The sequence below is a fragment of the Lagenorhynchus albirostris genome, chromosome 2 (assembly GCF_949774975.1).
Source record: "Lagenorhynchus albirostris chromosome 2, mLagAlb1.1, whole genome shotgun sequence".
Classification (NCBI taxonomy): Eukaryota; Metazoa; Chordata; class Mammalia; order Artiodactyla; family Delphinidae; genus Lagenorhynchus; species Lagenorhynchus albirostris.
In genome coordinates this window covers 22,845,259-22,969,813 of record NC_083096.1, presented here as the reverse complement: position 1 = coordinate 22,969,813, position 124,555 = coordinate 22,845,259, and the positions used below count along the sequence as shown (strand labels likewise).

General features: G+C 45.6%; 1 protein-coding gene, 1 long non-coding RNA gene and 1 pseudogene across 2 annotated transcripts; 2 read left to right on the top strand and 1 right to left on the bottom strand.

The window, feature by feature from the left end:
• Nucleotides 1-24,030: 24,030 nt before the first annotated feature.
• ACBD3 (acyl-CoA binding domain containing 3) lies at nucleotides 24,031-58,508 on the top strand. Its single transcript, XM_060128056.1, has 8 exons — nucleotides 24,031-24,357; nucleotides 40,571-40,712; nucleotides 41,358-41,498; nucleotides 44,339-44,497; nucleotides 46,232-46,406; nucleotides 50,204-50,390; nucleotides 52,302-52,586; nucleotides 56,367-58,508. Exons 1-8 carry the CDS (start codon nucleotides 24,072-24,074, stop codon nucleotides 56,576-56,578), a joined length of 1,587 nt encoding a protein of 528 aa, XP_059984039.1. The 5' UTR covers nucleotides 24,031-24,071; the 3' UTR covers nucleotides 56,579-58,508.
• Nucleotides 56,617-62,337, top strand: LOC132515372 (uncharacterized; annotated as a pseudogene).
• Nucleotides 62,338-81,159: 18,822 nt separating this feature from the next.
• Nucleotides 81,160-86,868, bottom strand: LOC132508146 (uncharacterized). Its single transcript, XR_009536456.1, has 3 exons — nucleotides 83,471-86,868; nucleotides 82,889-83,015; nucleotides 81,160-81,671 (listed from the first exon to the last, which is right to left on the bottom strand). It is a non-coding gene; the product is annotated as an uncharacterized LOC132508146 (long non-coding RNA).
• Nucleotides 86,869-124,555: the final 37,687 nt, after the last annotated feature.

Here is a 124,555-nt window from a genome sequence, read left to right as displayed (position 1 = left end):
CAGACATCACAGAGGCCTGCCTTTCCTCTCCAAGTGCTAAGTACTCTCTTCCCCTCTGGGCTGCCCTAAGGCCTGGCACTGGAGCCCTGGGTGTTTATTAAAGGGAGAGCCAGGAAAAGGCAACCGAGGGGAGTCGACGGCTCTGCTTTCACCTTGAGATCCGAGAGCTGTTTGCCCCTTTGATCCTGGCCTCGCTTTGATTTCATCTCCTCTTCTGCCCAGGCCTCTTCAGTTTCTGAAGTTTATTTCAGAACCAGTGGTTACAAGAGATTGAGAGACAACACCCCCAAAAGGTATTAATGTGCCAGGAAAGTGATAAAATGTTAAGAAGCTTTTTTTGTTGTTTAGTCAGCGTCGTATAAATTCAAATAACAAACACGAAACAGATTTTGAACCCAGCGTGTTGAGTTTTTTAAAAGGATGATTCCTTTTCTTCTTTCAGTGATTTTTACCCAAAAGCCTCTGAGCAGGAAAGACTCTTCTGTATGTCTTTCACGACCCCGATTCACATAGCTATGCAATAAAGTTAAAAGAACATTTCAACCTCAGAGAAAGGAAACCATAAATGTTCCAAGTTTATGTCTACACGCTTGAAAAGAAAAACTGAAACCACTAGCAGAGTATTTGGTCCTCACACCTGGCATTTGTCTGACATTTCTTTCTGCAATGTACCTACTGGGCACTTTAAATGGGGCTGGTGCCCCCAAGGAACTGAATTTTAAATTTTATTTCAGTTTAATTGATTTAAATTTAAGTAGCCACATATGGCTAGTAGCTATCATATTTAACAGCTAAGCTCTATATCATATTTAACAGCTAAGCTCTATATCATCATCCAGCAAATCACTCTTCTTTGATAATTTCTTTTTTCATCTGCAAATGTTTTATTTGGTAAGTGCTAGACTTTGTAGCTTAAGTTTTGAAATTGTTCGTATTTTCATTGTCCACAGTCTGTTTGTCTATACTCCTCTTTGTTTTGATTTTATTTTTAATTGAAGATATAGTTGATTTGATATTTTTTATTGGAGTATAGTTGATTTACATTGTGTTAGTTTCAGGTGTACAGCAAAGTGATTCAGTTTTATATATATAAATATATGTATATATCAATATATATATTCTTTTTCAGATTCTTTTCCCTGATAGGTTATTACAAAATATCGAGTACCGTTACAAGGACCTTGTTGGTTAACTATGTTATATATATTAGTGCATATATGTTCATCTCAAACTCCTAATTTATCCCTCCTCCCTCTTTCCCCTTTGGTAACCATAAGTTTGTTTTCTGTGTCTGTGGGTCTATTTCTGTTTTGTAAATAAGTTCATTTATATCATTTTTTTAGATTCTACATAGAAGCAACATCATATGATATTTGTCTTTCTCTGTCTGACTTGCTTCACTTAGTATGATAATCTCTAGATCCATGATAATTTTTTTTTTTTTTTTTTTTGGCCACACTGCACAGCTTGCGGGATCTCAGTTCCCCGACCAGGGATTGAACCTGGGCCACGGCAGTGAGAGCCTGGACTCCTAACCACTAGGCCACCAAGGAACTCCCCCATGATAACTTTTTATATGTAGATACAAAGAGATATTCAGTTGATACAAAATCATACACTAGATTTGAATTCTAGAATCTCATTTTTATTGTTTAAACAGAACTCTGGATCATCAAAATGATTACCTCATTTTCCTACTGGACAGTCTCCTATAGATTGGCTGAGCAGTGTGTGAGGTACTCCAGCAGCATTCATGAATGGTGTTTCTCCAAAGTGATGATATGAGAACACTGCTTATGATACCATGAGTATCTTCAACATGGTCAGTTGACTAAACTCCATTTCATTTTGATCATTCTGTTCTCTTCTAAGCGGGTAATGAAACTTAGCTTCAGAATTCCCTGACTCTCTGTGGGGTGTGGCATGGTATTGAATTAGCGCGTATCATGTGTCTTGCACAAAGTTAAACTGAACCAGGAAAAAGTAAAGAGAGAGGTATCAGGAGAACGCAGAATCTGCCAATACCTGTCTTTTCTGCCCCCAAATAATTTATTACATGTTAGCAGATACCCAAAGTAACCTAAGATCAATTCCGGACTCTGTGTCCCACCCAGCATGTACTGGGTCTGTATTTCCAATATATTGTCATTTACTGGGTATATTATAAGCCTATAATAGATGAGAAAATCTGTGCAAGTAAAATACCACCTAAAATTAGTCCAATCAAGCACAGATTCTTGGTGGATATAGGAGATAATAAGGCACCTTCAAATGGATTCTCATCCATTTTAGTGTGCACCAGGAAGGGTTGTTTTAAATAAACAGATCCACTGTCTCCAGCAATTGGGCATTTACCTTTTCACAGCCCCGGCCCTTGGACTCCTTTGGATGGAACGGTAAGTAACCTTGACCTCCTCTTCTTTCAGACAGTGCTCATGTGCTCCAGGCACCGAGCTGCAGTAGCATGAGGAGAATCTCCTTACTGCTGGGCCTTCTGCTTTGCAGCCTGGCTTCTTGGGCTAGTGGCCATTCTGCATGAATGAAGCCCGCCCCACGCAGCTGACCCACCACTCCGAGACCCCAGACATTGACGCAGACTCAGCCCACCCCCTTTTATTGCCCCAAATATGCTTTTGCCTTGGGTTTATCACTTGTACATAGTGCCAAAGGGGGCCCTGCTTTTAACTTGGGTTGCTTATTCTGGGATTATTTAAACTCATTAGCACTGAGGCTTTGGTCTCTACATACCATTTCCTATTAAAAGGGAAAAAATGCTTCATTGGGAAATGGCTCATTCTAGGCCTGAGACAGCAAATGTATGAGTCTAAAATATTTAGTCATATCTGAAAATGACAAAACTGTTAAGCACTATGGAGGGAGACCTCCCAAGAAACCATCTGAATAGGCTCCTACTGACCAAACGTTGGGACAGTTTGAGCATCAATAAGAATCCTGAAAGTGGACTTCCCTGGTGGCGCAGTGGTTAAGAATCCGCCTGCCAATGCAGCCATCGTCACGGCTGCTAACTCTACGTCCTTGTAGAAATGCACATCGCCACCTATGAATCATTCTTGCCAAAATTTAGAACCAGAATTTCATTCAGCCGTTAGAGCTCCCTACCAGTTCAAAAGAAGTACAGGAGCAGGTCCCTCATCACCCACAGGGATACACTCTATAAAACCCAGAGTGTGGAAACCTCTGCAGGACAAACCAGCAGCTGCTTCATCAGATAAAGTGCAGAGAGAGAGAAAACCTGAAGACCAAAAGAAACCAAAGAGACATATCAACCCAATGCAACATTGGGGAATGATGCCAACATGCCATCTGTAAACATTCATTTCTAAAACAAGGTGGGACATTTAAACATTAGGATACGATATTAGGGAATTGCTGTTAATATTTCTTCAGTTATGGTGATTTTGTGTTATATTTTTAAAAGACTCATTGTCTTTTAGAGATACATGGAAATATTGGCAGATGAAATAAGACGTTTGGGCTTTGCTCTCAAAATAATCTATTTTGGGGGTCGGGGGGAGAGAGGGGAAATATAGAAGAAACAAGATTGGGTATGAATTGGTAACAGTTGAAGTTACGTCATGATCTTTCACAATGCTATTCTCTCTACTTTTGTGAATGCTTGAGATTTTTCCGGAATAAGAAGTTTTAAAAAGCAATAGGCAGTATTTTTGAAAGAAACAGAAGATAGATACTGAGGCTGAGGACAGAAATACCACGTTGGAGAGGCAGGGTCTGCTGGCCTGAGGTGGCACTCGCTGTATGAACCCAGGGGAGAGAAGACCAGCCGCAGTCACCCCGTTCGGAGCTGGAAGCAGAGGAAGGGGGCGGTGCCGGAGCTGAGTGTGATGTGTAGCGGGGTCTTCCCTCTGGGGAATCTGCCACAAGCCAGGCTGCACAAAGCACAGCCACCGAGTCAGTGTGTTCATCGCACAACCACAGAAGGCTTGGTCATGCTGCTTTATCAGATGAAGGGAGTACTGGGGGGAGAGGGAGAGGACGGGGGGAGAGGCAAGGGTGGGCTTGGCAGGCGCAGGAACACTTCCTGGATGAAGGGTGGTCGGGCTGAGCCTTGCAGGCGGGCAGACAGCCTTTAGGGAGGCTGTGAGAAGGACTTTGGGAGAAGAGGGCATGAGCACAGGTACAAATGCAGGAATAAGCAAGGCCTGTCAGGGAGCCTGGATCCCCAGCACCAGGTATCAGCCTGGGGACAGGGACCCCCCCCCCCATGGCCAGGGACTCCAGGGGAAGAGCTAATACGCCAGAAGAGGGAAAATCAAGCCTCTCATTCCACTGCTCTCGAGGCACTTTTTCTTCTTCTGCAAACAGCTCTTCACCTTTTTTCTCCCCCATGGTCCTGGGCAAGTTTCTGGGGACTCTGGGTTGAGTTCTGAGGCATCGCCGGGAATTTTGACTCATCTGTTGTTAAAGTCTTCCCCAGAGGACGAGTTGCTGGAAGTCGTGCCCACCCTGGTGGCAAAGAGCCAGTCGGAGGTCAGCTCAGGACCGTTCCATTGTAAGTCTGGGAGGAGACTCCCCAGTTGCAACCACAGCCCTAAAAATGCCCCTGAGTGGGGTTTAAGAAAACAGCCCCCTACAGGCCGGCCCCTCTCCGACCTCGGCCACTGGGGCCGAGAGTGCCTTGGGGGTGTGCGCTGCTGGGGGAGCTCCCCCTTCCTGAGCGCTTGGTCCTGGCCCAAGGTGAAGAGCAGAGGCAGGGGCGACAGGGGACCTGTCCCGGAGAGGCCGAGCTCGGGAGCCCACCCTGGGAACTTTCCAGAGTCGGGAAGACCCGCCTCAGCCTGTTGCCGGTTCTCCACGTTGCCCCCTGGGGGCCTAACGGTGGGCTTACCAGGCCCGGCACGGCCTGGAGCTCCCCGTGTGGAGACTGCGCAGATGTGATCTCACGGAGCCTTTCCTGCCCGAGTCTCCCTGGGGTGAAGGGAGGGGACAGGCCCCGGAGGCCTGAGATGGCTGGAATCAGAGCCAGGCTGACCCAAGCCAGGGCCTGTGCCGTCTGCTCCCCCTCAGGCCATACCCTCCTCGTCTCTCAAACCCCTGTCCTTCTCAGGAGTAACTTGGTTCCACCTTCTGACGTTTATTCCAAGTCCCACCCCACCCCCTGCCAGTCCGGGTTCAAGCCGTCCTTCCCCCGGGTCTGCCCCAGCTGCCACTGTTCCTTGCTTATGTATGTGGGGCTCTCCAGTCAATTCATGTGAGTCCTAGTTTCTGCAGAAGTCAAATGTAAACCACAGAAAAAAGAAAAGACCCAGAAATAAATCTTTCTGAGGTCAGCCATTTATCAACCCTTTCGGGTAGAACCTTTTCTGTGTAGGTACACGTGCATGGGTGTGTGTGTCTATGCATATATTTATATAATTTCATGTATAGTTTTTCTGCAGTCGAATCTTGTTTCCCTGGCCAGACTATAATTTCTTTGTTTGATATCACTATGCCCCCGTGTGCCTAGCACACTATAAAATCTGTCAGACGCCGGAGAGAAATCACAATCTAAAATCTGTGTGTGTGCCCATCTGTGTGGGAAGTGGCGTTGCATGGGGGAGAGAGACTTTCACACTTTTCCTTACAGGCTTTAACAGTATCTGTACTCGTTGCACAGCGATCATTCTCAAACTCTCGTAATCTTCTGAGTGTGCTGCATTTGGAAAGACTCAGGGTATGTCGAGGATGCCCCGGGGGAAATCCCTGGATTGCTCCAGCTCTGGGAAGACCCCGCTTTCCTGGAGGCAGCGCTACTTTGGAAGCATCTGACGCTGACTGTGGAAGAAGAAGGTGATTTAGCTCACTCCAGGAAGGGCCTGAGTGAGATCTGGTCTGAGCCGGGGCCTCGGCCACAGCTTTTATCTTGAAGCAAAGATGTCTTTCCAAGCCTTTGGGTTAGGAGGGGTCCAGCAACTTGAGCAGCCTATGCCTCCCCGCGTGTCCAGAGAGGGATGAGGTTGAGTGGAGAGCGTGGCCGAGTGTGCATCTCTTACTTGGGGGTCCACGAGGCACCCTGAGGGCTGAGGGCTGAAGGAGTGGAGTCTGCAGGGGCCTGGATGATGAGGGGCTGGCTGGGCTGTTTGGGGAGCACCCATCTCAGACTCTAAAAGGCCTCTCCCTGTTTTAGCCCCAGCTTTTCCTCGAAGCAAGAGTCTGTTCAGGTATATTACTGCGCTGCGTCTGAGTGTATTTCACAGCCTGAGGCCAGACACAGGCAACAATCCCCAGGCACAGCCCCTTCCGGGTGACCCCACGCCCTTTCTTCCCACGCAGTCACTACAGTTCCTGACCTGCGCTAGATGGCCTGGGGTTCTGGCCCACGTAGAAGTGCGGTACGAACACCCAAAAGGAGCCCTGAGCCCAAGCCCAGGGCACCTGCTCCCAGCCCTCCTGTCTACATGCTGCCTGGGACGCCTGGGTAATTGTCCGCCTTCCCTGGGAGACTGGCGGAAGCTGGATCTGACTTGTTCTCCACTCACCCAACACCAGCCTCGTTTCCGGCCCACAAGAGGGGCTCGGTGAACATTTCATTATGATAAGCGGGCGGGGGTCAGGGGTTCTCTGTGGCTGGCACACTGCACAAGTTCGGGGTTCCCACCCGCTCTGGGTCAAGTCTCCAGCCCCAGAAGGGTGCAGATTCTTGAATTTGTCTTCACTTGAGTCCTCGATTAGTTGTTGGACCTTGGGCGAGGGCTTTAACGTCTCCAGGCTTTGGTTTTCTCCTCTGCAAAGTGTGCCGGTGGAGAGCAGAGGTGCTCACCCCCAAAAGGGCTTTTTAAGCTGGCTAGCCCAGGCCAGGTGCAAGTCTCGACTGAGGAGGCAATGAACACTGCAAAACACTGCCGGTGGAGCTGATCCTTACTACCTTCCTGGCAGGGCTGCGGGTTAAGTGAGGTAGAGGGACACCGTGCGCTCACTTTGGCTCTGCGCATACGCCCTCCCGCCCTCCGTGGCCCCTCACTGCCGGGTCTATCACGTCTCACTAGTGCTTTGCAAAGTCAGTGTTTTTTCAGGTGTGCTCATCTCGGCTCCCATCTGGCCTGCGAGCTCCCGGTGGGTAGGGTCCCCGGTGTCTGCCGAGCTCTGGGGCCAGCTCAGACGTGTCTGGGGTTGTATGAGTGCAGGGCCTTGAGCTCCTGAGGGCACAAAGGTAAGGAGTATAGCACCCACCCCAGGTGCTGAGACACAAGAGGACAGGGGAGGCCGTCCGTGCAGAAGCAACTGTCTGGTCTGCCGTCTCTTTCTGGAAGACTCAGTGGGGTTTCTTTCAGCCCCTGCAGGTTTCTGTCAACTGATTTATCTCAAGAGGAACTGGAGGGCTCAGGGGGGCAACGGACAGCTTCTCCCAGAGCCTCAGTTTTGCCAGCAGTGAAATGGGGAAAGTGGTACCTGCCTCCTACCTTCTTCCCGGGGGTCCTTTGATAGTTGAAACTTTTCACTTTTAAAGGGCTCAGATGAAAGGCACTGATGGGATGAAAGGACCTGGGGGCCATATTAAGTTTCTCCACAGTTTTTGAAGCCTCGGAGGAGGGGCTGGAGGAAGTGGTCAGCTGACAGGGACTTGTGAAGCCACCCAGAGGGTGATGCTGGGTGTGTGGGGTGGGGGGAGAATTAGCATGCCAATCAGCCACACCTAGGGCGTGAGGGCAGCAGGGAGCAGGGCCCTTATCAGGGGCAAAATCTGTCATTTCCCTGAGGAGGGGGGCTTTGGGTTACATGCTGAGGAGACTGGGCCCAAGGGCAAAGCCCAGAAAGGCAAAGCCTTGAGCAAGCTCTCCCCTCTCTGGGCCTCAGTTTCCTGATGTGTAAAAGGAGGAAACTGAGGAGAGATGTGACCCCCCGAACTGGCTGCACACTGTCGTCTCCTGGGGAAATCTTTAAAATCCTGACTCCAGACTGCACCTCAGATGGAATAAGTCTGAGGCTCTGTGGTGGGACACTGGCGTCAGAGTTAAAGCTCCCAGGTGATTCCAATGTGCCGCCAGGTTTGAGCACCAGAATAAAGGATTTCTAGAATTCTACGGTTAGCTAATCATAACCTGCCTTCCCACCAAGTGAGGAGTCTATGAGGGACTGAGAAATTCAACCATATATCTGAGTCTTTTGGAGCCCCCTCTGTGTGCAGAACCCACTTCCAACCACTTCTCAAATATAAGATTTCTCTAGTACTCTTTTTGGTCAGGTTTTATTCTCTTCCTCAAAATTCTTTTCTAAGACACAAACTTAGAAAACAAACTTACGGGGCTTCCCTGGTGGCGCAGTGGTTGAGAGTCTGCCTGCCGATGCAGGGGACGCGGGTTCGTGCCCCGGTCCGGGAAGATCCCACATGCCGCGGAGCGGCTGGGCCCGTGAGCCATGGCCGCTGAGCCTGTGCGTCCGGAGCCTGTGCTCCGCAACGGGAGAGGCCACAACAGTGAGAGGCCCGCTTACCGCAAAAAAAAAAAAAGAGTAGGGAAGGAGGATAGGGTGGAGATGACACTCTTAAATAGGACGGTCAGAGAGGCCTGGAACAAACGCTGAAGGTGACGGCTGTGGAGGGAAAAGCTAATGCAAAGGTCCTAGGGTGGCAGTGTGCCTGGTGGGTTGCAGGAACCCCAAGTCCAGTGTGTGAAGCAGGGGAAGCAGTAGGAAAAGAGGCCAGGGAGGTGATGGGCCCAGGTTAGTTAGTAGACACAGAGTAATGACTTTGGCTTTTCTTGGGGGCCCAAGCCCTGGAAGGCTTTGTTCAGAGGAAGGACTTTGTAACCATAGCTGATAGTGAGTTCTTTTCTGTGCTGAGTTCTGCATTCAATGCTTTCTTTCTTTTTTCTTTTTTTTTTTTTCCGGTCACGCTGCCACAGCATGCAGTCTTTCTTTTTTTTTTTTAAATAAATTTTACTTATTTATTTATTTTGGCTGCGTTGGGTCTTCATTGCTGTGCGTGGCTTTCTCTAGTTGAGACGAGCAGAAGCTACTCTTTATTGCGGTGCGCGGGCTTCTCATTGCAGTGGCTTCTCTTGTTGCGGAGCATGGGCTCTAGGTGCGCGGGCTTCAGTAGTTGTGGCACACAGTCTCTAGAGAGCAGCCTCAGTAGTTGTGGCGCATGGGCTTAGTGACTCTGTGGCATGTGGGATCTTCCCGGACCAGGGCTCGAACCCGCGTCCCCTGAATTGGCAGGCGGATTCTTAACCACTGCACCACCAGGGAAGTCCCCAGCATGCAGAGTCTTAACCACTGGACTGCCAGGGAAGTCTTAATGCTTTCCACAGTTTATCTCACTTCACTCTCATAGCCGCCCCATGTGGTAAGTACAATCACTCTGACCATTTATTTTATTTAAGGAGTGAAATTCACAGAACACAAAATTAACCATTTCCGAGTGTACAATACAGTGGCATTTAGTACGTATACAGGGTTGTGCAACTATCGCTTCTAGTTCCAAAGGATTTCATCACCCTCAGGGAAGACGCCGTGTCCACTAAGGAGTTACTACTCCTTCTCGCCTCTCCCAGCCTCTGGTAACAACCAAGCTACTTCCTTTCTCTCTGCATTTGCTTATTCTGGATATTTTATAAAAACAGAATCATCCCGTGTGTGATCTTTCACGTCTGGCTTCTTTCACTTAAGTGTAATATTTTAAAGTTCATCTAATGCTGTGGCATGTATCAGCACTTCATTCCTTTCTCACGGCTGGAAAATATCCCATCGTATGGTTGTCACCAGTTATTTTATAGATTAAGAAACTGTGGCTTGGACTTTCCTGGTGGCCCTGTGGTTAAGAATCCACCTGCCAATTCAGGGGACACGAGTTCAAGCCCTGGTCCAGGAAGATCCCACATGACGTGGAACAACTAAGCCCGTGCACCACAACTACTGAGCCTGCGCTCTAGAGCCTGTGTGCCACAACTACTGAGCCCGTGCTCTTAGAGACCCTGCTTTGCACAAGAGAAGCCACCGCAAGAGAAGCCAGTGCACCGCAGCAAAGAGTAGCCCCTGCTCGCCACAACTGGAGAAAGCCTGTGCACAGCAACGAAGACCCAACGCAGCCAAGAATAAATAAATTAATTAATTTTAAAAAAGGAAACTGTGGCTTTGGGCACAGGACCAAATAACTTACTCAAGACCTCCTTACACAAGCTGCTTAGTGGCCCATCCTGGACCCTAGCCCAGGTCTGCCAGACACCACAGTCTAACCTCCTCACCATGACAAGCCTCCATCCCTCCCTTCTCTCAACTCTGGCACATTTATAATCTCCCAGCAGAGCGATACACGGTCTCCTGCAGTGGGAGAAGGGATAAGGACACAGCACAGCCACCTTCTGGAATGCGGCCCCTCTGCCCTTCCCCAGGTGAACCTGAGAGCCTGCATGGGTGAGTGCTTCTTGTCTGGTTTCCTGTGCCCTCTACCCTGCTTAAATAAACTGGGGTATGTTGGTTCAAAGGAGATCTAGACCCAAGCAGAAAGAATTTGTAGCTCTAAATGTACTATCTGCAAAGAGGTCCCCAAGATATTGTGAAATGAAAAAAGCAAATTGCCAAACAAGTTGTTACTATAAGCACATGTGTATGGTTTTGTTTGTTTGTTTGTTTGTTTGTTTTGCGGTACACGCGCCTCTCACTGTTGTGGCCTCTCCCGTTGTGGAGCACAGGCTCCGGACGCGCAGGCCCAGTGGCCATGGCGGCATGTGGGATCTTCCCGGACCGGGGCACAAACCCGTGTCCCCTGCATCGGCAGGCGGACTCTCAACCACTGCGCCACCAGGGAAGCCCCATGTGTATGTTTTGAAAGAAGCTCTGTACTGTATTTACATGTATATATTTGCATATGCATAGAAAAAATTTCAGGGAAGGATACTTGAGAAACTCTGACCTCTAGGAGGTGGGACTGCGGAGTTTAGGAGTGGGGCAGGGGAATTTAACTTTTCACTTTATACCCTGCAGTGCTGTGTGAATATTTTTCACCACAAATCTGTGTTATTTTGTGATTAATTTAAAAGTAAATATATTAGAAAGAAGTCAGTAGGAATAAAGAATATTCCTTTATTAAGAATGAATTATTATTGGTATTTATATAATTATATTAATGATTATATTATAACAATATATTTATCTTTTATATTTAAAACATACACCATATATTGAAGTTTATTAATTATAATTAATGTTAGTAAGGATTAGTACATAAAATTCAGAAGGAGTAAAAATAAGAAGAAGAAAATATTGCCTGGTCCCACGACCTTTTGACTATTGAAATGTTCTCTGGGCCTCTCGCCCTGTTACACACCCTGACACAAGAGCTGCCATAGCCCTGCTTTCCAGGCAGCTTTTTAAAAGTTTGCTTTTTTCTTTTCTTTCTTTTTTTTTTTTTTTTTTTAACTTTGGCCATGCCATGTGGCCTGCAGGATCCCGGCATCCCGACCAGGGATTGAACCTGGGCATGGCAGTGAACACACGGAGTCCTAACCACTGGACCTCCAGGGAATCCCCCAAAAGTTTGCTTTTTAAAAAATAAATAGATACAGCCTTGCACACAGCCCTGTGCCATGGGGGAGGGTGTAGCTGGCACACTCTTGGTACTTACTTTAAGGCCCTTTATAATGGGGGTTTTATTTGATTATCACCTTTATATCTGCCTCAGCCGGAATCCTGCTGTCTGGCACCTGGAAAGCCGACACCCTAGTCCCTGCTCTGGGGCTTGCACACCACATTTTTCCTGGGTGTCAGGACTTCCTGTTGTTTGAAGATATGCAGTGTGATTGGGCTGCTTCTGACTCTTCAGTTTCTGCCTCTGAAGCCTCCCGTGGCAGCCTCTGGCCCTGGTATTCTTAGTATCTCCCCTCCAGCATTTCTGCTTTCCTCACCCATGGGGGCGATGACCCTGGCGATCCGTGGGCAGGGCGGGGACACTCGATGTCCTGCCACTCATGGGTCAGGTTACCCAACTCCCACGTCCCGCTGGACGGTCATGGAGACAAAAAGCCGGTCTGTAATTATCCAAGCACAGAACCTGAATTTTACAAAGAAACACGGTGAGTTTTTGCACTAAGATTTCCAGGGAAGTGTCTATGTATGAGCTAATTTTCTTTCTCAAGCGTTGTTCACAATTTCAAAAAGCACATTACCAACAGCAACAGCATTATCCATCTGCATTTACAGCAGATGTTTTCAAGGTGGTTCCACTTCATTATTGCCCTAGAAGTCATGCTCAAACAGCCATAGTTTTGTTATTAATTGCTTTTCCTGCGTTTCTCCTTTATATTATATTTAGGACATAAAAAATGACTGTGTACATATGATGTTTTATCTATGGATTTCTTTTAGATAGGAAGAGGGATACTAAAAGGGATCTGTTTTATGAAGAGGTTCGGGGTCTGATAGGGTTGAGATCCATGGCCCTTGGACCTCTAGGTCCCTTAGAGCAGGGACCACATCTGTTTGCCCCTCCACCTGGAATACATGATAGGTGATCAATAAATATTTGTTGACTTAATAACTAGTTAGCGATGAAAATAATTTGGGGAAGTTAACACCAGCCCTTTGCTCTGCCTTGTGCATATAGTAAGTGAGCAATAAATATTTCCTGATTGAATGTGTGAAAATGTTTGAGCTTTTGGGTAGAAGAGGAAGGCTGCAAATGTTACATTTAAGATAACCTGCTCTTCAGAGATTGTGGGAGGACTTCAGGGGCTGAGCTCTGTGAGTACAGTGAATTGCCTCCAACAGATTCACCAAATTTATTCATCCACTGAATAATTTATTCAGTATCTAGTATGTGCCAGGCATGAGGATGGTTGGCAGTCCTGGTAGCCATAACGGGTGCCACCTCAAAAATTCCTAAATTAGGCTTTGAAAAAAGGTTAATTTTTTAAAAATTTATTTTATTGGAGCATAGTTGACTTCCAATGTTGTGTTAATTTCTGCTGTACAGCAAAGTGATTCAGTGATACATATATATATATATATATATATATATATATATATAAAAGGTTAATTTTAAAAATAGGGAATTCCCTGGCGGTCCAGTGGTTAGGACTCCACTGCTGGGGGCCCAGGTTCGATCCCTGGTTGGGGAAATAAGATCCCACAAGCCGGAAAGCGTGGCCAAAAAAAAAAGAGTATTTGTAATACAGGAGTAGAAGATTCATGTGTTTTTTTTAATATAAGAATACACAATGAAAAGATTTTAAAAATTATCCGTAACCCTTCCTTCCCAGATAATCCTCGGTGACTTTTTTTTTTTTTTTTTTGTGGCTGCGGGGCTTGTGGGATCTTAGTACCCAGACCAGGAATAGAACCCGTGCCCCCTGCAGTGGAAGCGTGGAGTCCTAACCACTGGACTGCCAGGGAATTCACTGTGACATTTTAAAATAATGCCCATATAAGATTAGAACATTCAAACAGTACAGAAAGGTAGAAAATGAAAGGTTAAAACCTCCCTCATATATCCCATATATATTGATTTCTTTAGCTATATAAAAATGTTAACCTAAAAGAACCATACTATAAATGTGGCTCTGTAACATAGTAACATATTTTTGAGATCTTTCCATTTTGGGGCATTTTTTAAAAATAGCTACTGGAACTCCATCCAATGATGCACCATTACGTATGTTGCTTCCCTCTTACTGCTGGGCACTTTGGTTGCTGCTAATTTTTTTTCTATTATAAATGCTGTTGTAAGAAACATTCCTGTGCCTATGTCTTAGTACCCTTTTGAGGGGCTCTGTGTCTCTTATCAAGAGGCCAGGCTCAGCCTACAGCCATACCACCCTGAGCATACCTCATCTCTTCTGATATTGGAAGTTAAGCAGGGCCGGACTTCATTAGTACCTGGATGGGAGGCCACGTTCAAATCTTGTCTCACCTGCCCTGCCCCAGGCAAAACAAGGGGACTGCAAAGGAGGTTTTGTCTCTCAAATAGCAGCCTCTGCTGGGCTGGGTCAGGAGAGCCTGCCATTAGGAGATAATGCTAATACAGTTAATAGAACTTGTGTAATAGTGGTTCTCTGGGTGGCAGAATTCTGCCTGATTATTTCTTTATATTATTATATGTTGACAGAATTTTCTATAACAAACATGTACTTCTAAAGTTAAAAAAAAAAAAAGCAACCTCAACTTTATCTTAAATAGTTTTATGACACGTCCTGGAGGGAGGTAGCAGTATCTTTGCTGCTTCTTTTTCAAAATTTTAAATTTATTTTTATAGAGGTGTAGGTGATTTACAATATTATTTTAGTTTCAAGTGTACAACACAGTGATTCAAAATTTTTGTAGATTATACTCCATTTAAAGTCATTATAAAATACAGCTGTATTCCCTGTGCTGTACAATATATCCTTGCAGCTTATTTCTTTTATACATGGTAGTTTGTATCCCTTAATCCCCTACACTTATCTTGCCCCTTCCCCCTTTCCTCTCCCCACGGGTAGCCACTAGTTTGTTCTCTACATCTGAGAGTCTGTTTCTGATTTGTTATATTCATTCGTTTGTTTTTTTTTTTAGATTCCCTATATAAGTGATAACATATAGCATTTTTCTCTGACTTATTTCACTAAGCATTATATCCTCTAGATCCATCCATTTTGTTGCAAAATGGCAAAATTTTATTCTTTTCTTTGGCTGAGTAGTATTCTAGTGTGTGAGTGTGTGTTTGTGTGTGTGTGTGTGTGTGTGCGTGTGCATCTTCTCTATCCATTCATCTGTTGATGGACATTTAGGTTGCATCCATATCTTGGCTATTGTAAATAATACTGTTATGAACATTGGGGTGCATGTATTTTTCCGAATTAATGTTTTCACTTTCTTCGGATATACACCCAGGAGTGGAATTGCTGGATCATACGATAGTTCTATTTTTAGTTTTTCGAGGAACCTCCATACTGTTTTCTGTAGTGGCTGCACCAATTTACATTTCCATCAATAGTGCAAAAGTGTTCTCTTTTCTCCACATCCTCGCCAACATGTTATTTCTTCTTTTTGGGGGGGGGTGCTGTGCTGCACGGCCTGTGTGATCCCAGTTCCCCCACCAGGGATTGAACCCCGGTCATTGCAGTGAAAGCATCCGCCAGGGAACTCCCAACATTTGTTATTTCTTGCCTTTTTGGTAAAAGCCACTCTGACAGGTGTGAGGCAGTATCTCCTTGTGGTTTTGATTTGCAAAACCCTGATAATTAGCGATGTTGAGCACCTTTTCCTGTACCTGTTGGCAGATCTTACCAGGCAGGGCCTCCTCAGGGGAAAGGCTGTGCATATTCTGCATATGAAATGCAAGGGCTTCACGGGTCAGCAAGATGCTTGAAGCACTGGCAAACCTTCAGGGTATGGTCAGCTGTGGCTTTGGGGTCAGACAGACCTGTCTGCAAGTCAAGGCTCCTCCACTGGCTCTGAAGGAGGGTTTGTGACTCTGTGCACGTAGCTTAACTTCTGTAACTCAGTTTCCTCATTTTTAAATGTGGACGATGATGCTTATTTCAAGCAGCTACTGTAAGGCTTAAATGAGAAATGTACATAAAGAGTTTATCCTAGTCCGTGACACATACAACATGTTCAGTAGCTATTATTGGTGCCCTTCAATCATAAGTTCTAATTTTTAGAAAGTTTTTCCTCTTATTGAGCTAAAATTTGTTCCTGTAACTTCCTTGCATTGCTATGAAATCTGCATGCTCTTTTTTTTTTAATTTCTTTATAATGTTCTTTATTTTTGCATGCTCTTTCATTCATTCAACAAACATGAATTGGTTGTTTCCCTTGTGCCAGGGGCTGGGCCAGGCTTGTGAGCACAACTGAGAATAAAGACCAGTCCCTGTATGTGGAAGAAGTACCCCTCGTCCACATGAGAGTCATTGGGATATGTAAGGAGAACAATCACTGCTTCCTTGACATACTTCTTTCCCAGGCTCGGCCTCCCTCTCCCACATCCGTTTAGCTGTACTTCTTGCTCTTGTTGCTTGTTGATTTTAATCAAGGCTCAAAATTATCCCTTCTCCAGGAAGTCTTCCCAAACCGCACTAAGCAGCTGTGTCCCCCTGCCCCAGTTATCTTGTCAGCCCTTGGGGACCCAGTTTCCATTCTTCCTATTTGTTTGCACTTGCCAGTTTTTTGGTGTGTTCCCACTTTTTTGGAGAGCAACCCAAGGCTTCCAGGCACTGTGCAAGGAAATGGAAGGCAGCAGTCCCGAGCCACGGCCAGTGTCCCTCAGGAAACCTCAGTCAGTCTTTGGCTTGGCCACCAGGGAGCTGAAGTGCACGTGCAGGTAAAGGAAGGTTGCGCGGCACGAGTGTGTGCTGGAGCTGGAAGGAGGCTCAGGCTGGATCCGAGATACAGGACCACAAGTGACCAAGCCAACCCTGAAGTCTGGTCTCCTGGCTTTAGTTCTATGCTCTTTGGAGAGCAGTCCTCCAGTACACCCAAGCAAGGGCACAGCCAGGCCTGAAGCTTGTTCAGTTATGGGGGGAAGGGGAGCTCTTAAAGAAAAAGGATAAAAAAATTAGGTACAGGGCTTCCCTGGTGGCGCAGTGGTTGAGAGTCCGCCTGCTGATGCAGGGGACACGGGTTCGTGCCCCGGTCCAGGAAGATCCCACATGCCACGGGGCAGCTAGGCCCGTGAGCCATGGCTGCTGAGCCTGCGCGTCCGGAGCCTGTGCTCCGCAACGGGAGAGGCCACAACAGTGAGAGGCCCATGTACCACAAAAAAAAAAAAAAAAAAAAATTAGGTACAAAAACGAATGCTTAATTATAATGAGAAATGAAACCACAATGAAGCACAAATGCTAAAAGAGCTGATTAGTGTGACAAAACTGAAATGACACAGTCGTAACAACAGCTATTACTGTTATTTGATTCCCTGATACAACTCTATGCTTATTTTTCTTCCTGCATTTTTTTGGCTGCATACTTCTTGTTCGCCATATGATACCAATTTCATAACTTAGTTTTCTACTGAGAGAATGGAAAGATAATGCAGTCTTTCCTCTAGCATGGCTGATCAAAATTTGGTTTTTATATTAATTTCAAAAACTTTCCTCATCTGGGCAAACCTGCCCAAAGCCCCAGGCTTCATCCTGGCTCTCCAGCTCCCAGGCGGGGCCCCAGCAGCTGCTCGTCTTGCTGCCCGCATCCCTCTCCCCCGACCCAAGAGATGGCTACAGGGCCCCGGGTGCAGCGGCGAGCCTGGCAGTCCCAGGAGCACCCCGCGTGGAGAGTGAGCCCGGCTGGGGCAGCGCTACCGCCTCCAGCCAGCAGGTGGGGCTGAAAAGCCCCTGAAGCAGAAGCCTTAGTCTCGGAGCATCTTTTGAATAGATCCTTGGAATCAGGGGCCTCCATTCCTAAACATTTAACTTCTTCTTACTGTAAGTGGAGGATATTACTTTATAATCATCATCATCATCATTATTATATGAATATTATTATTTGCAATGAAAATTGTCTTTCATTGCTAATGTTGATTAGATCTCAGTAATGGGATTACGGAAGCGTTGTTTTTTTTAGATACAAATGTCTATGTCTTCTTTTTTTTTTGACTATAATAAAGGAAAAATGCTCTTTTATTAATCTGATGTCCATTAATACCTTTGCAGCTGTTACATGAATGTTAGGTGTCTGGCGCATAAATGTATACACACTGCCACAGTTGATAGATTTACACTGTACACTAGTCATCCCTGTCTGACTTCTTCTATTAGACTCACTTTTACTTTTGAACCTGAAGAAATATATATCATTTCATAGTGGAAAGTGGCCCTTAAGAGTGCTTTGGATGTGAAGGCCTGAGAGGAATGATAACAGCAGCTATACTAATCATATCTTATCTGTTCAGGAATTTTACAGTTTCTAAAGCACTTTCACAGATATAAGTTAATTTAGGCCTTTCAACATCTTGTGATGGAACCAAGGCAGAAACAATTTCTACCTTTTATAGATAAAGAGATAGAGGTCCAGAAAATGGTCTTAAGGTCACAACACCTAAATAGTGACAGGTTCGGGATTCCCTGGTGGCGCAGTGGTTGAGAGTCCGCCTGCCGATGCAGGGGACACAGGTTCGTGCCCCGCTCCGGGAGGATCCCACGTGCCTTGGAGCGGCTGGGCCCGTGAGCCATGGCCACTGGGGCTGCGCATCCAGAGCCTGTGCCCCGCAACGGGAGAGGCCACAACAGTGAGAGGCCCGCGTACCGGAAAAAAAAAAAAAAAAGTGACAGGTTCAGTCTCTTGCCTTACCTACTCTGGCTGGCTCTGTTGTACATCTCTTTAGAATCCATCTCTTCCTTGTCATCTCCCTATGCAGCTCCTCTTCAGGATCACATGGTCTTCTCCTGGGCTAACAACAGCTTCTTTCTGAGCTCCCTACTGCCAGCCTCCCCTCCAGATTCTCCTTCCACCGCCGCCCAAGTTATTTGTGAAACTCCCTTGTATAAAATCCTTCAGTGGCTCCCCATCATCTTCAGGACCATCTCTGGCCTACCCTTCTAGGCGCTGCACATCTGACCCCTCCTACCTCTTCAGGCTCATCTCCTGTCATTCCTCCAAGGCTAACCAAACATGCTGGTCTCTCTTAACCCTCAGGAAGTTAGCAAATGGTATTCCCTCTGCCTGGAATTCTACTTTCTTCATGCACAATGATCATACTTATCTCCTCTCTGAAGCCACCTCTAAACCCTCCTGGCAATATGCCATTCTCTTTCTTCTGCATTAGGGAGTTCCAAACACAAAGGCCTACAGTGGCCAGGCAGGTAACAATATAAATAGAGTTGGTGTAAAATGATCACAAGCACCAGCTACAGACCCATGATAAACATCAAGGACAGGGTCTATCACCATGGGCTGGGGGGATTCTCGCAAACTCGAGAGCATGTGTCCCTTCTTAAGAAGGCAGCCTCTACATAATTCCAGCTCATGGATGTCTAGCATCAATGCCAGGCTCAGTGTCACCAAATTTCTTAATTTTTAAAGGTAACTCAGAAATCTGGACTTTTACATTAAAATTCCAGATTTGGGGGGAACTCCCTGGCGGTCCAGCGGTTAGGACTCGGCACTTTCACTGCCATGGGCCTGGGTTCCATCCCTGGTCAGGGAACTAAGATCCCACAAGCCGCGCAGCAAGGCCAAAAAATAAACACATAAAATAATGATTCTGTTTAAAAAATATTCCAGATTTTGAAATGCTAGCAACCCATTCCGATTTTTTTTTTTTTTTTTTTTTTTTTTTTTTTTGCGGTATGCGGGCCTCTCACTGTTGTGGCCTCTCCCATTGCAGAACACAGGCTCCGGATGCGCAGGCTCAGCGGCCATGGCTCATGGGTCCAGCCGCTCCGCGGCATGTGGGATCTTCCCAGACCGGGGCACGAACCCGCGTCCCCTGCATCGGCAGGCGGACCCTCAAACACTGCGCCACCAGGGAAGCCCAACCCATTCAGATTTAAAGCACTACAGGGGCCAACTCTTGCAAACCAAGTAAAAGACATTAGTGGGCAGGGTTCATCCAGTGGGCCTCCAGTGTGCAATCTTTCTTCTACAACTTTTTGGCTGCGTGGCTTGCAGGATCTTACTTCCTCGACCAGGGTTTGAACCTGAGCCCTTGGTAGTGAAAGCGTGGAGCTGTAACCACGGGACCGCCAGGGAATTCCCTCTCGTCTACATTTTAATGGAACATTGTACATAACAGTGGCCAAAATGTACTAAACACTCACTATGTGCCTGGCAGGTCCTTTTCTAAGTGCTTTTACGTGTATTCATGCATCCAGTCTTCCCAACAGCCTGAGAGGTGGTTACTATTATTATCCCCATTTTACAAAGGAGGAAGCAGAAGTTAAGTAACCTGCTCAAGGCCGCTGAGTTGGTGAGCGCGTTCCAGTACTGGCAGCCCGCCTGTAATATAAATGCTTCTCTCGTGATCTCACCTACTGGACCATGATTCCTTTGTGGTCCACAGCCTCTCATCTGTGTACTTCCTACAATGTCTAGTATAGGGGGCACTCCCTAAATGTACGTTGAGCTGAACTGATATTGCATGTAATAGATGTAATTATACCTTTATTCATTTACTCAGTAAGATATTTGGAGTGCCTACCATGTTTCCTGTCCTGTGTTAGGGACTGTGGGAGTCCAGGGACACAGCCTTTGGTCTCCAGGTGCTTCCAGTCAAGGAGCACAAAATAATTATCATTACTAAAGTGCAGTAATTATCATTACTAAATTAGACTAACTGCAAAATTTTACCAAGGACCGATTATGAATTCACGAGATAAAGCAGGGAACGTATAATTCAACCCAGTCTTTGTCTGGTGATCTAACCGTATTTCAGAGAAGATGAAAATATGTGGAGGGAACAAAGGGAAAGGTTGATTTTAGGGAAGAAACTTCAAAAGCATTTCAGCAATGGTAATACTTCATCTGGCAAATGACTGAAAGGGATGGAGCTTAACTGAAATTCACACAACAAAGTTGGTTGATTGAAAAGCGCTCTCTTGTATAGGAACAGACTTGGGGAAGATATTTGAAAGGTTTCAGAAAATATACGTTTTTGCTGGTTCTGTGTCTCCTCACATATAAAAGACAGGAGTGGGGAAATAGAGGTAGCTTCTCTGAACTGTTTATAGAAATCAAATTCTACTGTGACAAACACATTCTAACAAACACCTACTGAAATGGCTTGAGGGAGGGAGGCATTGCTGAAAGGATGAAGGACATGTCATCTTGATTGTGGTGATGGTCTGACAGGTATACGCGTATGTTAAAACTCATCAAATTGTAAACTTCGAGTACTTGCAGTTTATTTGACGTCAGTCATACCTCCATAAAGCTATGGAAAAAGTTTCCTAGACTCTTGCTGTTCAGAATGTGGTCTGTGGACAGCAGTATCAGCCCAGAAAGCTTATTAGAAATGCAGACTCTCAGGCCTCCCTCCTGAGTCAGAATCTGCAGTTTAACGATACCCTTGTGTGGTTCTCATACACATTAAATTTGACCTCTTGTAGTGAATGTCTGGAACTCATTTCCTACCATGAGTTGTTAAAGGAAAATTATATTTCCTAATCTGTTTTAGGTCACTAAGAGCAACTACCTACAGGGCATTCTTTGATGGTTATATTAGGAAGAGGTTTATGTGTTTGATCTAGAGGATGTGCAGATTTTTCAAGAATGTTCAATATGTTAAACTCTAAAACAATAAAATGTCAATAATTACCACTGTATCATATTTTACCTGTCCATCTTCCTAGGTGTGTTCTGTAGGTTTTAATATTTACACTAAATTAAAAAAAAATTTTTTTCTGATTACAAAAGAAATGCTTATTGTAGAAAACTTGGAAAACAGAATCTATAATTCCAGGAAGCAGAGTTATATTTACCCATCTCATTATCACCCTCAAAAGTTATTGAGTACTAAAGATAGAATACAAAAATGTAGTGTACTTATGACTTCTTGGAGGTTAGGCCTTGTGCTATGCATATCTTTAAAGTAATTAGCACTTCCCTGGTGGCGCAGTGGTTAAGAATCCGCCTGCCAATGCAGGGGACACGGGTTCAAGCCCTGGTCTGGGAAGATCCCACATGCCGCAGGGCAGCTAAGCCTGTGCACCACAACTACTGAGCCTGCGCTCTAGAGACCGTGCTCCACAACAAGAGAAGCCACCACAATGAGAAGCCCGTGCACCGCAGCAAAGAGTAGCCCCCGCTCGCTGCAGCTAGAGAAAGCCTGTGCGCAGCAACAAAGACCCAACACAGCCAAAAATACAAAACAAAACATTAAAAAATAATAATTAAAGTTAAATCTAGGGCTTCCCTGGTGGCGCAGCGGTTGAGAGTCCGCCTGCCGATGCAGGGCACACGGGTTTGTGCCCCGGTCCGGGAAGATCCCACATGCCGCGGAGCGGCTGGGCCTGTGAGCCATGGCCGCTGACCCTGCACGTCCGGAGCCTGTGCTCCGCAACGGGAGAGGCCACAACAGTGAGAGGCCTGCGTACCGCAAAAAAAAAAAAAAAAAAAGTTAAATCTAAAGATCCAAGCTAAGTGGAAAAAAAATCACTGGGCTTAGAGTACGAGAGTTTGTTTCAAGATGTGGGTTTACCGTAGATCAATGAAGCTTAAGCTTCAGGGCCCCTCACTTGCACAGGCCACTTCCAAGGCCCTTGGAGAGGCCCTGGCAATATACTTACCAGATCAAATGTTTCTGTAAAAGTTTCTAAAGTAAGATATTTAAGACCACTGTCACATTGTATTCAGACTTCCATCACTTCTCTTCTGCATTAAGTGGTGCAGGAATGGCCGCTGGCTTTTCTGAGACCTGACTAAGGGAACAATGATTGAATTAGGGATACATTTCATTTGGGTTTACTAGCGTGCATTTATGGTTTGCAGTCATTTCTGGCTACTGTTAAATTATTACTCACCGTGGGTGTAGGAATGGCTTTCTGGAATACACCTACTGCCCATTATGCCAGCTCAGCCAGCACCATGTCACAGAGGTGCAGGACTAGAGGGCAAAAGAACTCTGTGATGCCTGGCACAGGAATGTGATGCCATGGGTAGCAGAGGAGAAACAAGATTTGAAAGAAAAGGAGAAACTAGCCCATAGAAAATCCTTCCGACTGTCAGAAGTAAAAAATCCTTCCGACTCTAGTAGGGGATCAAATCTCTCAATGCCTAACCTAAAATAGAGGTTCTCACTCATCAGGAATCTAAGTAATGTCATATACACAATTATAAGTGCACCATACTTATTTTTGTTTGTATGGAATGGAATGGAATATATTAGAATTCTTGTATTTGTGGGACACAAACTTGCAGTTGTACTGTAGTGAGTCTCTATGTGAAGTCACATGTTTTATTCATCTTAATGGAGGAGATTCTGTCTTAACATACCAGATAAATCTTGTCCTGAAAATCGCTGGAGATCCAGTAAAAACCAGGCAGAAAATTGCCATTGAAGCAGCCAGACAGTCCTGAAATATTATAGCTCATATGTGAGAGAAACTTGACACGGTTTCCCAAATTTGACAATAACCCTAAACAAATACACAGTAATTCAGTAATAAGTTGTGAAGCTAAAATTTATAAGCAATTAATAATAAAAAAAGAAAGGATCCCCATGCTAAAAACTGATTTTTCTATTTTCCTTATAGAAAACATTACAAAACAATTATCATAGGAAAAGCTGATCAAAAGTATACAGCCAAAAAGTGTGGGGAAAATTATCGTAACTGTTGCCCATAAAGTCTAGGAACACAGATAAATATACATAACGTTGTCAAGAGCTTTTTCAATCTTTAAAAAATAAATAAAATAATTATGTTCTGGATTTTTGGACGCCCTGTAGAAGTGTGTCAGGCAGTTAATAAAAATTTTATGGTTATCTGTGTGATGTTTGTGAGTTTTGTTAACTTTTCAAAATGTCACTTCTGAGTTCTTTCTCATTCTAAATATATATTCACTTTCCTACGTTTCTGCTCGTAATTTTTGTGTTTTTTACTTAATGACGGCCCCACAAATTGTAGGAGCTTCAGTTCCCGAAAAAACCAGGATGTGCCCTTCCACGACAGTCTCAGAAGCCACGGAATTTCTCTGCAGCCTCAGTTTCTTCTTAAAAAAAAAAAAAAGGCATTTGCTCGGCATTTCCTTAGAATTGCCAGAGTTCCGCCAAACACACAACTCTCTACCAATGCGGAGGGTCTGACCGGAGGGGTAGGGAGCTCACCAGCAGTCACCCTCCCGTCACAGACCTTACTCGGGGTCCTTCTGACCCCGCTCGGCCCCTCCCCTGCCGGACACCGCGAGCCGCCGGAAAGAACGGCGGGGCGGGGGCCGCTGGGCTGTAGTACCCTCCCTCCGGGAGGGAAGAGGGCAGGAGGGGGACCGGGTGAAGGTGGGCACGGTGCGCTCGGGACCCGCGGGGCTAGGGGTCGGAGCGAGTGGTGGCAGAGCGGGGCCGACCGACGGATCGGGGGGGCGGGGCACCATGCCCGGGAGCCCTAGATTCTACTCAGCGGCGGAAGTTCCGGTGTCGGTAGGCGGAGGTCAGAGGTCAGCAGGAAGTCGATACGTGGCCACCGCCTGTCCCCGCCGAGGAGGCGCAGCAGGCGGAGATGGCGGCGGTGCTGAACGCAGAGCGACTCGAGGTGTCCGTCGACGGGCTCACACTAAGCCCGGACCCGGAGGAGCGGCCCGGCGCGGAGGGCGCCCCGCTGCTGCCGCCGCCGCTGCCGCCGCCCTCGCCTCCCGGGTCCCGCCAGGGCCCGGGCGCCGCAGGGGAGCAGCCGGAGCCCGGGGAGGCGGCGGCTGGGGGCGCGGCGGAGGAGGCGCGGCGGCTGGAGCAGCGCTGGGGCTTCGGCCTGGAGGAGCTGTATGGCCTGGCGCTGCGCTTCTTCAAAGGTGAGCCGAGCAGGCCCCACCCCCGCCGCCTCTGCCCCGCCCCGGGGAGACTGGACCCGTCTCGTCCTCACCCACCCGTGCGGGACCGCGGTGACCGGAGCTGGGCTCTGTCCTTGGGGTTACCCGAAGTTTGTCACTACCCGCTTGGCCACTAGGTCCCACCCGTAGGGGCCTGGAACCTTGGTTTATTAGTCCGGGTCCCGCCTCCCCGAGGTTACCGGGGCATCTTACCTGACTTAGCTTCTCGGTTTTCCAGGAGCCTGGGTGGAAGAATGAGCCATCTCTCTCTCTTTCCCAGAGGTTCCCGTTCTGGGATTTTTTTTTTTTTTTAACTGTCGCATTCCTTTTCCTGTTTGTTATGGCTTGGCACGTCAGAACCACCGATTTTTGCCCTTTTTCCACAGTGGAAATCTTTTCATGGGTTTCATATATATACTTTCCATTCATTCTGGAGAGCTTAGGACTTGATCACCTGGCAGTACTGATGTGGCAGAGAGAAAGAAGTAAAGTATTAATCCCCCTTGGCTTGTCAAACTCTGAAGAGAAGGGATGCTCACTATGTAACTAGTAACTTCTAGATCGTTAAAATTTTACCTTATAAGCAATGTCCAAGAGTGAATTCTCAGATTAAGGTCTAAAAGTACCCTCTGTACTTCTCACAGAATTAATTGTAATAAATCTTGTCTTAGAGCTAGATTGTGGTGTGTGGGTTTTTTTTTTTTTTTTTGGTTTTTTTAATTGGGTGACACCACGTAGTCAGATGGTGGTGGTACCAGTCACATGACCTTGTCAGTGGGAAAAACTGATGAGAAGAGATACTTAGATCTTCTGGGGTAGATGAGCAAGGAGAAACATCAGCAAATGAAACTTTAGGCGTGGTTGCTAGGTTCCGTATACATTCCAGAACAGCATATTTATGACACTTTTCCCAGAGGGAGTACCTTTTGGAGTACATATCTTACTAGCTGAAGTTGAGTCGTTGAAAGTAGTGATACATTCGAAAGTTATTTGTTTTCTCTGAAAATGACTCTAATTGTGCAAACTAATGAAAGTCTTTTATAAATTTTCCAGAATATTTGGTCATTCCCCTTCATTGCATTTTTTATTAAAAAGTTTACCCTTGAAATATTCATAGTCATTGCATGATGAGTTCAGCTCTCCGTGCCAGCTTGGGGAATTGATAATGGCTAATGGGTTTTGGATCACTTGACCCTTAGGTCACTGGCTTGAATTTAGAGTTTCCTGAGGTGATGATACCACTTATGTAAAAATCTGGTGGTTTCTGTACAATTCATATAACTACATTTTACTTAAAATTTTTATTCTTGGAACTTACATTTCCGGTGTACAATAAGATTAAAGTATATTGTAGCAGAATAACATGTAAGAATAGAAAAGAATGAACTTCTAATACTAACTTTCACCATATAACTAACAAAAAAAATAAATGGATAATTTTATCTTCTGAGTCTGTCTTATTTGAAAATGGCAGTAATGTCTTCTTTGAAAGATTAAAACACTCTTCCCCCCCATTATTTATTTATTTATTTATTTTGGCTGTGTTGGGTCTTCGTTGCTGCAGGCGGGCTTTCTCTAGTTGCGGCGAGAGGGGGCTACTCTTCCTTGTGGTGTGCGGGCTTTTCATTGAGGTGGCTTCTCTTTGTTGCAGAGCACAGGCTCTAGGTGCATGGGCTTCAGCAGTTGTGGCTCGCGGACCCTAGAGCGCAGGCTCAGTAGTTGTGGCGCACAGGCTTAGTTGCTCCGCGGCATGTGGGATCTTCCCAGACCAGAGCTCGAACCCATGTCCCCTGCGTTGGCAGGCAGATTCTTAACCACTGCGCCACCAGGGAAGTCCCTAAAACACTCTTAATGTGCAGTAAATTTAGCATTGCTTGGGAGTCAGGAAGCTCTGGATTCCTTTTTTTGGGCTGTGCCGCGCAGCCTGCAAGATCCCAGTTCCCCGACCAGGGATTGAACCCGGGTCACGGCAGTGAAAGCGCCAAGTCCTAACCACTGGACCTCCAGGGAATCCCTCTGGATTCTATTTACCATGTACTCCTAGACAATTAACTTTTGTCTTCCAGACTCAGTTTGTTTATATATAGAGATATAATATGGCTGGATTAAATGAAATTTGACATCTCAGATTTAAGGTTTAGTGCTCTAAACCTAACATTATCTTAACATGTTTGTTGAGTGGTAGGATTCCTAGGGGAACCTGTAATTTGGGACCTAGTTATCAGTCACCTTAAAGAAAAAAGCTACATTGATAGTTATGATTTACTAAGTTCCTAAGTTAATCTCTCAAAGCAATATCCAAGTACTTAAAAGGAGAAATAACAGTCTAGCAATCAAAAGCTCCCTTTCTGCATGGATCATTACATGTTAGCAATGAAGAAGCTATTAGTATATGAGGTTCCTGAGTTGGGGTTGGGGGGAAGGATCGAAAAACAGTCAGAAGAATTATGGAAAGTAGGGTGAGTCCAGTGTTGTCTGCCTTTGTTTTAATGTGTGAATTTTTCCAGCATAATACTTGGCATTTTTATCAGTCTTGCAAGGACTTTAATAAATCACTATTTTGTGGTTTTGTATCTCACAAGAATTAGAAATAACATTACACTTTATCTTTTACTGTGGAATAAATATGAATCTTGAAAGCATGGGTATCTTTTTCCATTGAAAATAACTTGGATTGGGAATTAGGAACCCTGTTTCTCATTCTATCCCTGTCACAGTGATCATAGGCCAGTGACTGAACCCATTGTGTCAATTAGCTAACCCTCTTAGTTTTTGAAGATAAAAGTAAAATAATAGATGAAAATACTGGAAAATGTAAGTTATCATTTTACCATCTAAGCTCCAGACATTGTTGAATCCTTATTATGGATCAAGTTTTATATAAGGTTACCACTGTAAATGAATAGTATATTCCCTTTTGCTATTATGGAACTTAGAGTCCAAAAGAGGAGTTAAAGACCCAGTGGCAACTGCAATACAATGTGGAGGATCCAGAGAGCAAATGCCATTCCAGAGAAGGGGGAAGGCCAAGAGCCTTGAAAGGGCAAGACGTGTGTCGGGGAAATGGCAAATAGAAAGTAGGTACTGTAGTTTGATGGAGAGAGCTGGGAAGGTAAGTTGGTGTCAGATCCGTGGAAGGACTGGAATGCTATTGTAAATAGCCTTTTTGACAGCAGACAGTGAGGAACCATTGAAGGTTTTTAAAAGGAGGAGCAAAGTTGCCCAGTTCTACTTTAGGAAGATTAAGCTGGTTTCCTTCTCTCTTTAGGTTAAGGAATGAATCAGCTGGCTTTATTGTAGCCTTTATACTTCTTGGATAGAGTTAACCTGGGGAGTTGTGTTTCAGTTTTTAGAGTTCTTGGGGGTGAGTTTTTCCTTCTCTAATACTTTGTTGCCTCACTCCATTAAGCTGGTAGATGGTTGCATTAATTTAAAATTCCAGAGTGATAATTGCCACCAGTTATTGAGCAGATGTTCACTAAATATCAGGTACTATTTTGAGAGCTGTATATATACTGTTTTGTGTAATCCAATCCTCTACAAGCCCTTCAATGGGGGTGTTATCCTGGTTTCTTAGTTGAGAAACTTGTCCTATAGGCCCGTTAGTTACCAGTAGTAAGAGGCAGAGTGGGTCCTGGGTCTGTCTGATTCCAAAGGCAGTTCTTCCCACTATAGGAGATGAAAAGCAAATAGGAACCTTGCTTTTTGATGGTGTTCCTAGGAAAATATTCAAAACTACCTACCTTGTTGCCTTACCACGTTTTAGAACTTCTTTAATATATTTGCTTGAAAATACTAAGAGCTAATGGAAAGATATTGTTTTTCTGCTCATGGTCACTTTATCGAGAATCTCTTCAGAGATCTGGAAAGGTAAAGTGTGGGAGAATCATCTGCTCTAAATTCCTACATAACATTGTTACCCAGTTTCCAATTTTGGTTGTTATGAAAAAATCCCTTCCAAAGGACTGAAGTAAATGTGCCCATCAAAAATATTGATAAATGCTAAATCTCATTGCTACTAATACATTATTAGACCTTTTGAGAGGCCTGCATTTAGCCAACATAATGATTGTGTTTTACTCTTGGTAAATTGAAAATGGATGTGTGATTCATTAGCAATTGAAAAATGGTAATATTCTAATTGTCTTTCCTTCACTGTAATACTTTTCCTCACATGCTGTTTGGTTTGGGGTACAGCTTAAATAAGAAAGAAAAGATAAATGCTCCTTTCCCATTATTAGGTTTCAAAATAATGAGTTGTCTCCCTTAGCAGCCTCAAAAGGTGACAGTTTTCAAAATGTTATATACTCATGCATGTAAACCTTTTTTTTTTTTTTTTTTTACTTAGGCTCTTATTATTGAGGCTCAAATTGTATGATCTTTAGCAAGTGGTGGCCTCTTAAGATTGGCTCCTAAGTTCCTCTGACATGACTAGTAGTCTTCTATAGCTTCCTTGGTATCTGGTATGATGAGATGTTCCAGATTCATCGTATACATTTCCTGCCTCCATAGGAATCAGCCATTTCTCCAAAGAGACATGGTTCCTTTAGTGGGAAGTGGCATTTGAAGAGCTGTAATCTAGGTGTTAGCAGTGGACGCTCATTGCTACTGGATTGGTCGTTATTTCAGTAGACAGATCTAGGGTGTGTGTGTGTGAGGGGAGTGATAAGTTTTTGAGGGTGTGATATGTGAAAGGAAGCTGTAGTTGAATTTGGAGGAACTTAAGTCTAGGACTCAGTTTCTCTGTGGAATTGTTAATGAATTTCCACTAGCATTGCTGTAGATTACACTGTGTTATGTTGCTGATAGCAGAGAAGCAATCATGTACATACTGAATAGTTCCATTTCCTTTTGTCCTCTTGAAACATATGCATCTCCAAGAACTTTTATAAATGGCTCCATTAATGTTTTAAAATACTGTACAACTGTAATTTATTCTTTGGTAACATAATAATTAGTGTGCGCCTCCTGGACTTAAGTGGACTAGCTTCAGATAAATTCAAGCTTAATTGTTACTATTGAATATCTATTAAATTTTGAGTTTATTTTTCCCTTCTTTATTGTCTTTATCTTTAGTTATACATGTATAGCGTAGGAGGATGTAATAGACCTAAGAGACACTTATAAGAAAGAAAATTATAGCCTCCAAGAATAGTAATGCCTTTTAAACATCTGCTTTTTTAATTTGCTATTTCATATTAGATTTGAGCTGAACTAAAATTTTCCTTTGAATACTGGATTCAAGGATATGTTTATATATGTGTATTTTTTGTATATATTTTTGTATATGTGTATATTTTAGTGTAACTGATTTAACATTTGCCTGAGGCCTCCCCTTTATTTACTGCACGTGCAGAAAAATATATAAATCATAAATGGTGCTTGATGAATTTTTACAAAGTGAGTACACTTTGGTAACCAACAACCAGAAGGAGGTAATGTTTACTTTTATCAGTTAGCTAAAACGAGAGCTACTCTGGCTCAGTATTTAGGAAGTTGAGTTCTGGAGTGAACACTACCTGGGGTACTTTTTCCTAGTTTTGCCACTCAGTTGTTTAAAATCTGCCTTCCTTTACTCAAATTGTTGTAAGAATTATAAGAATTGTGTGTGTGTGTGTGTGTGTATATATATATATATATATATATATATATATATAACTCTTAGCAGAGTACCTAGCAATTGGTATTCTGTGACTGCTTATGTTGTTGAAGAGGAGAGATTACCAAGAATTTATTAGAGAGTGTGTTGAATTTATGGGGGGGAGATCAACTTTTATTAAGCACTTTGTACATGCTAGACAGTTTCCAGAGTTTCATACTCATTAACTCAGAAATACTGCATTTATTATACTTTATTATAAGTAGTATAAGAATGTATCAGTTTATTTCTCAATTGAACATGGACAGGATGTGGTTTTAATTTTAATATTTCTAGAAGATGGATTTTATTCAAAGTGTATTCTCTGCCAGGCAACAGTGATAGGGCCATGAAAGAAAACAGATTTGAGCTTAGGCTGCTTTGGGGGAAATTCTGTATCTGCAATGAGAGAAGGGGGAGGTGGTCCTGCTATCTTCCACACAGTTCAGACAGTCCCTGGATACTGCTTTCAGTTTGAGGCATCATTCTTTAGGGTTAAAGACAAAATGGAGCTCATTCAGAAGAGAGCAACTTGTATAGTGTGGGAATTCGAATCCCTGCCATCATTATCATAATAGCTGCTGTTTAATGAGTGTCTGCTCTACTCAGGCACTGTATCAAGACTTTGGAACACATTATTTCTAACCCTCACAAGAAATGTGAGAAGTCATTATCTCCATTTTATTGATAGCAAAACTGAGGCTAAGAAAGGTTATCTGTGTCTGTGTTATATACTTAGTATAATAGCAGAGCTGGGTCTTTAGGAGGTATGTATGAGTGAATAAGCTGGGAATATTTAGCCTAAAGAATAGAGAACTCAGGGCAAATATGATGTACAGTATTTTGTGGCTTTTTTTGAGGTCTGATCTGTTAGATGTGTTTTATTTAATGCCAAGGACTAGAAATAGACCCTGTGGATAAAATTGAGACAAATCTACTCAGAATAAAGACCTAAAATAAAAATCACAGCTATCCAAACATGGAATAGGCTGTTTGAGACAATGAATTCCCATCACTAGGAAGTGTTCAAGCATACGTTAGCAGTAACTAGGTGGGTATGCTTTGATTTCTTTATCTTAATCTTTTATGTATCTACTTCAGGTTTTTTCTTTGTTGTTACCGTGCGGCTTATATAATATAGTTATACTATAAAATACTATACTGTAGTATAAAAATATAGGTTAAACTGATGACTTCCATAGCATACAGTAACTCTATTCTTTCACTTCTCCCTCCCTCACATTTTAGACTATTGATGTTACAATATACACCTTTTTATATAGTGTGTCCAGTAACAAATTATTGTAGAGCAAGTGGTTATGTAGAGAGGATTTGAACTTTGGTTGTGCAGTTCAGTCGTCTATCTTTAATATCCTTTCCAACCCATAGATTTTATTGGCTTTCATTTCATCAAATAAAGGCTAGAAGGAACATTGAAATAATTTGTTACCTTCCTCTATCTTCACCTCCAGAGAGAAGAGAAAAATATTTCTCAGTAAACTTACTCTGACAGTTGACATGTGAGACTAATAACTTTTTGTTTAATTAATTTCAGATGGAAGGGTAATCTTTCAGAGCTTTGGGCTTGGTAACTGTGATTATAACGCTATTATCAAATTATTCATGCTGTCTTACTAGAACTGTAAAGTTAGATACTTATGAATTTAATAGAAATGTAATCTAGAAGCCATTTCTCTCTTTATTGGGAAAATGTGTTACCACAAATTTAGTGGCTTAAAGCAACACATACTGTTTTATAGTTCTGGAGGTTAGAAGCTCAAAATGGGTCTCACGGGGTTAGAATCCAGGTGTCAGCAGAGCTCTGTTCCTTCTGGAGGCTCTAGGGGAGAATCTGTTGCCTTTTCCAGCTTCGGGAGGCCAGCTGCGTGCTTTGGCTTGTGGCCCCTTCCTCCATCTTCAAAGCTAGCAGCATAACATCTTCAAATCTCCGTCTGACTCTTCTTGCTCTCCCTCCATTTATAAGGACTCTTGTGATTACTTTGGGCCCACGTGGGTAGTCCAGAATAAGGTCAGCTGCAATCTTAATTCCCCTTTTTCCTGTAACCTAACATATTCACTGGGATATAGATTCTGAGGATTAGATGTGGATATCTTTGGGGGGGTAGTATTACTATGCCTACCACATGTTATAATGTCTTCTGAGCTGATTACTGAAATTGAGCATATGAGTTTACTCCTTTTACCTTTTTATCAAAGTGAAAACCAAGGCAATTTAAAAGGTCAAGTTGTGCTATAAAATTTATAAGGAAAAATAGCCAACTCCGTCTCTCTTTTTTCCCATCTCCAAGACCTTCTCTCCCAAGGCAACCACTTTCCATTATTTTAACTGTTTCTTCTGGTATTTGTCTCCATTTTCCTGCTGCTTCTTTTAATTTATTAATTATTATTATTTAAATATTTATTTATTTGGCAGCATCAGGTCTTACTTGTGGCACGAGGGATCTAGTTCCCTGACCAGGGATCAAACCCAGGCTCCCTGCACTGGGAATGTGGAGTCTGGACCACTAGGGAAGTCCCTGCTTCTTTAATTAAAAAAAAAAAAAAAAGAAAGAAAGAAAAAGAAAAAAGTAGCTTATACATGTATGCCTCTCTCTTCCTTCTTCCCAAATTCTTAATTTTATAATATCACATTTGTGATTAAATCAGTGTCAGTTGTTTCTATTTGTGTTATTCATACCTGAGACAGATCATGCGCTTTGATTATATTTTGGTTCTTATGCAAACTCTTTTGTCTTTTGTGTAGTTAGAGGTAATTATCATTTTTTTCTCTGTCCTCAGGTAAACTCTTTTTTTTAAGAGACATCTCTCCTAGATATCCTTAAATTTTTGATTCAGTCTTAGCTTTCTACCTTGTGAGCCTCCGCCCACTGTCATCCTGAAAATTACCTTCAACTCTCTGTGGTGTTGGAATTCCTTCTCCTGGAATTCCTTATTTTCTTTTAGACTTTCTCTTTTCCTGTTGGAAATTTCTTTCAGCCTTTTTTTTCCCCCATGTTGGGAGCTTTCTCAAATGTCCGGTGATCCTTGGGTATTCATTCTTGTTAAAGGGTGAGGCACTGGAGAGCCAATTGTAACCTTGAGTACAAGCTTTTATTGTAGGTAATGAGGCAGAAGTTTCATCGGGGAACCCTCGACATCAGTGTCTTTCAAACTAGTACGTGTAAGTCTTTTATTTTGTGCCAGTTTTTCATGAAAATATTCCTGTCTCCTGCCTGGAGTGTATGAATCTAGTTGGCCAGCATTTAGGCACTAGACAGGAGAAGGGAGGGTGGGTGGAAGTTGTTTACCATTTACCAGCGTAACTTTCATTTCATTTCTCTTTTTAGTCCTGCAGTTCACTCTCAGGCTGGTGTTCTCCTACCTGGAGTATCTGTGATTCGTGTTCTCTAGTGTACACATCCAGACCTCTGCTAAGTAGGGGCAAGGTAGCCATCTGCCTGCTTGGGATTGCCAAACAAAATGGGAGGTAGGGGTACCTGCTTTTTAGATAGTTTTTATTTATATACATATATATATGTGTGTGTGTATTTATTTGTTTGTTTGTTTTACTTCCTGGCCACGCCCCGAGGCATGTGGGATCTTAGTTCCCCAACCAAGAACGAATCCAAGCCCCCTGTATTAGAAGCGTGGAGTCTTAACCACTGGACTGCCAGGGAGGTCCCTAGATAGTTTTTAAACCAAAACCCCTGTTTTTATCTAGACTTCAGCTTTTAAAGAACCTGGTACCTTCAATTCCCGAGCCTTTCCAGGGTTCTCTGAATTGGCTTCCTTTTTCCTTTTAGTGGGGTTTCATTGAGGATCAGATGTAATTGTGTGTGTTCAGTTCACCATGTTTAACTGGAAGTTGAATTTTATGTTTTCAATCCTTTTAATTATATTCGAATTTTTAAAATATTTAGAAATCATTTGGCTTTTGCATTTATTTCTTCCTTTAGTCCAGGGTCAGTAAACATTTTCAGTAAAGGGACAGATAGTAAATATTTTAGGCATTAAGGACCGTATATGGTCTGTGTTCATATTCTTTGTTTTTTGTTTGTCTATTTCTGCTTGTTGTTTAACAATTCTTAAAAAAGATAAAAAACATTCTTAGCTCACAGGCCCTAAAAAACAACTTTGGGCAGAATTGGTCTAGTTTGCCAATCCCTGCTTTAGTCTGTCTCCTTTAGGTAAAATAGATTTTTAACCTGACTTTTGGTCTTCAATTTTATAGAAAATAAACTTTTTAATATAATTGTTGCTGGACAGATGCCAACAAGTGATCCCTTTTAGTCCATTTGATTGAAAGTGGCTAGCTCTGTACGCACGCTTCTCCAGGTAGTAGCGATGGTCATTTCCTGCCTTTCATTGATGTGTTTTCACACACTTGCATCTGAAAAATAGCTCTGCCGCTTCTTTCCAGCATAATTTATATTTGTCTTTTTTTGTTGCCATAGAAAGTGCTTTTCCAAATTGATTGAATTCAATGACTTTGTACTAATTAACTCTGTAAGTGCAGGGACCGAGGATGATGCCTCTCTTCCTTACTGGCAGGACTGAAAGAGCTTTCCTTTGGGAATATGGTCTTGGCTAAAGATCTTTGAGTTTCAGCAAGGCTTTTCTGTCTATTGCAGTTATGGTAGTTATAACTTCTTTCCTGCTAACTACGTTTAATGCCCTTGGAACCAGAAATAATTTTAGGAGAGGGAATTCCCTGGCTGTTCAGTGGTTGGGACTTGGTGCTTTCACTGCCAGAGCCTGGGTTCGATCCCTGCTCAGGGAACTAAGATCCCACAAGTCGTGAAACAAGGCCAAGTTAAAAAATAATAATAAATAAAATATATTTTTTAAAAAAGAAATAATTTAGGAGAAAATTATTCTCATCTAACGCAGAAAAACTAAATAAAACAAACCTTCGTGGTGTGTGAACTAGAGCCATCTGAAGAGTAGGAGAGAAGTAACTTTTTTGTGACACTATAATAGTCTGCCTAATGATATTGATTGTGAAGGGTTTTCATTTTCTGTTTTCGTTGAAGTTTAGAATGTCAACATGATGTGGGCTGTCCTGTACTAAAGGTGGTTGGGATTCTTAGTATATCCTTCTGGGTTTTGTATATTCCTCAGGAGAGAATAATTGATCTGTTAATCTCGTCCCAAAGGCTGAAAAATAAGTTGCCTTGACTTTTTAAAAAGGTTTGTTAAAAAAGAAAAAAAGCATATGTGTATTTGATATAAAAGTACATATGCACATTGGAAATCTGTGGAAATAATAAATGAATAAAGAAAAAATCTGTAATCCAATCTTTCAGAAATAATTATTAGTATTAACATTTTGGTGTGTTTCCATTTCTTTGGTTTGTATGTGTGTGTGTGTATGTGTGTGTGTGTGTTTAAGACAGATTTAGTTCCCAGCTAGAATAATGATGAATAAATTGAAGATTCAGTAATACGTATTAAAGGAAGGATTATAGCGCAAGTCTTAAAACTAGCAAATGCATAAAAGATTCTATGGAAAGGCCAGTAAAATTCGCAAGATTGGATGTACTGTTTTGCTCATTTTCACAGAACTTGACCTGTACAGTCAGTTTCTTCTTTAGAGAGATTTGTTGGGTGTGGTTTTGGTGTGGTGAGTGCCTGTTTACAAGGCCTGTGCTTAGTGCTGGCGTTCATGGTGGTGAACAAATTTATGTGAGTGCTTGACAGAAACTTACACTTAAAAACATATTCCCCTTTTGAAAAATTAATTCCGTCAGGCATAAAAAGGGCAGATGTTAAAATGACATCCAAAAATCCTGAAACCCCCCCTCCCTCTGTTGATGAGTCACCTTTTAGGGTCAAGGTTAGCCTAACACCTTGCTGAATAACGGGTACAGTTTCCTTGTTGACTCACCCTCTCCCATGGTCCCCGATTCTAGTTTGAAATAAAGGAGCAAATTTATCACCTCATAAGAAATGGACCCTCCCTCCATTAGAATAACTTTATAGTAGTCATATTTTTAAAATATTTTTTTCATACCCACTAGTCCTATCTGTTAGCTTCAGATCATCTCCCTAAAGCAAATAAGAATTCTTGTGTGTGTATGTTTGAAAATTGCTGTATTACATGACTACTCAGAAAAGTGTTTGGTCTTCCAGTGAATAAAGTTTCCATCTGACTTTATCTTTATTGACGTTTATTTGGGTCAAAGCAACCACTTTCATAGAATTTAGACTTTTTTTTTTTTTTTTTTTTTGCTGTACTTGGGCCTCTCACTGTTGTGGCCTCTCCCGTTGCGGAGCACAAGCTCCGGACGCGCAGGCTCAGCGGCTATGGCTCACGGGCCCAGCCGCTCTGCGGCATGTGGGATCTTCCCGGACCGGGGCACGAACCCATGTCCCCTGCATCGGCAGGCGGACTCTCAACCACTGCACCACCGGGGAAGCCCCCAAGACTTTTTTTTTTTAAAGGAAAAAACAAAACAAAATCTCAGGGATCCTGATTGAACAAAACAAGGAAGTTATATTCTGCTATGCACTCTACCTCCACTGTTTCCCAGGCTCACTACACCTATTTTTTTCTTGAATGACCAGCAGCATATTTTTCTTTTATAAGGCTCAAGATAAAATGAATAGTTAGGTTGATGCCTTTTTGGTTTTAAAAAACAAAAACTTCCTAAATAATAATCTTTCAATTAATAGGCTAAGATCAAGGTTGGAGCTGTTTTTCAGATCATCACTTTTGGGGGAAGTAAGAAGAAAGTTGTCTGTGCTATGTTTCTCTGAGACATAATTAGCATAAGAAAACTTTTGGTGATTAGTATGTACAAAATTAAGGTAGATGGTAAAGGAAGCTTATGGGCATCTTTAAAATTGGAGAAAGGCTTTTTGGTAAAAAGTTGCCACTATTGTTTCACATTTTTTAGCACCCTAACATCTTAGAATACGGAGTTCTGATAAGCTAATTTTGTAAGAAAAATCTTAACTGTAATTTTTAAAAAGAAAGATCTATATGTGTAATCACCCATTTTTACATAGTTATAAACCTAGTATCTAATTTTTATTCTACTTATTTAAATTAGTACATCATAAATATATTCTCTAAAATGCTAAAAAGCCCTTATATTGTTATTTTAATAGCTGTATAATCTATTCAGTGGATTACTATAAGCATTGCGTTATTGTTGAATAATTAGGTTTTTAATTTTAAATAATGCAGCAGTGAACAGGTATAACACCGTGTTTCTTGCTAAGATAATTGTTCAAGGCTGTATTTAGAAAAGATTCATTGGGAAGTGAATGAAATAAGGAGCACCTCTTTTAGACTTGTTGGGTTTTATTTTTTATTTATTTTTTTAAAATTAACTAATTTATTTATTTTTGGCTCTGTTGGGTCTTCGTTGCCGCACACAGGCTTTCTCTAGTTGTGTCTAGCAGGGGCTACTCTTTGTTGCAGTGCGAGGGCTTCTCATTGCTGTGGCTTCTCGTTGTGGAGCATGGGCTCTAGGCACATGAGCTTCAGTAGTTGTGGCACACGGGCTCAGTAGTTATGGCTCACAAGCTCTAGAGCACAGGCTCAGTAGTTGTGGCACACAGGCTTAGTTGCTCTGCAGCATGTGGGATCTTCCCGGACCAGGGCTCGAATCCGTGTCCCCTGCATTGGCAGGCGGCTTCTTAACCACTGCGCCACTAGGGAAGTCCCTAGGCTTGTTGTGTTTTACATGAAAGATAATGTAAAGATGTATTTCGGTTTTGTAAGCTCTCATCTGTTTTGCTTTATTTTGATTATATACTATGTTCGAATTAAACGTAACTACTGGCCCAACCTAAAGAGTTGGAACAAGTCATCTTATTACCTCTGACATAATTTTATTTTTTCCTTAACTCTAAAATAATTGTTCCTTTATCTCAATATAATTTTTAATAATTTGTTTACAGTATATATATACCTGAAATATGCACCTAAACACAATTATATACTGTATTGCCAAGCTATACATTTTTAATTGAGCTCAGTAGTTTGTAAACTCCAGGAGGGCTATGAATCCTCGTGTCTAGCACAATGATTTGCGTACAAGGGCTCAATAAATATTTATTAAGTTGAATGAATGAATGTAAAAAAGGGCTTATAATTTCCATCATTGATTGAAATAGACTTCTAAGAGTTAGATTTTAAAATGAGGATTGCGTTTTAGTTGGTAAATATAGACCTATGGATAATTCTGTTCTAAAAGCTTTAGAGGAAATTCCTACTCTTCGTGCTAATTGTTTAGTGATACTGTTTGCTCAGTAGCAAAGACAGATGGCAGTTCCGCAGGTTTCTGAGTTGTTTTGATTTTTATTACATAAGTAAGGTCAGTGCCACAGTTTTGTCTTTTTTCCAAATATTACATGAATTCGTTCTTGTTGAAAAAAATGCAGATAGAAGTACGTATGTATAATTCTTTTCAGTTCCCACCCACAGTTTTGCCAATCACTTCCCCAGAGGCAGTACCTCTTAACAGTTTAGTTTGTTCTTCCACATATTTTCCTTTGAAAGATTAAAATGTTTCTAGTTTTGGGACTTCCCTGGCAGTCCGGGGGTTAAGACTCCACACTCCCAGGGCAGGGGACACGGGTTCGATCCCTGGTCTGGGAGCTGAGATCCCATATGCCGCACGGTGTGGCCTAAAGAAAAAAAAAACTATAAAATGTTTCCAGTTTTCAATTTTCTGATCACCATTCCTGATCTTAGCCCCCTCCCACTTTCTCATTCTTATCTTTTTAGTGTGACTCCTTCTAGATCTTTTTCTTTGCATTTACATTCATATAAATGTACATATAGAATATATATGTGGTATGTTGACATGATGTATTTCATCAATTCTAAGACTTACTATTATTTAAGAAAGAAAAACTTATTTAAGTAATTTAAGAAAGAAAAACTGCCAATGATAACTGTAAAATACAATAGATTGTAAAAGCTAGTCTGATTTTAGAGATGTTAAAGTGTGGGTAGCAGAAGTACTTAGAATTGAGGGTATATATTTTGTGCTATGATTGTATGTAGTTTTCTGCAGCTTGCTTTTTTCATTTAATAGTGTTCCCTTTATGTGTTTCATTTATACCACAGACTGAATATGACACATTATTTAGCTGTTCCCTTACTGATGAACTTTTAATTTGGTTACAGTAACAAGAAAAGAGCGCTGCAGAATATCCCTATATCCACCTCCTTTTGTGTATTTGGGAGTGCTTATCAAGGGTAGATGATGAGAATTGGAATTATTGGACCATAGGGCATCTACTTATAATTTTGGAATATATTGCCAAATTTCCTTCCAAGATAACTGTAACAGTTTATACTTTCAACATTAGTGTATGAGAATGGGTACCTGTTTGTCCTGTTCTTACCAACTCTTGATGTTACTTAACTTTTTTAAACCTATCTGATGGCATTTTTTTAACCTATCTGATGGCAGAAAGCATCTTAGTATCTAATGGTTTCACTGTCCATTTCCTTGACTAGTGAAATTGAGTATCTTGGCATGCTTATTGGCAACTTCTGGTTTTTTCTTCTCCTCTGAGTTTCCTGTTCATATGCTTTTAAACCATATTCTCTCATCATCAGTGATTTTCTTTTGGTGACCTCTGTGTACATGGATAAAATTTGTAGGCAAAATATACTACTTTCTACCTCCTGTTTTGTTTGTTTTGAAATTTGGTAATCTCTTATTATCATTAGAATCAACCAGTAATTAATCCTACCATTTATCAAAGAAGTAGAACTATTCTATAAGGACTTCCCATTTACCCAGTTTCATACTACTTTGGAATGTTGTTGGTGGTAGTTAAGTCTCTACAGGTCAAATTGGCTTCTCTCATAATAGCCCATTGGAAATCTGCCAGAGCCAGCCATAATATGAAGGAAGTAAAAGTATCTAACAGTTATTACCATTAATACTATCCTGTTACCTCTGAAGTATCAGGGGACTTTTCACTTTATTGGTAAACAGACTGAGAGGTTAAATGGTCCTACAGCTAGCAAGTGTCTGAGATGAGATCTAAACCTAGGCTGTCTGATTCCAAAGACCCTTCTACCACATCATAGTGCCTCAGTGGGATGGAGACTTTTTGAATATAGCCTTTCAAAGTATATGTAATTGTCTCTTATGTTAAAAGTGCTTGATATAAAATTATTTTTTAAACTAAGAAATGATTGCTGAACATTTTTAACATTTGTAAAATATGTCAAGTGGTACACTAGTATGTGTGTCCCTACTGTAGCTTGACAGATTGGTTTCTCTTTAGTAGCGGCTTTTTTTTTTTTAATTTAAATGTAGTTGATTTACTCTTTGTAGTAGTTTTAACATAAATATCAGTACTTAAGCTTTATTTTAAAAAAATTAATTCAGCATCAAGTGTTTCTATCTTGGCTTTGACTATTAAAATTTAGTACTTGAAATTAAAATCTCCCTATAGTGGGGTTTATATATATCACAGGCAATTTGTGATATACCTTACAGCAAAATTTCAACATATAATCCTGAAAATTATGTATTTTGCCAGTGCTAATTGTTTTCTTTGTATTTATTTTTCTTAAAGAAAAAGATGGCAAAGCATTTCATCCAACTTATGAAGAAAAGCTGAAGCTTGTGGCACTGCCTAAGCAGGTTCTTATGGGTCCATATAATCCAGACACTTGTCCTGAGGTTGGATTCTTTGATGTGTTGGGCAATGACAGGAGGTAACGGTGTTTTATTGTATAATGAAGTTAATGAGAGTAATGTTGAAAAGGGTACAAAGTAAATTGATTAAGATGTATATAACTGGCTCGTTAGCTTTAGAATAAGAACTAAACAAACATTTTTGCTTGCAGCTTTTGGAGTCTTCAGACGTTTATCTGTTTTTGGCTCGGAGATGTTTATGGCTAAATATTGTGGAAGAAGTTTACTCATCTGTTTATGAACATACGACAAGTACAGCTTCATTTGATTCTTCCTAAATGATATTTAAAAAGCCATTTACAATGTAGTAATTGAGTCCCTTATTGGGACATACAGAGTTGTGACAAGAAAGAATATATTAAGCATTTTATTCAGTTAAGGCTAAACTATGATATAAGAAAAGTAAAACTTTGATACCTTTTACTGGTTTGGAAATTGTCAGCAGTGCAGTTAAATTGTGGTTTACAACAGTAAGTTTGGTTTGTATGTGGCATATCTAATTTAGTAAATCACTATATGCTTGTTGAAGTTTTGAACCTTTTGTTTATAGTAGAATCATTCTTCATTTTAGTTATAATTGAGACTTGTTCATATTTAGGTTTAAATTAAATCAAATTCTAATTCTATTAAGAAGAGGAAGTAACTTTTCTTGTTATTCTTCACAGGAGAGAATGGGCAGCCCTGGGAAACATGTCTAAAGAGGATGCCATGGTAGAGTTTGTCAAGCTCCTGAATAGGTGTTGCCATCTCTTTTCAACGTACGTTGCATCCCACAAAATAGAGAAGGAAGAGCAAGAAAAAAAAAGGTGAAGTTTGAAGGCACAGAATACTTTATCCTTGAGCAGCCTACTGCATAGTATACTGATGCTTTTGCTTTATGGAATGTTTTAAATCAGGTGTCTTAGTTCCATTGGATCCCCACTTCTTATGGCAATTGCTCAAACTTTCTGATGTGAGCAGGTGTTTTTATTATGAGTTTTGAGGAAGAGGGTTGGCTACTTCCGTCTGGCTATACCTTTAAAAGTAACCACCCATCCATCATGGCAGCATTCCTTTTGTGTTGCTACACTAGGTTTCTGGGCAAGCACAGTAAGCTCAGCCACTCCCTTCCTCCTTACCCTCTGGTCTGATACACCCTTTGCTGCTGCCTCCCTTGGGTTTCTAGAATATTCATACTCTGTATCATGGTTATCAGCTGTGCTACATGGTAGACCTTATATAGGCATTTCATATTGGCTCTGGCTTCCAGATGGCTTATTATTTCCAGAGGTTGCATGGGGAGCTGCTGAATGTGCTGTTTGTATGTTTATGGGATTCTCTGTCATGATTGTGAACTCAACAGAATTATAGTTAGCCCTTTATTTATTTATTTATTTTAATACGTATTTATTTGTTTATTTGGTTGTGCCAGGTCTTAGTTGCAGCAGGCAGGCTCCTTAGGTGTGGCATGCAAACTCTTCGTTGCGGCATGCATGTGGGATCTAGTTCCCTGACCAGGGATCAAACGCGGGCCCCCTGCATTGGGAGCATGGAGTCTTAGCCACTGTGTCACCAGGGAAGTCCCCCAGCACTTTATTTATCTAGAGGTTATATTTTCAAGAACTTTGACAGTCCAAAATTTCTAGGTAATGAAAATAATGCTGTAACACCAATTTTCCCTCAGATTATATTATACTTACTTTAGAAACAGTTGGTTCTCTGGTTTCCCGCCTTAACCTGGATTGGAAATAACATTAGAAGAGAAAATAGCCTAACAGTGAGGGAGGAGACAGAAACCATGAAAAATAGATGCAAGAATGATAAAACTGTGGCAGTCAGGGCTAATGTGAAAGTAAACTCTCTATCACTGTATTATGACGTGTACAGTTTTTATGCTTGCAGTTATAACTCCTGAGTTACCAAGAGACAGAGTATTGGGTGTAATTTATTTCTCTTTAAGCGAATAGAAAATACCTGAATACATTTCCAGAAGATACTTATCCAAAGGAAGATAGTTTTTAGCCAGAGAAAAAGTTTGATTCCTATGGGAATGGAATGAGGTTCCTTTACTGGAATTGATTTATGTGCTGCAGTCCATTGTGTAGTGATACTGGATCACTGAGGTGTAGCTGTGTCTTTGGAAGTAGTATATATTGCTTTTTAAGGTCTTTTTTAAAAAATATATTTATTTATTTATTTGGCTGCACTGGGTCTTAGTTGCAGCATGTGGGCTCTTTTAGTTGCAGCATGCAGGATCTAGTTCCCTGACCAGGAATTGAACCCGGGCCCCCTGCATTGGCAGCACAGAGTCTTAACCACTGCACCGCCAGTGAAGTCCCTTAAGTTCTTTTTTAATGATAAATTGAATACTTAAGTTACTACTCAACATGTAAAACTGTATTTTTCCTTTTAAAAATACACCTTTGTTATGAGATGAGGTCCATGTAGAATTCTTTTAAAGCATTTAAGACTAGACTTCCTCTTTCCTGAAGCTTAAGCTCTGGTTTATGGAACATCTTGCCCTGTGTACTATCTGTGACATATAAAAAGTAGGTCATGTTATTGCTGTAGTTTGAGACTTGGTTGTGGCCCTGGTGTGTTAATCACTTATAGAAGTTTGGGGAGAAAAGGGGTAACGCACACACTTCTCATGGAGGGCCATGAAATGGTGTCGCCTCTGAGACCCCTCAGAAGTCTTCTCTTTCATCCCATCTTCAACCTCCCTGCACTCCTCACAACTCTCAGCCTATATGGCCTCCATTCCTAGTGCAACAGAGTCTGCTCTCCCTCGGGAGAGGGGCTGTGGTGGTGAGCAAGAGCTGGGTAAGGGCTGCACCTAGATCCCCAACTGTTCTTTTCTTTTTTTTAATTAAAAGCTTTAATTTTCTTTTAAATTTCAGAAATTATACATGAATATAAGCAATATAAATGATTTTCCATTTATGGCAGTATATGAAGCACAAACTGAAAACCTTCCTTCCCACCTTACTTTTAGTCTCACTCTCCTATCCGTAGATAATAGCGGACAGATTTAAGGTATATTTTTCCAGGCCTTCTTCTATTTATTTACCTGCTTTTTCCATTAAACATATATATTAAATGTCTTTACATATTGGGCCATGTAGTCCTATTCTTTTTTTATGGCTACTTGGCATTTCAGGGTGGATTATTCATTTCTCTACACATTTATTGTGTGCTTATTCTTTCCCACACTGTGGTAAGCCCTGAGGATATAGCAGTGTGAGATGGGCAGTCTCTGCCCTTATGGAGCATATACTTAATGAGTAAGGCAGATGTATTGCTAACTTTATCACACAAATTTAATTTCAACCACAGCAGGTAGTATGAAGGAAAAACTTGTGGTGCTGTGAGCATATCTTAGAAGGGAGGTTTCAGGGTATCGTAATGTTTTAAGTGGTACCTTACTGATGGACTCCTTTTTCTGTTGCTGTGAAGCAGTCATTGTTTTTGCTGTGATCTGTATATTTTGAGATTGACTCCATATGATAAATTTCTCCTCATGAAGTATATGTATTTCAAATTGTGATAAAATTATCACATGATTCTCTAAAAAGCTTGTGTCAGTCTTCACTGGGAAAGAGTCTTAAATTATTTTTAAACGGGATTCTTTGTTTAGGGTTCATTCCCTCTGTCCTTTACCTTGTAGGAAGGAGGAGGAAGAGCGAAGGCGGCGTGAAGAGGAAGAAAGAGAACGTCTGCAAAAGGAGGAAGAGAAACGTAGGCAAGAAGAGGAAGAAAGGCTTAGACGGGAGGAAGAAGAAAGGAGGCGGATAGAAGAAGAGAGGCTTCGGCTGGAGCAGCAAAAGTACGCGTGCTGTGTGGCTTGTGTTTCACAGAGAGCAATGGATTGCCACACTGTTGTGCTTGACCGTTTACCATTGTGTGCCTTGGAATAATTCTCTGATTTGTTTGACTGGGAAGTCGACCAGCTGCTTGCCATTTGTACCAATGATGTATTACCAAGGAAGGCCTCATCTTAAGCATCATTTGGTTGCGAATGAAGAATGTATTAGAAAGATTTGGAATTTGCTCCCAGAACCCAGGCACTAGAATAGGAGCTGAGGTTGCTTGCTTGCTCTCTGTCTTTGGGTCCACACAGTCTGTCTTTGCTTCTCTCAGCTATGTCTCTGTTTCATTCTTCCTGTTCTCTGCAAATTGTCACTCTGCTTTGTCATATGCAAGGCTGTCCTAGCCAAGATTTATGTGGTCTTTGTTTTCATGCATCTGACAGAGACTGGCTGGCATATGAGAGACCCAGTTACAAATTCCCAGGCCAAAGGATCTAGTTGGTTCAGCCTGTGTCGGGTGTCTGTTCCTAGTCTCCTAGTACAGAACTTGGGAGCTGAAGCCATTTCTTATTCAGTAAGGGCTGTGAAAGCAGCTGTCTCAGAAGGGATTGGTTCTTCCAGAGGGAGCTGTGGGAATAAGGAGAAAGGGATTAACGCCCATAAAACACTGGGAAGAAGGCCTAGGGTTCTAGATGTGGCATGGAATATAGATTAAACCAGAGGACATGCGGGTCCATTGTTTTCTCCCCATTATTTCTGAGTAGTTCCTCAGAACAGCTTCAAACTGACCCAGGGCCTCAAGTCTGCCTTGGAGAGACTATGACTGCTACTCTTTTTGAGGGGAGAGGGGTGCCCTAGATGGACCCAGTGTCATGTTCTATTCAGGAGTTTGTGAGATTCTGCTTTGTTATTATCTGTTAAGAGATGGCTTTGAGGTGTTTATGTTTGGTCACATGACTGAGTTAAGCATGTGGTTCCTCTGGAAAAAAAAAAAAAAGAAGAGTAATAGTTTACAGAAATCAGTATCTCTAAACCAAGTGTGCCCAGTTATTATCTTCAGTATTCCTCTTTAAGGCAGGCTTTACATTAAATGCCAAGGGCACTCAGATTTTCACTGGCTTTCTTTATACTTACCAGAGCCATCTGTAACATCTTTTAGCTATTCTGCCTTTTCATGTATTTAGGTAGAGAAACCATGGCCAACAGTTAAATATCTCATCACTGCCATAGATGACAACCCATCCTTTTACAACATCATGTTTAAAGAGTAGAGGCTGGAGCCAGACTTCCTAGACTTGAATCCTGGCTCTGGCATCTACTAGCAGTGTAATCTTGGGCAAGTTACTGAACTCCTCCATTTCCTGCTTTGTGAAACCCTACCTCAGAGGGTGGTTGTGAGAACTAAGTGGGTTAGTACATGGAAGTGCTCTGAACACTGCATGGCACATAGTAAGGGCACAATAAATGTTAGCAGTTATGATGGTGATGATGATGGTGGTGATGATGATATGCTTAGTATTCTTCCTCTTCATCCCACATTTTCCTTGAAAAACCTATGTGAAAGATTAGGGGCCAAGTTTATTTTCTTATTCTTTCTCTGGACCTAGGACATATGTTGATTGGTATACATTACTACCTTAGTCATTTTTAAGAGTTATGCATTATAAAAATCAATAACAAGGACATTTTATTTTGTCATGAACAATCAATCTCCTGTAGTCAGACTAGTGTATATTTTTTAATGTTTTTAGGCAGCAGATAATGGCAGCTTTAAACTCGCAGACTGCCGTGCAGTTCCAGCAGTATGCAGCCCAACAGTATCCAGGGAACTACGAACAGCAGCAAATTCTCATCCGCCAGTTGCAGGAGCAACACTATCAGCAATATATGCAGCAGTTGTATCAAGTCCAGCTTGCACAGCAACAGGTACGATAGATAACCCCCGAATTCAGCCATAGACAGGGTTTTTAGTTTCATTGGAACGCAAGTTCTTTTTTAACAGTTGCTGATGAATTTTGCATTAGTTAGCCTCTCAGGTATAACGTAACTTTTAGATGACCTTTATTAAGGGAGATTTTAACATTGCACTGGCAATTACGAAAAGAAGCATATGATATTGAAGCAATAAATGAAGTGGCCACTATTATATTGTCATAAATGTATTTGGGATTTGTATGGACCTAGTGTTATTCCAGTGAGTTTGACGTAGATTCTAATAGTGGTCCTGGAACCATGAGGACTTGGGTGATTAGTGCCCCCACAGGCTTTGCTTCCACATAGGAATATGCGGTTTAGGGGAAGGACATGCGACTGGAGGTCACACACCACTTGGATTCTGTCCTGGCTTCGCCATTATCTGGTTTGATCTCAGACAAGTTACCTATTGCTCTGATTTTTCCGCCTTTTGTCCCAGTCAGTAAGAATGGGCTATAAAATCCTAGTACTTGTCTTGTTAACCTCACAGGACTATCAGAGGAATAAAATGAGAAAATAGTTACTCTGTGAAAGTATTTGGTACATAGGGAAGATAACTGATTTTACATTCATTTTTTTACATCTTGCAGAGGCATAAAATGCCTCCTTAAAGTTAACATAGCTAAGTTTACGTATTTAATTAATTTTCACTTATAATGCAGTTACTACCTGTCCAAATACCTGAGTGAAGTAAAGTGTTGCAGGGAATTGCCTGGCGGTCCAGTGGTTAGGACTCGGCACTTTCACTGCCAGGGGCCCAGGTTCAATCTCTGGTCGGGGAACAAAGATCCCGCAAGCCACACGGCATGGCCAAAATAAAACAAAACAAAACAAAACAAAACCAAAAAACACAAACTATGTTTCTCTGTAAATTTAATAAAATGTTTTTTTTTTTTAAAAAGTGTTGCATTATAGTTGCTCCATATTTCTTGTTAGGTGAAGTAATCTTTGTTGTTTTGCCAAGCTCTTTAAATTCCTTGAAAATTAATATCCTCACCTAAAATACGTTTTCCCCTGAGTCTTTAGCATTTAGTGAGCAGCTAAAAGGCACTGCAGGTTTTGTATAATCCATGAGAAGAGGAAAAGGATGTCAAACTAGAGTTACAAGATAAGTGGTATTTTGGAGGGATTTCTTTTCTGTCCTCTAAAGCCTGTTTCTACTTTAGCATGTCATTCCCTGTTTCCTGCTTCTTTGATGGACATTGAGATAATTTTTTAATAGGCTAGCTCATTACACACTGTCCTGCTTATAGGTTGCTATCACTTAGTCATAGCAAAGTCAGTCATATAGGGGAAAACCAAAAATCTTTGAAACAGAATTGGAAAGCCATAGTTTAGATTGCAGTGAACAAACTCAAGTTTATCAAATTGATTGGTTGTCTCTGGAAAGAGAGAAGGAGAGGGACTGGGGAAGGAGCAAGGGGAACTTCAGTCCCATAAAGTATTAATTTTTATATAAATACTGAGCAAAATAACAAAATGGGAACACTTGTTAATTTGGGGGTGTGGTTACATGGGTGTTTGTTACATTGTTCCTGTGCCTTTCTGTTCTTTTAAAAACTTCCTGGAGTATAGAAGAGAGATTATGTAAATACATGATTACAGTCTATTTTATGTAATAGATGTATATTCATAGGCAGTGGGATCCCGGGGTAGGGAGTTGTTCATTCTGCTAGAGAGTTTCAAGAAAGGCTTGAAATGGAAAGGGACCATTTGAGCTGACCAATTGATCATCAACAGAAATGCTTTTTTTGCTTTCCTGTCATGCAGTGAATGTTCTGAGTGTGCTGACTTGTTTTGGTTATATGCCCTTTTTCTTGAAGCTGGTACTCTTTTAGAAAACTGATGTGGAAATTACTGAGAATCTAGGCCTTGGAAGAAGGTATTTTAAACTCTTAAGTGTTTTGCCAACCTGCACTAGCAGCAGAGAGAGGCGTTGCTGTTTAAATAACTGGTTTGTAAATGATATGTTAAATGAAATGTATATACAGATATGCCAAAATATATCATTATCCCTAAACCATGAAATTATATTATAAAGGCTTTTTTTCCCTATGTTTTCTTTCTCGTTTTTTTAACTGTTGTAAATGTATGCTTACTTATTATAACTTAGTGTTTTAGTTTAAAAAGTTACTGAAATGCCCCAACACTCAACAGTAGATTGGATAAATAAATTTTGTATTTTCACAGTGGCATATCCTATCGCAATGCAAACAAACAAAATAGTTATAATTACTTGTGATGAACCTCACAAACAAATGTTGAGTAAAAGAAGCCAGACACAAAAAGAGCATATATTGTACAATTTCATGTATGTAAAGTTCAAAAACAGGCAAAGCCAAATCTGTAATATTACAAGTTAGAATAGTTGTTACCCTTGGGAGACTTTCTGGAAACGGGTACGAGGAAGGGTTCTGACATGCAGATAATATCTTTTTTTTTTTTAATTTTATTTATTTTTTGGCTGAGTTTGGTCTTTGTTGCTGTGCGCGGGCTTTCTCTAGTTGCGGCGAGCGGGGGCTACTCTTCTTTGTGGTGCGCGGGCTTCTCATTGCCGTGGCTTCTCTTGTTGCAGAGCATGGGCTCTAGGTGCGCAGGCTTCAGTAGTTGCAGCAGGCAGGCTCAGTAGTTGTGGTTCGCGGGCTTAATTGCTCCGCGGCATGTGGGATCTTCCTGGACCAGGGATCGAACCCATGTCCCCTGCATTGGCAGGCAGATTCTTAACCACTGCGCCACCAGGGAAGACCCACAGGTAATGTCTTGATCTGGGTGTTGGTTACATGTGTATGTTTGGCTAATGAAAATTGATCAAGCTGTACATCTATGATTTGTATACTTTTCTATATGTACATTATAATTCACAGTTCCCCAAAAAGTTACTCAAGTAATACTTAGGCATTTCTAGTAGTATTAATATTTATTCATCTTGATAGGAGAGGAATGTCCTAAAGTAGTTGTCCTTGAGATTTAAGATGTTTTTATTCTCCATTTTGACTCAGAGGACATTTTGATTTCATGTTTATGAATATACATATTTTAATCATAATTATGTAAACAGTGATGAATTTTCATTAAGAAAGTCTTTTGACCTCAGACTCCATTTTATAAGCCTGTTTAATTTTTAGGTCAATATTTTTTACATGATTAACAGTTTATAGTTTAATCGTGATAAGAATTTTTCTGTATATAGTTTACAGTGAAGATTTAATTTATTTATTACTTTTGTCCATATTTTGATTTGTTGGTTACTTTGGGGGCCCTTATCAGGTTTCACCAGTTATAGCTTCTGCCTTTATGAATTTTCTTCTGTGACCATTTATTTCTACCAAGTTTAATTTTTCTGATTCAAATTTTATGTATCTGAATTTTATCAAGATTTTCTTTTATCAATTTTAAGAACAGATGTTACTGTGTTCAGTTTTTACCTATAATAATTTTATTTTGGGTTGATTATTTCTACCTACTTTAATTTTTCCTGGTTAGTTTTTCTAGTGATCCTCAGGTCACAAAAATGTGATCCTCAGTTACAGTTTTTTTGTCCACGTTAATATTTTGACATTTTTAGCTATCAGTTTGATATTGTGATACTAATATTCATTATAGATAGGGTAAAAACTGATAAAGTTTATGAGTAATTTCTTGGAGCTACTTGATGGGGCAAAAACATAGGGTCAGAATGCATTTCAGGGCAAATGTCCGGTTTATTAGCCTTCCTGGTCAGTGTATCTTCACTTTTTCTTGACTTATAGGCAGCATTACAGAAACAACAGGAAGTAGCAATAGCTGGGGCTTCTTTGCCTACATCATCAAAAGTGAATACAACTACGCCAAGTGATATGATGTCAGTGAATGGACAGGCCAAAACCCACACTGACAACTCTGAAAAAGAGCTTGAACCAGAAGCTGCAGAAGAAGCCCTGGAGAATGGACCAAAAGGTATGGTTTGGCATATGTGCTCTTCCATCCACATGCTGTAATTCAGACTTCATGAAAAGCAAAAGTCAGGAAGTCAGGTTAATTAGCTTTTGAGAGCAATTACATATTTGTGAGAATTGAATGCTTTTTCACTCTTCAGTCTGAATCTGGTGCTTCTGGTGACTCTTTGAATAGTTTAGAAGAGCAAATCAGATGTCCTTTGGACACCTTGGGTTGTCTTGTTGTATATATTGGTTATCTGTCGCTGTGTGACACACTGTACCTGAATTTAGCAGCTTAAAATAATAAACATTTATTATCTCTCACAGTTTCTGTGGGTCAGAAATTTGAGAGCTGCTTAGCTGAGTGGTGGTGGCTCTGGTCTCTCGTGAGGTTGTAGTCAAGATGTCGGCTGGGACTGCAGTCACGTGAAGGCTTGCCTGGGACTAGAGGCTCTGCTTCCAAAGTGGTTCCCTCCCATGACTGGCAAGTTCGTGCTGGCCGTTGGCAGGAGGGCCTCAATTCCTTGCCCCATGAAGCCTCTCCAAATGGCTGCTTGAGTGATCTCAACACAGTGGCTGGCTTCCCCCAGAGCACATGATGCAAAGGAAAACAAGGCAAAAGCGTCAGTGTCTTTTATGCCCTAGCTTTGGAAGTAATACATCCGCACTTCTGCCATATTCTGTTGGTCCTGATGCATTTTGGGTGGTAACCTTACAAGTACATGAATACCCACAGGAGAGGATCACTGGGGGCCATCTTGTAGATTGGCTACCATATATTTACAATATATTATTGAGACAAAAGTACCATGTTACCAATAAGAATTCAGGTTTTCAAAGGTCTGCTTACCTTTTCATGGACAGCTCATTCATTCATTCAGCAATTGGTTGAAGATTTTCTGAGTGTTGGGCTACAGTGGTGAAACAAAATTACACACATAAAATGAGCATTGTGGCTATGGTAGGTACTGTGCTGGAGAAAAAGGTCTATTATGATGTGAGAGCACATAATATGGGGGATATGACCTAGTTAGAGAGGTCACCAGAGGTTTGCCTGGGGGAAGGGACACTTGAGCTGAGAGATCTAAAGCAAGAGTAAGAGTTCACTAAGTAAAAAGGAAGAAGAGAACATTTCAGTGACGGTGATCAGAGATGGTGGTGTGGTTCATAAGAAAGTTGATTTCAGAGTTCTTCCTTGTTCTTTTTAGAACAAGTAACAGAAAATAGTTTCAGAAAAGACCTTGAAATACCTTGGTTCACACAGCCCCCCCTTTTTTTTCCTATTAAGAGTTCACCAGTATTTTCAAATGAATCTTTTGTCAAAGGCTCTGTGAATAACTCTGGAAAACCTGTTGAGTACACGTAGATACTGCTCAGTAACAAGACTTCACCCATTTTTACTCAGTCGCTAGCAGTTCCATTCCTATCCAAGTTTTTCTCTTTCTTTGAGTTCTTTTAGAATACCCCTCCCCTAGAACTTTGGTTTACTCTGAGGTCAAGACTTTTTTCTGACAGAGAGACTGAAGTCAAAGCCCAGCTTTCTTTGTTCACATCCAAAAATGAATTTATTTCAAGTCCAGATCTCTCTTCTTTGTTAGCATGTTTCCCTATCTCCAGCTAGGAAGTTTCCAATGTCATTCTTCATGGTCATGCCCTTATGCAATTAGAGTGTTGGGAAAAATCCTCCTTAAGACTATGGATTGCATTTATTACTGAAAGTGGTATGATGACCTCTAAATACCTGTGGCATTGTTAAATGTAGTAATTTGCAGGGAGACTTCCATGGGGAGGCTTTTAAAGTCCTCAATCTAAGGTAGACCAGATTGCACTTGGTGCCCTCATGTGTCTGAGCAGGTCATCCTGTGCAAATGTTGCTGCCTACTGGTGAAGGCTCATCCTCTTTAGCCTTTGTAATTCCTGTTGCCTTTAGAATCTCTTCCAGTAATAGCAGCTCCATCCATGTGGACACGACCCCAGATCAAAGACTTTAAAGAGAAGATTCGGCAGGATGCGGATTCTGTGATTACAGTGGGCCGAGGAGAAGTAGTCACTGTTCGAGTACCCACCCATGAAGAAGGATCATACCTGTTTTGGGAATTTGCTACAGACAATTATGACATTGGGTTTGGGGTGTATTTTGAATGGACAGACTCTCCAAACACTGCTGTCAGCGTGCATGTCAGTGAGTCCAGCGATGACGACGAGGAGGAAGAAGGTAGAGCCATTGGTCCATATTTAGTAGCTGGGTTGTGTGTTGGCAAAAATGCTAGCAGTTCAGATGTCAGCCAGCCATATGCTTCCTAACTAACACTTCCTTGATGGGAAACAGTCGCTTCGTTAGTGGGACATTGGGCTGAAAAGATTGTGAGAGAAACTAGCCTCTTAAGGGACTGGGGCCTGAACGTGAATTTTTTCCAACACCAGGAAGGTCTGTTTGACAGTTTATTTTACCGCTTTCTGAATGCTGTTTTACTTCCAGCCTTGTGTGTTGAAAAGCCAAACGTGCAAGGCCATTTTGAAAAATTTTAGAAGAGCAAGCAAGAAATTCTGCCAACTCTGGAATTTATTTAAATTTATATTTCTGATATCAGCTTTTTAGGTTGTTTTTCTAAGATTTATTTTCTCTAACTAGACAAAATAGAGTGTTTCCAATGACCGTCTAAACTATCTTGGTCTAGGAAGTAGGTTGTGAAATGTATTGCTTACTAATTGAGAAGATGGTCTCTTCAGTTTTGTTATCCAGAAAGGTTAGAACGCAGGGCTTTTGTACACACCTAGTAAGCACTTAGGTATTTGTTAACTTGACTGAGAGTAATATGGAAAGAGTGCCCTGACTGGGAGAATGGAAAAGCACCTTCAATTCTGGCCCTAACTAACCTTTCAGGTGACTTGTAAACAAACTGCTTATTCTTGAAGAGTGTTGGTAATCACAGAGACTCCATTGGGATATGTTTAAAGAGGTAGTTGTTGGAAGGTGCATGGAGGGGGGCTAAAAGTTCAATCAGCTTTTGATATACAAGTTCAGTTACATCACCAAGACAGTCTAGGCCCTTTAAGGTCGTGTATGGCAACACACACACATGGGCCAGTGTCATTTAGGAGCTACTTTGTCTTACATGGCATTTTGTTTTCAGCAAATCTTTATTTCTAAGTACCACCAGCAAGGTAAAGCATTGCCCATAAATACTACTAACGGAACCAGAAAGAAAAAAAATGTAAGAATGAGGAAAAAAAAAAAGAAAAGGTGAGAGAGAGACCTGAGATTGCAGGGCAGGTGCCACTACCATTGTCTTAAGTGCCCCTCAGCAACATCAGGACCAGTAACTAAGCCATTTACTAGCCTTTCTGATGCACATGGGGACTCATTAAAATCAGATAGTTTGCAAATGTTTGGGAAGGGAAGTTTGGTTTTTTTTCTTTTTAAATTTAATTTTATTTATTTTTTATACAGCAGGCTCTTATTATCTATTTTATACATATTAGTGTATACCTGTCAAGGGAAGGGAAGTTTTTGTTGCATGTGCAAATTACTGTACTTTGTGAATAGTAAGAAGAATTCTCTGTTAAGAAATGGGTTGAGGTAATATATTTCTCCTGGCTTGTAAGCCAGGTAGCTTTTAAAGGAGATTACTTCCTAGTCTGAGCCCTCAGCTGATTATCATTTTGGGGTTATTGCTGTTGGGAAGAGCACTGGTAAAAATGCCTGGGGTCCAGTGCCTGACTAGAGGTAAGACATCCTTGACCTTTGCTCTAATGTATGATAGCCCTCAAATGGAAAATGGCATTACCTATCCTTGTGCTGTTCCTAATCATAAAATGATTTGCAACTAAAACTAACCCATTAAAACCTCTACATTAACAGTAACTACAGTGAGGGGAGTTCCCTGGTGGCCTAGTGGTTAGGATTCCGGGCTTTTACTACCATGGCCCGGGTTTTCAGTTCCTGGTCAGAGAACTGAGATCCTGCAGGCTGTGTGGTGTGGCCAAAAAAAACAAAAAAAAAGTGCAACACTGAGGATTTATTGCTCCCCAGGATTGTTTCCTAAGAGTGAGCCTGTCTCCTTTTTGAAGATTTATCTCACAAATGGCTTTTAGCCATATGCCTCCTTATGGAGGCTACTGTGCCACCATGTCTTATCCACACTGTGTATTTTATTTTATAGGGGGTCCTTTTAGCTTGGTTTAAGATGGAAGAGGAGTCCAGTTTTTTTGTTTGTTGCTTTAGTTTTTCTCCATTAGGTCTTGAAAGGTAGAAAGATGGAGGAGTTTGTTTTCTCTGAAGAAAACATAATGGTAATCCATCATCCTGCTGTAGTTCTCCACTTGATTGTTTCCAGGTCTCAAGTCTTTGCTTAGATTGATGAAAGATGCATTGTTCGTCTATCCCAGTAACCTTTAGTTTTATAGATTTTGAACAAAATTTGGATCTTGAATTAGTGGGGCCTGATAATCTGTTTCATGGATATTCTTATGGGCAATAGTGTAAAATTTGAATGGCTTGTATTTCGCATTTGCAAATGGAGGACATTTAATTTTCAAGTAGTATTGCTGTGATAAAGCAAATCTGACTTGGGCCCGTTTATAAGTGTCATCTACTTTTTTTTTTTTTTTTTTTGTGGTACGTGGGCCTCTCACTGCTGTGGCCTCTCCCGTTGCCGAGCTCCAGACGCGCAGGCTCAGCGGCCATGGCTCACAGGCCCAGCCACTCCACGGCATGTGGGATCTTCCCGGACCAGGGCACGAACCTGTGTCCCCTGCATCGGCAGGCGGACTCTCAACCACTGCACCACCAGGGAAGCCCTCATCTACTTTTTTAAAATAAACTTTTCATTTTAGAATAGGTTCAGATTTACAGAAGTATTGGAAAGATAATACAAAGAGTTCCTATATACCCGACAACCCAGTTTCCCCTATTATTAACACCTTGCATTGTACTGTGGTATGTTCATCATAGCTCATGGACCAATATTGATACATTATTAACTAAAGTCCATATTTATTCACATTTCCTTAATTTTTCCTAATGTTCCAGGATCCCATCCAGGATGCCACATTACAGTCACCACGTCTCCTTAAGCTCCTCTAGACTGTGACAGTTTCTTAGACCTTCCTGGTTTAAATTCCTAATAGTGGCCCATTGACAGGTGTCACATAATTGACTCATGTCTCTGTAATTCATTCTGTCATGTTATAAACCTGAAAGTCTTTTAAAATCTATGCTGAGTATTCCCTTGATCTATTTTCCTTGAAGCTGTTTATATTTAATATGTTAAACTGAGACTTTTAAACTGGTTCATAGTTCTCATTCCTATAGGTTTCTACAGGTATTTTTTTTTTTCCTAACCTCATATCGTTACAGTTCAGAAAACTATTAACTGGGGCAAACCTAGAATCAGAGCTTATTTTTTGCCACTGAGATCATCCCTGGGTTTCACAGGCCTAGTGAAAATAATTGAATTTTCAGAGTGTCTGTGAATGTCTACCTCTCTATTGTGGCTTTCTCATTTTACTCTTTATATTTTAGATAAATAGAAAATAATAGTCCTCATAAGCTCCCTTCCCACCTTCCTAAAACAAGAGAAGACTTTCATATTGTTGAGAAGAGGAGGATCAGAGTAACATTTTCCGTGGTCTCAGATCAGTGAGATTCCACCTGTTGGGAGGAATTAGGAATTGAGTGGATGTGGATGGGAAAAAGTGGGGCTCAGAAATAGGAGCAATGGTCTGAGTACAGAGAGGGAGAGAGGATGCTGACTGCTGCCACCACCAGATGTTTGCCACTGGGCTTCCAGGGCCCAGACAGTGCTTGGTACACATAGCAGCTGCTCAGGTATAGAAGGAATCAACACATGTTTGCCTGCAGAAAGTTGTAGCATGGATTGAGAGAATTCCTAATGAGCAGTTTCTCAAAGAAAGGATGGAGTTTAAGATGCTTGAGGCAAATGTGGTTTTCCTGGATCTGTTCACAGTGACATGTCTCTATTCTTTCTCACAGAAAACATCAGTTCTGAAGAGAAAGCCAAAAAGAATGCCAACAAGCCTCTACTGGACGAGATTGTGCCTGTGTACCGACGGGACTGTCATGAAGAGGTGTATGCTGGCAGCCACCAATATCCAGGGAGAGGAGTCTACCTCCTCAAGTTTGACAACTCCTACTCTTTGTGGAGGTCAAAATCGGTCTACTACAGAGTCTATTATACTAGATAAAGATGTTACAGAGTCTGGAGTCTAGGGTTGGGCAGAAGATGGCATTTAATTTGGAAATATCTTTTGACTTTTGTGGAGCATTGCAGTCTGTGTTTACCCTATTGATTTTGGTCTGATGGTTTGTGACTCTTCTTGGGAATCAGGATTTCCTTGAAACTCTTGAGCATTAGTACTTTGGGGTTAAAGGGACTCCTCAGACTCATCCAGCCCTTTGGTGCTGACCAGCAGAGTCACAAGTGGATACTGACGTTACATGAGCTACATATTAAATTTTTAAAGTCTCTGAAATAAAATAGCTCAGCATTGACCCCACCTGGCTGATGGTTAGTGCATTGCTGCCTGCTCTGTGTTTTATGAGAGCACTTAGTTCCTTTGCAGTGCCCTCTGAGTTGAAATCCTTTGTTAATAGTCTACATGAGGTACATCTGACTTTGATCGAAGGTCACCATTTTTAAAACTTAAAAACTTAAGACCTCACGGATTATAATAGAAAAAGAAATTGCCTCAACTTGATCTTGTTCCAAATGACCCAGATTGTTTTTGCTTTGGGTGCAGCTATTTAGTTCGGAGTTATGTTACAGATAATTATTTTCTGAATAATCTTAATATAGAATGTTCAAACCTGATTGATAATTGAAGTATCAAGATGCATAGAACACTTCAAACATCCCTCTTAGCAAGCCTCCACAAACTCTTGGCCCTTTTCTCTTAATCTGGTATTCATAACTACCAGTAGCAATGCAAAGTTAATTCATTTTTGCCTTGATTTGGCTTTATAGAGCATCTCAAATTGAAACTGTTTTCTACACAAGCATCTAGTTAGGGATTTTGTAAACTTAAAATGACACCTACTGAATTGAAATATATAAAATCATTTAAATATAACTCAGTGTATGGGGAATAACATTGCACTAATATGGAAATCACTGCCAGAGACAGTCCGTTTTCTTTTGATTTGATACTACTTAGGCATACACCCTACATGATTCCAGTTGGGAATTACGAGAAAGAGTTGGAAATGCGTATGCCTGTACTTAAATTTTTTTATAGCTTTAATCTGTATTATGTCTTCATTGATGCAAAGAGGTACATCTTTGTTTTCCTTACTGAAAACAAATATGGATTAATTGCCTCAAATTTGTATAAGTGATTGACTCGTCTGGAGATTCTCGTTTTCAGAAGGGAGGGTGGTATAGATAGAAAAATCACAAAGATGGCAATATACACATAATGCTGTTATTATATGTTATTACTGAAATACTTAGATTTTTAAGATTTCAAATCACAAATCACTTCTTGCAGGAGGGTTTCCATTGATTAGCTGCAGTGTATACAATTCACTACATATGGGGCTGTTTGTTTTTTGTGTGCTGCATTTCTTTCTGTTTTTCAATACCTGGTTTTGTACATATCTAACTCTGTTCTCTTTTGGTTGTTCAGAAACTGGATTATTTTCTCCTAAGCGATGCTTAATGTGTGTTTTTTAATTTTGATTTCAGTAGTCCCAGCTTATGGATGTCCGTACTGTTACACCAGAAGGTTTGTCAAGCTGTCCATCAGCTCTCATGTGTACATGGTATAGAAACCTTGGGGTTAGGCACTTCCTGGCTTTTTTTTTTTAATGAGAAAACACTGTATTTAAAATGTAAAATAAACTTTTAAAAAGCAGGCACTAATAATATATTTCTTCCAGCCTTTGATTACAGATTTTTCCTTGCACATGTTAAGATGAATTATCCTCCAAAAATATTGTTCTTGGGAGCAGTGTATGTTACTTGACATAGCGGCAATTCCTGTCACATGTTCATGTCAGAACATTTTTGGTTTTAAACTTTTTTATTGCCTTTGGCTGTTGATTAGTATATTACAAGTGCGATTTCAAAAAGATCTTGAAAATAATATATTTAATCAATTAAAATGTTTATCTGTATCTTGTTGATGTTTCATTAATATAGTTACTCTTTGAAGCATTAGTTCTGTATTTCATCATTTGGGTAGGACAAGAAATGTTTTAAATGATCTTTTCTGTTTTAGAAAGTTAAACAACAACAAACTTTCTGGCTAATTATTTCGTTTCTGCTGTGAATTACCCTAGTTTGTTAAAATAGGTTAACAGTTTTTCAGACTTCTTGATGGAAGGGAAAGCGCTGACTTTTCTTATTGACAGTGACATTATAAAAGTATTTCCCCTTCCAAACCATTTGTGTACCATGTTCCTTGAAGACGGAATATGCTCCTTTAAAATATCTCCTGAGGTGTGGTGCCTGGGAAGCAGCAATGAGAGGCATGCCCCAGTCAGTGTGATGTGGAGTGCCACAAACTATTCTAAAAATGACCCCACTGAAATGCACGGTCACTTGGACATCAATTTTTTTTTCTCCTTTGGAAATTTGGAGAGGCTAGATGAAGTTACCATCTTTTTTTTTTCCTTTTTGTGTAGTTTGTTGCTACGATGAAGGCAGATCATGGAACAGTTAAGGAGAGTTGTTGATGTGTGAGCACATCTTAGAAACCATGCTACCGAGTCTTGACCATCTGCTTTATGGAAGAGAAGAAACAATTAGTTCAAAATAGCAAATGATTGCTAATAATTCCTTGGGACTTAGAGTGCAGTAGTCTATAGCCAAAGCCATCTTTGTTTGTGTCCCCAGCTTCTTCTCAGTTCAGCACTTCTGTCAGCAAACTAAAAATGTATGCATGTATTCTTGGGGTAGCACAAATCCTAATTTCATTTCCATTCACTAACTTTTCAAAATGAGTATGAATAAATATTGGACTTTAATCTCCATACATTTGCCTAGGGTTCCTCAACTTTCTTATTGAAAGTTTTTTAAGACCAAGTTGATTATTGTCCTTTCAACACCCTTATTTTGAGTTTATTGCATTTTTTCAGTTGCTTATTATATTGCTTGATTTGTTTTGTAATTAGAGATGTAAGCACTAACTCTATTTTTATTAGTTGACAGGTCACTTGTAAGTTGCAAATTGATTAGGGTACTTAATTTAGTACAGAAAACTAAGTGGCTGACTTTTTCAGAACTGACATTGGCATTTGGACTCAGGCAGTCCAAACATGGGGTAAACGTGTAAACTGAGCAGTTAACTCATCTGTGTTGAAAGCTTGTGTGTGGTTGCTTAGTTCAACACTATGGTGAACTGGTGATTTGCAGGTCTGTTTCTGAAAAGAGCAAGTACAAATTTGATTACAAATGCCGATTTTTTTTAACTTTTCTTTATGGCATATCTGTACAATTATAACAATTTTTACCCTTTTCTAAGATCATTAATTTAAATATATCCAGTATGAAGGTAACATAACTTTGGGGGGGGCATGGCAAAATGCAGAAATATAAACATGTTTTTCAAAAGGCCTGCATTTTGCACTTAAAATTTCAGGTTGTGTTTTGGAGAACATTTCCTGTTAGTAGGTATGGGTCTACTGTGTTCTTTCAATATGTTCTTCTGTGGAGTGGCTCTTTGGCCGTTTTGTTAGTGAACATTTTTGGTTACTTCTGGTTTTTTTCTTATAAATGGTGTTCCAGTGAACACTCTTTTATATGTCTCTGCATATGTGCATGACTTTTTCAAGAGTAATACCAAGTAGTGGAATAGTGGAATTGCTGGATAAGTTCTGTGCTTTTTTTTTTTTTTGGCCGCATCACATGGCATGTGGGATCTCAGTTCCCCGATTGAACCTGCACCCCCTGTGTTGGAAGCACAGAGTCTTAACCACTGGACTGCCAGGGAAGTCCAGTTCTGTGCACTTTTAATTTTAATTGTCCTCCAAAGTGGCTGAACTAATTTTCCCTCTAATACACTATGGTGGGTAGCGTCTGAGAATACTGTTTTTTTCTGTTTTAACACTTGATATTATCAGACTTAAGTTTTGGTTAATCTGATGGGTGAAAAATGGAGTTTCATTTTGTGTGTTTCCCTGATAACCAGTAAGATTAAGCATCCATTTTTATTGTTAATATGTATTTCTTCTATAAATTGCCTGTTTATGTCCTTTACCTATTTTCAGTTGGGTAATTTTATATTGATTTATTAGCATTTAAAAAAATAGTTCATATACTTATCATACATTATATGTAAGTATTTTCTCCCAGTTTATTGCTAGTCTGTTAATTTTGTTTATGGTGTTTTGGTGTGTGTATATGTCTGTTTGGTCATAGAAGTTATAACCTGTGTTGTCAATTTTATTCAGTTTTTTCCTTTATGGCTTTTGCTTATTTCCATATATATATGAGTTTGTCTGTGAACTTTGTTCCATTTATCTGTTTGACCATGTATGTGCTAATACTACACTTTGAATACCTGTAGGTTTAAAATATATTTTGATACAAGGTGAATCTCCTCTGTTCTTTTGATACTTTTTCTTGGCTATTTTTGTACCTTTCTTCCATATTAATTTAATCATTAGGGTGTCATATTGATATTTCATGAAAAATCTTTTTGGGATTTACAATACTGTGTTGAATTTCTAGATTAATTGGTAGAGCTTCAGCCACTGATTTTTAGTGTAGTTTAGATTGCCTTTCTAAAGAAAGGTGGATAGTTCTTTGTTCTTAAATGGTAATTTCAGTAGAAGAAATGGAAAATACAACCCTTAAGTGGTCTTTCCTGCCATAATTAATTAGAATACTGGCTAATCTGGGACAACAGAGACTCAAAAATAAAGTAGTTCAGATAAGATAGTTGCTGTCTCATACAGGCCAAAGGAGGCAAGTGTTGCAGGGCAGGTGGGCTGCAGTATTTGATGAAGTGGTTGAGAGCCCCAGATTCCTAAACTGTTACTGCTCCACCGTCCTGGGGGACATTGTTTCTGTGTGCATGGTTAGACTCAGGCTTGCTGGGATTACATTCCCGATTCAGCTAGGGTGGGGGGAGGGGATCATGACTAGTTTTAAAGAGAAAACCCCTATTTCTTTTCATTTTCCATTAGCAAGTACTTAAGTTACACGGCCGTCTCTAGCTGGGCAGTCTTGTGCACAGCCAAAACTTGGAACTTGGAGAGGGGTGAGTGTGTTTATTATGAAAAGGAATGGATTCTAGTGGACAGTGAGCAGACTTGGATTTATCAAGTGAGTTTTTTTTTAAACAGTATTTTATTTTATTTTTTTAAATTAATTTTATTTTTGGCTACATTGGGTCTTTGTTGCTGCATGCGGGCTTTCCCTAGTTGCGCGAGCAGGGGCTACTCTTCATTGCAGTGCGCGGGCTTCTCACTGCAGTGGCTTCTCTCGTTGCGGAGCACGGGCTCTAGGTGCAAGGGCTTCAGTAGTTGTGTTGTGCGGGCTCAGTAGTTGTGGCGCACGGGCTTAGTTGCTCTGCAGCATGTGGGATCTTCCTGAAGCAGGGATCGAACCCGTGTCCCCTGCGTTGGCAGGTGGATTCTTAACCAGTGCGCCACCAGGGAAGTCCCCAAGTGAGTTTTAAAATATTGATTTAAAAAAAAAATCATTGATTTTTTTTTCCATTATAAAAGCCATACCCATTTACTATAGAAGATTTAGACAGTATACATAGGTGAAAATAATAAAATTATAAACCTACCACTAGGAGATAATAGTTATCATTTGGAAATTTTCCTTCTGATCTTTTTTTCTAATTTTCAATTACGATATAAGTCTAGTGTACATTAAAGTATAGAGCATAACATGACTACTCATGTACCCAGCACCCCCTTTGGTCATATTTGCCATTTTGCCTTATTTGCTTCAGATCTTGTCTAATTAAATAAAACATTAATGAAAGAGTTTGAGCCTTGTGTACCTTTCCCTGATTACCAATCCTCTTTCTTCCTCCCAAAGATAATCATTATTCTGATTTTTATGTTTATCATTCCATATGCCTTTTTTTTTTTAAATATATTTGTTTATTTATTTTTGGCTGCATTGGGTCTTCGTTGCTGTGCACGGGCTTTCTCTAGTTGGCGGCGAGCAGGGGCTGCTCTTTGTTGTGGCGCACAGGCTTCTCATTGTGGTGGCTTCTCTTGTTGTGGAGCACGGTCTCTAGGCATGTGGGTTTCAGTAGTTGTGGCACGCGAGCTCAGTAGTTGTGGCTTGCAGGCTCTAGAGCACAGGCTCAGTAGTTGTCACGCACGGGCTTATTTGCTCCGCGGCATGTGAGATCTTCCCAGACCAGGGCTTGAACCTGTGTCCCCTGCATTGGCAGGCCACTGTGCCACGAGGGAAATCCCCTGTATGCCTTTTATAATAATGTATGTTGCCAGAAAAGTTTGATTGCCAGAATAGTACGGTTTTACAGAATGCTTTTGAATTTTATATAAATTTTGATATCATTTGATAGTTTGTTTTTTCTAATCTGCATTGTTTTTAGTGATTACCTTCATATAGCTCTATGCTTAGAGTAATCCATCATGTGGATACTACATAACGCCATGTAGTCATTCTCCTGCTGTCGGATGTTTAGGGTTTTTTCAGGTTTCCACTATTATAAATATTCTTGTACATGTCTACTTATGCTCATGTGCAAGAGTTTCTCTAGTGTACATATCAGGAAATAGAATTAAGTCATAAGCTACATGGATCTTCAGCTATTCTGGATAACGCAGAATTACTCTTCAAATGATTGTGCCAATTTAAACTCCCAAAAGCAATATACAAGGGTGCCTGTGTTCCACATCTTTACTGACAGTTGTCAGATTTTGTACTTACCAATTGGATGGATATGAAACGAATCTCATGTGTGGTTTAATTGCACGTCCTTAATAACCAGTGAGGATAAGCATTTCTTCATGTTACTGGCCTTTTGTGAAGTCCATATTTATATCCTTTATCCATTCTCTTGTGTTTTTTCTTGATTTTGAGAGTACTTTAAATATTCTGGATCCTACAGTTTATTTTTGGTCATGTGCATCACAAGTAACTGGTGTCACACTCCAGGTTGTCTTTTTACTTTATTTATAATGTCTTTTACTATTTAGAAGTTTTTACTTTAAATTTATTAAACTTTCATGGTTTGTGTTTTCCATATCTACTTTAAGAAGTTTTCCTCAGCCCTGAGGATATAAAGATTCTCCTCTGTACTTTAAAATGTACTTTAAAATGTGTTTTGCGTTTAGGTCTCAAGTACACGTTAAATTTATTTTTGATGTGAAGTAGGAGTTATTAATTGATTTTTCTATAGGGATAACTAAAATTATTCCACTATTATTCATAAACTAGTTATCCTGTGTGTATTTTTATGTTTATTATTTATATGAGTCTGATATATACAGAAAATATATATATATATTCATACTATATATGTACAACAGCTTATATAAAAATTAGCTTCTCACCCTGTCCCCAGCCATCCAAGGATTCAAACTTTGCTCCCTGAAGGCAACCAGTATAACCAGTTTCATGTGTATTATGCATATCCAAGTAAATAAGTACATATTTATAAATTCTCCCCTACTGTACATACTCTACAACTTTTTCCAACTTAAAGACTTACTTTTGTAATCTTATATCAATACATAATAGCTTCATTCATTTTTTTTTAAAGACTCAGAATATTTATCTTTTGCCTATTATTTTTTTTAATTTTATTTATTTATTTTTGGCTGCGTTGGGTCTTCGTTGCTGTGCACGGACTTTCTCTAGTTGCAGCAGGCAGGGACTACTCTTTGTTGCAGTGCGCGGGCTTCTCATTGCAGTGGCTTCTCTTGTTGCAGAGCACGGGCTCTAGGTGCGTGGGCTTCAGTAGTTGTGGCATGTGCGCTCAGCAGTTGTGGCTTGCGGGCTCTAGAGCGCAGGCTCAGCAGTTGTGGTGCACGGGCTTAATTGCGCTGCGGTATGTGGGATCTTCCCGGACCAGGGATCGAACCCGTGTCCCCTGCATTGGCAGATGGATTCTTAACCACTGTGCCACCAGGGAAGCCCCCATTCTTTTTTATAAATATATATGTCATTGGATAGACCAGTACATCTTTTTCTTTTTTATTAGATGAAAATCACGTAACATACAATTAATCATTATAAAGTGTACAATTCAGTGACATTTAATGCATTCACAGTGTGCAACCACTGCCTCTAAAATTTTTTCATCTGCCCAGCAGAACACCTATACCCATTAAAAATCACACCATTTCCTGCTCCTCCCATCCCTTGGTAACCGCTAATCTGTCTTCTGTCTATGTATTTGCCTATTCTGGATATTTCATATATAAGGAATTATATAATATGTGATGGTTTGTGTTTTTCTTCTTTCACTTAGCATAATGTTTTCAAGGTTCATCCAAGCTGTTGCATGTATCAGTACTTCATTGCTTTTTATGGCTGAATGAGAACCCATCCTTTGGCTAGACCACAGTTTGTTTATATGTTCATTTGTTGTTGATGGACATTTGGGTTGTTTCTACATTTTGGCTGTTGTGAATAGTGTTGTTATGAACATTTGTGAACAAGTATTTGTTTGCATACTAGTTTTTGGTTCTTTTGGGTGTATATCTAGGAGTAGAATGGCTGTGTCCTATGATAATTCTATGTTTAACTTCTCGAGGAACTGCCAAATTGTTCTCTGCAGCGGCTGCACCATTTTACATTCCCATTGACCACAAATGAGAGTTCCTATTTCTCCACACCCTCTTCCAACACTTGTTGTTTTCTGTTGGGGGATTTTTTTTTATGGCCTCATAGTGGATGTGAAGTGGTATCTCATTGTGGTTTAGATTTGCATTCCCTTAACAACCAATGATGTTATCTCTTCATGTGCTTGTTGGCCATTTCTATATCTTCTTTGGAGAGATGTCTATTCAAGTCCATCGCCCATTTTTAAATTGGGTCATTTGTCTTTTTGTTGTTGAGTTGTAAGAGTTTGTTATGTATTCTGAATATTAAACTCTTATTAGATTTGTAAATTTTTTTCCCATTCTCTAAGTTGTCTTTTCACATTGTTGATAATGTCCCTTGGATACACAAAAGTCTTTCATTTTTATGAAGTCCAGTTTATCTTATTTTTTCTTTTGTTGCTTGTGCTTTTGGTGTCAAATCTAAGAATCTACTACCAAATCTGAGGTCATGAAGATTTACCTCTATGTTTGCTTCTAATAGTTTGATAGTTTTAGGTCTTACATTTGGGTTATTGATCCATTTTGAGTTAATTTTTGTATATGAAGTGAGGTGGGGTTCCAGCTTCATTCTTTGGCACGTGGTTATCCAGTTGTCCCAGCACCATTTGAAGAGACTTTTGAAGAGACTGTTCTTCATTGAATGGTCTTGGAATCCTCCTTGAAACTCATTTGGAATCCTTGTTGAAAATCCTTGTTGAAACCATAGATGTTTCAGTTTATTTTTGGCTTCTCAATAAATGGATTGTACAACTTCAGTAATAAAGGAGATTTAGGTTTCCAATCTTTGCCATTAGAATTTTGCAGTAAATGATCATGTACCTATATCATTTTGCATATGTATCTCAGGGTAATTTCATTTGTTTCTTAAGTAAATCTTTAAATCTCTGATACTTTTTTGGTGCTGTTGTAGATTATCTTTTTTTATCTTTGTCGTTTTTTAAATATCAAGTTTATATTGAGGCTTATTGAGGTATAAATTAAAGGCAGTAAAATGCACCCTTTTGAGTTGCACTGTTAGGTGTCATGATGCCAGATTTTTTTACCTTGTCCCATTGGAGTCAGTCCCCTTTCACTGCCTCCTGGCAACCACTGGTCTGATTTCTGACCCTGTAGATTTGCCTTTGCCAGAATGTCATATAAGTGTAAACAAGTGGAGCTTTTTGTGTCTGGATGTTTTTATTAAACATAATGCATTTGAGACTCATCCTTGTAGACATACAAGTAGTCTATTTCATTGCTGAGAAGTATTCTGTTGTTTATCATTCATCTGTTAGTGACATTTGGGTTTTTCTAATTTTTGGTCATTAGGAATAAAGCTGCTGTAAACATTCATGTATAGGTATCTGTGTGGATATATGTTCTCATTATTCATGGGTTAATATCTAGGCATAGGTTTGCTAAGTTGTTTAGTAAGAATATGTTTAATTTTTTTTTTTCTTAACAAACTGCTTTTCAGAGTAGCTCTGCCATTTTGCATTCCCACCAACACAGTTCTGTCTAGTTGCTTCATATCCTCACCAGCACTTTGTATGTCATTTTAAAATTTTTAGCCGTTTAATAGGTAGTATCTCATTGTGATTTTCATTTGTAGTTCACTAAGGACTAGACGTTGAGCATCTGTTCATGTGCTTATTTGCCATCCATATCTATCATTTGATGAATTATCAGATCTTTTGCTCTTTTTTGACTGGGCTATTTTCTTACTATTTACTTGTAAGAGTTCCCTATATTTCAGGATACAAACCCTTTACAGGAATGTGTTTTGCAAATATTTTCTCTCATATTTTGGCTTGTCTTTTCATTTTCTTAACAGTACCTTTTGATGAGCAGACATTTTAATGTAATGAAGTTTAGTTATCAGCTTTTTTCTTGTATGATTTGTGGTTTCTGTGTCCTAAGAAATCTTGGCCTAACTCAAGGTTTTCTGCTATATTTTCTTCCAGAAGTTTTATAGCTTAGTTTTACATTTTAGTTTTATGATCCATTTCAAGTTGATTTTTGTCTATAATGTGAGGTAACAGTTTTTTTGTCTTTGTACATAAATGTCCACTTATTCTACCACCATTTATTAAAAAGACTCTTTCCTCTTTTGAATTGCCTTGGCACCTTTGTCAAAAATTAGTTGACCATATACAGGCTTCCCCCACTGAAAGTAGAGCATTCCTGTGAAACCTTTCATAAGCCGAAGTGGCATAAAGTGAAAAAGCAGTTATGTTAGGACATATCTTGCTAACATGTACAAAATAAATCGAGGTAAAGTGCAGATGTTCACAGACACAGTTCACAGCTCTGGTGGCTTGATGCTGAGTGTAGTTTCCAAGGAAGGAGCTTGGCAGTGCCACTCTCACTGCTCGAGGTGCACACTGCCTCTATAACGGCTCAGCTCCCTGCAAAACACTCCTTTTAAAAGGAGTAATGGGCTTCCCTGGTGGCGCAGTGGTTGAGAGTCCGCCTGCTGATGCAGGGGACACGGGTTCGCGCCCCGGTCCAGGAAGATCCCACATGCCGCAGAGCGGCTAGGCCCGTGAGCCATGGCTGCTGAGCCTGCGCGTCCGGAGCCTGTGCTCTGCAACGGGAGAGGCCACAACAGTGAGAGGACCGCGTACCGCAAAAAAAAAAAAAATAGTAATAAGAGTAGACATCCTTGCTTTAGTCCATCTTAAAGAGAAGACATTTAGTCTTAACCATTAAGGATGATGATAGCTATCAGTTTTTCTTTATCAAGTTGAGAAAGTCCCCTTCTGTTGGTTTGCTGAGAGGTTTCTTTTGTTGTTTTTTTTTTAAATTTTATTTTTGGCTGCATTGGGTCTTCGTTGCTGTGCTGGGCTTTCTCTAGTTGCTGTGAGCAGGGGCTACTCTTCATTGCGGTGCACAGGCTTCTCATTGCGGTGGCTTCTCTTGTGGAGTCCAGGCTCTAGGCGCCCAGGCTTCTGTAGTTGTGGCACACGGGCTCAGTAGTTGTGGCTCGCGGGCTCTAGAGCGCAGGCTCAGTAGTTGTGACATATGGGCTTAGTTGCTCCACGGCATGTGGGATCTTCCAGGGCCAGGGCTCGAACCCATGTTCCCTGCATTGGCAGGCGGGTTCATAACCACTGCACCACCAGGGAAGTCCGAGAGTTTTTATTATATGTTGAATATTGCCAAATGCTTTTTCTTTGTCTATGGAGATGAGATATACATGACTTTCCTTTATTGGCCTATTGATATATTGAATTATATTGATTGCTTTTCGAATGTTCAGCCAACTTTGCATTTCTGGGATAAACCCTACTTGGTAATGATCATTTTTATCACTGGATTCAATTTTTAATATTATGTCTGTGTTCATGAGGGATGTTGCTATGTAGTTTTGTTTTCTGATAATATTGTTGTCTGGGTTTGGTTTCAGAGTAATGGAGGTCTCATAAAATGAGTTGGGAAGTATACTCTCATCTGTGTTCTGGAAGAGCATGTGTAGGCTTGTTATTATTTCTTCCTTAAACGATGGTGGAATTCTCCAGAGAAGCTATCTCAGCCTGGAATTTTCTTTCTTTTTAGCTGTGAACTTACTTTTTTGATACATACGTAGAGCTATTCAGGTTATCTATTTCTTCTTGAGTGAGCTTTTGGTAGTTTGTCACTTTCAAGGAGTGTGTCCATTTTACCAAACTATCATTTACTGGTATAAATTTATTCATAATATTTCCTATTGTTCACTTAATGTCTGAGGATCTGTATAGAGTTGTCTCCTCTTTCATTCCAGTTGGTCTGTATCTTCTCTCTCTTGATCTGATTGGCTAGTGATTTATTTATCTTTTTAGAGAATCAGCTGTTGGTTTCATTGATTTTTTTTAACATAATTGATTTTACCTCTTACTATTACTTCTTTCCTTTTGCTTGTTTTGGGTTTAATTTGCTCCCACCTCTCCACCCCCAGTTTCTTAAGGTAGCTTACTAGGTTATTAATTGGAGATCTTTCTTTGTCTAATCATTTGAAGCTATGAGTTTCCCTCTAAATGCTGCTTTATCTACATCCCATAAATTTGGTATATTGGTAAATTTGGTATTTTTGCATTTATTTAAAATATTTTCTAATTTTCTTTGTGATTTCTTCTTTGATATATGTTATTTAGAAGTGCATTGTTTCATTTCCAAATATTTGGAAATTTCCCAAATGTTTTCTGTTGTTGATTTCTAATTTAATTCCATGTGGCCAAAGAACATATTTTATATGATTTCAATCCTTTTTAATTTATTGAGACTTGTTTTAGATCCCAGAATAGTCTCTCTTAGTAGATGTTCCACATTCACTGAAATAGTGTGTGTTATCTGCTCTTGGTGGGGAGAATGTTTTGTAAATGTCAAGCATGTCAAGTTGGTTGATAGTAGTATTAAAGTATTCTATATCCTCACTGATTTTATGTATGCCCTATCAATTACCAACAAAGGAGTGTTAAAGTCTTCGACTAAATTCTGAGTTTGTCTACTTTGAATCCTTTTTTTTGGGTCGATTTTTGAATTATGTCTTTTGAAGCTCTATTATTGGGTGTCTGCATTTATGATTGTTATGTCTTGATGGATTGACCTCTTTTTTATTATGTAATGTGTCTCTTCACTCCTAAGGACACTTCCTTGTCCTAAAGTCTGTTTCATCTTGTATTAATATTGCCACTTAAGCTTTCTTTTGGTTAAAATTTACAGGGTATATCTTATTCCATGTTTTTACTTTTAACCTGTCCATGTCTTTATACCTAAAGTGGGTTTCTTGTTGATAGCATATAGTCGGATTTTTTAAGAAAAATCATTTGCTCTTAATGGGAGTGTTTAGACAATTTACATTTAATGTAATTGTTGGTAGATATGCATTTAAATCTATTATACTCTTGCTGTTTTCTCTGTTGCATCTGTTCTTTGGATGACTTTTCCCCTCTTTTACTGCCTTCTTTTGGAATTCTCCTACTGACTTATTCTTTTGTTTTTACTTTTTTTTGGTTTACTTAGTGTTTGTGCTAGAGTTCATAATACATGTCTTTAATGTGTCACAGTCTACCTTCAAATATATTATACCACTTCATGTACAGTATAAAAACATTACAGCAGCATACTTCATGTCCTCCCTAGTGGCTTTAGAATAGATTTTGGCCTGGGCTGTGGAGGAGAGAAGGATTCCTGGGAAGGAGGTGGGTTTTCACATCTGTTCCCCCAGAGCAGCTTATCACTCCTGCATGCATGTGCCGCCAAGGGTGGCTCTCTCCATCCTCCTGGTCTGTACCATTGGAGGCCCAACCCAGAAAAGAGCTTGCAAGTGAGTGTGAGTTCTCCTTTTCTGGTCCTCTCTGCTGTCAAAATTGACACACTAGCCCACACTTGACCTTTAAAAACTTGTTAAAATTTTAGTTCATTTCTTCTTCCTTATCTCCAATGGCGCCCACCTTTTTCTTCCATGATCAGCATAATATGACATGCTCAGTGCATCCCTTTCTCTGCTTGGATGGGTTTATTACCCTTTAGAATTCAGTTTATTTGGTTCCTTTGTAATAGCTCTGAGATGGGCCCAAGGAAAGTTATGATTTTTGAATATTACTCGGTTTTTCTTCCATTGTTAATGTATTTCTACATCTTAAGAATGGTGAACCTACAAAATATATTTTTAAAATACCTTTTTTCGTGATTTGTTGCTAATTGTTTTGCATATTTATCTTGTATCCAGGAGTCTTTTTTTTTTAATATTTATGTATTTATTTGGTTGCACTAGGTCTTTGTTGCAGCCGGTGGGCTCCTTAGTTGTGGCATGCGAACTCTTAGTTGCGGCACACATGTGGGATCTAGTTCCCTGACCAGGAATCAAACCTGGGCCCCGTGCATTGGAAGCACAGAGTCTTAACCACTGCGCCACCGGGGAAGTCCCCAGGAGTCTTTTAGAATAAGTTATTCTACCTTGAAAAGATTTCACATTTTTTCTCTCCAGCCTTAGAACAAGATTATTTGATACTGGTATTGACACATGACAGTTGTACCAATCTGGTGACAGATTGGTTTTTTATTTATTTTTATTTTAGTAAAATATATATAACATCATATTAACCATTTTTAAGTGTACACTTCAGTGGCATTAAGTATATTCATGTGTTGTGCAAAATCACCAATATCTCTAGAAATTTTTCATTATCCCAAATTGAAACTCTGTCCCCATTAAACAGTAACTCTCCCTTACCCTCTGCCCCAGCCCCTGGTAATCACTATTCTACCTTTCTTTCTCTATGAATTTGACTCCTCTGTATACTTCGTATAATTGGAATCATGCAATATTTGTTCTCTTTGTTTCTGGTTTATTTCAGTTAGCATAATGTCTTCAAGGTTTACCCATGTTTAGCATATGTCAGAATTTCATTCCTTTTTAAAGCTGAATCTTATTCCATTGTATATCTGAGTATACCACATTTTGTTTATCCATTCATCCGTTGATGGACATTTGGGTTGTTTCCACATCTTGGCTGTTGTGAACAATGCTATGAACATGGGTGTGCAAATATCTCTTCAAGACCCTACTTTGCAACTCTTTGGGGTATATACCCAGAAGTGGAGTAGCTGGATCTATTTTTCATTTTTTGAGGAACATCTGTACTGTTTTCTACAGTGCCACCATTTTACTCTCCCACCAGAATGCGATGTACAAGAGTTCCAGTTTCTCTCCAATGCCTGTTTTATATATTTATGAAACAGCCATCCCAATTGGTGTGAAGTGGTATCTCACTGTGGTTTTGATTTGTATTTCCCTAATGATTAGTGATGTTGAGCATCTTTTTTTTTTAAGCATCTTTTCACATGCCTGTTAGCTACTTGTATGTCTTCTTTGGAGAAATGTCTATTCACGTCCTTTGCCCATTTTTTAAACTGGGTAGTTTGGTTTTTTGTTGTTGAGTTGTAGACGTTCTTCATATATTCTGGGTATCAATCCTTTAACAGATAAATGGTTTGCAAATATTTTCTCCAGTTCTTTGGGTTGGACATATTGATTTTGTGAAGGCTTTTTGCTTTCTTGCCTGTGGCATAAGCAAGATTGCTGAACCTTTTTTTTTTTTTTTTTTTTTTTTTTTTTGCGGTACGCGGGCCTCTCACTGTTGTGGCCTCTCCTGTTGCGGAGCACCGGCTCCGGACACGCATGCTCAGCGGCCACGGCTCACGGGCCCAGCCGCTCCGCGGCGTGTGGGAGCTTCCCAGACCGGGGCACGAACCCGTGTCCCCTGCATCGGCAGGCGGACTCTCAACCACTGTGCCACCAGGGAAGCCCGAATCTTTTAAACAGTAAGTGCAGTGGGGATAGAGAACAGATAACACTCTCCACATCCATCCACTGGGCTTCAGGATTATATTGAGAACTAGCTTCAGAGTCCAAGGTCTAATGAGGACAGATTTGTCACAGCCAGCTGGTGACTATACTTTGAGCTGTGCATGCAGTAAGCCTCTCCTCTGTGGTCTCAAAGACCTTTATTTGGCTACTCTTCCGGAGTCTTCTGTCTGCCTTTTTTTTGTTTGTTTTAAAGGCCCTTTTCTCAGCGATTTGTGAGGAGACTGAAAGGTTTTGAGAGGTTTCTGCCTGTATCGTCCCCCCACAGTGATTGTCAGGAACTCCTTCGACTTCAGCCGTTTCCAAATAAGGCAACCAGCAACAGCCTGGAGCCTCAATTAATTGTCTCTGGGGACAGCTGCCTGTCCCCAGAAACCTTTTGCCATGAACTGGCTGTGAAAGGGGAACAGAATCTTTCCTGGAACATTTAGCTCTTTAATATAATTAAATCCCTTAAAGAATTAAAACTTTTGTGGCCAACACTGTCTTTATGTTCCATTTATTAATATCCTGTGAATACTATTTCTGCCTAAGGGATTTTATACCTGTGTAGCATCTTGGGGAAGTCTTTATATTACACAACAAAGCACTGAGTACACATACAGACAGGCAATCCATGGGGATCACAGAAAATGAAAGCGAAGATTTTTGTTTCTTCTGGACTAAAATAGGTGTACCACAGAATCTCTGTAATGCTTTCTGGCTTCACGTACTAGCTGCCAGTATCTGAACAGGCTGCCTCCCTCTTTTCTCAGTTTCCCGGTCTTTCCAAGACAGCCCTACCCCCCTACCCTGCCCCCAGTGTGTAGGGCACACACGTGCTGCCACCAACTGTGAGGTTAACAGATGCAGCTTTTCCGGGCTGACTTGTATTTCTTATCTGTGAAATGGGAGGTTTGGACCAGATGAACTGATCTCTGAAATGTTTTGTGACAGAATTTCTTCCCTCCTGGGCAATTCTTTCATGCTGAGAGCAGACATATTTCCTCCTGGTATCCCTACTACGACGATCTCCGTCCTGGCCAGAAAGAGCCCCAAATTCTGGAGACAAATTTAAAGGAAGAATGAGTGGCTAAAGCCAAGCTCCAGACTTAACAACAGTCCCCAGAGAGGGAGTGGCCACTGCTGGTGGAGGCCTGCTGCCAGGTCAGGGCAGCATGATGGGGGTCAGAGCCACCAGACTGCGTCCCTGTGGCTGTCCCGAGGGTTGCTGACTCACGGAAATGTCTCAGGCTCAAAGCCTCAGAATCCAGGGAGTCTGCAGCTCTCTAGTTCCACTGCCTTTTAACAATAAGTTAAAAAAAAGGAAACGGCGCACCTACATAAAAGCATATAATCATTTGCAGCAGAACCAAAACTAGATTTGGAGCTACCCAGTCATCTTACTTGGAAACTGCTTTTTAATATTCTTGGTTTCTCCAGTCATTTTGCGAGAGGCCTTGGTATGGATGCTTCAGTGGGACTGTACTACTTTATTTCACCTGTGAATGTAGACCCATGACACTCCCCCCCCCATCTTTTCTTTTCGGATAGTTTTTGTTTGTTTCTTTGTTTGTTTTTGCGGTACTCGGGCCTCTCACTGTTGCAGCCTCTCCTGCTGCGGAGCACAGGCTCCGGACGTGCAGGCTCAGCGGCCATGGCTCACGGGCCCAGCCGATCCGTGGCACGTGGGATCCTCCTGGACCGGGACACGAACCCGCGTCCCCTGCATCGGCAGGCGGACTCTCAACCACTGCGCCACCAGGGAAGCCCTGGACAGTTTTTTGGGGGGCTTTTATGGAAGAATTTTCTTCTATCCAGCGGGTTTTATTGTTAAAGCCAGCTCTCGTAGAGCCATACTGCTAACCAAAGTAATGACAAGACTTGCCTCCATAAAATGAGGGTTTGGAGGAGGAGGAAAGCAAAACCCTCGAATCTGTTCCTGCACTTGGGCTGACTAGTGCTTCTGGAGAGAAAGTCTCCTCCCTCTCAAGGGTGTTGGTCCAGGTCACGTGGCCTCAGGGCCCCTCCACTTCTTTGCACGACCCGCCCTTGCTTCCCCTACAGCAATGATTATGGCCCTGCCGCTGCCCCTCGACCCCCAACTCCAGCAAGTGAGCTCGCTTCCCGCCAACAAGTGAGAAGCCCCTTCATCTCCGCTCTGCATCACCTCACGTTGCTGCCTTGCTTCCCACCGATCCCATTCCACCCCCTGTCCCCCGGGGCCTCCCTGCATCATTTAGGTTCTCTTCTGGCCTGGCCGCCTTTCTCTTCCCCTGTAGGCATGCTCACATTCCATCTCAAAAGGAAAAAGACTCGTGTCCCCTGAGCCGTCAGGGGACTTTTGCCCAGTCTCCCTTCCATCACAGGCACAGCTACTCAGGAAGAAGTCCCAGGCTCCTCGTGTCTACAACGCCTGGCTAGCTTCTGCCCCCACCAGAGTCACCAACAATCTCAGTGGTTAGCCACTGACACCTCTGCAACCCGGACTGCTTGGCAACATTGACCCTGTTTACTACTTCCTTCTTGAAATCCTTTGCTCCACTGGCCTCCAGCGTCCTCTCTCGACTTCCTTCTGAGCCTCTGGGCACTTTCATCCTCGCCTTAGCCTCCGCTTCCTCCCGTATGTCTCCTGAAAGCCAATGTTCCAGGATTCTGGCCACAGCCCTCCTTCCCCACACACCAGGAGAGGCACCCAACGAAACAGGAGCCCCTCCTGCAGGGCTTTCTTAGGTTAATGAGGGCCTGTGTGTAGTAAACAATGTTAGCAGTTTAGAGAATCGGAGGGCACAGGGACACTGGAAACCTGTATGCGAGATGTGGACTCATCGCCCTGCTCTCGGCTCTCACCCTGTTCTCAAATGACTGACCAAAGCTAACGCTGCCCCTCTGCTCTGGACGGCCTACCCCCTCCTCTAGCCCCCACCAGCTCCTGACTTCACTGCCAAAGTGGCGTAGGAGTAGGGGTTCCCCAAAAGGAGTGTCCTCTCCACAGAGCAGGCCGTGGAGCAGACTTGGGCACCGGGAGAGGAGAGAGGTGCTGGGGGCCTGGTGGGGAGGGCCGTGCGGAGGAGACTGGCGCGGAGAGCAGGCTGTCAGAGTCTCACTCCTCCTCTACCTGACCCTTGTCACTAGGTGCTGTCTTCAGGTCAAGGGAGGTCACCAGGCTGCCCGAATGCCAGGGCTCAGAGGCAGTTTGCAGCAGGGCCCTATAGCATTAACAGTTCATGGAACAGATGCTTCTTGAGCACCTATTCTCCCGGCGCCAGACGCCGGTGATACTGGGCCATCGAGCCCAGCAAGGGCCCTGCTGTCAGCTGACATCCTGTCGGGCAGAGACAGACCAAGGAAGCAAGGAAACAAGATAATGTCAGATAATGAAAGAGCGACAAAGAAAGTAGAAGAAGGTGATGGGATACTGAGGCTGGGGCCACTAATCTAGCTTGGCGGGGGGGTGTCAAGAAGGCTTCTCTGAGGGGATATTTTGTCTGAGGCCTGAGTGGTAAGTTAGCCCATGCAGATAGAGGGGTGTTAAACCAAGGTGTGATATGATCTGGTTTATATTTTGAAAAGATTTCTCTGGTTGCCATATTGAGAGTGCAGAAGCCAGAGCAGAGGCTGGCCGACCAGTTAGGAGGCAGTGGTCCAGGTGAAGCGCTGGTGGCTTGAACCGTGGTGGTGCGGTGGAGATGGGAGGGTTGAGTTCAGGATAGGTTTTGGAGTCAGAGCTGGCAGGTGACAGGACCTGTTCTGAGTGGCGGTTTGCAGAGGACTGCGGGGCCACGATTCATAGTGAGGGCCACCCCACTGGATGTGCTGGGGCCCTGAACAGTGTTAGCAAGTCCTATGGGATTCCCAGCTGCAAACCACAGTACCCACCCCTTCTGAAAACTAATTAATTTAAAATTAATTAATTTATTTATGGCTGTGTTGCTGCACGCGGGCTTTCTCTAGCTGCCGCAAGCGGGAGCCACTCTTCCTTGCGGTGTGCGGGCTTCTCACTGCGGTGGCTTCTCTTGTTGCGGAGCACGGGCTCTAGGCGCACGGGCTTCAGTAGTTGTGGCTCGTGGGCTTCAGTAGTTGTGGCTCGCGGGCTCTAGAGCACAGGCTCAGTAGTTGTGGCACGTGGGCTGAGTAGTTGTGGCTCACGGGCTCTAGAGCTCAGGCTTAGTAGTAGTGGCACACGGGCCTAGTTGCTTCGCGGCATGTGGGATCTTCCCGGACCAGGGCTCAAACCTGTGTCCCCTGCATTGGCAGGCGGATTCTTAACCCCTGCGCCACCAGGGAAGCCCCACTTAAACTGAGTAGGTTTGGGGTCTTAGTCACATGGGAGAAGGAGGGGGGAGAAGGGTTGAGTGACACTTAGAAACAATGGGCCTGCTACTCCTGTTCAAGGTGGTAAAGGGAGACGCCACAGTTACACGATGCTATCTATCCATGTACCTTCTGGATTCTACTGTGGATGTGTCGGAAACCTTCCCCAAATGTGCCCTCTTCCTCAATCCCCCATGTCAGCAAACTGTGTCCTCTTTAGAGTCTCCCCTCATCAGCCCCCAAGTCCTGTTGGTTCCCACGCCAATGCTCTCCTCCCAGGGCCGGCACCTGTTCTCCCTCCGCCCTTCTCCCGGCCTCTCCATCCACCCATCCACTCTCTGCAGCGCAGCCAGAGAGCTTTCCAAAAGGCAGATCTAATCATGTCCCTCAGCTTAAAACCCTTTGGATCCCCAGAGGATTCTAGATAAAAGGCAAACTATGAAAGCCGGCTAATTACAAAGCTCAGCATCATCGGCTCCACCTCCCCACTTCTCCCCACTTGCCTCCAGGACACACCCCCAGAATTCATCCCAGTTACCCTGCAGGGCCTTTCCTCTGGGGACACTTCTCCTTCCCCTGGCCAACTCCTGGTGACCTTCAGGACTCCGGAACCCCCTCTGCTGCCCCTGTCCTTGCATAGCCTCCTACCATAGCCCAGGCACTGGGACCAAATCGGCTCTTACCCCCGCTCCTCTGCAAACTGGAACCGAGAATCCTGGAGCGCCTTTCATCTGTGTGTCTCATGGTTCCAGCACAGCATCGGGGATCCATCACGGGATGAAGGTCATCCCTTCCCAGGAGGGCAGGAGGCAGGATGGCAATAAGAGAAGAGAGCAAGTCTTTCCAGAAGACTTGACAGACTTGGGACGTCGTGATGGGTTTGTTGGGTGACACTGGGTGGCATGGCTGAGGGGGAGTAGCGCCCAGCAGGGGCCACCTGGCAGGGCTCGCTGCCACCAGCACTCCAGCGCACACGCAGTCACTGGTCCCCAGCCTGTGCCCACAAGCTTCTTTATGAGCATGAATTTGGGCGGGGGACGGTGTTGGCGGACGAAGGGCAGAGGTGGTCCCTCCACCCCCTCAAGCCAGGTTTCCACGCGGCGGCCCAGCCTGCCCTGTGCTCCTGGATCCCCATTCCCACCTACGAGGCCTCTGGGATCGCCCTGATGGCGCCTGGCGGTGGGGAGGGAGGAAGACCCGCGGGTTAGTCGGTGTGTCCACTCTGGTAGGTCTCCTTGTGAGTCGGGGCTGCAGCCGGGGAAGCAAACAGGATCGAGCTCGGCAAGCTTGTTCGCTTGGGGCCCTGAGGCCTCCCCTAGCCCGGCGCTTCCTGCCCCAGGGCCACACTCTCCCTGCCCGGCTCACCTCCTGTTCCTCTCCCCACACCCGCCCCAGGCTCTCCCCAGCATCCCATAGCTCTTCCTGGATTTTCTGAGCTTCACTGCATGAGGGTTGGGTGGGGAGTAGGTACAACCCCATGAGAGGCAAGGGATCCCTGCAGAGTGAGGGAGGATGGTTATAGAAGCCAGTAAAAAAGGAAGTGGAGGGGCTTCCCTGGTGGCGCAGTGGTTGAGAGTCTGCCTGCCGATGCAGGGGACACGGGTTCATGCCCTGGTCCGGGGGGATCCCACATGCCGCGGAGCGGCTGGGCCGGTGAGCCATGGCCGCTGAGCCTGCGCGTCCGGAGCCTGTGCTCCGCAACGGGAGAGGCCACAACAGTAGAGGCCCGCGTACCGCAAAAAAAAAAAAAAAAAAAAAAGGAAGTTGAGGGAAAGATTAGGGGGAGACCGTCCCTCAGTGGAAGCTACCATCTGAAGTTCAAGTGCACCTGACAGAAGAAGAATAATGGCTAATGCTGAGTGTTCATTTGCTTCATAGCAACTATGGTGCTAAGTGCTTTAAGCATGCACTCGTCTACTATCCCCATTTTACAGGGGTGAGCACTGAGCCTAAAGAGGTGAAGTAATTTTCCCAGTATAGACAGCAAATACTTGGCAGAGCTGAGATGCAAATTCAGCCTGTGGTTTCCAGAGTCAGACGCTGCCTGAGGTCAAACCCCAACTCCGACCCCTCCCTCTGTGGAAACTTGGGCAAGTTACTGAAGTCTCTGTACTTCTGTTCCCTCATTTGTAAAATGATGATTACAACCTACCTCAGGTCCCCACTGAGGAATGAAGTTAATACCTGAAAAGTGCTTGGCAGAGGGCCTGGCACGTGATAAGGAATCCACAGATGTGGTTATGATGAGTCATCGTCATTACCGGGCTGCAGCCCTGGAAGTGGCCAGCTCCTGTTCTGCTTGGCTAAGGGGAGCTTAGCTTAGTCACCCTAGTCCAGACACAGAGGGAAACGCCCTGCTAGATTTGCCTTCTTCCTGGAGCCAGAAGATGACACGTGTGTGTTCTTCTTATCCAGTCACTTGTTTGGAGGCTGAGTGGATGTCACTGGATCCTCAGCCCCGGGACCGAGACCTCCCACACTCCTGGTGGGCTCTAGTATCGCTATCAGGACGAGTGTTACTGATTTTCCCTTTTGCTTCAGGCTCCAGTACACTTCAGACCGTACTGAGCCTGTCTTCATTTAAAAATTTGATATTTTGTTCACGATGGATTTTTTTGCATGAATTTTCATTTTTAAAATATTACTTTAAAACATCTATCTTGATAACTGGCTTTACTGGCAACCCCTTAAATTCTGAGCCTGAGCCAATACCTCACTCACCCTCATCCCAGCCCTGGCCCAAAGGGCTGATTGAGTGCCTCACAGTATGGCAGCTGGCTCCCCCGGAGCCAGTGACCCAAGAGTGAGCAAGGAAGAAGCTGCAATACTTCTTAAAGCATAACCTTGGAAGACACTTCATCACTTCTGCAGTATCCTATTCATCACCCAGGTCAGCCCTGTTCAATACAGGAGGGAGTACATAGGTACGTGAACGCCAGGAGACAAGAATCATGGTACCGTCTTGGAGGCTGGCTGCCATACCAGGTCTCCTGCCTAGAGTCTCAGTGGTTGGGAGAGGCCTCCACAGACTGGAACCAAGTCCTCCCTTCTTTACCACATTTCCCTCTCAGACCCTGAGCAGTACCGACCAGGCTGGGCTACTGGGGCCTGCGTAGGATCCTACTCGCTGGTCCAGGGAGAAGCACCTGACCCAATCAGCCCTCCCCCAGAGTGTCTTAATTTGGGAGAGTGAGTCGATCCCCTGGTGGAAGATGTGACCTGTGGGTTATTATGTCCAGCTGGATGGAAAAATTAGCCATGAGAATCAAGGGAATTCATCCCAGGCCTCAGCTCCCACTGTGCATGAGGCCAAATGACATCTTTGCTCTGCTTTGTCCGTTGTCTGGGTTTTAGAACCAGTAATAAATTCCGGCTTCCTCCCAAGTGTACTTGAGTCAGGCTTCTGTCACTTCGTCACCTCTTTGTCGGTGGCCTTCTGTGGAAGATGATGCTAGGGGGTTGCTTCTCGGAGTCTGGCCAACGCTACCTGCATCCAAATCACGTAGGGCTCTTGTCGAGAATGTCGGTGCCTGGGCCCCGTCACAGCCTCTCGGGGGTGGGTCCAGGACTCTGCAGTCTTCACGCTGAAGCTTGGGGCCCTGCAGTAAGGCAGCAGCCGCTTTCGAGCTTTCCTCTGCCTGGGCCTGCAGCTCCTGGTGGCTGGTGCCTACGTGGACTGAGACGCTCAAGATGGGGAGGGCCCACGAGGGGGATGTGGGTTCACAGCGTAGGACCACGTGGGGCGAGGAGCTGTGGGCACCCAGGCTGAGCTGGGGCCAGAGCCTGAGGTAGGAGGGACCAAGACCAAGGAAGGCGGCTGGGAGGGGAGAAGCTTCTCATTCTCGACGGGTGGTCTTGACAAGTCATGTCAACACACAGCCTGCTTCCCTGCTCCCCCCCACCCCGCCCAGTTAAAAGAGGAGGTTGGCCCAATGATGGCAAAGGTCCCCTCTAGCTACAAAACTCAAGGCCCTGGGAGATGGGTGGTTTCCTTTGCAGAGGTTTGTCCTCAGGGTTGCTTCCTGAGGGGTGGGGACCTGCAGGCACCCTCCCTGGTCGAGGGCTGATCTCTGCTGTTTGTTCACTTCGCTCCTCCGCAGGGGCTGAGGCTCCCTCTGGGAAGCAGGTGCCAAGGAGCCTGGGCACTTCCGGGCTTAGCCTTGTTTCCATAGCACCCAGCCACCCTGCCAGGAAGATGTGGGTTTCTCCTGGTTGACACCCAGAGGACCTTGGCCTCCTCCATTTCCTGCCACAGTGCTGGGTCGCGCAGAGGATGAAGTAGTGGGACATGCAGTAACCTGGGATTTGCAGGTCCCGAACTCAGCCTTTCATTCAGGCCAGTCCTTCTGGAAGTTTGGGCTCCAACCAGCAACAGGGAACTTGTTAGAAATGCAAATGATTGGACCCAACTCTAGATCCACTAAATTCTAGGGGTAGGGCCCAGCCATCTGTGTTTTAATAAATCCCTAGGTGTTTCCGATGCACATGAAGGTTTGAGAACCACTGCTTTATCCGTGTGCCTTGGACTCTGCCAGTGTCAGCACTGAATGTCTTGAGTCCCAGAAACCTTTCAGTTTCCGGCAAACCGGGATGGTTGGTCACCCCAGCTTTAGGTCCTTTGTTTCATTTTCTGTTGCTGTGAGACAACACCGCCCCCAGAATAGAGTGACCCAAAACAGTATTATTTTGTTAATGAATCTGCAACTTGGGCAGGGCCAGCCCATCTCTGCTCCACTCTGTGTTAGCTGGGCCGCTCAACGTCTGGGGTTTGCTGCGTCATCAGAAGGTCTGGCTCCTGGGACTTCCCTGGTGGTCCAGTGGTTAAGACTCCGTGCTTCCACTGCAAGGGGGCATAGGTTCGATCCCTGGTCGGGGAACTAAGATTCCACATGCTGCATGGCGCAGCCATAGAAGGAAAAGAAAAAACAAAAAAGTAAAAAGGTCTGGCTCCTGTGCTGAGACTGGAATAGTGAGGCCCTTGGCATCTCTGGCTACACGTGGTCCCTCCAGCCTGGTGGCTTCAGGGTAGATGGCCTTTTACCTGCCGATCAGGGATCCCAGGGGGCATGTCCCAAAAGAGAGAATACAAACGGGAAGCCTGTTGGGCTTCCCTGGTGGTGCAGTAGTTAAGAATCCGCCTGCCAATGCAGAGGACATGGGTTCAAGCCCTGCTCTGGGAAGATCCCACATGCCACGGAGCAACTAAGCCCGTGCGCCACAACTACTGAGCCTACGCACTAGAGCCCGCGAGCCACAACTACTGAAGCCCGCGCACCTAAAGCCCGTGGTCCACAGCAAGAGAAGCCCGCACACCGCAACGAAGAGTAGCCCCCGCTCGCCCCAACTAGAGAAAGCCCGCGCGCAGCAAGAGACCCAACTCAACCAATAAATAAATAATAAAAATTTTTTAAAAACCCCAAAAAAACAAATGGGAAGTCTGTCATCAGAGAACATCACTTCCGAAGCAGTCACAGGCTTCCCAGATTCCAGGGGAGGAAACAGACCCCATGCTCCACGGAGGGTGTGACGTCACCCCTTGTGGCGGGAGATGCTCGTCCGCAGTCAGGAAACCCACTTAGCCACACCTTGTCTCCTGCCCCAGCACAGAAAGTTAAGGGAAGGGAACCCTGATCAGCCAGAGTCCGTTCTTCCTCCCTGCTTCCTTCTTCCGACTCTACAAAGTTCATCACACCTACAGTATGCTAGGAACTGGGGCTGGAGGCTATTGTTTCTCTGCAAATTCATTTACTATTTAAAGAGTCAGGCCTGAGCTCCAGTGCTGGGAACCTGGGGCAGCTTCAGACGCTGGGAGTGGAGCAGCCTGGAGACTGCTAGGGGGGCTGAGCAGCAGGGTGGGCTCCGAACTTAGGGACGGTGAGGGGGTGGGAGAGAGAAGAGGGAGGGAAGGAAGGAGGGAGAGAGATTCTGCTATTGCTGCTACTGCTGCTGCTGCTTTGAAGCTTTTCTGGGCAAATGGCGAATTATCCCACGCAGATGAGGCCTTTAGGTGTTTCAAAGCACCTTCCCTCACGTCATCCTATTTGATTCCAAATGGACCATTAGAGCAGTGGCATAACAAATTGCAATTTGTCCAGTGTCAATTTCCTACCTGGCGGTGAGCTCCTTTGTGGGGCAGGACTGTCTACAGCCACCTCGAACCTTCAGTGGCCAACAGAGAGAATCCTTGTGCCATCCGATCCCATATTTTCTCCAGGAGCTGGGTTCCTCTGCAGGTACTAGCAATGTGGAACACGGGGCTGTATTACTGGAACTCCCATCCCGCCCCGCCCCGTCCCGCCCCCGGCCACTGCAAGCGCGGTCTAAACTTGTATCAACGACAAGAAAGCAGCCCCTCCCCTGGGCTGTCTCGGCCAGTCCCACAGCCTGAATTGCAGCCCTCCGGGCCCGGCTTAAGCTGTGGAACCATTCACGGCTGCCCCGCTCCCCACCGCGCGACCTGCAAGGTGTTTAAGTGAGGCAGCTGGTGCCTTAGGAGAATCTTCACCTGTCTTCCAGGGGCGAAGGGGTCAGGCGCTGGAACCACTTCCCCTGCAGCGACTGGGGCTTCCGAAGCCCAGGCCTCGTCTTACTGGCTTTGGCGCCATCTAGTGGACATGTCTGCCCCCCACCCCCCCACCCCGCCACGGCCCACAGACCTTTCTGTAGCCCAGAAGCAAAACCAGCGACCTACCTGGCCACACGGGTGCCTCTGGACTTTTTGAGTCCCAAATCCACAGGCCAGCCGCTCTCCCACGTGGCTTAGCGTGCAGTGGGGTGCCTGCTGGATGCCAAGTCACACTTCTTCCCCTGAGATGGGCAGGGATTCACACGGAGACTCTCCCCTTCAAATCCCAGCCCTGCACTCAAACGTGTGCACAAAAGTGCTCATAACTAGAGCAGAATGAAACAACCCTAACGTCCATCGAGATGGTGAACACTGTAGGAAAAAGAAATATGAGGGCAGAGGGAAAGGTTAGCAGCTGGCAAGAAAGTGGCATCCTGTCAATCAAGGCTCACCTTCTCCTGTTCCAGAAATTGCCTCAGGGAGAGAAAAGTAAAATAGGAAGAAAACTAACTTTCTTTTCAAAATAGAAAGGGGAGGGAATTCACCAGCGGTGCAGTGGTTAGGACTCAGCACTTTTACTGCCATGGGCCAGGGTTCAATCCCTGGTCGGGGAACTAAGATCCCATAAGCCACGTGGTACAGCCAAAAAAAAAAAAAGCCAAAAACAAAACAAGTAAGATAGGAAGGGAAAATATTTTGAATGAGATTAGCACAAGTAAGAGACTATGCCTGCAATGGGAAATGCTGAAATGAGAAACAAATCAGGTGCTCCTTTCATCCAGCAGCCATCAGGAATTTACTGTTGCAGCTGCAGTAATGGGAAGTTCAAAGATTTCTTTTTTTAATTTTATTTATTTATCTTTTTTTTTTTTTTTGGCTGAGTTGGGTCTTTTGTTGCTGTGCGCTGGCTTTCTCTAGTTGTGGCGAGCGGGGACTAATCTTCGTTGTGGTGCGCGGGCTTCTCATTGCGGTGGCTTCTCTTGTTGCGGGGCACGGGCTCTAGGCGCGTGGGCTTCAGTAATTGTGGCACGTGGGCTCAATAGTTGTGGCTCGTGGGCTCTACAGCGCAGGCTCAGTAGTTGTGGCGCACGGGCTTAGTTGCTCCGCAGCATGTGGGATCTTCCCAGAGCAGGGCTCGAACCTGTGTCCCCTGCATTGGCAGGCGGATTCTTAACCACTGCGCCACCAGGGAAGCCCCAAGTTCAAGATTTTTAATTTCCTTCTTAGGGAGTGATAGAAAAACCAAATGAGAATGCTCATAGCTCTCTCAATCATAACTTCCCACTTTCATCTCCTTCTCCCTTTCTAGCTTCCCATCCAATTGTGTTTAATGTTTAGAAGAAAAGGTAACCACCTTTCGAAGACATCCATGCAGGTACACTCAGGATTGGAGAAGTGTGCTACAAGCTGGCAGGTGGTCCAGCAGGTGCTGGAGGGCATTCCCAAATGCTTTTGGAAAAGCCAATGAACCCCTTTGATCAAGACCTTCTTTGTTTTTGCTTTGGTTTTTGGTTTGAGTTTTAACCCCACCTCGTGGCTTCTGGGACCTCAGTTCCCAGACCAGGGATGGAACCCAGGCCATGGCAGTGAAAGCTCTGAATCCTAACCACTAGACCACCAGGGAACTCCCGATGAAGACTTTGTTTTAATTTTAAAACAAAAATACTGATATTTCATCCTCCCAACTCACGGGGATTTTATGGGGATTCAACCTGAGAGGGATCGAAGCATTTTCAAAGGTGGGGGAATTCCCTGGCAGTCCAGTGGTTAGGACTCTTCACTGTCACTTCTGAGGGCCCGGGTTCGATCCCTGGCTGGGGAACTAAAATCCCATAAGCTGCATGGCACAGCCAAAAACAAAACATAAAAACATTTTCAAAGGTGGGACAGAACTGCAAGAAATAAATGACCCAAACAGGGAAGGGGGAAAGTCACTCTTTTCAGAGCGTGTCGTCCTAGGATGGCTGTTAAGGGGGTAGAATTATAAAAAGCATCAAGGTGAGGACTGGGGCATCGGTCTGGATCTTCTGGTGACTCTCAGTGGCGTCTTAAGCAAGGCCCTTTCAATTCACTGGCTATGTTTTCCGTAACTTTCAGTAAGATCATCTGGTTATAATAGAAAAAAGAGATGGTGAACACTGATTCTATGGAATGTTATGTAGTGGCTAAAAGGAGTATGCAGGACTGGAAACATCTTCAACAAGCATATCACAGATCAACATATACAACACAATTCCAGTTACAAAAAGAGACCAACCGAAACCTGACCTACGGTTTACACATCAGTTTGAAAATGTATAGGAGGACCGGTCAGGACACACGGCCTGGTGAGGGGGGGATGGGGAAGAGTGAAGGAGGCCTTTCGTTTTACACACCTTTACTGTACATCTTTTTCAGTGTTTAAGAGGTAAATAAACAAACAAAAACCTTCTGTTGCCAGTATCTGAGTCCCTGCTGCTCTCGCAAAAGGAACAGCCGGCTCCCCAGTGGCTCTGCCCGCCTCCCATCAGCATGTCTTTCTCAGCCTCACACCTGGCAATTGAAAACACGCTCTGGCTGTGGCTGCCAGCCCCACCCCACGACATCATCCCCAGCCAGGGGGCAACTTCAGAAGCTTATGTGGTCCGGCTGCTCCTGTTGAAGACCCTTCACAGCTCTCAGTAGCTGTGAACACTTGGTGGGCTGTCAGCGTCCACACCGCCTTCCCACTGGGGGCAATCCGCGTTGTGCAGGGCCTTTCCTCTCACTTCAGAGGCTGAAGGGCTCCAGCTCTCACCTCCCCCTCTCCTGGGCAGCTGGGGTGCAGAGCACAGACCAGGCTTGGACAGTGGGAGCTCCCCCAGGAGCAGAGCCTACAGCTGAGTAATGGCAGCAGGGGCTGAGTCCAGCGGTGCTGCAGCCCAGTGGTGGCATTGGCTAACGAGGCTCCCTCCCTTGGTCCCTCTTTGTTTTCTGAGCCCCGGTCCCCTGACTCCCAGGCAGCTCCTCGAGCTCCTAGTTCCCTCCCTGTAACCCCTTTTGGGAGTCCCTTTCGAGTGTCACAGGTACCTCACTGTGTGAGGGACCCTGATAAGTGTGATAACCTGTGGTCCACGCAGCTGCTGCAGCAAGAAGTTGCATCACGACCCAGACATTTAGAGTCAGCAAATGTGCCATTCTAAAAGGCAGTTTCTACAACCGCAGCAGATGACTCTGCTGGGTTTTCAAGGTATATATGGGGACATGAAGGGCTTGGTGAGCTCCCACTTGGGCCTTTCCTGGCCTGGCAGGGCCTCACCTGGAAAGGCCAACCACGGCCACCACCACTGAGCACCCCTCAGGGAGGAGCTGGAGAGACGAGCAGCCGGATTGGGCAAACATTTGCTGGTGATGTGTCCTCTGTGGGTGCTGCCAAGTCAACTGTCACTTTTACAAGCAGTAAAGCTCCAGCACTCAGAGGGGCCACTTCCCAGGTGCCCTCCTCACCCTCTGAGACCCTCAGACCCATCCCCCGCCCGGCCAACCTTCTCCAACCCAGACGCAACCTGGAGCCCCTCTCCTCCAGGCGGCTCCTGACTGCCCTGCAAAGCCCCTGGGCTGCCAGGCTCAAAACAGTCCCCTCAGATCTTTCCAGTCCTCTCTGCTCAGCCGGAGTTCACGCAGCTCAAGTCCCACCTCCACCCTGCAGCAGACACTTAGACAGTTATTTATGGAGCCCCTACCATGTGCCAGGTTCTGGAGCGTGCCTAACTCGTCCCCCATCTCCCCCGGCTCTGAATCTTCCAGCAGCGCCCGGCTTCTGCACCACCTTCCGCTGCTCCCCGGGAGAGCCCTGTCTATCCAGCTTCTGTCCCCGGACTGGAAGGCAAGCCCCGACCGCTACACTCGCTGAATCCTCCCCTCCCCTGCCTGGGCTGCAGCCGCCCCTCAAGTAAGTGCTTGTCTTCTCAAGGCAGCACCTAGGAGCTGGGACCAAATCCCCAGAAGCAGCAGCAGCAGCAAACCATCTTCTCCCAGTTCTGATTTCACAGTCCAGGAAGCGGCGCCTCTGACTGGGCTCTGCAAATAAAGGCGATTTTTAAAAACCAGAGGGTGCTGGGGATTTAGCCAGCAAACTGCCTCCCGCACAGACACTGGGACGGCCCTTCCCCGCCTCCGGGCCTGGACCCCCCAGGGATAGGGCGCGGGGGCGGGAGGGGTGCGGCTCCCACGTCTGCGGGAGGCTCACGCTGGCCCCGCAGACCTGGGCTCGGGTCCTGGCCGTGCCGTGTGACGAGCAACCAGTCACCTCCCCTCCTAGAGAAGGTTTTCTCGGCGGCCGAGACGGGCGATCACATTCCCCTGCTTTTCTCACCCGCTAGGGCCGAGGCGGGGGAGGCGGCGGGCACCGGGCGGGCGGAGTCGCAGGGGCGGAGGGGCGGGGCTCGGCGGCGGACAAAGGGCGGCTGACGCGGCGGGCCAGCCTAGCCGGCTGGCCCCGGACCGGGATGGGGGTGGGGTGGGGGAGTGTCATTCTTGCCCCCCGCCCTGCCCGGGGGCCCCGCAGCCGCGCCCCTCAACGGGTGGCCCGAGCGGAACCGCGCGCCGCCGCGACAATAGCCACCATTTCCGCTCGGCGCGGCTTCCCCTGGCTTCTGCCCACGGGTCCCGAGCGCCTGAGCGCCTCCCTCTCGTTTTATAGACCAGGTGTCCCTGTCGATTTCATTGATTTTACAGAAGTTCGGTTTTACCCCAAACGTGCTTCCTTTTTGTGGAAAAGGGGAAGCGGGCGCGAGGCCCGGACGCCGCTTCATGAGGGGGGTTCTCGGCCGCTGTCGCCCCCGCCCGGCGGCGGCGGCGCGGGGGACCAGCGCTCCCGCTTCCGCCCGCGGCGGCCACCAGAGGGCGCGCGGCGCCGTCCCCTGGTTCTCCCGCGCCCCGGCCGCCGAGACCCGGCAGAGCGCGCGACCCAGGCTCGGGCCGGGGGACTCCGAGGTCCGCGGCGGGCGGGCCACCTCGCTCCTGCGTAGGGCATCGGGGACGTTCTGGCGGAGGGCGACCGGCCTGGTCTGGCGGGGAAGGGCCTGGAGGGGGTGTGTGTGCCTTAGGGGATAATCGCGCAGACCCTGTCCCGGCCCGAACCTCCTGAGGCCACCAGAGAACCAAGCTCGGTCGCCGTGTGACCCTCGGGGCAGGTGTTGGCCCTCCTGGGGACTCGGTTTTCCGCCTGTGGACGGAGAATGAGAACTGCCTCTCTGCGTGCGGGGCGCGGTTGCGAGGCACCCCGAGGCCACCCGGGAGGGGCCCGGCGGGTGGGCTTTCCCAGAGCGGCACGGACGAAGTGGTACAAACTGCCTCGTTATTGCATTTAAAATCGAAAGTGGGCGAGAGTGGGAGCCAGGTCCTCTCATTCCCAGGTGCACCTACCCCCCCGGCGCTGTGATGTGGTCGCTACTCACTACCAGCCTGGGCAGTGCCGAGCAGCCCTTCCTTTGAGCACACTCCGTCCAGGGAAATCTGGCATCAGCTTAACAAAGGGATTCCTCCCCTTACAAGATCACTTGCAGTGGGATTTCTCTCAATGAATAAGTTGTAGGAAAGTGTCCCTTGTAAATAGAATATCTATAACAGCCCAGGGGACTTGAAAAGCAACCCTTTTGTAGAACAAATACTTCCCTCGTAATAACAGATACAGGGCCAAGGGCGGGCATGTGATGGGGGAGCTGACTCAGGGCTCAACCGATAGGTGCCCTGACCTGCTGCTTGGGGTCAGTTCTTTCCCACTCGCTCTGTAGCCGGGATTCTGCCTCACCTGGCCTGGGGATACTAAAGCTGGGCCCCTTCCTGCCTCAGTTTCCCCTCCTGACCCCACCTCCTCCCCCCTCCCCCCCCAGGACAGATTATCTGGCTGCTCCATGTGCCTCTGCGGGAAGAGACCTAGAGGCCACACGGGGAGCAGCTTCACTGGCCAGCCAACCCATGTGTGCTGACCAGGGCCTCCCACCCTGCCTGGGTGCTCCTCTTGGGGACTCTGGCTTGGGGACACCCACCCATTCCCTACTCCCACCCACAGAATTCCTGAACTCAGTGGAGCATCTCTCTGAATGCTGGTGGATGGAGGAGACGGCATCTCGGGCTCCAGGACATCGTGTGAAGTGTGGACCATCTCTTGGTCCACCAGCCCCAGGCCATCCTGCTGCAAGGAAAGACCCAGCCACCCAGCGTTGGGCAAGCAGGTGACACAAGCCTTCTTCTTCCCTGGGCCATTTGGTGCTGGGCAGAGACCGACCATTAGCAGATAGCACTGCTCACTCGCTGCTTTTAAATCCTCTGACCTTTGTGAATTTTTCGTCAGGCGAACACACAGGCGCTCACCTCCCTTGGCTGGGGAGAGGCAGAGCCAATGAATGTCAGGGTTTCCCGTTTAGGGAAACCACCCACCACCCCAGCAGTGCTGGGCCTCCCTGGCCAGAGGGCAAGGGCCAAGCCTGGGAAACCTGTGGGGAGGGCACACGACCTGGGGCCTCAGGGAAGAACCACCGGACTGCCTTCACCACGGCGGCCCCCTCCCCTCCTCCGCAACTGGGGCGCGCTTAGAGCCTATTCAGCAGCGATGGGCTCCATCCCCTGGGCAGCATGTGAAGAAGGCACCTCAGGAAGCAGATTTCAGTCATTGTTTTCTATTTATTCTTCACTTAATTGTTCTACACACAGTTCCTGACACGTTTTTTTAAAAAAATTATTATTATCTTTAACATTTGTATTGTTGACACCTGTTTTGAATCAGGCTCTCCAGTAGAGGTGGGGGTGGAGACCTAAAACATATTTCTTTTTATTAAAAATGTATTTATTTATTTATTTTATTTTGGCTGCGTTGGGTCTTTGTTGCTGTGCGTGGGCTTTCTCTAGTTGAGGCGAGCATGGGCTACTCTTCGTTGCGGTGCGCGGACTTATTGCAGTGGCTTCTCTTTTAGTGGATCACGGGCTCTAGGCGCGCAGGCTTTAGTAGTTGTGGCACGTGGGCTCAGTAGTTGTGGTTCACAACTTAGTTGCTCCGCGGCATGTGGGATCTTCCCAGACCAGGGCTCGAACCCGTGTCCTTTTAATTGGGAGGCAGATTCTTAACCACTGCGCCACCAGGGAAGTCCAAACGTATTTCTTAAAATATGTATTATTTATTTATTCTCCTTATTTTTTTGGCTTCGTCGGGTCTTAGCTGCAGCACACTGGATCTTCGCTGAGGCGTGCGGGACCTTTTTATTACTGAGTGCGGTCCCTTTGTTGCAGCGCTCAGGCTTCTCTCTAGCTGTGGTATGCGGGTGTTCTTTTCTCTAGTTGTGGCGCCTGGGCTCCAGGGCGCGTGGGCTCTGTAGTTTGCGTCACACAGGCTCTCTAGTTGAGGCACGTGAGCTCAGTAGTTGTGGTGCATGGGTTTACTTGCCCCGCAGCACGTGAGATCTTAGCTCCCCGAACAGGGATCGAACCCGCATACCCCACGTTGGAAAGCAGATTTTTTACCACTGAACCACTAGGGAAGTCCCCCTGAAACATATTTTTATAGGATTCATGGAGAGTGTTTCTTACTTCCTGATACTGAAGCGAAGAACTCTGACTTCACCACTTATCAGCTGTGTGACCTGGGGCAAGTCACTCAACCTCTCTGAGACTCAGTTTCTTCATCTGAAAAGTGAGACCAAGGGCACCTTGGTTGGATACCTCCACTATGAGTCTTGGCCATAAAGCTGTGAGAGGTCCCTGTAGAACTTTCTCTGGCCACAGTAGAAAGACAGCCTGAGGCTCTGGGGGTGGAGGTTAGCTCAGACTCTCCTCCCCGAAGGCCCTTGGTCTCCCACCATCTTCCCTCCCCCGCCAGGGCTCCTCCAGCCCACCAAGCCTCCTCGTCAGTCTCTTCCCTATTGTCTGGAGACATGCAAGCGTGTGCCGCCTGCGTGATTGGTAATTGATTGACTGAATGCCAAGGACCACCGAGGACCCCTGACCAGGACAGGGGCAGATATCCCACGATGAAAGAAAGGGGTCCTCCAGCTCCCCCAAGTCAGGAGTCCCCCCCACATCCCAGCTCTGCCTCTGGTGGCTGTGTGTCCTCCTTTCAGGGCCTTACCCCATCCCATGAGGGTCCGCTCTTCACACCTCCCTGTAGTCAGCCATCAGCCAGGAGAATCCGTCTGGACCCTTCATCTCCTTCCTTAGAAATACACCCCCCCACCCAGGAAAATTCCCTATCACAGCGGGAAGGGCTACCCATCCTCCTCCCGGCTTCCTCCCCACCAGAGTAGCCCCCACCCCCACCCCACCCCACCCCCACAGCCAGGATTCCTGGCCTTTAAGAAAAAGCTGATGTCTCCCCTCCCCTGCCTCTCCCTTTCCTCCCTCTCCTCCTCTGCCTTCCTGCATGCAGTGGGCAGCAGCCCAAGGTCAGAGGGGAGACAGACACCACAGGCCTGCTGTCCCCCACAGCAATTCTAATCACCTTGATGAGCCTAGACAGAGGCGAGGAGACTTGCGTGGGGCTGGCACCATCGAGAAGACACACGGTTCCGCTCACCCACATTCATCACCATTATTCTTCACCTCCTCTCTGTTATTGTCAGGGGCTTCTTTAATGAACCTTCTAGCAGACAGTTGATGCTACGCCTCCAAGAAGCGACATTCCCCTGCTGAAATGACCATCTGATGAGGGAGAATTCCCTCCTCCCGCCCACTTCTGACCTAGTTCTGCAAACACTAAAAGTCATCTGGAATACAGCTGGCATTTGCCCCCCACCCAAAGGGCAAGAGAGGAGCACTCCCCCCAGGGACAGGGTTCTGTCCTCAGGAGCTACATGGTGGAGGGGGTCAGGTGGACCCAGTGTGGAGAGATTTCCCAATACTTGGGGTCCCTGACCAGCTGGAGCGGAAGGGGAAAGGGCTTTGGGACACACCGGAAGGATGAGTCGATGCGCTGCCAGTCCCAAGAAAGGGAGGGCGTCTATGCTTCCAGGGAGATGAGATGTGCGTGAGGCCACCAGCACCTCTCCTCACTGGGGCAGCCAGAGCTATGGGACCCAGAGGAAATGGGGAGCAGGGACACCATCCTGTCTGGGCCCAAGACGGGCCCCAAGCATCACACTAGTGCCTTGAGAAGGTCAGGAGGAGCTTGATGGTGGGACCCAGGCAGCTGCAGGTCATGCTGTCCCAACAAGAGGGACATCCCCAGCCCTGGGTCGGCAGTGAACAGTGTCACAGCTCTCCACTCCCTTGCACCTGCTCAGGGCTCTCCCCCCTCTCTCAGGGGCCCTCTCCACTAGCCCCCAGGCCTCTATCCCACCTCGGTCCCTCCCGGTTCATTCTCCCCTGTGCTCCCTCCAAGCCAACTTGTCAAGGCTGAGGTCCCAGCCTCCTGTTGCTGGTTCCTCCCAGCCTCTCCCAGGCCCTCAGACCCACTCTGGCCCTGCCCTCCACTGGCCTTGGCTGTAACTGCTATCCACACCCAAGAAGCTAGCGCCCATGTTGCCTTGTGGGGTCTTGTCCTCATGACACATCCAGATGGGGGCAAAGACTTTACATTCTGAGAGCGTCCCATTCTGAGAGCTTAGCTTCACGGACCTCCAGTGAAAACAACGGGCTTTGGGGACTACAGTTACAATCCTGGATCAGCCCTGTGATGGTTTTAAAATGTGTTCACAAGTGCTTTGGCATATCTCCCTTCCAAAGATGGAGCAAAATCCCCTCCCCTCGAGTGTGAGCTGGACTTGACCTAATAACTTGCTTATAACGAATTGGATGCGGTGGAAGTGACATGTGACTTCCGAGACAAGGTCATAAAGGGCATTGCAGCTTCCCCGTGACACCCCCCACCTCCCAAATCACTGGCTCTAGGGGAGGCCAGCCAGCACGTTGTGAGGCCACTGAAGCAGCTTCGGAGAGGCCCGTGTGCGGGTAGCTGAGGCCTCCCACCAGCAGCAGCACTAACTTGCCAGCCACGTGAGTCAGCAGCCTTGGAAGCAAACTCGCCGGCTCCACTCGAGCCTTCAGATGACTGCAGCCCCGGCTGACATCTTGACTCTAATTTCATGAGAGATCCTGAGCCAGAATGAAGCTGCTCCTGAATTTCTGAGCCACATAAAATGTGAGTGGTAATAAATGTGCATTGTTTCAAAGCCACTGAGCTTTAGGGTAATTTATTATCCAGCAGCATAAAACCAATAAAGCCACTTACAGGCTGAGTGTGCTTGAGGGTTCTGAGTTTCAGTTCCCTTATCTGTAAAATACAGATCCTAGATGTACCTCACGGAGTTTTGAAAGGATTAGAAATAAGACATGTTAACACGATGCAGCAGGCCCCTAATATGCGGTAGCTGAATATTAAATAATGTTGATCCCCTGTCTGCCCATCCCTTCCACAAACACGCACTGGGTTCTTGATGGACAAGGCAAGTCCTGCTACAGTCGAGACAGTACTGCCTCCAGGGCTGGGACTGGAGGTGCCCCTGACAGGTGGACCCATAATCCCGCTGGCAGGGAAATGTTTGGCGTGTAGCGGGGAGCTGAAACCTTTCCGCTGGAACACAGAGCTGAGTCTGCCTTTACAGACAGGAGCAGGGCTGCTGGGGCCTGGGAATGGAGGGAGTTTGTCTCTGAATACCTTTTTTGTGCCTTTTGAATTTTGAACTATGTGAATGTATCATCTACCTGACAAGTAAATAAGTCAAATACTTATAAAAAGTGAGGCATAGAGGGCTTCCCTGGTGGTCCAGTGGTAAAGAATCCACCTTCCAATGCAGGGGACGCGGGTTCGATCCCTGGTCAGGGAACTAAGATCCCACATGCCGCGGGGCAACTAAGCCCGCAGGGCAACTAAGCCCACGTGCCACAGCTACTCAGCTCATGCGCACCTCAACTAGAGCCCACGTGCCGCAAACTATAGGGCCCATGTGCTCTGGAACCCGCGAGCCACAACTACAGAGCCCATGCACCCTGGAGCCTGTGCGCCACAACTAGAGAAGAGAAAACCAGCATGCCACAACTAGAGAGCCCGAACACAATGACAAAGAGCCCGCACACCTCAACGAAAGATCCCGCACGCCTCAATGAAGATCCTGCGTGCCACAACTGAGACCCGATGCAGCCAAAAAAAAAAAAAAAAAAGTGAGGCATAACAAAAACAAAAAATAAATAAATCACAACAGAGTAACGTATTGTGAAAAAAAGTAAGGCAACAGCCCCACATGGAGTTACTTATGCTAGGCCCGATGTCACCAATCCGAGACTTAATTACAGTTTCGGCTCTCCCAGAAATGGAATCTTAAACCAGTCCATCAGGAAACACCCAGTCGGCACTAGTGAGGTCATCTGCCTGGCAGAGCCCTGCCATTCCCTAAAAGTGACCTTGTCATAGCCAACCTGCTTTTCGGCCTCGTATAACTATTCCTGCTCCCTTCTATAAAAGTCTTCCCTTTTGTACAGCTCCTCGGCCTCGTGTAACTACTCCTGCTCCCTTCTGTAAAAGTCTTCCCTTTTTAACATCCTCTGCTAGACTGGATGCTGCCCAATTTGAATTGGTTTTTGCTCAAATAACTTAAAATGTTTAATGTGTCTCAGTTTCTCTCTTAACAATACAAATCTTAGAAAATCCACCAATGAAAGGACCAAAGTGTGATGATCCAGGCAGGGTTCAGTGGTGCTGGATGGAATGCGGGGGGCATACAGAGAGCAGGGGGAGCGAGAGGGGGAGACAGAAGCAAGGGAAGCCAGGCACCCCCTCAGCCTTCGGGGCCCAGTGTCCCCCCACCCACACTCCCCCCCCACTCCCCCTCTGCTCCCAATCAGCCTCCTGCCCCCCTCGGCTAGGACACCCAGGGGACTGTCCTAGAGCTAGTCAACTTACGCGGCTCCCTTCCCCACCTGAGCCCTGAGCTTCTGATACCTGAGAACCATATCCTGTGGTCTCTTTCCTCCGGGCCTGACCCGCTTACTGGTGAAGGGGAGGAGAAGTGAGAAGGCCGTGTAGAATTGGCTGGGAGCAGAAGTCTTCACTTTTCTGTGAGGGCAGGAAGACCCCAGCTGTCCCCTCAGTACCTCAGCAGTGGAGCTCAGGCCTCTGGGCTGTGCCTGAGGTCCGAGCACAGGCATCCTTCTTGGTCATGGCAATAAGGGACCTAACACTGGTGACCGGGGCACTCCGGGCCCTGGAGGAAGAACAAGGAGGGCTCTTCTCATCAGTGTGTAGTCTTCCTCACATCCTTCGTGGTCTGGAGGCTGCCTGCAGGCCCAAGGCTGCACCACTCCAGAGAGACCCGAGACAGCCCTGGCTCTCCACACATCCTTGGCCGAATGCATGCCTTGCACGCATGTGGAAGAGACACGAGAGGGCCTGGCAGAAGGTAAAGGCGGGGTCAAACTTGCACAACTGCCTGGACTTTGAATGCATTCCCCTGACCTACACACAGATCCATCGGCGAAGGGTGGAAGCCTTACTGGTCAAAAAGTGTGGGCATAACCTCTGACCAATCACTGGCTCACAGGGACAGCCTCCAGACAGGCCAGATTCAACATCAAAACAATCTAGGGGCAGGACAGGAATAAAGACGCAGATGTAGAGAATGGACTTGAGGACATGGGGAGGGGGAAGGATAAGCTGGGACGAAGTGAGAAAGTGGCATGGATATATATACACTACCAAGTGTAAAATAGATAGCTAGTGGGAAGCAGCCGCATAGCACAGGAAGATCAGCTCAGTGCTTTGTGACCACCTAGAAGGGTGGAATAGGGAGGGTGGGAGGGAGATGCAAGAGGGAGGAGATATGGGGACATATGCATATGTATAGCTGATTCACTTTGTTATAAAGCAGAAACCAACACACCATTGTAAAGCAATTATACTCCAATAAAGATGTTAAAAAATTTTTAAAAATTAAAAAAAACCCAAAACATCAAAACAAGAAGTAGAAATGGAGTAGAGAGAGCAGTAGCTGCACACTGCAGGGAGACAGACTCCACAGAATTGGTCTGAGCAAGCCCATACACAAACACACCCAGCAATAACAAGGGCGGGCAGCAAGGGTGGGGTGGGGTCCAAGTCCAGAGCCGCTACAATATATGACCTCCAATAGCCACATGTCAATTAAAAAAAAAATAATACAGGATATGCAAAGAAACAGAAAAGTGTGCCCTGTAATCTGAAAAAAAGGCGTCACTAGAAATTCACTGAGGGGGCCCAGATGTTGGGCTTCGTCTCTCTCCTTCCCTCCCTTTCCCTCTGTTCCAATTTCCAGGGAAGAGCCTGATCGGGCCAGGTGTCCACCCCGATCCTATCACCTGTGAGAGAGGTGCAGGCGTGGGGGTGGGGCGGGTAGAGAAAATTTGTAACGTCATAGCAGGTAGGAACTACCTCCTTGAGCTCACGGGGATGAGGATCAGTTCCCAGAGAAAAGAGGGGTCATCGATTCCGATCCAGGCAGTGTTAAAAAATCGATTGAGACATATTGAAAATTGTAAGTTTGAGCAAAAACCCATTTGAAGGGGGCAGGGTTAAACTGGAAGTGGTTAGGAGCACTCCTCCAGGAGGGAAAGACAGAAAGACAGACTTACGTGGAAGCGAAAAAAGGAAATCATTTGCTTGGCTGTAGCTTACAGCCTAGTTGGCTGTTTGTGATGAGTTGTCTTTATAGTTCTGATTTCATAACCTTGACGCATTTACAGGCATAGGTTTTGGTCTGCCTAGGTAGTCCCCAAAGCATTAGAGCCAGTCAGTCTAATGGCCTCCTTGTTTAAGTAATTTAACAGTAGACACCCACAAAGGTGTCTGCCACCCTTGTTTCCCTTCTGAAAAGGTAAGCAGTGATGCCCACAGGAGCCCAAAGGCACTCGAATTTGTTTCCTCCCATCAGAGGAGAGCAGCATCCGCTAGCCATTTCTCAGGCAGGCGCTTTGCAAACGTCCGTTCTCCCCACTGTGGGGCTGCGTGGGAGTTGCATGGGAGATGGGCAGTGGGAAGAGGGCTCATCACCCCTAAGCTCCTTTGTGGTTATCATGCCTCAGAAATCATGCCATCATTTTATTTAATAATATAAATTGCACTCAAATAAATGGCCGTTGAGTCTTCTTCCTTTTCTTCCCTCTATTCCCTCTGACTGTTCCTGCCAATGATCAAGATAGGGCTGTACGTCCACAGGACACGGGTGGGGGGAGCCCTGACAACACTCAGGGTGGGCCCTGTGTGAAATGCAGCTCCTAAGTTGCAAGGGAAGACAAAAGAACTAGGACCAAGAAAAATAAAAGGTATTAAAATAGGCTTAGCTACTTTGGGGCTTTCCTTTGTATGTATTTTTAGCAAGGATTGTGTGCCTAACTCTGCATTAAAATAGCTGATGCTACCAGTCATTGTTTCAGGCCCTTGCACACTGCAGCCTGGCAGGCTTTCTGCAGCCAAAAGTGAAGGCAGCTGGCAGGGCTAGCCCACCCAAGCCGGGGAGAGGGCATCTGTTTCACCGACAGCGGCCCCCTCCCTCACGAAAACCTCAGCGGTGGGAATGCAAACAGAAGCGGGGTGCTTTGGGTATGGCCCAGGGCTGGGAGAGAAAGCTCACAGGAGGCAGCCATGCTTGAGGACTTAAGCCTCCAAAAAGCACGCCCTGTTGACTGTAGCCAGCAGAGGCTGGAATTCCTCCATTGGATCACCAAGGCTGGTATCCCAGGAAGACAGATGTGGCAGCCAGCTCTCCACACGCTCCACCAGGGGCTTTCCTATGAGTACTTGTCCCAGGAGACGCGGTCAGGGAAGGCTTTCTAGTCAGCAAGTCCTACCTTAAGATGCCTGAATCTGTCACATCCTCCCCTCTGGTCCAAGGCCAGTGGGGCTCTGGCCACCTGGGAGAAACACATGTAGCTGGGGAGGGGGTAAGAGGGTGGAAGGGGGAGGGGATCCTGGAGACTAGAGTGAGAAGGTGCCTGAGACAAACTTCCCCTTGCCCAAGGGTTTCCAAGTCTTGGCCCTGGAGTGAGTGACCTCCATGCCGGGCTGGACAGAGTGCCTCGGCAGAGTGGGGCTGATAATACTGAGAAGGAACGCTGCCATAGTGTCTACGACTGACTTTGCAATACTGGGGACAAGGCAGTGCCGTGTTGCTGTGTGTGAGGACTTCAGTTTTTACCGTGGGGATGTTAGCATTTGAAGTAACCTTTTCAGGAGCCACACTTCAGAGGTGGCTATGCCAACCGCTTCAAATCTCTTCATCTACATATGCACCTGAGGGATGTTAAAAATAAGTTTTCTTTGGCGAAACGACTTGTGTTCCGGACGTGTGATTGGCTAGGATGCCTGAGCAGGCACTTCTGCGGTGAATGAAAGGGATTCTGAAAAGCTGGCAAGTCCAGGTGCTGTGGGTCTAGAGTTCCACTCGTTCCCGTGGTTCCCCTTAGGGGACGATCCTGTGGGCGGTACTATAGGAAGAACAGCGTTGCATTTGCTTCCAAGGGACCACTTCTTGCAAGATATGTCAAAAATCGGGAACCTCGCTGTGGGGCAGCAGCACTGCGACCGCGAGGAGGTTATTTAACTTCTCTGAGCTCCATTTTCTGTAGACTGGCGATAACGATAACCTTGCAGGGAGGTTGCGAAGAGTATCGAGCTTTAAGAGATCAAGTTTCTGCAGCAGCGCCCTCGTACTGTGTGGCGGGACCAAGGTCAGAAAGGGCGTCCCGACCTCTTCAGGGCTCTGGGCCTCACCGTCGCCGGCTCCCCGCGAATGCAGGCGGCGGCCGAGCCGCAGGGACCGGGCGGGCGGCCCCTCGCTTGCGGGGACGCGCCCTCCAAGCCGGGGTGCTCCCGGCGCCGCCTTTCCTTCCTCCCCGCCCGCGTCCGCTCCGCGCCGACATCTGCTGGCTGAGCGGCCCTCCCCGCTCCCTCCACCGCCCCCGCTCTGGGAACTCGAAGCTGGCGTCCCCGCTCAGGTCGCAGACTCTGGGCCCGCCTCTCCCCCCACTGCCCCCAAGCGCGACTCTCCCCAGGTCACCCGCCACTGTAGTGCCCGCGCCCCACGGGGGTCCGGGCAGCTCCTGCCTCCGGCGGAGAGGGACGTGTCTCGGAGGCGCGGGGACTGCCCCTCGGCCCCACCGCCGCAGGCCTGCCGAGAACAGTCGGCCGCGCTCAGCAGCTCCCACTCTCGCGGCTTTGAACTTGGCCCTTCCCCCACCCCACCCCCACCCCCAGGCACTTAAAGCAGCTGCCAGGAACTGAAATATTAATAGGTACAAACTTCCTGGAAAGATTTGCTGCTCCAAGATAGATGACCCCGCCTTCCTCCACCAAAATAAATAAATGAAGGGCAGCTCGGGGCAAGCTGCCGGGGAGCCTGGAAGCCTGGAAGCCTGGAACAGCTCGCGGGCGGCTCGCAAGCGGCCCCTCCCCTTGGTGCCGGGACCGCGGCTGGCGCGCGGGCGGCGGGGCGCCCGGGAAAGGATCTCCTTTGTGAGCACGGCCCGGGCGCGCGCCGGCAGCGCGGACGTGCTGGCGGCGGCGGCGAAGCCGGGCACGCGCCCGCGCCGAGCTGCCCCGGGCTCCGGAGGCTTCGCCTCTGGCTCCGAGCGGTGGCTCGGGCCTGCACTGTCCCGGCGGAACTGAGGACTGAGAAGGTTCGCACGCCGCTCTGCGTCCTCGGCTGCCCTCCCGGGCCTCACCGCCCACGGCCCGGCGGTCAGCCCCTTTTCGCGGATCGGCGCACTGACGGCCATGTGACGCGCGCGCTTCCCGAGCCCGCAGCTCCTCCTCCCGGGACAAAGCCCGGCCCGCCCTCCGCGCTCCTCCGTGGGGGCAGCTGTCATTTAGGATCCTCCACACAAATCCCCAGCTTGAGTTTAATGACACGTTTTGCTTTCTCAGAGTTCTTCGACATTCGGATCTCCCGGGCTTCCCTGGGTCGGTGGGGAGTGGTGACGGAGGAAGCCAACCCGCCTCTGCCTTTCTGCCAGCCTCTCCGGAGGCGATTACAGACCCGCCGCTTTCCCAAGACTCTGAGCTTCCGGCGCCGGCTCCCATCTTGCAGATAGCAAAGTTTCAGTGCCCACCCCCGACCCAACTTCAACCGGGGGAGTGGTCTGTCCCACCCCCCGCTGCTCCCCAGTTCCAGCTTCAGGCTTCTCAAGGTAGCAACTGCCCTTGGATTTGCTCCAGCTTTTCTCCCTGACTGGAAGTCATTCATCTAAAATATTTCTTGAGCTCCTGATAGGTTCCAGGTACTATTCTAGGCACCGGGGTTAGAGCAGCAAAACAAACACATACGAAAGTCCCTGCCCTCCTGGAGCTTATATTATAATAGAAGAGACAGAACGGCATAAGTGAAATATAGAATGTGTTAGTAATTAGGGCTAAAGGCAAAAAGGCAGGGAAAGCGGGTATGAAATGTACATGTAGGAGAACAGCGATTTTTGAGTAAAGGACTGAGTGAGCCAGCCACGCAGATATCTGGTGGCCTACAGTGTTCCAGGAACAGCCAGGAGGCTGGAGCAGAGTAGGGGGAGGCACCTAGGAGAAGCTGGGGATGAAGGGGTCAGGGTGGATGATCCGATGTGGGAGGGCCTTATGGGGCCATTGTAAGGACTTGTGCTTCTCCCCTGGGTGAGGTGGGAGCCCTGCAGGGTTCTGAGCAGAAGAAGGATGTGTCTGACTTCTTTTAAAAGCATTCTGAATGGGAACAGACTGCAGGGGCAGGACCAGAGCCAGGAGGCCCTTCAGTAATCTAGGAGCCATGAGGGGGCATGTCCAAGGCTGGTGGCAGCTGAAATGACCTGAAGTTGTGGGATTCTGGAAATACTTCGATGGGGAGACTGACCAGATATGAGGTAGGAAAGAGAAAAAGGACGAGGAGAGTACCAAGGCTTTGGCCTGAGCAAAAGGAAGAAAGAGTGGTCATTAACCGAGATGGAGAAAACTGGCCTTGCTAGTTTGGTGGTTGGGAGTGGACCTCTCTGGAGCACAGTTTTGAACAGGTTAGGTTGGAGGTGCCCCATTAGACATCCAGGTGCAGGGTTGAGTAGACACTGGTTAGACAGGTCTGCAGTGCCAGAGGAAATGTACAGGCTGGAGATAAAAATGGGAAGTCATCAGCAAGATCTGCTGGTATTCAGAGCCATAATTTTCTGAGATGATCTAGCTCTGTGCTGTCTGATGCAGTAGCTGCTGGCTGTATGTGACTACTGAGCGCTTGAAATTAGTGGAAATTGTGCAGCTGAAGAGCTAAGTTTTAAATTTTAAAAACTGATATTTGATTAAATTATTAGAAAATTTTTAATATGTTTGGAACAACTTGGGTATACAGATCTACTTTTTCAGCTGTAGAGTTTATAAAATCTAAATACAGATCAAGAACTTCCAGTGAGGGCTTCCCTGGTGGCGCAGTGGTTGAGAGTCCGCCTGCCGATGCAGGGGACATGGGTTCGTTTCCCCGTCTGGGAAGATCCCACATGCCGCGGAGCGGCTGGGCCCGTGAGCCATGGCCGCTGAGCATGCGCGTCCGGAGCCTGTGCTCCACAGTGGGAGAGGCCACAACAGTGAGAGGCCCGCGTACCGCAAAAAAAAAAAAAAAAAAAAAAGAACTTCCAGTGAAAATTTGGTGTCCACTTTGGGATATGCTATGTCAAATATACACTGTTTTGAAGACTTAATACAAAAAGTTAAATGTCTCATTAGTAAGTTTTATATTGATTACATATTTAAATGATGCTATTTTGGATATATTGGGTTAATAAGATGTTATTAAAATCAGTTTTACCTGTTTCTTTTTTACTTTTTAAAAAATGGCTTCTAGAAACATTTTAATTACACATGTGGTTGATTAAACTTCTATTGGATAGTTTCAATCTAGGGAGGGAATGTGTTTAGAGAAGAGAAGGGGTCCACGGATTAACTGAGCCCAAGGGCACTCCATGATGTAAAAGCCAGCAAGATGGGGAGGAACCGGCAGAAAGCCTGGGAAGGAGCAAAGAGACAGGAGGAAAACCAGGCAGGTGTGGTGTCCCAGAAGACCCTAGAAGAGGGTGATACCAGGAGGAGGGAGTGAGCATCTGGCAGAACGTTGCTGCAGGATCAAGTGATGAGGACAGAGCGTGGACACTGGGTCCAAACCGGGAGGTCACTCACTGGTGATGCTGGCAAGAGCAGGTTTGGAGGAGAAGTGGGCCCAAAGCCTGATTGGAGCAGCTCCAAGAGAGGAGGGGAGGAGAGGGATGGGCAACTCTTAGCAGAGTTTGCCTGTAAAGGGAGAAGGGAGAGGGAGCGGGAGAGGGAGCTGGGACAGAAAGGGCTCTTTTTAGCTGGGAGAAATGGCAGCATGTGTTCCTGCTGAGGGGGATGAGCCAGTGGGGAGGGGAGAGCAGCTGCAGCAATGTCCTTGAGTAGATGGGGAGAGCAGAGGCCTTTGCCGGGGCCGGGAAGGCTCTATAGGTACCAGAGAGAAGGCAGAGTTCTCGAGCCCAAAGACAGAGAGGTGGGTTAGGCGGTGGAAGCTTATGGAAGTTCTGTTCTGATAGCTGCAATTTCGTCCACTTGATTTGCCTCTAAACAGGCATGCCCACTTCGCAATTATCTACTTGCCCATCTCTCTATCAGAACTCTTCTTTTTACTACAAGACTCAAAGAAACAGCACCTGGGGAAGGAATATACCTTCGCTTTTGCTTCCTGTACATCCCAGGGCCGCAGCAGTGCTGGCTCCTCTCGTTCCACGTCCGGGACCCCTCTTGCCTCCCTCCACAGGGCTGGGCACTCCTCAGGACACAGGTAAACTTCTGCCATCCGCCCTCTTATCCAGCTGGGGAGAGTGTGGTTGGGAGGGGATACAGGTTGAGAGTCCTTCTCTCAGTTAAGACATCTGCATCCTCATTAACCCTGCTCTGGACTTGCCTTTCTAGCTGCTAATGAGGGTGTGGATTTGTTTGTGCTTTACTCCTTCGCCATCCTCTTCCTAAAACCAAAGCTGCTTCCTGTCTTTCCTCCAGAGCCCAGCCCAGTGCCTGGTGGTCTGTAATGAAAGGGAGCTGAGTCTTTGGAAGATTTGATGCTTTAACCGAATATTTCTCAAGTGTGTCTAGCAGGTGCTCATTCAGCAGTTGAAGCTGAGAGTCCCCTGTGCATGCGCTCACCCAAGTCCTTAGCTATGGGAATTAGGCTTGGCAGGGCCTGGGGCAGTGAAATATGTGTAGACACTTTTCCTAAATGGATTTGACCCTGGACCTTTTAAAAATCAGAATGCTTAGGGGCTTCCCTGGTGGCGCAGTGGTTGAGAGTCCGCCTGCCAATGCAGGGGACACGGGTTCAAGCCCTAGTCCGGGAAGGTCCCACATGCTGCAGAGCAACTAAGCCTGTGCACCACAACTACTGAGCCTGTGCTCTAGAGCCCGTGAGCCACAACTACTGAGCCCGCGTGCTACAAACTACTGAAGCCCGCGCACCTAGAGCCTGTGCTCCCGCAACAAGAGAAGCCACTGCAGTGAGAAGCCCGTGCACAACAATGAAGAGTAGCCCCCACTTGCTGCAACTAGAGAAAGCCCGCATGCAGCAACGAAGACCCAATGCAGCCAAAAATAAATAAATAAACTAAATAAATTTATTAAAAAAATTAAAATGTTAAAAAAAAACACTTTGTCACATTTAAAAAAAAAATCAGAATACTTATTAACAACACCCAAGGCCATGAAGGTACTTGGGAAGATGCAGTCTCTTGCCTCTGGGGAGAAACTCCCCCCAGGGAGCCATTTAGCTCAGCACACACTGCCCTGGATGCACCCTGCTCCCGTGGGCTGCCTCTGTGCTACCAACCCAGCTTCAACACCCGTTTCAATGGTGGGCAGTAACCAGGGAGACTGAGGACTTTCTGATCAGCCCCTTCATCCTAGGTTCCTGGCCAGCAGGGCCTGCCTCTGGAGCCATCTCTGTCCGGGGCACTGACCCCTCCCTCCAGGGTAGATGGGGAGGTCATCTCCCCTCAACCTTGGGTTGCCATCACATCCTCTGCTCTAAGAAAAGCAAGGTCACAACACATTAGGGGTGGTTATTACACTGATCTTACAGATAGATTCTTCTCTTTGAAGTGCCTCTTTGGGACTTTTAAGCACTGTTTACTGGTCATTACCCAACTGACTGAGGAGTGAAAAATTTGAAAAACTTAAACCACTGGTTGAGTGTCACTGACAAATGAATACTGTATCAAAGGCATCTCTAAAATTCATAAAGTAAATCAATGGGGAACAGTGACTAGATTTGTGAAAATATGGTTTGCACAGAATATTTTAGGAAAACATTTTTTAGGACCCAGGATCCTCCTTGGTGTAGAAGTCAATGACTAAAAATTTTATTTGAAAAGCAGTTTTTTAGGAAGACACTTCTTCTGTGAAATGAAGTCTAGTTCGATCCAGTTATGTGTGTCTGTCTCTTACATAAAAAGTCCAGAGTTAAGAATTCCAGATTGAATGGCAGCTCCACGATCACAGGAACCCAGACCTCGCCATTATTAGCTCATGTCTTCTGTTCTCAAGGTTGTCTTTATGGTACAAGATGGCTGCTGGTGCTCTCACCCTCACCTCTCAGTTCCAAGAAGGAAGAAGGTGAGAAGGACAAAAGGGGCTAAGTTCCCTGTTGAGTTAGCCCCCTTTAGAGAGCTTTCCCAGAAGCCCCACCCAATGACTCCCACTTATATCTCCTTGGCAACCCCTATCTGCAAGAGAGGTTAGAAATGTAGGTTTTTAGCCTCATCCCTCACCAACTATACAACAGTCAGTTACCAAGGAAGAAGGGGTAAGTGGACACTGGATAGGCCACAAGCAACCTTCGCCACGGCATCTGAGGTGAATTCTCTGTGTGGCTTGTCCTCTCAGGAGCCTGGAGGGGAATGGTTCTATGCTTGACTTCAGCCCTCAGACGCCCTGTGCCAACCTGGCAGCCAGAGACAGAGCCGAGTGGCCCCTGGGGACTTGGACCTGAAGATGAGGGCACATCTGGAGGTCAGGTGAGGTAACCATTAAAAGGATGCAGGGGACGCGTGTTCGTGCCCCGGTCCAGGAAGATCCCACATGCCGCGGAGCGGCTGGGCCCCTGAGCCATGGCCGCTGAGCCTGCGCGTCTGGAGCCTGTGCTGCGCGATGGGAGAGGCCACAACAGTGAGAGGCCCTCATACCACAAAAAAAAAAAAAAAAAAAAAGGAGCAGAAATTAAAATGGCAAGTGATTGGGGTGGGGGTAAGGAGCAGACACAAACAGCGTACGGCTGCCTGGGTCAGGTGCCACGGGAACAGGAGGGCTCAGGGCTGAGAGACGCCTGGGACGTCTTCAGTGCCGGCCTCAGCCCTACCTCTGTCACAGGAGAGACCGCCTACTCGGCCTCCATCATCACGTCTTGAGAGCACAGAAAGCAACAGAAAGACGGAAAGACATAGAGACACTCTTTCCATGTAGAAGCACTGGATCTCCATGACAACCCCATGAAGTGGGCAGACAGCTATTACTGTTCCATTTTACAGATGTGGAAACTTGCTCAGTGATACTGTACTCCTAAGAGGCAGTACCGGGATATTGAGATACTGAGCCCAGGCCCTGGGGCTCTTGGTGCCTAGGGGGAGTTAGAGGCGTGAGGCAGTGTAGCCCCAGGGCCTGGGAGCCCATCAGGACCGCTCTGGCTGGGCAGGCTGGTCTCTCCCTGCCTTTGTTTCTGGGTGTGTGGGGCCTGAGGAGTGAGGAGTCAGCAGCAATGCTTTTCAGCGGCAGGGCAGGGCGGCCGTGCTGGGGAGCAAGCAGTGTGGATCACAGCCACTTCTCTGGTGAGCAGGCCTGCCCCCTGGACTTGCTTTAGAGTCAGCCTTTCCAAATGGACCAGCTTCTGCAGTCATTGCGTGGGAAGGGTCCACAGCAGCATGGTACCAGCTTGGATGCTACACAGCTTCCTCCCTCGGGTGGCCTGGGGTGAAGGGTGCTTTGAAGCCTCTCCTGGGTGCCTGCCTCTCCCTCCACTCCTGGACCCGTGCCGTCTCTTCTCCACCAATCGGGGATTTGCTTACTGGCAGCTCTGCCTTTCTCGTCGTCCTCGTGGCTCTGCTTCTTCAGGCTCAGCTCTTGGGGCCCCGCGCGCCCATCTCCAGGTTGTGGCACCCCTGATGCCGTTCTGCAGCTCTTCTTCCTGCTACTATTGCCTGGCCCCAGTTAAAAGTCTCTGGCAAGGATCTGATTGGCCCAGCTCCTCCTCGTGCATCAGGCTCCACCTCGTAGGCTGCTGCCAGGCAGCACATTGGCCATTTCGGGCTAGTCAGCTGTGGTTGGGAGGGAGTGGGGTCCCATGGTCGGCCTGGGGCCGGCCTGTCAGTGGGGGGCTCTGGGCTGGGCAGTGTCACTTGCAGGAGACTGTGGGGGTGAACTGTGAGACGAACCGTCACAGACGTGTCTGATACGCAGATGCTACGGTGTGGAAGAGTCTGGAAGCTTTTATGGATGAGGTGACACCTGAACTAGGCCTGGAAGAATGGGTAGGATTCCAATGAGCAGAGATGAGGCAGAAAGAACATTACAGGAGGAGTAAAGGAAATAAAGCAGATGTCTACAGAGCAGCAAGGAGTGTCGTGTGGCTTGAGAGGGACTCATGGTGAGGGTGGGGGAGTGGAGGGAAATGAGGCAAAAAGCTGAGCTGAGGCCAGACTGGGTAGAGACTGCATTCTGCAGGAGGGGGGAGCAGTGGGGCTGATGCTACCAGAGCTGTGCTCTAGGAAGCAGGGTGCAAGGGGAGGGTGGAGGCAACTGGGAGGGAGCCCACACCTCCCCCTTCATCCTTTGTCATCCATCTTTCTGTGTCTAGGCAGGAGCCAACCTGCTCTTGACCCTGGCACTCACCAGGCTGAAAAGACACTGGCCACTGAGCGCCTGTGGGCTTTCGACCTTGCCAAAGTCCTGGCTGCTGGCCAATGGGCCGTCACTGGCGGCGATCTGTGTCAGTTCTGGGTCAGGGTCCTCTGTGCCCTCTCTTCCCATGCCACTGTGACTGGTGATTGTTCAGATGGTGGTTCTTCTAGCAGCCTGGATCCCTGAGACGCTAGGTGGAGCGGAGCCCTGCCATCGCCCTCTCCCCCTGCGCTGGGCATATAACGTCACTGAGCAAGAAACTTTTACTGTGAAGTCATTGAAGTTTGGGGGCTGATTTACTGCAGTAGAACCGAGCCTAACCTGACTAATATACCAGCTCTGAGGGGACCTCCCCGCTCAGCAGCACAGAGGTGGGCTGGGCATGGGTAGAGCAAGGAAGACATGAAGAGTTAGTGCCCTGGGGAGGACTTGGCTGGGATGTCTCCAAACACAGGGCTCACTACTGCCGCGGGGCCAGTGCTGGGCTGAGCCTGCATTGCCTGGGCACAGACACCAACGCTGTGGTGGGCAGGAGGCACCTGGAGAGGATGCGGGGAGCCTGCCTGTAGAGGGTCAGCCACAGGCGGCAAAAGAAGGGGGAGTGTGTCCGATTCACCAGCTGCTCAGCCCAGCAAGGACCCTGTCCCAGGAAGGAGTGAGGCTGGAGACCAGACTCCACTCTCAAGGGAACAGCCTCCTCCTGCAGCCCTAGGCTGGGAGCTCTGACCATACTTGACCATATTACTTCCCCACTTCAAAACCAAGGGAAGGTCCGAGTACCCTGGTGGAGATTTCAAGGTCATTTACAAGCCGGCCCCTTCCTTCTGCTTATCCAGCCACTCCCTAGACTGTCTCCTCCAAACTCCTTGAGACAATGCCTAGAATGCCCCGCGCCCGCCCCTCCGTGGCCCGACCTGCTCGGGCTCTCGCCATGCCACCGTCTGCAGGCTCTGCTTTTGATTCACGCTGACCCGCGCTCCTCTCTCTGCTGGAAGCAGGGCCCTGTCGTTATGGCCTGGAGGCCCCCGTCCACAGTCTCTGTCACCTGTCTGAGCTGCAGACATGGAATGGTTCCCTCCACAAACTCTGCCAGGCACGGTGCTGGGTGCTGGTTCAGAAGTGAGCAAAATAAACGTGGCCTTGCTCTCTGGGACTGACCGTCTTGGGGGCGGATGGATGTTAAACGCATAATCAGACAGATACACCTATAGATTCGGCCTGGAAGGGAAAAACAAGGTGGGAGGGATCTCTTTTCGTGTGGATTGGGGGTTTCGAGGGAAGGTCTCTTGGAGGAGGTGTTTTTTAAACTGAGGCTGAGGCTGAGGGGTGAGGAGGCCTCGGCAGGCAGGGGCGGGGAGGGTGCAGCTGGCGGGGGAGAGTGCAGGGTGGGAAATGGGCACTGCCAGGAAAGCCTAAACTGCCGGCCCTGCAAAACCCAACGTGTTCTTGTTTCCCCTGGCACTTCCCTCTCTTGCTTTTCTTTTTGTCTCCGTCTCTCTCTTTTTTAAAATATTTATTTCATTATTTGGCTGCCCTGGGTCTTAGTTGTGGCACGTGGGATCTTCGTTGCTGCATATGGGATCTTTAGTTGTAGCATGCGAACTTCTTCGTTGCAGCATGTGGGATCTAGTTCCCTGACCAGGGGTCGAACCCAGACCCCCTGCATTGGGAGCGCAGAGACTTAGCCACTGGACCATCAGGGAAGCCCCTCTCTTGCTTTTCTTTCTCTCCTCCTTGTTGTTCTCCCACCAGCCCCATCTCCTCTGCCTGGACTATAATAGGTACTGCAGGTGCGCCAGGCATTGTGCCCAGGGCTCTGCACACATTCATCCTCCAACAACCCTGGGAGACAGGTGCAATGGTGCCCATTTTACAGACAAAGTAACTGAGGCTCAGAGAAGTTAAGAGACCTGCCCAGGTCACTGACCAGCAAGTGCTGAAGCGCATATTCAAATCCAGGCCAGGTGCTTGTGCTGCCTTCTCTGGCCCGCAGGGCTCTGGAGCTTAGCTTGTGCCCCAGGGCACTGCCTGGCAGGGGTGAAATGCCCTCCCTGTACCCTGGGGGGTTGTGGGAGTAGAGGAGGCTGTGACCCCAGGGCCAGGCTGCCCTCTGGGGCCCTGCACCCCACACATTGGTAATGCAAGGCCCTGAAGGTGCAGGCTGTGTATGGCTAAATGGTTACAGCCCCAAACCACTCAATGGCCACTGTTTTTGCTGCCAGGCCTGATTGTGTCTACCAGCATCTCCAAGAAAGTAAAAGTGTCGCCATAAATCAAGGGGGCAGGCCCTCATTCAGGCCTGATGACTTGCTGACAACATCATTTCTGGGATTAAAATGGAGCCCAGGTGAAGGCAAAGCAGCCAGGTCCAATCGCATGAATGGAACGTCGGCGGTGGCAGCACCTGGATGGGAGGGCAGGAGCCGGCCCTGCTGGAGCCCTGCCATCCAGGTGCCGCCACCGCCGACGTTCCATTCATCCGCAACAGTCCCTGGAGAGGTAGGGGTGAGGGAAGCTCCGTTTCTACAGCAGACACACTGTGGTTCCTGAGGTCACACGGCCCACACACGCCGAGCTGGGGTTGGAACACTGGGCTCTCGGACCCGAAGCCCACATTTCTCTCCAGCGGGCCCAGCAGCGGCCGGGAAAGGGAGCCAAGGCCCCGCGTGGCCACCTGTGGGAGCTGAGTCCAAGCCCCATGCTGGAGGCCATCTTAGGAGCTTCTTTCTGGATCGAATATTTTTGCCAGCGTCTGGACATCTTGATACGCCGAGGGTCACTATGCTGACGGTCGGGTCTCAAGGTTGGTGACCTCCAGAGGATGAGGAGGGAAGAGGACAAGTGTAGGGCTGCATAGAGGAGACTCCTGGGGATGAAACCAGCTTTCCAGGAAGTGAAAGCAGCCTCACTTCTTTATATTTCTGAGATCTTTTACTGCCTCCAGGACCAGTCCAGGAGACTGTTGGTCACTAACCTCTTAGTTTGTGTGTGTAATGGTAGCGGTGGGTGGAGGGGTGGGCGGGTTGGCCAGTCTCCTGAAGTCCTGTCAGTCTGCTCTCTGTAGACAAGGACCCTCTCCTGCTGCACCCTGCACAGCTTAACTGACCAGAGTAGTTTCTAGAAGCAGTGCTTCCTAGGTACCATAAAAAAAGAGAGCACTGGGCTTCCCTGGTGGCGCAGTGGTTGAGAGTCCGCCTGCCGATGCAGGGGACGTGGGTTCGTACCCCGGTCCGGGAGGATCCCACATGGCCGCTGAGCCCGCGCGTCCGGAGCCTGTGCTCTGCAACAGGAGAGGCCACAACAGTGAGAGGCCCGCTTACCGCAAAAAAAAAACAAAAACAAAAGAGAGAGCACTGACCCTTCTGGTTCCCCAAGAAGGGGTAGCTTTATGAATTTAGGTACCTGAGCCCAAAGCAGAGCTGAGAAAAGTCACCGTTTCTTTTTTTTTTTCAACTGAGGTATAGTTGACGTACAATATTATATAAGTTTCAGGTATACAACATAGTGATTCACAGTTTGTAAACATTCTGTTCCATTTATAGTTATAGTAAAATATTGGCTATATTCCCTGTGTTGTAAAGAGAGTCACCCTTTCTTAAGCAACCACCATGTTGAGAAACTATTCTAGACATTTTACATCTTTTTAAAATAACTTTGTTGAGTTCTATTTTACATATCGTATAATTCACACATTTTGAGTGTCCAATTCAATGAATTTTTTTAGTAAATTTACCAAGATGTGCCACCATCAGCATAAATCAGTTGTGGAACATTTCCATCACCCCAGTAAGATCCCTCACACCCATTCACTGTTAATTCCTGTTTTCTCTCTGCCCCGGGCAACCACTATTTTCTGTCTCTATATAGATTTGTCCTTTCTGGACATTTTTTCAAAATTGAAGCATAGTTGATTTACAATATTGTGTTAGTTTCAGGTGTACAGCAAAGTGATTCAGTTTTGTGTATAGATATAAATTTTCAGATTCTTTTCCATTATAGATATTACAAGATATTGAATATGGTTCTCTGTGCTCTACAGTCAACCCTGTTGCTTATCTATTTTACATATAGTAGTGTGTACCTGTTAATCCCATACTCCTAATTTATCCCTCTCCTTCTCCCTTTCCCGTCTGGTGACCAGAAGTTTGTTTTCTATGTCTGTGAGTCTGTTTCTGTTTTGTATATATATTTGTTTGTATTCTTTTTTAGATTCCACATATAAGTGATATCGTATATTATTCGTCTTTTCTGGACATTTCTTATAAATGGAATCATACAATATGCAGTCTCTCGTGTCTGGCTTCTTTCACTTTGCAGAATGTTTTCGAAGCTCATCCATGATATAGCATGTATCAGTACTTCATTCCTTTTTAGTGCTGAATAGTATTCCATCATTTGGATATACCACAGTTTGCCTGTGCATTCACTGGTTGATGGGCACTGAGGTTGTTTCCAGTTTGGGGCTATTATGAATAATGCTGCTAAGAACACTTGTGTTCTTTAAGTTTGTGTTCTGATACTTTAAATCTGTTATTACTAATCCTCCCAATCCTGTGAGGTGGGTATTATCATCCTCGCCTTATAGGTGAGGATACTGAGGATAACAGATACTAAGTAACTCACCCAAGGGCACACAAGTACTATATTTCATCACTTCTAGAAAGTACTTTTTCATATTTCTGAAACCAGGATGCATCTAATGAATGGCTCATCATAGCTTATTCGGCCGCATTTTCCCCTTTCTCAGTGGTATGTAACATATATTTTACAATCAAAGGCATCTTAAATTTGATGAGCTATGGTATTAAGTGGCTGATCCTAGTAGCCTCCCTTATATATAGTTCACCCTTGTGTCAGGACTCTTGGTTGCAAGTGACAGAAATCCAGCTCAAAGGGGAACTTACCCTCAATAATTGGGAAGGATCCTGGGATTAAGTCATTGGACTGAAGGAAGAACTGCAGAGACACTGAAAGTAGGACTCAACACTGTTAGGTCTCTGTCCATCTTTGCCTATGGGTTCTCTTCCTCCATGGGGGAAACCCCAGCTTAATAGTCCTGAGAATAAAATAACTCCCAATCCCTCTCTACCTACCTCTGTGCATCAATCCTAAGGAAGAACTCTGATTGGTCCTGCTTAGTCACATGTCCATCACTGGTCTAATCACTGAGGCCTGGGGAATGGTGTACTACAATGGCCCAGGCCTGGCTGACATGCCTTTCTTCTGGCCAGAAAGTCTGTTACCAGAAGAAAGGGAGTAGGAATAAGTGAGCTGGGTACCACCACCCTCACTCCCTTAGGCCGCTTTCCCATGGCATCACTCAGTATCACTGCAGACGTTACAGACTAAGAGGTATTTAGAAAGAATATCTGAAGTTTATGATTCATTCATTCTCTTGTGAGGTAATGTTCTAAAGAGTTTAATTATACTTCCAAGAACTGTGTTGTCTGAAGGATTTAAGAAAGCAATGAAATATGCATGTAATATACTAGACGTAATTATGTTTAAACTTCTCATCAAGCAAAGATTTGTTTGCAGACAGTTCTCTAATAGAAACAGGAAAGAATCTTTTAGGATACTAAACCTGTGAATTTGCCATGTTGAATTTAAGCCCCAAAGCACTGGCTTATATTTAGCTCTACTTTTAAACTGCATACTATCTCTTCTGCATCTCTCCCAGAAAGATCTGTCATCTTCCTATCTCTACCTTTTGGCTCACTTTCCCTTTATCTGAACTTCCCATACCCCATTTGCCTCTATCCAAATTCTACCTTCAATTTAATGCCACTGTCTCTGCAGGAGTCTTCCCTAATAGTTCCATCTGAAGGCAATTTCTCCTTCTAGGTTCCCATAGCTCCCTTGCTGGGACCAGTTATATGGCACTCATCAGAGGAGACCTTAGAGCAGGATAATTTCCTGAGCATTGGTTGCGATTTTCCTCCCTGTGTTTTAATTCCCATTTTAGGAAAGTAGCCAAGCCCTTCTGTGCCCTTGTCTCAGGGAAGGTTAGGTCACAGGGCTTGAGACACTTACTTCTAGTATTATTTGGGTAGAGACTAAGCTGCTATAACAAAGAGACCACAAAGTATAGTCATTCAAACAGGATATAAGTTTACTTCTCTCTCATGTGCCAACGCAGAGGAGGCCAGCTGAGGTTCAAGAAGGATAAACTGCTCTGCTCCACAGGATTATTCAGGGCCCCAGCCTTCCTCTAAGCTGCTGTTCCTCCATCTCCTAGGCTGTTACCCTCATCTGCATGGTTGCAGCTGGGACATCATCCCATCTGTGATCCAACCCATTGAAAGGGAGAGTTTAGAAAAGCACATGCCCGAGGCTTAGCAGTAGCGCACATCACCCACTCACATTCCATTGTCTGGAATTAAATCAAGTGGATACATTCAGCTGCAAGGAATGCTGAGAAATGGCATCTCTAGCTGGAGCGACGTGTGCTAACCTAACTCGATTACTCTAGAGGAAGGGAAGAAGATATTTTGAGGCATAACTAGCAAGTTACCGCATTCTCCTTTCTGGCTTTAGTTTTCCCAAAGCTGGTGATGTTGAAGAGATTATGCTGGGTGCTCCAGGGGCTGGGGAGGGGCGACAAGCAGTAAGACCCAGAGGAGAGAGTCTGGGGAAAGAAGTTATCTGCTGTTCCAGTTATCTGTTGCTGCATAATATAATACCCCAAAACTTAGCATTACACAATGACACCATTTATTTTGCTCACAAATCTGCTACTCGGGCAGTGTTTGGTGGGGACCGCTTGTCTCTGTTCTGCTCGTCATCAGCTTGGACCTGGACTCAAAGGCTGGGGCGTGGAATCACTGAGGCCTCAGTCACATGTCTGGTTGATGCTAGCTGTTGGCTGGGACCTCACTTGGACCTGTAGGCGAAGCACCTACATGTGGCCTTTCCATGTGGCTGTTGGGATTTCTCACAGCATGGGGCTTGGGTTCCAAGAGCAAGCATCCTGGGAGAGAGCCACAAGGAAGCATATTGCCTCTTCCAATCTAGCCCCAGAAGCCACGCGGCATCAATTCTGCCACATTCTATTCACTAGAAGTGAGTTGCCAAGGATGGCCCATGTTCAAGCAGAGGGGGATTAGATTCTACTCTTTGATGGAAAGAGTGTCAAAGAATGTGTGGACCATGTTTGGAGATTGCTGCAGGTTCCATGGAGCCTACTTGCTGTCAGCTGCAGTGAAGGGGGTAGTGTTTCAGCGAGCTGGCTGCTTGTAACACCAGGGAAAGCAGATCCTAGATGTGGGAGGCCCAGCCTCACCCAAGAACCCCAACTTCATAAGAGGCATGGAAGCAACAGCACCTTCAGACCCATAGGGACCTTGTGAGCTGGGGTCATGGGCGTCACTGCTGATACCACCAGGAACCTATGACCAAAGATTGGAGACCATGTGGTGCCCGGGCACTGCACATGACCCTGTGATCCTGGGACGTGTACTTACTAGGATGCTTTCCATCTTCAGTAACAGCAAGTCCAATTTAAAGTGATCTGAGGGCTGGGACTTCCTTGGTGGTCCAGTGGTTAAGAATCCGCTTTCCAATGCAGGGGATGTGGGTTTGATCCCTGGTCAGGGAACTAAGACTCCACATGCCGTGGGGCAGCTAGGCCCGTGCACTGCAGCAACTACTGAGCCCCTGCTCCACAACTAGAGAGAAGCCCATGGGCTGCAGTGACGATCCCGTGTGCCGCAACTGAGACCCAGCACAGCCATAAATAAATAAATATTAAAAAAAAAACTGACCTGAGGGAATTCCCTGATGGTCCAGTGGTTAAGACTCCATGCTTTCACTGCTGAGGGCACAGGTTCGATCCCTGGTCAGGGAACCAAGATCCCGCAAGTTGCGCCACACGGCCAATGGAAAAAAAAAGAGTTAATAAACTGACCTGAAAAATAAAGCGTTAATAAACGCTTTATTTTTAAGAGTTTTAAGAGTTAATAAACTGACCTGAAAAATAAAATACTTCTAGGTATTTACTTTAGAGAAATGAAAACTTACATTCACCCCAAAAGGTCTACACAAATGTTTATAACAACTTTAATAAGTCATCAATCTAGAAACAAATGTTCTTCAATGAGCAAATACATAAACAAATGGTTCATCCACACCATGAAACACCGCTCAGCAAAAGGAACAAACTATGATACAGGAAATGACATGGATGAGTCTCAAAGGCATTGTGCTGAGTGAAAGAAGCTAGCGTTGGAAGGTTACATATTGTTCAAGTCAATTTATATGGCATCGTGGAAAAGGCAAAACTATATGGATGGAGAACAGATCAGTGACTGCCAGGGGCTAGTGGTTGGATAGACAGTTCAACTACAAAGGGTGAGCATGAGGGAATCTTGCAGAGTGATGGAGCTGTTCTGTACCTTGATTGTGGTGATGGTTACATGAGTCTATATATAAGTTAAAACTCAGAAGTGTACACACACACCCTGTGAAAAAGGTCAATTTTTACTGTATGTAAATTCAAAAAATAAAATTATGCTTTTCAACAAATGGTGCTGAAACAACAGGACATCCACATGCAAAAAAGTGAATGTGAGATGTGGCACGTATATACAATGGAATATTACTCAGCTCTAAAAAGAAACGAAACTGAGTTATTTGTAGTAAGGTGGATGGACCTAGAGTCTGTCATACAGACTAAAGTAAGTCAGAAAGAGAAAAACAAATACAGTATGCTAATGCATATATATGGAATCTAAAAAAAAAAAAAGAATGGTACTGATGAACCTAGTTGCAGGGCAGGAATAAAGAGGTAGATGTAGAGAACGGACTTGATGACATGGGGTGGGAGGGAGAAGCTGGGGCAAAGTGAGAATAACATCGACATATATACACTACGGAATGTAAAATAGTTGGCTGGTGGGAAGCAGAAGCATAGCACAGGGAGATCAGCTCGGTGTTTGTGATAACCTAGAGGGGTGGGATAGGGAGGGTGGGAGGGAGACGCAAGAGGGAGGGGATATGAGGACATGTGTATGCATACGGCTGATTCACTTTGTTGTGCAACAGAAACTTACACAGTATTGTGAAGCAATTATACTCCAATAAAGATCTATTTAAAAAAAAAAAAGGGAATATGGATACAGACCTTATACCCTTCACAGAAACTACCTCTAACTGGATCACGGACCTAAGTATAAAAGGTAAAACTATAAAACTCCTAGAAAATAACATTGGAGAAAATCTAGGTGAACTTGGGTATGGTGATAGCTTTTCAGGTACAATACCCGACACTGGTTTGTCCCGTGGAATGGCACGTGAGAGGCTGGGCTCAAGCAGGTTCAGAAGACACAAGGAGGTTGTGTGTGCATGTGGCTTAGATGCCTGTAACAGAGACTCTTTCTTCATCGCCTGTCTTCCCTTAATCCCAGGACTTCATAGACAGTTCCTTGTGATCAGTTGGCTGAGAAGTAAAAAATTCAGGTCTGGTTTACAGAAGGTTCTACACGCTCTGCTGACACCAGCAGAAAGTGGACAGCCGTAACCCTACAGCCCCACGCCAGGGTGGCTCTGAAGGACAGTGAAAGAAAATCCTCCTAGTGGGCAGGACTTCAAGAGGCACTCTGCCCACTTTGTCTGGGCTGAGAGACGGCCAGAAGTATGGGTCTATATGGATTCATCGGCAGGGATGTGGAAGGAATATGATTGGAAGGTTGGTGACAAGGAGGTGTGGGGAAGAAGTATGTGGATGTGTCTCTCCAAACGGGCATGGAATGCCAGGATATTTGTGTCCCATGTAACTGCTCACTAAAGGGTATTCACTGCAGAGCAGGCTCTTGCCAATCAGGTGAACAAAGCATGTTCTAAGGATGTCAGTCAGCCTCTTTGCACAGCTATCCCAGTGCTTGCTCAATGGGCCCATGGAACCAAGTGGCCATGGCGGCAGGGTTTGAGTCCAAGTCTACGCACAGGGTTCCCCTCACCAATGCTGACTTGGCCGACAACTGTCTCATCAGCTAGAAGCAGATACCAACACTGAGCCATACTGGGGGGCCCAGCCAGCCACCTGGTGGCAGGTTGATTCCATTGGCCCCTTTCCATAATGGAAGAGGCAGAGATTTGTGCCCAATGGACTATACACACATTCTGGATATGGACGTGCCTTTCCTGCTCATAGCGTTTCTGCAAGCAACCCATGCATGGATTTGCGGAGGGCCTCGCTCACGGCCCTGCTGCTTCACACAACACTGCTTTGGATCAAAGGAGTCACCTCATGTCAGAAGAAGAGCAGCAAAGGGCGGATGCCTGTGGAATTAACCAGTTTAGTCACATACCCTATCACTCAGAAGCAGCTGACCTAATAGAAAGGTGGGATGACCGACTGATGACCTAGTTATGGTGCCCGTTGGGAGTCACCCCACTGAAGGGATGGGGTTCTGTCTCACAGGTCTCACAGGCCACAGTGGATGCTTTGAGTCAGAGACCATCACGTGGCACTGTTTGTCCCACAGCCACGACAGCTGGGCCTGGGAATCAGGGTGAGAGTGGCTCTGCTTGCTTTTTTTTTTTTTTTTTTTTTTGCGGTACGCGGGCCTCTCACTGTTGTGGCCTCTCCCGTTGCGGAGCACAGGCTCCGCATGCGCAGGCTCAGCGGCCATGGCTCACGGGCCCAGGTGCTCCTAGGCATGTGGGATCTTCCCGGACCGGGGCATGAACCCGTGTCCCCTGCATCGGCAGGCGGACTCTCAACCACTGCGCCACCAGGGAAGCCCTCCTCTTGCTTTTATCACACCTAACACTCCACTCGTGGTCCCAATTTCTGTATCAGTCAAGGGCCAGTCAGGAGACGGAAGCCACAGTAGTTTTTTTTAACAGAGAAAATTTAATATAAAGAACTGTTCATTAACACGACATTGTAAATCAACTCTACTTCAACAAAATAAAGTTTTAAAAAAAGAACTGTTAAGTAGGTAAACATTTAACTAGTAAGTGAAAGAGTAAAAAGAAAGCTTTAAGGTATCACAAAGGGAGTAACTGCAGGAAGCAGCCACCAGTCTAGAGCTGGGAGAATCAAAGTGGTCAGAATGATGAAAACAGAAACTCACACCAGAGGCCCCCAGCTGACACACGGACCTCAGAGAAGGGGGTACTGCTCAGCTGGTGCTAGCATCTCTGAGCTGGGAAGAAGGGCCCTGTGGGTCTGGAACCCAATCTTCTGAGGAGGGGGTGTTGTCCAAATAGTGCTGAGATCTCCGGTAGGTGAGGGGGGCGGGGGGTTGCGGTGGTACATGATGAGGAGAAACTGCAAACTGGGTTGAGCCACTGCCACAGGAAAGAACTGCTATTGCTGGGCTGAAGAACTGAGACCGGGGTGATGCCCCCACAAACTGGAAGCAGATGGAAAGCCCACAGGAAGCCTCCAGGAAGAAGTCAGTCCCCTTTGCCCCCTCTAGGCTGGCAGTCTCCTGCCCTGCTCCCCGGTGCGGTCTACAGGCGAGCCAGCGGGAAAGCAGAGGTGCTGCCCCGCACTGCAAAGTGGAAATGGCACAGGGCAACCCAAGGGGTTGGGGTGCGTTGGTCATTCCCGTTTGGAAGACCCTGCTTACTAAACCTGTGGCTGGGTCCATGTTTGTCCTTATATGCTTCCCAAAACCTAACAAAGGTTTCATCCATTTCTTAATTATGTAAATTTCTCCTTCTACCAAGATTGAAGTCAAGACCTGTCTTATAATTCTGATTCTGCCCCTCAATAGCTGTGTGATTGGTGTCCGTCATTTCATAACTCTGAGCTTCAGTTTCCATATCTCTAAAATAGGGAAAACAATACTTATTCCTCAGGGTTGCTCTGACAACATGAGAATGAGAGCTTAGCATAGTGCTTGGCTCATGGTGAAGAAGACATACAAGAACATCTCTTCATCCTGAATAGGAAGCCGAATATCTCCCTTTAAATTGTTTGTCAACCATTCTCAACATTAAGTTCCAGGGTCCTAGAACTCTTGGGTTAATCCATCATTCTTTATTTCCCAAGAGCAGGCTACTGGGAGACTTCCACAGTGTCCCCACCACTCAACCAGCAGATGGAAGGGAGGGAGGCTCTGGGGAGATCCCAGGTGGCACCTACCGGAAATTCCCAGGAGTGGAGGTGGCATCCTCTCTCTGGGTGTGCCCTTTCCTTAGAAAATTATTCCCCTGCTGTCCTGAGGACTGTTTTATTTTATTTTTTATTTATTTATTTATTTTTGGCTGTGTTGGGTCTTCGTTTCTGTGTGAGGGCTTCCTCTAGTTGCGGCGAGCGGGGGCCACTCTTCATTGCGGTGCGCGGGCCTCTCACTGTTGCGGCCTCTCTTGTTGCGGAGCACGGGCTCCAGACGCGCAGGCTCAGTAGTTGTGGCTCACGGACCTAGTTGCTCCGCGGCATGTGGGATCTTCCCAGACCAGGGCTCGAACCCGTGTCCCCTGCATTGGCAGGCAGATTCTCAACCACTGCGCCACCAGGGAAGCCCCTGAGGACTGTTTTGACCTGCTCTTTCTCTCAGACTCATTGCCAAGTGCTTGATTCTGTGAGGAGGGAGGAAATAGTCCTGTTAAAACCTCTGGGCAAGACCTGGGGTGGTACAGGGGCAAAGCTCTGTTGAAGTGGTATTCGTGCTGGGGTCCCCTCCCCAGGTCGCCCCAGGCCTCCTCCCCAGCAAGTGGGAGAAGCTGAGCTGGGCCGTTAAGGCACCCTTGGGAGACAGCCCCCATCCCAGGACCCTTCTACATTTGGTGTCCCCAAGATGACTCCTCCAGGACTTAGGATTCCCTCTCCCCCAGGGGCAGCTCCTCAGGCCTTGCCCCGACCTCATAACTGATCACTTTGCGATAATCGCACATGACTGATTCCTAAGTAAAATCCCATCCTAAAGCCTCCCCGATTGCCTCTCCTGACCTGTATAAATCTTGCTTATCCTCGAGGGCACGGGGAACGCTGACCTGGACGACCGCCCCCCACCCCCGCTTCCCTCAGCACTGGCTCCCCTCTCCTGAGTGTCCCCTAAGGACTCGCTTTCTCCGGACTGGGAACTGCCTGGTCATCCTTTCTCCTAGCTCCCAGCGGGGCGGCTGAATCAAAGACCGAAGCTCCGGGTAAAAAAAAACCTTAATCCGGAGCACTGGGAATCGGGCCGTCCGGGCGAGCCAGGGAAGCGGCCTCCTCCGCCACAGGGGAGGCTGGGGCGCAGTGACTGCGCCTCGGAAGCCTGCGGCGTCCTGGCGTTTTCTCCGACAGCCCTGCTTCCTGATCAGTTTCAGCCAGGTCCAGGTGGGTTAAAGGCTGAAGCCCACCTTCGAGGGGCAGAAGGAGGCGGCTGCCGGAGACAACCGCGGGCGCGGCGGGACGAGTAACTCCTGCTCCCCGGGAGCCGCGGCAAGAATAAACGCAGTTTACATGCTCATGGCTTCTCCGTTCATAAATGTTACATTTTCATCCACAGTTTTCATCTGAGACAGCTGAGCACTAACCAGCTTTGTTTTCCCAAAACGCCAAGTGTAACCCCTCGGCGGGACGCGCGGCGTCTTCGGGGCCGCAGCTGCAGCTCGCGGGCCTCCAGATGGCCACGGGAGCGGGTCGGGGGCGGGGAGGCCCTGAGCTCGGAGCCGTGAGGGCCGCCGGCCCCTCGTCGCGGGAAGGGACCCCAAACCTGAGGGCCGGGAGAAGCTGCGGGGACAGCGAGCCCGGGCCCTGACCCCCGAGGAGGCTGAGGTCTAGGAAGCAGGCCTCATCGTGGGCGCGTGTGGCCCTCGCAGGGACGGCAGGGGGCGTCCAGGATCTTCCCTCCTGCGGGTGCGGGCGGGGAGTGGGCTGCAAAGCCGGGACTCCCAGCGCTAGCTCACCTTCCGGAGCTCCAGAAGAGCATCAGGCGCGGAGGGGCGTGGTCTAGGAGGGGCGTGGACTTGGAGGGGCGTGTCGGGATTCCGAGGGGCGTGGTCTGGATGGGGCGGCCTCCAGTGACAGCGGACGAAGGCGGCTGTGCTGCCCACCGGCCTGGCGTTAGTTTGGAAAGGGATGGAAAGATCAGCTTGGCGTCGTAGGAAGGTCCCTCAGACGCTGGACAGTGGGTGGGGAGGGAGAGATCGCAGGGAGAGAGCCCAGGTCAGGAGGCGATTTCAGAAAAGTGCGGAAAAGGAAAAGCCCTCAGTAGGGCAACAACAGGGGCAAGGAGCGAAAGGGGTGGGCTCGAGAGGCGAAAGGCGTGGAGGACTGGCCTCCGAACCTGAGGTAGACGGGGTGTGGGCGGCGAAGGGCAGGGAGGAGTCTGAGCGCTCGGTTCTCGAGGCCCCGTCCGTTCCCCGTCCCCCGCTGGCTGCTCCCGAGGGCGGGCTGGCAGCGGCAGCCTTTTCCGCACCCGATTCCCCGAGACTGGGCAGCGCTCCTTCGGAATCCGTCCTTGGCAGCCGCCGCTTCGGGCGCTGAGAGCCGCGAGTCGCGCAGGAAGTGCAGGAAGGACCCCTATGCGCGGCCCTCTGCTGACCAGTCTGGAGCCAGCGCGGTCGCCTCGGCTCAGCTGGCCGTGAAGCCACCGAGTTCCCCAACACGCTGTCGGGCCCCACCGGGGCTAAGCCCGGGCCTGGGACGTCTTGAGGGTGCCCGAGGCTGGTGACAGGAGTCCTGGCCACCTCTCTCTCTCCCCACTCCATCTCGCTCCCCTACACTTGGAATCAGAACTGCTTATTTCAAGTCCAAATGTGATGATGATAACCAATTAAATCTGTGCATTGATCACTCACTGTGTGTGCGTTCTGGCTCTGTGCTAAGCATTTTTTCATGCTTTTTCTCATAAATCCCCCTCCTCTCCTACCCCTTTCGTCATTTTGGCCAGCACCACCTGTACTATTATTTACTTATTATAATTTTTAATCCACTCAAAATGTAAAGAGGTGCTATCTGAAATCCCAGGTTTGATGTACAATGTTTATTTTACTAGTTCATAAACTATATATATATATATATTTATTTATTTAAAATGTTCACTCATGGGAGTTCCCCAGCGGTCCAGTGATTAAGACTGCGCTAAGAACTGCACGGGGTGGAAGTTCGATCCCTGGTCTGGTAAATAAGACCCCACATGCCCCGCGGCGCGGCCAAAAAAAAAAAAATCTCTCATAAGCCACATGAAATCACCTCATGTCCCACCAGTGGTCCCTGTTTTTTGGACTGGTAAACTGAGGCTCATGGAGGTTAAGTGCCCCGCCCACGGTTGTGGCATTGGCCAAGCTACTGCCCTACTTAACTCCTGAAACTGCCCTCAAACCAGACACAGGCGACTACAAAAGGATACAACCTGGAGCGGTCCAAACAGAAGGATTCTCGCAAAGGGGAACCACAAACACAGGGATGTGTCCAAGACACTAGGGCTGGGCAGGGATGGGAAGTTGGGGATACTCAGCCTCACTTCTCCCATCTCTGAAATGGAGATAGTAACAGTCTCCTTCCTGAGGTCCTTGTGAGAACTGAGATAAAGCAGAGTGTTTAGTACAGTGCTTGGCTTGGCACATAGCAAGCCCTCAATAAATCCCTCCTGTTGCTATAAAAAGTTGGGTAAGGAGCTCTGAAGCCATGCTTGTGAGTGAGTGGCTCCTCTGCCAGAATATCTAAGATCCCACAAACTCTGTTCCCCTTAGGCTACCACTGTTAGCGGTTTGGTGCATATCTTTCCAGACCTTTCCTATGCATATGCATGTAGTCTCTGGTTATATATAATGTGTACATACACACACGATTTACAAGTAATTTGCGGTTTTGTTGCTGTTTTTGTTGTTAGACTCATAGGAAGAAAAATGCTACACTTGTTGCACAGCTTTCTTTTTTATTTAACAGTATAGCTTGGAAACCTTTCCACATCAGCATGTATAGGTCTCTCTGCCTCATTCTTTTCAATGGCTATATAGTATTTCTTTCTTTCTTTTTAAAAAATATGTGTTTATTTATGTGGTTGCATCAGGTCTTAGTTGCAGCAGGCGGGCTCCTTAGTTGTGGCATGTGAATTTTTTTAGTTGCGACAAGCATGTGGGATCTAGTTCCCTGACCAGGGATTGAACCTGGGCCCCCTGCATTGGGAGCACAGAGTATTATCCACTGCACCACCAAGGGAAGTCCCAGCTACATAGTATTTATTTATTTATTTATTTTTTGCTGTACATGGGCCTCTTACTGTTGTGGCCTCTCCCGTTGCGGAGCACAGGCTCCGGATGCACAGGCTCAGCGGCCATGGCTCACGGGCCCAGCCGCTCCGCGGCATGTGGGATCTTCCTGGACCGGGGCACGAACCCGTGTCCCCTGCATCGGCAGGCGGACTCTCAACCACTGCGCCGCCAGGGAAGCCCTCATTATAAATTTTAACTAATTATTAATGTATAGAAATTATATTGACTTTTTAAAAACGAGTATAATTGACTTACCACATTAAATTAGTTCCAGGTGTATAACATAGTGACTCAATGTTTTTATACATTACAAAATGATCACCACTATTGACTTTTGTATATTTTATTACCTACCATCTACTGAGATCTCATTAAAACCAATAATTTTGTAATTGAGACTCTTGGGCTTCCAAGATAAATATTATTTGTTAATAATAACAATTTTATAATAAACATATCAGTGAATATTTATTGAGCATTTACTATGTGCCAGGAACGTTCCAAGCAGTTGACATGTTTTAATACATATAATCCTCACAACCCCAATAGCACAAACATACAAAACACACAACAGCAAACAAATATTCTCTCTCTCCCACCCTACAGGAAACAAAAACAAAAACACTGAGCTACACTTTCCTCTTCATTTACTTTCCATTTCTCTTTATTTTAAGCAAAATTCCTGGAGTTACCAATTCATTTCTTCTAATTCTTTTTAAAAACATTTCCAACTGATTGTTTTGAAAATTTTAAACCTATAGAAAAGTTGAAAGAATGGCACAATGTAAATTTACCAATTGTTATTTTACCATATTTGTTTTATCTTTTTCTCTATATATGTTTTCTTTTTTTAATTGAAGTATAGTTGATTTACAATGCTGTGTTAATTTCTGCTGTACGGCAGACTCAGTTATACATATATATACTTTTTTTTATATTCTTTTCCATTATGGTTTATCCCACGACATTGAATATAGTTCCCTGTGCTATACAGTAGGACATCATTGTCTATCCATTCTATATGTAATAGTTTGCATCTACTAACCCCAAACTCCCAGTCTATCCCTCCCCCACCTTCCCCTCTATATATTTTGGATTAAGCTGCAGCTGTTATGACTCTTCACTCCTTCAGCATGCGTGAAGAACAAGTACATTCTCCTCTATAACCTTAATACCATTATCATACACTAAAGAAATTTGAAATTGATGTATTATTTAACATA

What these genes read in the sequence shown, in the direction of transcription:
- ACBD3 (XM_060128056.1), top strand. Translation starts at nt 24,072, where the DNA reads ATGGCGGCGGTGCTGAACGCAGAGCGACTCGAGGTGTCCGTCGACGGG. An exon ending in CTTCGGCTGGAGCAGCAAAA is followed by an intron (nt 44,498 to 46,231) that starts GTACGCGTGCTG and finishes TAATGTTTTTAG; the next exon opens with GCAGCAGATAATGGCAGCTT. An exon ending in CCTGGAGAATGGACCAAAAG is followed by an intron (nt 50,391 to 52,301) that starts GTATGGTTTGGC and finishes TGTTGCCTTTAG; the next exon opens with AATCTCTTCCAGTAATAGCA.